The sequence below is a fragment of the Felis catus genome, chromosome A3 (assembly GCF_018350175.1).
Source record: "Felis catus isolate Fca126 chromosome A3, F.catus_Fca126_mat1.0, whole genome shotgun sequence".
Taxonomy (NCBI): domain Eukaryota; kingdom Metazoa; phylum Chordata; class Mammalia; order Carnivora; family Felidae; genus Felis; species Felis catus.
The window spans coordinates 43,459,662-43,586,298 of NC_058370.1; the positions used below are offsets into that span (position 1 = coordinate 43,459,662).

Consider the following 126,637-nt stretch of genomic DNA (forward strand, 5'->3'; position numbering starts at 1 on the left):
CCTCTTTCTCCACATCCTCACCAATATCTGTTGTTGCCTGAGTTGTTAATGTTAGCCATTTTGACAGGTGTGAGGTGGTATCTCTTTATGGTTTTGATTTATAGTTCCCTGTTGAGAGATGTTGAGCATTTTTCATGTGCCGGTTGGCCATCTGGATGTCTTCTTTGGAGAAATGTCTATTCATGTCTTTTGCCCATTTCTTCACTGGATTATTTGTTTTTTGGGTGTTGAGTTTGATAAGTTCTTTATAGATTTTGGATACTAACCCTTTATCTGATACATTGTTTGCGAATATCTTCTCCCATTCTGTCGGTTGCCTTTTAATTTTGCTGATTGTTTCCTTCACTGTGCAGAAGCTTCTTATTTTGATGAGGTCCCAATAGTTCATTTTTGCTTTTGTTTCCCTTGCCTCCAGAGACATGTTGAGTAAGAGGTTTCTGCAGCCGAGGCCAAAGAGGTTTTTTGCCTGCTTTCTCCTCGAAGATTTTGATGGCTTCCTGCCTTATGTTTAGGCCTTTCTTCCATTTTGAGTTTATTTTTGTGTCTGGTGTAAGAAAGTGATCCAGGTTTTCTGCATGTTGCTGTCCAGTTTTCCCAGCACCACTTACTGAAGAGACTGTCTTTATTCCATTAGATATTCTTTACTGCTTTGTCAAAGATTAGTTGGCCATACGTTTGTGGGTTCATTTCTGGGTTCTCTATTCTGTTCCATTGATCCAAGTGTCTGTTTTTGTACCAGAACCATACTGTCTTGATGATTACAGCTTTGTAGTATAGCGTGAAGTCTGGGATTGTGATGCCTCCTGCTTTGGTTTTCTTTTTCAAGATTGCTTTGGCTATTCAGGATCTTTTCTGGTTCCATACAAATTTTAGGATTGTTTATTCTAGCTCTGTGAATGCTTGTGTTATTTTGATAGGGATTGCTCTGAAGTCCACTCTTCCACAAGATTTCAATTCCCTGGAAGACAATCAGTGGAATATCTACTGGAAAGTCCAGTCCTTTGTAAAGGGAGAAAACCTAGCAAGGGTATTCAGGGATTTCAGGTGTCTTCCAAAAAAAGTGGGCTAGTAGTCCACTTTTATTTGCAACTATCCTCTTCCTTTGGTTTCTGTGATAGCTCTCTTTCCTGCTTCTCTCCTCCTAGCTCTCAAATGTCCACTTTATTGCCGTTGCTAAATCAGCCCCTAACCACCTTAAATGCTTTTTCTCAGGCATTATTTAGTCCCTGGTCCTCCCACCATGGAGTCCCTTCAACAGTACAGTGTCGCCAGCACTCCAGGCCCCAGGCCTGGTCTTTCAGCCATGACCAACCAGTTCTCTCATCTCAGAGTCTGGGATCTCCAGTCACATTCCTATCAGACCACTAAGAACATGGATGATCTCCAGCCACACCATCTCATCAGCTCGCTCCAATAGTGTAATGACCGTTAACCACACACTCTCTTCAGCCCTCCATCCTAGGCCCAGGCCCTATGCCAGCCAGCCAGGAACTGGTCCAAGGTCCCTTAGCCACACACCCTCAGTAGCTCTCCCATCACAAGGTTAAAGATATTCAGGCATATTTGAAGATTCTTAACCATACTTTCACTGTGTTCCAGTCCAAAGTGATTTTGTTCAAAACAAATGACATATATATATATATATATATATACACATATATATATGTACATATATACATATATATATATATACATATATATATGTACATATATATACATATGTAATTGTCAAGTTAGCCAACATATAGTGTGTATACACTGTGCTCTTGGTTTTGGGGGCAGATTCTCATGATTCATCACTAACATACAACACCCAGTGCTCATCCCAACAAGTGCCCTTCTCGACGCCCATCACCATTTTCCCCCTCCTCTGCCCCCCCATCAACCCTTAGTTTGTTCTCTGTTTTTAAGAGTCTCTTATGGTTTGCCTCCCTCTCTGTTTGAAACTATTTTTTCCCCTTCTCTTCCCCCATGGTCTTCTGTTAAGTTTCTCAAGTTCCATATATGAGTGAAAACATACGATATCTTTCTCTGACTGACTTATTTCACTTAGCATAATATACTCCAGTTCTATCCATGTTGTTACAAATGGCAAGATTTCATTCTTTCTCATTGCCAAGTAGTATTGCATTGTATATATAAACCACATCTTTATTCATTCATCACTTGATGAACATTTGGGCTCTTTCCATAATTTGGCTATTGAAAGCGCTCTATAAACATTGGGGTACATGTGCCCCGATGAATCAGCACTCCTGTAGCCTCTGGATAAATTCCTAGTAGCACTATTGTTGGGTCATAGGATAGTTCTATTATTTTTTTTGAGGAACCTCCACACTATAACCTCCACACAATTTGTTTTAGTGTGGAGGTTCCTCAAAAAATTGAAAATAGGGGCGCCTGGGTGGCGCAGTCGGTTAAGCGTCCGACTTCAGCCAGGTCACGATCTCGCGGTCCGTGAGTTCGAGCCCCGCGTCAGGCTCTGGGCTGATGGCTCAGAGCCTGGAGCCTGTTTCCGATTCTGTGTCTCCCTCTCTCTCTGGCCCTCCCCCGTTCATGCTCTGTCTCTCTCTGTCCCAAAAATAAATAAACGTTGAAAAAAAATTAAAAAAAAAAAAAAAATTGAAAATAGAACTACCCTATGACCCAACAATAGTGCTACTAGGACTACCTTTACCTTAAAGGTCATCTGAAGGATGCAGCTATAAACCCTTTTTTTTTTAAGACCTAAGAAGGATTCGTGTATAGCTCCTAGATTCTCAACTACACAAAATGGTTCCTATGGATTTTAAAGATATCATCCCACAGCACCCTGGCGACCCAAACCAGAGAGAGCCTTCACTTGAAGAGCTTGTAGATGTGGTTTTGTCTAATGTAGTGAACTTCTTTAAGAAACATGGAAAACCCATGATTTTGTAATAGAAACACCAGACTAGTCTGAAAAGGACAGAGAAAAATCCTTACTTTTCTATGGGCAGAAAGGCAGGCTAAGAAATAAATCTACACTGCAAATATAGGCCATTTCTTAGAGAAATGGAAGAATAACTCAGTGTAGACATAAAAGCAATGGAGAATCACTGCCAGGGAGCAGTACTGGACATTAATTAAGGAACTGATGGCATGAGCCCAGCTGAATTTCAAAATTTATATGAACTGGTGCCTGCTGTGTATTTGTTATTGCTCTACTTTTTTAAAAATAGAAGCCTTCATTGTGGTTATTTTATCCCTAAATCAACATTGAGTGTTAGATAACATGTCTTTAGCTCTCAAGTTTTCATATAAAGAATCATCCATACTTTGACATGGTTTAGATAACAAGATTCTGAACCTTGAGCCAATGCATTAATGGGCTAAGAATTTGGGAGTCTTGGGGATGAATGTATGTTTCACATGGGATGGACATGAAGTTTGTTGTCAAGAGGGTGAACTGTGAAAATAGTCTCCCAAGATGGACATCAATTCCTTTGTGTGTGTGGTCTATTTACCCTCCACATGGATCTGGATTGGCCTTAGTGATTTGCTTGATCAAGAGAATCTAGGAGAAGTGATATTACAGGACTTCTGATGCTAGTTCAGTTTCAAGCTAGTTCAATCCTTACAGTTTCTACTCTTTGAATCCCACTTCCATGCTGCAAAAACCTCAAAGCCACACTGAGGGGCCTCATGGAGGTATTCTGGTCAGTAGCCCTAGCTACACTAACCAGCAGCAACATCAACTGCAGTTACATGATGGAGCCATCACGAAGCCTTCACACTTCAAGGGAGAACTATTCAGCTGAGCTCAGTCGACCCACACAACTGTGAGGGATGATGATAAAATTGTCTTAAGCCCTAAATTTTAGTGTTGTCCTTACATAGTAATAGTTGTAACACCTTTGTAACATAGGGCTGACTTTTCTAACTAGGACTTAAAACCATGAAGCCTTAATAAAAATAGATTGAGTTTGGCTACACAGAGGTAAATTCTACAAGACAACTCACACCTTCAGCCAAAACAAAAGACAAACTGGAGGAAAATGCTGAAGTCCATATCATAAAGAGCTACAAAATATCTCTAGAAATGGAGTTTTTATTTTTTTTTAGAGAAATCCCCCCCCCTTTTTTTTTAATATCTATTTATTTTTGAGAGCGAGAGAGAGAGTGCACATGCAAGCAGGGCAGGAGCAGAGAGAGAGGGAGACAAAGGATCCAAATCAGGCTCCGCACTGACAGCAGAGAACCCCATGTGGGGCTCAAACTCATGAACCGTGAGATCATGACCTGAACCAAAGTTGGACGCTTAACTGACTGAACCACCCAGACACCCCAAGAAGTGGAGTTTTTAAAATCAACAATGCAACAAAAAATACTCAAACTGATCAGACTCAGATCACAGTTTAGGAAGTCTTATTTTCATTTGAAAATGTCCTTAATGTTGGTGAAGATACAAATGAAAATCACACAGAGAGATTTACAACCTGTCAGACTGGCAAAAATTATAAAATTTGAAAACATACTCTTGTAGTCTGTGGAAACAGGTACAGTTACATGTTAGTCTTGGAAATATAAATTGGCACAAGTTTTATGGTGGACAACTTGGTGATATGTACCAAAATTAAAACTTCATATTCCCCTGATGAGTCCATAATCTCAATAGAATTTATCCAATAGCTGTACGTGTTCTTGTGCAAAATCATTTATATAGGTTCTTCAGTGCAGTGGTAACTTCAAATTTTAGTAAAGAAAAAAATGTTCACCAATAGAGGATCTAATTAAAGTCAGCCATGCATAAATAGAACAATATGCTGTATATTGTCAAAGAATGAGAAACATCTCTATGTATTTACATGGGAAGATCTCCAAGATTAATCCGTAGGGGGAGGGTTAAGGAAAACAGTCTAAGAATGCTACAGCCAGTGTTGCTATGTTTTACATTAAAAAGCAATAGAAGAACATAATTTTAGAAAATAAGAACTAAATTGAAAGACTTAAACTTCCCAATTTCAAAGCTTACTAAATCTACAGCAATAATTACTGGAGTTTCTTGAACATAAGCCCTACAGCAAAATTTTCTTCTCAAATAGCCCACAAAATGCAACTTTTCATACAAACTTACTCAAATAGCTTAAGTTTTGCACCTAAACTCACACACTTGGTTTTTCTTCTAAAATGGTCTAGAAAGACATTTTTCATCAAAATTAGAACAATAATTGGGATTTTCTGTCTATAATACACTATGTTCTTGAAAATATAATTTTTCATCCAAATTCATTAAGTCTTATGGATTTGTGGAAATAATTCTTATCTCAGACTTTTCTAAGATGACCCAAAAGTGACTTTCCATCTAACTGTGCTCAAATTTTTCTATGTTACATTATTTTACAAAATTGCCCAGATACACTTTTTCATCCAAACTCATTCAAAACATTAGTTTTTGGGGGGCATAAATCCTTCATCAAATTTTCCTCCCAAATGGGCAAGAAACATGATTTTTTTTAATCCAATTTCTTTTTTTTTTTTTTTTTTTTTTTTTTTTTTAAAGCACTACCTTCCCTGGATTGTCTCCATGATAGGAGATTATTTCTCCCTTATGTGGCCGGATCTTTTTTTTTTTTAATTTTTTTTTTTTTCTCAACGTTTTTATTTATTTTTGGGACAGAGAGAGACAGAGCATGAACGGGGGAGGGGCAGAGAGAGAGGGAGACACAGAATCGGAAACAGGCTCCAGGCTCCGAGCGTCAGCCCAGAGCCTGACGCGGGGCTCGAACTCACGGGCCGCGAGATCGTGACCTGGCTGAAGTCGGACGCTTAACCGACTGCGCCACCCAGGCGCCCTTAAATCCAATTTCATATAAGTAGTGGAGTTTTGGGAAATAAGTCATATGCTAGGTATTTGTCCCCAGATGCCCTAGAAATATGATGTTTTTCATCCAAGTCTGCTCAAATTTGGGGGCTTATTGAAACTAGGACCTACACCAGATATATATATATATATATATATATATATATATATATATATATATATATATATTTTTATATGCAGAAAATGTGACTTCTGATCCAAATTCACTCAAATCTTGGTATCTTTTGGACATAAGTCCTATGTAAGACTTTTCTTCTAAAAAGACTGCAAGTGTGATTTTTCAAATTGGCTCAAATATTTTTTTTTTTTTGGCATTTTTTGAACATAACTCCTATGCCAGATTTTCTTTCAGAGCGGCCTAAAATGGTGATATTTCATCCAAATGTCCTCAAATTGTAAGATGGCTTTTTGGTAAGCCCTGTGACAGACTGTTCTTTGTAAATGGCCATAAAATATTATTTTTTATTTAAATTTATGAGGTTTATTAGATATAAGTCCTGTGGCATATTTTCTTTCAAAGTGGATCCCCAAACATATTTTTTTAAACCCAAATTCACTACAAAATGCAATTTCTTGGACATAAGTTCTATGCTAGCTTTTTCTTCCAAGAAGTGGGTTCTTTAGATAGAAGTCCCATGCAATTTTTTTCTTCCAACATGGTTCAGAAAGATAGCTTCTCATCTAAATTTTCTCAAAATGTATTTTTGGACATAACTCTATGCCATATTTTTCCTCCAAAATGATGCAAAAACAAAATATTTTATCCAAATCTGCTAAATCTTGGGAGATTTTGGACATGAATTATTCACCATAATTTTTCCAAAGAATGGCACAGAAATGCAAGTTTTTAAATCCATATTCAAATTGTAGAATTTTTTTGGACATAAATCTCAAGGCAATTTTTTTTCAAAGTCATCCAGAAATATGATTTTTTAATTCAGATCATCTCTAACTCTAGATTATTTGCATATAAATCCTATGCCAGATTATTCTTTTAAAATGACCTGGAAGTATGATTTCTTATTTAAAAAAAACTTTTTTAACATTTATTTATTTTTGAGAGACAGAGAGAGAGCCTGAGCAGGGGAGGGGCTGAGAGAGAGGGAGACATAGAATCTGAAGCAGGCTCCAGGCTCCCAGCCGTCAGCACAGAGCCCGACACGGGGCTCGAACTCACAAATCTCGCGATCATGACCTGAGCCAAAGCTGGACATTTAACTGACTGAGGTCCCTTTATCAAAATTTTTATAAATCATAGATTTCTGGGGTTACTCTTTGATAGTTTTCAAGTCCTAGCATAGTGAATTACTTGTTTTGACCAGGATAACTACCAGTGGACGAAAAAAGCGTAACACACATGTTTATACCATATATCCCAATTTTAATCATAATCAGTATCTGAAAATGTCTTTACTAAGAGAGTTAATGTCTCTGAATATGTGAGAGGCTGTACATCTTCTATTCCAATGAGAATCCTTTATATGCTACCTACACATACAAGTTCTTTGGAGGCTAGGTGTTTGTTTGTTTTTAATTTTCTAGAGCCTGGCACTTCTTTTTCTTTTTTTTTTATTTATTATTTAAAAAACTATGTTTATTTATTTTTGAGAGAGAGACAGAGAGACAGAGCGTGAGTGGGGGAGGGGCAGAGAGAAGGAGACACAGAATCTGAAGCAGGCTCCAGGCTCTGAGCAGTCAGCACAGAGCCGCCCCCAACCAGGTGGGGCTTGAACTTACACACAGTGACATCATGACCTGAGCTGAAGTCGGATGCTTAACTAACTGAGCCACCCAGGCAGGCGCCCTGGTGTTGTGTCTTGTATTCTCACATTTCTTCAACAGTACTCAACACCTAGTTCATGAAAAGATTCATGTACTAAAAATTTCCCAAGAATGTTTCTGGTTCTGAACATCCTATAATTTTTCTGACCTTTGTTTTTAAGGAAATGATACACTTCTGATTGCTGTTAACAGGATAACACAGTCATACTGGAGTGATGTCACTGAAAATGGCAGAGTAAGGAACTCCAACATTCTTCCTCTCCACAAAAGTAAAGAAAAAGTTGGCAGAAACTGTCAGAATCAACTTTTTCAGAACTCTGAAATCTATTTAAAAAATTTTTTTTCAACGTTTATTTTTGGGACAGAGAGAGACAGAGCATGAACGGGGGAGGGGCAGAGAGAGAGGGAGACACAGAATCAGAAACAGGCTCCAGGCTCTGAGCCATCAGCCCAGAGCCCGACGCGGGGCTCGAACTCACAGACCGCGAGATCGTGACCTGGCTGAAGTCGGACGCTTAACCGACTGCGCCACCCAGGCGCCCCTGAAATCTATTTTAAAAAACAACAACAACAACCTTACAACAACCAAGGGAATGATAAATGAAGACAGGAGAATTTTTCTGAGAGTGTTGTGGCATTATATCTTACTTGCTGAACATCTCCCACCCCCAGCTCAGCAGCAGCCATGAAGACAGTAGCCTACATTTTGGGTGCAGGTTGTTACCAGAGGGAGCAATATGGACCCTATTCCCAAGGAACCATGGTTGTGTGTTTTGAGGAGTCTGGTAACTCCCTGAAGGATTGGCTCGAGGGCTTGCGTTTGCTGCATCTGACTTGGACTTTCCGCAGACAGAAGCAGCTTCTCAGATGGCATTTATTGAAAGCATTTAAAGATTAATATATTAGCCTCAGCCACCAGAGGCACAAGATATCAGATAGGGAGAGCAATCGATAGCCAGAAAGTCTGAGAAGGAAGAGGTTAAGTAAGGAGACACTTGGGGGAATGAGTGCTTTAAAAAGCCCACACATATACCAGGAAATCTAGAAGGCCGCATGCACTCACAGCCTGGACATATGATCAGAAAAGACTAGAGAAGACCCTAATTTGTCCCCTCTGGCTAACTTTTCAGCTCCACAGAAGGAGAAAGTAAAGGCTAAGGCAGAGTTTTAGACAGCCTGGCTAAGCATTAAATAAGTATTTCACACAGAGCCAACCTGCAAAACTTGGAGAGTATTTTGTATTTTTGGCTCTCGATGTTTAAGGAAATCTCTATCAAATCATTAGCTGACCACTAAGCTAAGAGAACAGAGACTTCAATGGCTATACATGACAAAGAATACAATCTTTACAAAAACAGTTTAGAAAAGTAACTGAATCAACAACAATCCATAACAAGCAGCAACAACAAACCCTGAGATGGGGCAGAACCTAATTTTTAGAACTGCCACATTATATTATTCAAAATCTCTAGTTTTCAACCAAAAATTATGAGGCATGCCAGAAAAAAAAAAAAACAAGAAATTATGAACCATTCACAGGGAAATAAGAAAGTAATGATAACTATCTATGAGGAAGACTAGACATTGGGCTTACTAGACCAAGACAAAAAAAAATTTTTTTTTAATGTTTATTTAGTTTTGAGAGATAGAGACACAGAGTGTGAGGGGCGGGGGTAGAGAGAGAGGGAGACACAGAATCTGAAGGAGGCTCCAGGCTCCAAGCTGTCAGCATAGAGCCTGATGTGGGGCTCAAACCCACAACCTACAAGATCATGACGTGAGCTGAAGTTGGTCGCCTGACTGAGCCTCCCAGGTGCCCCACTAGGCCAAGACTTTTAATCGACTGTCTTAAGATAGGTTCAAAGAGTCCAAGGAAACCAGGAAAATGATGTGTCACCAAATAGAGAATATCCATAAAGATTTAGAAATTATAAAAACAAAACCTAATAAAAATTCTAGAGGTAAATTTTACATTCAGGGGGTAATTGAATAATGCCTGCAGCCATTTAGCCTAAAAGGACAGGCCTTGACTGTCACAGGAAGAGTGACAGCACATTCAACGATGGATAGAACACTTGTTGCAGGTTGGAGGAACCACCCTTATTGGGTCATAAGAAAAACTCCCACCACTGTCTCCAGAAGTAGCCTTCATTTTGAGGTGTTTGTGCTTTTGTGTGCAAGGAACCTGACACACAGAATGCATAAACCTCATGGAAGGCCATTCTGGAACACCATTAGTAAAGCAGTAGTAAAGAGGCATCTGTGGGTTGCTGTGGCAGCTAAGCACCATGGATACAATTCTTAAGAAGAGACAGTCTCACTGACCAATGACCCAGAGTAACTCAAAGTGAGACTGGCACTGTTAAGGATTTGTTTCCACAAATAGTCCTGAGTTTTCAATTTATATCATTGTCGGCATTTTCAATAAGGAGTTTTTACAGAAAATGAAGTTAAAGGGATTGACTAACTTGCCCTGAACAGATCTTTCTGTAAGCATAACATACTCCTCTGGGCACCTGGGTGGCTCAGTTGTTAGGCCTCTGACTTCGGTTCAGGTCATGATCTCACAGTTTGTGAGTTTGAGTCCCACATCGGGTGAGCTCAAGCCAGGCTTCAGGTGAGCACAAGCCCCAGGTGAGCCCTACTTCTCTCTCTCTCTTCCTTTCTGCCCTTTATGGGATCCTCTCTCTCTCTCTCTCTCTCTCTCTCTCTCTCTGCCCCTCACTCACTTGTGCCATCTCTCTAAAAAAAAAAAAAACAAAAACAAAAAAAAAAAAACCATAACATGCCCCTAACAACAGAGCCTCAAAATAAATAAGGCAAAATTGACAGGATTAAAGGGAGAAATCAGTCATCCAACAATAATTACTGAGACTTCAGTACTCCCTTTTCAATAATGGATAAAACAATTAGCAGATGAGCAAGGAAATTGGAAACTGAACACTGTCACTCAACCAGATTTGACAGACTGGACAGCTCTCTAGAGCACACCACACAGCAAAGCAGAATCCACACTCCTCAAGTCCACGTGAAACGCTCTTCAGACAGAACATATATTAGGTTATAACAAGTCTAGAGAGAGTTCAAAGGTTTGAAACCATACCAAGCAGTTTTTCCAGCCACAGTGGAATACAACTGGCAATCAATAACAGAAGGAAGACTGGAAAATTCACAGATGTGTGGGGCTCAAACAGCACACTCCTGTATAATGAACGGGTCAAAGAAGACGTCAGAAAGGAAATTAGAAAGTACTTTGAGATGAAATGAAAACACGACACACCAAAATGTATGGGATGCAGTGAAGCCAGTACTCAAAGCAAAATTCATAGTTATAAATATCTACATTTAAAAAGATCTCGGGGTGCCTGGGTGGCTCAGTCGGTTGAGGGTCTAACTCTTGATATCAGCTCAGGTTATGATCCCAGGGTTGTGGGCTCCAGCTCTGCATTGGGCTCCACACTGAGCATGGTGCCTACTGGGGATTCTCTCTCTCTCCCTCTCTCCCTCTCCCCACTCCTCTCTCTTTGTAAGATAAATAAATAAAAAGGTCTCATAACAATAATAAACTTCCACCTTCAGAACTAGAAAAAGGAAAACAAACTAAACCCAAAGCTAGCAGAGGAAGAAATAATAAGGGTTAGAAAGGAAATATATGAAATAGGGAATAAAAATAGAATCAATGGACCCTAAATTTGGTTCTATCAACAACATTGATAAACCTTTAGCGAAACTAAGAAGAAAAGAGAGGAGAGAAAATAATATTGGAAATGAAAGTGGGGACACTATTACTGACTTTACAGAAATAAAAATGGGTGTAAGGAAATACTATGAACAATTGTATGCTGTTCAACAAATTAGATAACCCAGATGAAATGGACAAATTCTAGAAAAAGGCGACCTACAGAAATTGACTCAAGAAGAAATGCAAAATCTGAACAGATTTATAACAAGAGATAGAATTAATAATTTTTAAAATGTTTAGTATGGATGGAAGAATCTCAGAAGCATAGAGATGGACAGGGTACTTAGGAGGCCACCTCACAGCACACAGCTAGGATAATAGTAAGGAAATCAGATTTGCCAGGCAGGATAAGTTCAATTCCTTTACGAACCCAATAGTCCAGAATGGAGGAGTGATAACTTACCTGCCTGCTCCCCATCCTTGCTGCTAGAAGCAAAGCCTGTGAAAGAAACTCCCAGCCCCACTCCAGCATCACCAGGGACAGGAGAAAGTGTCCATACCTACCAATCTTGTTGGTCAGCCACATATTAATACTGACCACCCACAAAAACCACTGAAGAAAATCCACCATATTACATGTAACATGTATAAGTGAGCACAACACCACATCTGGCAGCCAGGCCTACATATATTTGATTATGTCCATGAGGTTTAAGAGAATAAAAACTTTCTAGTTGTTCCCTTGGGGAAAACACGGAGGATTATGAGAGTTCTGGGGATGAAACGTCTAAACATCATACACATTTACATTTTTCAGTAACTGGGTTCCTGCGTTGTGTGAATAACAAAACTGAGAGAACAAATAGCATAATTTAGCATGTATTTTTCATTAACACTGGCAAGTTTATATCCACAGGAGATGAGTGTACCAGTTCAAATGCGTGTTTCTTAAATAAATAAGAGATATCTCCATGAAACATTGGTATGAGCTTGCACTGAGAAAGAAAAATGGACAAATCAGGCAATTAGTCTATCATTAAGGTAAATACCAAATACTGGATCTGCAAAGAAATGGTGGGGGAGGGGTAACTGTTAGAAATGAATGGAGGGACAGGAGGGGTTGGAGAGGTGGGGAAGGGGAAGATGAAGATAAGGGCCAGAACAGAGGGCTGGGGTAAGAGGGGAGGGGAAATTTAGGGGAGGAGGCCGGGAAGCAGAGTCTGCAATATTTAGCAAATTCAATGAAGGCAGCTAGGCCCAATCTGAAACATGTTAGACAGGGGTTGCATCCTAATAAAAAGCTTCCCCTCCACCCACAAAAAAGGATGTTTTAACAAATGTGTACAATTCTAGGCTTCCTTCTGTCACTGAATGATCAATGTATTTAAGAGCTTTCCCAGCAGTCTGCCCCACCGAGGGGCAACCACAGTCTGGAGCCCCCAGGGCATCATGCAAATTCCCAGTTCCTAGTTGACTGAGCAAGAGACCTTCAGTAGCAGAAAGGAAAAAGCCAGATTTCTAGTAAATCGGACACATAAAGGGCTCCCTCCTCCAGCCAACCAAACCCATTTAGTGACACTTGGAGTGTCTGTTATGCTGCAGCTCTACTGGCCCAGTCTCAGACCCCCCTCCAGGGCTTGGATAAAGAAGCAAGTGTCTCCAAGGACTTCCCAGCTTCTAGACACCAGGGAATAGCTATGAGTTCTAACAGAGTTAAGGAAGGAAGACCTTCATATCTCGTGTATCTGCTTTCTTTTCTTCTGCATGTCACTGGCTCTGCTTGACCAGTGTTGGGGACACCCACATCCTGCGCTCTCGCCTTCAGGTTCTACTTGATGTTTTCAGGAAGCTGCACATCTGTCCTTTTGCCTGAGTGTGAGTTGCTGGTGTCAGTTTGGAGCACAGGGCCATGAGTGGAACCCGTCCTAAGTGGAAGGAAACCAGCGATGGATTCTAAGCGGTCACCATAGGGGTCACCTTCGTGTTGACCACTCTGGCAGCGATGACAGTAAAGTGGTTGAGGAACATAAAGCCAGGGTGGGGATCTGCAGGAGGGCAATTTTATCAAACCTGCAAGAGATGACCTTGGCCAAGCCCATGGCTGCAGGAAGAGGAGAAAAGGGAGCCAGGAGACCCAGTCCGCAGGGCTTGGTGCCTGGATGCAAATGGGTGGTGGGGGAAAGGGGGGAGCTGGGGCCAACTGCCAAGGAGGACCCTTGGCCACCTCAAGCGCTCCCAGATGAGATAGGGAATAAGTGACATAGCAAGACCTTGGGACCTGAGCTCACTGTTAGTGAACCAGGCCCTTAGGCTTCTCTAAGAGATACAAATTGACAAGAGGGGGCACCTGGTGGCTCAGTCAGAAAAGCAAGCCGTTCTTGATTTCTGGGGTGTGAGTTTGGGCTCCATGTTGGGTACAGAGAGTATTTTAAAATAAAATCTTTAAGGGGCACCTGGGTGGCTCAGTTCGTTGAGTGTCTGAATCTTGATTTTAGCTCAGGTCTGATCCCAGGGTTGTGGGATGAAGCCCTGTCTCTGGCTCTGCACTGTGCATGGAGCCTGCTTGAGATTCTTGCTCTTCTTTCTCTCTCTCTCTCCCCCTCTCTGCCCTCTCCTGCTCGCCTTCTCTCTCTCAAATAAAATTAAAATTAAAAAAAATAAAAAATCTTAAAAAAAAAAAAGAAAGAAATTGACAAGAGGCCAAATGAGAGTTTTAGGCAAGGCTTTATTGGGGCTTATGGTCCAGCACAAGGGAGACAGCAGAGGAAAGAATCTTCAGGCTGACTCCCCGAGGAGTAAAGAAATTTAGGTGGGAAAAGGGTGAGGTTTAAGTATGTAGAGGTGGGGTTTTTCTTGGCGTTTGTGTACTGAGAGATTATGCTTTCCGTGCAATGCATGCCTCATTAGCATGTTAAATCTCCCCCTCTGGGTGTGACTTTTAGCATTTCAATGAGGGAAAGTTAACTTGAGGGTACTCCTGGTGGTCACAGTGCATACTCTGAGGTCAGCATCAGAGGTCCACCCTGGTGCAGACTGGTTTGGGCTGGGTATCACTAATTTTTTGCATGCTTGCCTTCAGGTTCTGCTTGGTGTTTGCAGGAAGCTGCCCGTCTGTCCTTTTGCGACTTTCTTTTAAACTGATGTCCTGTTTTCTGCATTCCTGTAAGATATATTGCCCAAGAATTTTCTTTTAGGGAGTTTTAACCATACGGTATAGTCGGTAAAGGTTTGGGGCGGGGCCCGGAGTCCTGACCCTATTCTCTCTCAACCCTAGGGACACAGCGTAGCAAGGTGAGCCTCATTGTAGGTGATTTCTCTCCAGAATTCACCGAGGGCTCTGAATAGTTTGGTTTAACTTTTTTTTTAACTGCAAAAACCTGGAAATGTAACTTTACAGTTTTCCCCATAATAAGTGCAGCCCATTGATAAATATTCAGTATGTGCATTTGACCCACAGAGGATGCAGTCAAGGCAGCAGGTCCAGAATGGAGCTTGCACAGCAGCGTCCCTGTGCCAATGCCTCTAGGCTTCCCCTCTGGCTGAAAACGTCACACCCTTGCACCTTGCGGCTACCACCTGGGGAGGATAAGAGGGAACAAAACAGTAACAAAACCATACATTTCCGCGGTGCTGTTGGCTCCATTCTGTGGGGCATTGAGAAACGTGGGAATGTGACATTGGACGTGCTACCTTCCAACTAGGTCACCGAAAGGGCACAAACGTGAAAACCACCAGGCGCACCGGCATACTTCAGCTAAATGTGAAGTCATCGCGCCCTCTTCGGACCTTTGAAAAGTGACGTGTAAGAAACACGAGAAGGGGCTTAAGTAAGAAATTTCAACTCTTGTTAGGTCTCAGAGAGGGGCTTTCCATCCTGAGGTATTATTCCATTTGTGTGCACGCGTGTCCAGGTTTTTTTTTTTTTTAGTTTTTTTTCTTTTTTAAGTGTATTTATTTTGAGAGAGACAGAGACAGCGCAAGTGGGGAGAGGCAGAGAGAGAGGGACAGAGAGAATCCCAAGCAGGGATCCTTGAGGTCATGACTTGAGCGGAACTGTGAGATCATAACCTGAGTGGAAACCAAGAGTCAGTTATTTAAACGACTGAGCCACCCAGGCGCCCCTCACGACAGTGTAAAGGGCAAGCATGGCTAGCCTCCTGTAGCCGGGGAGTAAACCATGACCTATGTAAGCTTAGAAGGACCCCAGAGTTGAGATGCTGAACCAGTGTTTGTTTGGGGCTCTCCTAGAAGTGCTGTTCCTGTTCCCTAGATATTAGTTCTGCTTAAAACCACATTTGCTGAGTTGCTGAGAAATACAACTTCCTCTTAACTGCTTGTTTGAGCTTCTGTAAACCTGCTTGGCGTAATCACCTTCCCCATTCTCGGGCACCGCATCTTGTTCGAATAGATAGAAGACTAATATTGTAAACATGATTTAGCATTCAACTGGCTGGAGTCAACAAGTTATATCTTAAAATTCTTCAGGACTCTGTGATTGGTGCCTGCCTTATATTTTAAAAACCTACAACATTGCGTAATTGGTGCCTGCCATTTCCAACTGCCACCTTTTGCAACCCAGTTGGTCGATACAGCCTTTATAAGACATTCCCAAAGCTTGTTCAGGGCCAGACTTTCGGGACCTGTTGTATTTCCCTGTCTGGCCCGGCCGTAATAACTTGTTTTGATCCTGTTTTTGCTGTCCGGAGTTCATAAGCGATCGTGACCTACAACAGAGAGGTATTTCACAAGGTATTTTTCTTGGTATATGGGGTAAAACTAGGATTTTTAATAAGGAAATAAATGTCAATATATTATTGAACAAAAATATTTATGTAAGATAGTCTATGTGTAGAGAGATGTTTAGGAAACTATCTCTGGATGGTGGTATTTCAACAATTCTTCTTTGAGTTTTCTGCATTGCTTTAATTTTTTTTTACAACAAACACATAATGGTTTATAAAAGCAATTATTTCAATAAGACAAATAGTAAATTACTCAGACTGCCAGCATTTAATGGGGCCTAAATATCTACCTTGACTATAAATGTGGCTAAGAGACAAAACATACTATATTGCCTGTCTTGTAACAGCACATAAACCCACAAAACAAGGTATTATTTTACATTTTAAAATATTTATTTTGAAAAGTTTAAGTTAGGGTGGGAGGGAGGGGAGGGTGGGTGATGGGTATTGAGGAGGGCACCTTTTGGGATGAGCACTGGGTGTTGTATGGAAACCAATTTGACAATAAATTTCATATATTGGGAAAAAAAACAAAAAAAAAAACAAAAATCAACTAAAAAAAAAAAAGTTTAAGTTAGAAAAGACAATACCCCAATATTTTCTAATCTACTGACATGCATACTTTTATTTTTACCTACAAACTTAGAGCAGAACTATCAGATTAAAATTAACAGAAGAAATGGGGCACCTGGGTGGCTCATTCGTTTAGAGTGCCTGACTGTGGGGAATAAATTTAGGAATTCCCTGGGCTTGCACCAATGGGTTAAAAAGGCATAAAGAATTACAAAGCCATAGGATGCTCACACCCAAGTTTGGGTAAACAAGATTAGGTAATTAAGTATAGAGAGGGCGGGGCAAAAGTTCCAGTATGGGGGTGGGTGGGCAAAGGTCCTAATACAAAGAAAGGCATATGAGGTAAATAAGATTAGGTATTCAGGGTGGATAAGCCCCCCAATTTAGCACTGTAGCAGAAAGCTACTTTCACAGGAAGGAAGGACCAAATTAGGTAAACAGGTAAATAGGGCTATAGACCTTGGCAGGGTGAAGTTGCCCAGAGCAGAGCTAATTAGCAAAAGAAAGGTGCCTTGTTGACCCTGAGGTAGCATGCTTTATCTTTCTTATGCCGTAGGCTAGCTAAGATAAACAGACCCAGAGCCTCAAGTCTGAGGTTAACAACCATCTGCTCCTCCAGGATTTTGGTTTACATTGACCCAAACCCTTAACAGTATATCTTCAAAGCCCCCTTTCCCGGGGCGCCTGGGTGGCGCAGTCGGTTAAGCGTCCGACTTCAGCCAGGTCACGATCTCGCGGTCCGTGAGTTTGAGCCCCGCGTCGGGCGCTGGGCTGATGGCTCAGAGCCTGGAGCCTGTTTCCGATTCTGTATCTCCCTCTCTCTCTGCCCCTCCCCCGTTCATGCTCTGTCTCTCTCTGTCCCAAAAATAAATAAACGTTGAAAAAAAAAGTTTAAAAAAAAAAAGCCCCCTTTCCCTCATGCCCATGAGCTAATGTTCACAGACTTATTATCTTTGTGCACGTTTATCACCATGTTTGTAAGCCTTCTGATCCTAATAAAAATGGAGCAAAGACCCTTAATTGGGCTCTTGTCTTCTCCCAGACATTAGCCATCTCTCGCATTTTAATCCTGCATTCCGCTTTCTTGCTGGACAAGAAAGAACTTTAGACCCAGAGTCTACAACACCCAGCTCTTGATTTCGGCTTAGGTCATGATCTCACGGTTCAGTTCGTAGGATCAAGCGCCGAATTGCGCTCTGCACTGGCAGCATGGAGCTTGCTTGGGATTTTCCCTCACTCTCTCTTTCTGCCCTTCTCCTGCTTATGCTCTCTCCCTCTCTCTCAAAATAAATAAACATTAAAAAAAGTAAGAATTGTGTATTTCAAACTTCACAGCCAAGACACCCTGCCACAAAGTCTACAGTTTGGCTAGAAAACTTTCTGCCCCAAAAGCCACGCAATGTATTGCATCAACAGCTATTTTTGAGAACCTACCACATGCCAGAAACTGGATTTAGTGCCCACATATGTTCAGTGTCCTGGAGAGATGGGCATATGGCCAGACAAGTTCAGCAGGGACTGGTCATTTCTTCCAGAGGGAGAAGCAGAGGCAGTCGAGGCAGGCAGCCACAGGTGCACAGGCCCAGGGCTGAGAGAGCACACCCAGGTAACTTTTTCAGGCTCAGGTACAGTCTCAGTGAGGAACAGCAAGGAGAGAGGCTGGAGTGATGGTTGCGGCCCTCTAATCCAGGAGTCACCTTCCAACTTGGGGAAGGCGTTTGGATTTCTCATGAGGACAACCGTGGGTCACCTGAAGAAAGGCAGGATGCAAGGCAGGACAGGAGGAAGGAGGCGACAAGGGGACCAGAGTGGGTGGATGGGGGCTTGAGTAAGGCACAGGGTTGGGTCCTGGAGCCTGGCATCTTAACAGGTGCAGTGTAGGGGTCCCAGCCACAGGTACAGCTGGAGGTCCAAGAATGACAGGCCTCTTGGGGGTGGTGATAGAGATCAAAGCAAAGGTATCTGAAAGCCCTCTATGCCCAAGTCAAAGGCCCTAGGAAAAAGAACAAGATGTGAAAATGACAAATTCACTGACCTGTACACTAAGTCACTCCAAGGGGAAAGAAACCACGTAGTGATGATCCATGCGTAGAGTAGTAAGCTGGAGGACACAGTAACTCTGGAATGATGCAACCCTGAAACTTACAGGACTTCAAGCCTGAAGAATAACCTGAGCAGAGGAAGTGGCTCCCAGCTGGATCCAAAGCAGGCAGAGATTTCTGTCCAGACCGAAACGTGGACTTGAGCCACTGGTCTCATTCGTGCAGGCAGCGAAGGGCCACGACTGGTTGAGGGTGTTCACAACAGAATTGTTACCCGGAGGGAAGCAGAAGGAATCCAGTGTCTCTAGACCTGACAGGCAGGAGGGGGCCAAGTAGACAGATGCCACCTGCAGCTGCCTCCCCACCATGACATATGAGAGTGACAATAGGAACCGCTGGATCCTGGAAGAATCTGCTTTCCACGCAGGGACTTTAGGTCTCGAGAAAGAGTTCATTCAACATGCTGCTTCCTTTAGCAGGAAAGATTTGCTGCAAAGTCAACCAGGCAAAACTGTGCGCTTGTGACTTAGGGGTTCCACATTCTGAACCACGATCCTTATCTTTTTGGCCCGGAGTTAAGCTCATTGCCAGACAACATTGCACAGACCTCCTTTTGAAGAGCATGGTAGTTTTCTACTGCTCTATAACCTACTACTACAAAAGTAGCTGCTTACAATAACCCACATTTATTATCACAGAGTTTCCATGGGGCAGGAGTCTGGGCACAGCTTGGCTGAGACCTCTGCTCAGGGTCTCACTGGGCTGAAGTCCAGATGTCACCTGCGGCTGTGATCTCATTGGAGGCTCAGGAATCTTTGCCCAGCTAACTGGCTGTTGGCAGAATTCAGTTCCTAGCGGCAGTAGAACTGAAGACTTCAGTTCCTAGAGCCTCACACCAGTCTTCCCACAAATAGCAGCTTGCTTCTTCCAGCTCAACAAAGGAGAATCTCTGCTGTTCCAAATCTCCAACCTCTAGATGCTCTTTTAAAGGATTCCACTGATTAGGTCAGGCCCACCCACAGTGATCTTTAGATTAACTTAAAGTTAACTGATTATGGGCTTTAATTACCTCACAGAGTCCCCCCACTTTTGGCATACCACATAATCTACTCATGGGAGTGGCATCCCTCGTATTCACAGGCCCTCTTGGCTGGGCTACGTAAGAATGTGACTCACTGGGAGTCACTTTAGAACTCTGCTTTCCATACTTAGCCTCCGGCACTGTGTAACCCCAGTTTGAAGGAAAGAAGAGAAGGAATATAGTCCTGGAATATCAGAGGAAAAACCAACAATAAAGGAGTGCATTAGTCAGGGTTCTCTAGAGAGACAGGAACAGTAGTACAGGGTAGGAAGGAGAGAGATTTATTATAAGAAATCAGCTCATGCTGTTACGAAGGCTGAGGATCTTCATGCCATGCCATCTGCAAGCTGGAGATCCAGGAAAGCCAGTGATGTAGTTCCAATCTGAGTCCAAAGGCCAGAGGACCAGGCGCATCGATGGTGTAAGTCCTAATCCAAGGTTAGGAGAAGATGGAAGTCCTAGCTCCATAGGCAGACAGTGAATTCTCCCTTCCTCCAACTTTTTGTTCCATCTGGCCCTCAACAGATTGGGTGATGCCCACCACACTGGGAACGACCATCTGCTTTACTCGGTGCACCAACTCAAGTGCTAGTCTCATCCAGAAACACCCTCACAGACACACCCAGAGATAATTAATGCTCAACCAAATATCCGGGCACTCCATGACCAAGTCAAGTTGACACATGAAGTTAACCATTGCCAGCAGCTTCTCCAAAGACGGGCATGGTGGCTGGGAGTGGGGGCAGGGAGGGCTAAGATGAGCAAAATAGGAAGCCATGTGTGAAGCTACATTTCTCTGTGCACGTTGATAAATGATAACTCTACCCCATGTACGGAGTATGAAAGCAGGAGCCCGAGACAGACCGGGACAAAGAGATGGGGTGGGACTTAGATGGAAGAAAAGTCTGGGATTTCTTGTCTTGGTGAGAAGCAAATTGTCCTCAGAGACAGTCAGAGATGGCAGAGCACTTAGGTGCTCAGTGGCATCTGTGATTTTTTTTTTTCTGATTACCATCTAAAGGTAACACTGATCATGGAAAAATGGAAAGAGAAGAGGGGAGTCAGGTAAGTTAACTTGAATTAAATTAAATTCCTTTTTTAAAATTATTTATTTAGAGAGAAAGTGAGCAAGCATGAGCAAGAGAGGGGCAGAGGGAGAAGGAGGGAGAGAATCCCAAGGAGGCTCCATGCCCAGCACAGAGCCCAACGCAGGGCTCAATCACACTACAATGAGACTGTGACCTGAGCTGAAATCAAGAGTTGGACACTTAACCGACTGAGCTACCCAGGTGTCCCAAATTAAATTTCATTTTCTTTAAGCTTATTTATTTATTTATTTTGAGAGAGAGCATGCACACGTATGAGTAAGGGAGGGACAGAGAGAGGGAGAGGGAGAGAGAAACCCTTATTTTCTAGAAAATCTATTAGTGACTCTCATCAATTCATTCTACTTATTTACTCACGGAAGCAACCAACTTCCCAAACGGCCCCCTCATGATCCTTGCCTCCTGTTATTATGTCTTTGTGGTTGACTCTTGCACTGAATAGAGTTGGCCATGGTAGGAAGAAGTGGCACTGATGGGGTGTAATCCCCATTGTAGGGGATCAAAGACAAGGGTCTTCCACCTTGCTCTCTCTTGGATTGCTCACTTGAAGGAAAGCAGGCCACCATGTTGTGAGGTCACTCAAGCAGCCCATGGAGAGGCCCACACCAGGAAGGATGGCCTCACCACAAAACCAGCTGTGTGAGAGAGCTATCCAGAGGCATGGCCCCAGCCAAACTTTCAGGTGAAAGAGCCCAAATCAGAACCACCCAGCTCAGCTGCTTCTAAATTCTTAACCCACAGAAACAGTCAGATAGTAAGGTTTTATTATTTTTAAGCTACTAAGCTTTGGAATAATCAGTTACGCAGAAATAAAAATCTAATATACTTAAATATTTACCAAGCCCTTGGTCAAGAGAGAGAAATAGCAGATGGTGACTTTGCTGCAGTGGTAGATCTCAGAGCGATGGGTGCTCTGGTGGAAATGTTGGCTGGAGCAGTGGTGAAGAATCTAGAATTTCTGAGTAAATAGGGCTGCTGAGGTAAGATGGTAGTATTACACTAGCTCAGAGCAAGCCCTCTCTAAACCCAATAAAATTAAAGCAAATAAGTAAAAACACCAATAATGCCCACACTATTCAAATTTTAGAGGAAGGGGTGTTCAGAGATAGAAGTTTCTAGAAGTTATGTGTCTCATACTCCATGAAGCTAACATCTCCCTCATCAAAGCATCCTGAAGGAAGGGGTTGAAAGGTCAAATGCTAAAAATCTCTAATACCTCCCCAAATTTGAAAAGAAAACAACTGAGGAACAGAATACACTTGGCAAAGGAAAAGGCGTGAATGTTCCTCTAAGGGTAACCCATTCCAAACAACTACTTGCTCAGCAGAGAAAAGAATCGACCAGATTTTACCAGTTTCTTTTTCCATGCTTGGAGAAAGTAGGAAAGGGAATTTGAGGAGGAACAAGAAAAAATAAGAAAAGCACCCACAATAGTGGGGGCTGAGAATGTGAGTTAAGCCTAATAGTAGACATTTTACAGAATATTATATTTGAAGGGCACCTGGGTGGCTCAGTCGGTTAAGCATCCGCCTTCAGCTCAGGTCATGATCTCACAGTTCGTGAGTTCTAGCCCCGCATCCAGCTCTGTGCTCACAGCTCAGAGCCTGGAGCTGCTTCCAATTCTGTGTCTCTCTCTCTCTGCCCCTCCTCCACTCTCACTCTCTCTCTCTTACTCTCTTTCAAAAATAAAATAAACAGTAAAAAGAAAAAAAAAAAAAGGAAGGAAGAAAATTATATTTGAGAACACCTCTCTCTACTGCCAAAATCAGAAATGGTTTGGGAACTACTCCCAAGGATTGCCTCTTTCCCTTCTTCCATTTGATGGAGAAAAGGATGTCTCTACTGAGCAGATGAAGGATAAAGTGGGGGAAGGGTTTGGGGTAGAAAAGAATAAAATTTCTCGTGTTCAGAGCTTGGGTGAGAAGTAGGATTTCTGAGGCTCCAAATGCATTGGGAGTAATTCATCTAAAAACTGAGCCATTTATTACCACCCAGCTGGAAACGTGGGGACTCCAGATCAGGGGCCTGGAAACTGCCATTTATATAAAAATTACAATAAATAATAAGTATTGAAATCATACCTGCTAAGTGTTAAAAGTCAAAGTGATTCATGAATGAGCTGAACTCTGTCTAATTCCAGGCTACCTCCTTTGAAGTAACCCTCCATTCCCCTCCTCTCCCCTCCCCTCCCCCCCTCCCCTCCCCTCCCCTCCCCTCCCCTCCCCCAGGAGAGGTCCCAGCGGTGGGTTAGTGGTCTGACAGTGAAGCAGACTTGAATTTTAGGTCACTCTGGTCCTTCTCAGAGGTCACGTTTGGGGACGAGGTGGGGTGGAGTGGGGAGAGGGGGGTTCAGCCTTGCCTGAAAGAACAGTGAAGCTCTGGGTAACCCTCACTACTCCGGCATTTTGCAGAGGGCGAGGCTCTTGCCACTGCGAGCGGCTCCACTTCCACACCTATTGAAATAGTGGCGGCCAAAGGAGGGGTTAACAACCAAATCTAAATATAAAAACAAAAAAGAAGGATAATGAAAATCTTATGACCCCAAAACCCATGCAACTGGCAGAAAAAAATGTATAGCCTTATACAAAAAGGGAAACAAGATGCACATGTGTGTATTACCGATTTTATTCAAGTGGGGGTAGAAAAAAAGAAGAAATAATCGATGACACTGTGATGGAGGCTGCGATGGGCTTCTTTTAATGTGTCGACTTGCCTGAGCTCCAGCCCTCACTCACGCGCTAATTCAGGTGTTGCTGGGAAGGTGTTTGCAGTGTGATTAAAGTTCATGGTCAGCTGACTTGAAGAAAGGGAGATCATCCTAGCAGGTCTGGGTTGGCCTGATTCAGTTGAAAGACCTGAAGTAGAAAAGGAAGACCTCCCTGAAGAAGGCCACAGCTGCAGGCCGCCCTTCCGGACACCCACGCTGAGACTTTGGACTTGCCCAGTCAGCACCAACAACCACCTAAGCCCGTGTCTTGTGACAAGTCTCTAGACACACATCTCCTACTAGTTCTGCTTCTTGGTGTGAGCCCTGTTACAGAGGACAAAGATTTAGGACTGAAAATCATAAAGCCCTGAGTTATACTGAAAGCCTTCTATCATATCTGCACAAAATAATTCAGTCCTGTGTTTCATAAACCTCTCTAAAGTACTGAGAAAAAAACCGGAAGGCTGTAACATTGTGAGTCTAGCATTATTTTGGTTCCAAAACAAATAACAAAAATAAATGGAGGTCAGTTTCATTTAATAACAAGCAGATTGTTAGCAAATAAAATCCAGGAGTGGAATTCAGTAAGAATGTATTATATTCATCTCAGCAATGAAGGCTTGATTCAAAAACATACTATCAATGTTACTCATGGGAAAAATTTTATTTTAGTGGATGCTGAAAATCATTAACATACAGTGTTTTCATTTTGCTTGTTTGTTTTTAGAGAGAGAGAGAGCACAGGTGGGGAGAGGGGCAGAGGGAGAGAGGCGGGGGATCTTAAGCTAGCATGGAGCCTGACACGGGGCTCAATCCCAAGACCCCAGGATCATGACCTGAGCCAAAACCAAGAGTCGGTTGCTCAACCGACTGAGCCACCCAGGTGCCCCATGCAGTTTTCATTCCATTACAAATTGTAGTAAGTTAGGAATCAGCGGAAACTAAATTTGGCTGCTAGAAAACATTTATGTGGCCAGCGTTGTATTTCCATTTGATACCGCTGCTCTAGAGTCTAGAATTACACTCTGATTCTAGAGGATATAAATCACCTCTCCAAATCAACAAGGAAAATTGGTCGATAAACACGTGGGAATGCATTCACCTTGATGGTAAGGAGGGTAATGGTAAACTCCAGGCCACTGGAGCCTTGTGGGATGTGGGGACAAAGCCACAAAGCAAGGACAGGTCCTCCAACAGGAGCGGCTGGGCCTTGGGAGTTGTTGGAAGTGGGTCCAGATGTAGGAAGGTCACAGTGACCTGAGCCACCAACCAACGGACAGTGAGCTGATTTTCACCCCATCTGGGGCCCGGCAGCACCCTGAGCACCAACCACCGGGCCTGAGCTGAGCCTGCAGGGTGGGGGCTCTGCGATCAGGGTCACTGCTGCCCTCCCTCGCATCCCGGGGGCAGGCTTGCTGGTGCATGTGGACAGCTCCCGCCAGGCCTCCTTCCAGCAGCCAGGGTGGGAAGGGCAGTTCCACGGAACACACAGAGATGCACCATCCACGTGCCCCGCAGGCAGGGCTGACCACCTGGGGGTAGGGAGTGCAAGCAGCAGACAGGGCAGCGGGCTGCCCCCAGCCATTAGCAACTTCAGAGAGCTTCCTGGCCTGAAGTCACAGCTTTCCTGGGACAGCTGTCAACCAGCGACTGAGCTACAGCTGTCCAGGCACAGTGGGATGACGGGCAAGCCTCCTCTCCAGCACCCCGACCCACAGTCGGCTACAGCTTGCGGGGGCTGCATCTGGAGTGACTTCTGCTGCACCACCTCCTTCTTCCTTCCGCAAACGCTGATGCCCTATGAACATGCGTTCTCCTCTGTCTCTCGTCCCTCAGCATCTCAGGTCTGCTCCTGGAGAGTCCAGCCTGGGACACCTGGAGCTAGCTCCCTGCTGAAGGGCGCCAGCAGCTGCTGCAAGCCGCCGGTGACCAAGAGGAGAGAGGGGGAGGACTGGGCCTGCGGGCTCCAGTCTGTCCTCGTTCATCCCACTTGGAGCCCACCTTTCCTTCCGCGCTGCGGCCCTGCTGAGCTACGGCGGCTCCAGGCCCACGCAGGACCAGCCTCACTCACCCCCGCGACTGCTGCGGCCCGGTTCCTTTAATAACCCCTCACTCAGCGTCACTATGGTGGTTCTCCCGTATCAAGCCCTGATACAGTGGCACGAGGAAAAAACAAAAACTTCACAAAGGCCAAGAAATAACATGAATTTTGAAATCAGAAAGGCCCTGCCAGTGAAACAGGTGTTTCACTTTATTTTTCCCGAAAACATGTTGTTCAATGTTTATGTAATGTTTTACATAACCCTATAGGATTTTATCAGAAAGTTCCTGGATTTGAAACTATGTTCTTGAATCTTCAGCCACCTGTTCACTTTGTAAATGAGGTTTGATTCTGAAGCAGTGAAACTCAAGGGTAACTTAGGTTGTGGGTGGGCTTTAGTGAAAGGCACGAGAGGTCAGGTTTGTGCTTTGCTGCTCCGGTAGAGGGCAGGACCCTCCCCTAGGAAGTGTGGAAGCCCAAGGAACAGTAGAGATGTGGATCCTGCGCTCAGGGTATGAAAGTGACCCCTGAGAGCTCTAAGAGGATTGTTTCTGGAACCCACGGGTCCTCGGGCCTTCCCTGCTCCCTGAGCTCTGGGGAAAATAGTCTTGAACTCTGTACCCTCCTCCTGCAGGATTGATTCCAGAGCCTGTAGGGTGTGAGCTGTGGCAGCGTCTGGAGCCCTAACCCACCCTCCTAGTGTGATGGCTGCGGCTTCACTTCCACCTTGGGAATCTGGAACCTGGTGCAGTGACTCTTGCAGCCAACCCTGAGCTGAACCATAAAGGCAGAGAAGTCTGGGAAAGGTTGTATCATACAGCCAGGTTGACAGTGCAAACCGGCCCTGACATCAAACCACCTGACCACGCTCCGCGGGTCTCTCAGGACACTGGTTACCTTGCAGTGGCCCCCACAGCAAAGACGGCCGGCCGAGTCGGACAGGGGAGAGCCAGTGCCGGTGCCCCCAAACCCCAGGCGGGGGCTTCGCTCCCAGAGACTCTGCGCCTGTCCTCCCGCAGTCACCATCTCGGGAAAGGAAGTGCAGGTAGTGATAACAGCAACCACTCAACCAGGTCTATTATTTATTGTGCTGAATTACTCATTCTAAACTAACAGATACTCTGTCAACATAGTTTAACAGGAACTATTTAGGGACTCCACGACTGCAGCGTTATCACCCAAAGACTGAAATAACAGTCTGAAAAAATGAGTGAGTCAAAATTGCACATTTCTGCACATGGGCTTATTCAAAGCTTGTTTGTCAACCGGAGAACAAACCACAACAATAGGAATATTTCACATTAGAAATGAAAGTCTTTGGATAAAGTTAATCTTAATGTACTAATTTGGAACCACCTACAAGAGATATTAAGGAATAGAACAAGATGTAAAACATCAGACGGGTGTGTAGTTTGCTAGTACTTGTCTTAAAAGAGGAGAAAGAATATATCTGTTCTCTGTATTTGTATTTTATACATACCCTATATGTACATATGCATATATTACGCACATGTGCTTATATAATCCTCTACTATTTCTGGAAAGACGCAGATGACACTGGTATCATTGGAGCCTCTGAGGAGGGGACGTGGGTGGCTGTGGGACAGGGATGGCAGAGTTTTTACTACTTAACACTTCATACTGTTTAGCTTTGAACCATGTGCAATTATCTATTGAAAAATAAATTTTAAAGAAAATTCCAAAATAAGCAGCAACAGACCCTTTAAAAAACATATGTTAAATTCGTCACCATCCAGAGCATATTGGGAAATGCCCACATGGCGGCTTACACTGTCATATTAAAAAAAAAAAAAAATCTTATGCGTTCCTCTCAACCTCAATTTCCAAACCACAAATAACACATCTCAGAAAGAAACAAAGAACAGCTAGAGCTGGATGGTTTCTTGAAATCAGGTCCCGCGCAGGCTCTTGGGTCTAAGAGTCATCCAGGCCGAGCTTAGCAGCAAAGAGTGAGGTGATGACCTCATCCCCAGTTTTCAGAGCCAGGTCATATGCCGTCTGGCCATTCGTGTTCTTCTTTTGGATGCCTGCATTGCATCTGCCAAGGAAACAGGCATGAATAGAGGCTCTCAGGTGCTTGAACTCAAGGATGGCTCTTCCCTGACACAGAGGCCCGTCTGGGAGACTCTCAGACCGACCTTCCTACACCCGTCCCCAAGAGGCCACCATGACTCTCACTCTCAAGGGTGGCTCTACCCTGAGACCCTTTGAGGGGCTCTGTGATTTCAACACGTTCAATTGCCAATCCTGGCCATTGGCTCCCATTGCATCAAAGTCCTACAACCAAGTGTGTTGGGTGGGTGTGTGGGTATTTTCGTTGTGCTTTTAGAAGCCCTCAGTGCTGGGGACCCACAGTGGGATGGTGGCCCCCATTCACAGAGTTAACTGTTCAGGAACTGGGGCCTTCTGAAATCATCATAGTCAGCAGAGGGATCGCTGTGGCCCTCAGAAGTCTCCCCCAGAGGCCGGGAACATACCGCAGTAAAGCAGCGACGCACTCCCTTCCCGCCAGGCCAAGGAGGGTCGCTTCATGAAGAGCTGTATTTCGGAGCCTGTTTGGGGGGAAGAAAATCATCCTGCTAAAGCAGTTGCAATGCAGGAAGCTATGGGCACACGGACAACGGATGTCTCAGTCACACCAATGACACTGACCCCCTCCTTATCTTTCATCTTTCCTTTCTCCCTGGTCGTATAGGGCTCAACTGTTGGTCACTTCGCCACTCAAGTTCCTTGGGTCTTTATATGGCATTTACCATTGGAACCTGCATACATTCATGGAGTTGCCATATCTCCTGAGAAGACATATGATCTTCTTCCTTCGTGACTCCCTCTCAACTGAGAGAACATGCATTCCATTTACTAGGTGGGGAGGGGGTGCCGTGGTTAGATTTTCTGTGTAACCACGGTTCAGTTTTTGAAAGTAATGAATTGTGACTGCCAACTCTAACTTTGTACACCGCCCCTCAAACAACACAACTCCAACATGGCAATGACACTTGATGGAATACCCTCTTATCAGGACCCCATGCTTCAGAGTAGAGGTGATACCCTACAAATCTGTTCCTCTGAACAGCTTGGTACTATATTACCAGACCTAGAACATGTTTTGTACAGCAGGTACAGTATGATGTTCTGTGAATTTGTACATTAAGTTCTTTTTAATGTTTATTTTTTTAGAGAGAGAGAGACAGACAGAGTGCAAGCAGGTGAGAGGTAGAGAGACAGGGAGACACAGAATCTGAAGCAGGCTCCAGGCTCTTAGCTGTCAGCACAGAGCCCATGTGCGGCTTGAACCCACGAATTGCAAGATCATGACCTAAGCCGAAGTCAGATGCTTAACCAATTGAGCCATCCAGGCGCCCCCTGTGAATTTGTACTTTAAAGAAACTTTACTATTAATGCACAAACAACTCAAACTGTTTATTCAAATCTAAGTATCAGGGAGGATGAAGGCACATTCTTTCTTTGTAAATTGTGAATTACCTAATAGAATAAATCTCCTCAGTTGAAGCTCTAAGAAACAGACTGATGGTTACATTTGTCCCTCCTGGCTACTGGGGCAGAGCTAAGGGATGAAATGTTTGAAACTGCCAGTGAAGGAGGGCAGCTGTTGTCCAAAAGCAAATGGCACTTTGCTTTGCCCCTCTCCTAGTGAGACCTTGAATCTGTGTTTGTGAAATCTGCCCATAAGAGGTATCGGCTTTGGTGAAGAATGCGTACTTCGCCTTAGCCATCCCTTTGGGTTGAATATGAGTGTATTCTGGTAGGAAAGATACAAACATTGGAAACAGAAACACTAAGGCGGGGCTTTCTGCTACCCACTGAGCTACCTGACAGGAGTTACCTTGCATAGAGACTACCTTGACTGCTTCTTTCCCCTAGCCAAACAAGCTTGGGGCAGGGGTAGGGGTGGGGGGTGGGGGAGGGGGTGGGGAAGAGCTTTCTAATCCTTGTTTGCTAAGGAACAACTCACTGAGCCTCTTTTACAGGAAAGCCAGATCTCTCCATGGCTTGTGCATGAAGAGCAGTAGAATGGTTGGAGTGTTGAGGTCATGTTCCTGGATCTATAGAGGTCCAGCTGTGGGGCAGAAGCCAGGCTGACCCAGGTCTCAACACTTAGAACTAACAATTATAAACCAGACTTAACAGAGTTGGCTCCTAGTGGAAAAATCTGCTTTCTTCTATTGGTATAAACTAAAATGGAAGAGATCTCTGTGCTCTATTTTGAGGGAGGGCTTCTGGTCTGGCTTTCCTCCCTCCCCCTCCATGGAGCTAAACTCTGCTAACCGGGCTAATGCAGTGGGAGAGACAACGGGCTATCACACACTGTTCAGACAGATGGTACGAGCAGAAAGTTAGTAGCGACGCAACGGGATTGCGTGTGGATGAATGTGGATTTATAGAATGGTAATGAAGCAAGAATGGAAACTGAGGAACACCAAGGAAAAACAGGTAATCTGTTCCGTGTCCAGAGTAGTTTCTTCCTCTCAGCTGGACTTTTCATAAAGCTAGGACACCTTATACATAAGCATCAATTCAAAATCTGCTTGGGGCGCCTGGGTGGCTCAGTTGGTTGAGCGTCCGACTTCGGCTCAGGTCACGATCTCACTGTTCGTGGTTCGAGCCCCGCATCGGGCTCTGTGCTGATGGCTCAGAGCCTGGAGCCTGTTTCGGTTTCTGCGTCTCCCTCGCACTCTGCCCCTCCCCTGCTCATGCCCTGTCTCTCTCTCCCTCTCTCTCTCTCTCTCTCTCTCTCTCTCTCTCAAAAATAAATAAACATAAAAAAAAAAAACTTTAAAACAAAAAAACAAAAAAACAAAATCTGCTTAAGAGATTTTGTATCAACCACATACATTATACGTAAGTGCTCCAAGAAAAGCTTATCTGATTTGTGCAAATATAAAGTATACCTTAACAAGGTGACATTATTTTTATGAATAATGAGTGTGGGTAAATGAAGAAGCTGACAAAGTATGAAGAATGTGAATCCTGAAAACGTGAGCAAGTAAATGCCAGCCACTAAATATGTATACCAAGTGTGCCAAACATTCTGCTAAAAACGGGGTCATGTCTTGATATAGCTGTCCTATTGGGCAGAACTTATAAAGGCACACATAGAAAAATCAACAGGGATATATATTTTTTAAACAATTTTTTAATGTTTGTTTATTTTTGAGAGAGAGACAGAGTGCAAGCAGGAGAGGTGCAGAAAGAGAGGGAGACACAGAATCTGAAACAGGCTCCAGGCCCTGAGCTGTCAGCACAGAGCCCGATGCGGGGCTCGAACCCACAAACTGCGAGATCATGACCTGAGCCGAAGTCAGACACTCCACCGACTGAGCCACCCAGGTGCCCCAACAGGGATATATTTTTAATAAAAACACTAGAGGAAATTTTGAGACAGAGAAAGCCAGAAGCAAAGCTATTTAACTCTTGGACCCCTGTGCTGGCTGCATGATGCTCTGACGGGGCCTCAATCTGGTCTCAGAAATAACTCAGGGGCAGCAGTGTCAGATATCTGCAGGACCCCTGGAGAACTTCTAGTTTGGCAACTTGTTTGGCAGGATATAAGCAATTAACATATGGAACCCATCCTCAAGGAACATTCCACCCCACCTTTCCAAAGTACAGTAAAATCTTGGTTTGTGACCATAATTCGTTCCAGGAACATGCTTGTTATCCAAAGCATTTGTATTTCAAAGTGAATTTCAAGAACCATTAACTCAGTTGTGATCATGTGACATCTGGCATCATGTACTACTCGTATCATAAGACATCACTAGTTTATCAAGTTAAAATTTATAAGAAATGTTTGCTCATGTTGCGGCACACTTGCAGAACAAGTTATTCACTATCCCAGGTTTTGCTGTAATTTGCAAGAGAACAACAGAATCATGAAGCTGGGAGAAGTCAAGAGGCAGGACAGCCCAGAGACTAGGGAAATGACAGAAGCACCCAACAGGACTTGGTATCGTCCTCCTGCTTCACCAAATCATGTGGTGAACTCTCATGTGCAGGCTCGCCCCCAGGGTGTCAGCATCCAGAGACAGACGGATAAGGTTTTCTTTCTGCAGTAATTTCATGGGTACATTTCCACAGGGAATACACTGGGGCCACTCCTCTCTTATGGATGTCAACAGCTCAGATCACGATGAAAATGTCACCTGACATCCCAACGGCAAAGGATTTGCTGGCCCCACAACAGTATAAATTCATGAGTTAACAAAATTTATCCTTTATAAAAGCTACAAAAAATCAGGCAATCCAATAGTCCATTTAAAAATTTTTGTTTTCCCTAGATTTGGGAAATAGAAGCAGGTAAGTCTCTGATTAAGGCCCAAATGGGTTTAAAAATGGTTCCTGACTGGTTCAAATTGAACAGGGCACACGTGCGAGGTCACAGCTGGCTGCGACATTGCCAGGGCTGCCCTTTTACTGTGTCTTACTTACGGTCCCCACCGCTGCTCGGTGTCTGCTCCTCTCTGCACAAGAACCGGAATCGCTTCGTGGTGCTTATTCACAACAGCCATGGTTATAAGGGGTCGCTCCTCACTGTCCCTGCAGTTGGGATCTGCTCCCTGCAGCATAAGGAAAAGGACAAACTTGCCACAAAGCCCTGCTCTCAGCAGCATCCACCTGCCGTCCTATGAAGTGTAACAAATATGCTTTCCATCAAAAGAAAGGAACATCAGGAAACCTAAGATCTGACCTATAACAGAGCTGCGGGTCATGGTGCCATAGAACTTGTGCTGTCCTCATCAGGAAGGCAGGCACCCAGACAACTTTGCTTCTTTAGGAAACATGAAGGTCACATGGGGTCACAGACCAGGGATTCTGCCCACCTTTGTGCACATTATGCGGGCTCATATGACTTTTCGGTATATTTTCTCTGCTATAAAAACTAGCAACCAATAACAATTAATGTAAAGTTCTGGACTGGCCAGTTAATCCACTTCCAGTTTAAAATGAAATAGCCCTGTGATGATCCCAGTACTGAACAAGACTTCCACATGAAAGAGACACAGGTGAAACACGAGGCTGAAATCCTCAGAGAGATTTCTTTGGGATGTACTCACCTCATCAAGCAGCTGTTCAATCACAGAGACTCTTCCTTCCCCTGTCGGTCCCACTTCCTTCAGCAGGAGCCTGTTTTCAGGCTGTAGGATTATACAACACGGTCATTTCCACCACCACAAAATATTGCTGCCCCACTTGTGTGAACTCAACCCTCAAGGCAAATGCCTCCTCTCCAAGGTTAAGTTCTGAGTCCCAGGGACAGGCGAGTGTGAGCAAGTGCATGCATGTGTGTCCGTGAGTGCGTGTGTGTGATCTTTGACAGCCAGCAACACAAATAAACCCAGCTAATGTAAAGCTTGCTGGTCTCTGAAACCTTGTCTTGGGAAATGTTTTATATTTGGGGACATTATTTTATACTTATTAAGGACAGGGATGCAATGAGAAACCTCACAAAAACCCAGAAACGCCACACTAGTTTTATTACAAAGGAAAACAAATATTCCTAGGAAAAGCAAATGGGTGAATCCTACAATTCACCCTGCATGCTATATAAGGTGTTCAGAATCAGCCTAAGTATGACTATCCAGAAAACACGCTCACCCGACACATGAGTGAACCAATAAAGTCAACTCTTGTTTGGAGGTTAAAAGCTCTCACTTATCATCAGAAATCTGAAGAGTTTATTATCTTTTCTCTATTTTCAAAATATGATGAAATTCATCATTATATACAATCTTTATATAAAGGATTTCAAATGCTGGCTGCCACAAGGTTGAAGAGGCAGTCTAGAAAGCTGGAGACATTACTTTCAGTGTGTTTCTATCAATGGATCTGAGGGTGACTTGGGATGGTTCTGGGACTCCCAGTTTCCTGTATGCATAGTGAAAATAATATCTACCCCCCTCCTGGCTCTCTGGGAAGTCAGAGATGAGGGCATTGGTCAAGCCTCTAAGCCTTTCAGGAGAAGATGCCGGGTTCAGGCTATGTCCCCTCTGCCCCCATTCTAGAGTGATTAGCTTGGAACAATGTACTCCAACAAGTGAAACCCCAGACAGTCTTGGGGGACACACTTGTTCTGGCTGAATTCCATTCCTTATGGAAAACTATACTAGAATGCATTTGAATGTCAACCTCATGAGGTCTGAGACTTTTATATCTTTTGTTCACAGTTTATTTTTACCACCAAAAACTGTGCCTGGTGCATGTGTGCTCAAAATAACTGCTGAATGAGTGAACCACTGAATGCTGTTATTATTTTCTTATACTTATCCCCTAAATACAAATGAGAAAATAAAGGCACATAACAATGGGGGATTCAGGTCACACATAGAATAAGCAGGTGGAGTCTCGAAAACTGTTAAAGTTTATGGAACTTTATACTTAAACTGGGAGAAGGCCAAGAGTATAAGGAATCATAAGCAATACAAGTTAATATAGTTCTATGGCTAAAATTAACAATTCAGGCAACTATAGATGTTGGTGACAATGCAGAGAAAGAAGAACCCTTAAAAAAAAAAAAAGACAAACCCTCTTGCACTGCTGGTGGGAATGCAAATTGGAAAACAGTATGGAGGTTGCTCAAAAAATTAAAAATAGAACTATGACCCAGCAATTGCACTACTAGGTATTTACCCAAAGGATATAAAAATGCTGATTCAAAGGGGCACATGCACCCCAGCGTTTATAGCAGCACTATTGACAATAGCAAAAGTATGGAAAGAGTAAGTAAAAGTATGGAAAAAGTAAGCAAATGTCCATTGACTGATGAACGGATAAAGAAGATGTGGTATATCTATGTAATGGAATATTACTTGGCAATCAAAAAGAATTAAATCTTGCCTTTTGCAACAATGTGGATCGATCTAGAGTGTATTATGCAAGCAAAATAAGTCAGAGAAAGACAATATCATGATTTCACTTATATGTGGAATTTAAGAAACACAACAGATGAACACAGGGGAAGGGAAGCAAAAAAATAAGATAAAAACAGAGAGCTAGACAAACCATAAAAAGACTCTTAAATACAGAGAACAAACTGAAGTTTGCTTATTAGGTCTTGGGTGGGGGGACAGGCTAAGTGGGCAATGGACATTAAAGAGGGCACTTACTGGGATGAGCACTGTGTGTTATAAGTAAGTGATGAATCACTAAATTCTATTCTTGAAATCATTCTTATGCTATATGTTAACTTAGATTTAAATAAAATAAGTAAATGGGGAGCCTAGGTGCCTCAGTCGGTTAGATGTCTGACCTCAGCTCAGGTCATAATCTTGCAGTCTGTGAGTTTAAGCCCCGTGTTGGCTCTGTGCTGACAGCTCAGAGTCCGGGGCCTGCTTCATATTATGTGTCTCCCTCTCTGCTCCTCCCCTGCTCACACTCTGTCTCTCTCTCAAAAATAAATAAACATTAAAAAATTAAAAAATAATAAATTAAATAAGTAAATAAATCAAGGCCAGGGAGGAATAGATTTTTTTAAAAAGTTAATACAATTCTAAGGTCTTCTTCCCACATTTATTGGTGTTTATGACATGTAAAGCATGTAGTGGAAAAAAACAAGTTGAGGCGAGAAATCACCTGCCTTTGTAGAACTCATGATAACAATCTGGGCGCCAGTATGTGCACCCCTGAGGATGCCCTGAGGGCTTGGCTTCACGAAAAGTGGAGGGAAGAACTGACTTGTGCCCATCTCCATCTTGGTGGATATCCAGGCTTTGGGTTTGTTGCTAAGCACATCTGTCCTCCTACTGCAGCCAAAGAGGACCAAATGAAAGGCAAGGTGGTGGACTGAACAAGGGCACCCACTGTCCCTTTCTCCAAAGCTCCCGTTAAAATGTTAATGCTCTATATTTTTGAAGAACAAAACTCTAACAGCTGTGGGAAACTGGAAGAGTGCCATTAGTGGATCAGGAATTGTGAGAAATTCCAAAGATTGAAAGTAGGTGGAATCTGACTGAGAGGGAAATCAAAGCAAAGAACAAGCAGTTGAAGACACCAGAGATATGAGTGTGTTTCCTCCAGGAAGCCCTGAAGAAGCTGAGTTAATCAACAAGGAGGGCAGGTGTTGGGTGCAGGCTGGATTCATGAGCATTTTAGGGAAGGGCTGAGCTGGGTGATGTCCTCCCCTCTCTCCTGTGCTCTCTGCTTAAACCCTGATAACTATTTTCCAGAGAGTTCATTATTTGTCTAACAAAGAGTTCTCCTGGGAGTACTGGGCCCAGGAAGACCAGAGCCCAGACCTCTATGACAACACAGATGGAAGGAGAGCAAGGAAATAAAAAGAGCCCCATCCAGGAATGAAACACTCTAGAGCCCTTCACAGCACAGACTCACCTCTAGGGGGAAGGCAACTTAAGGGACCCCAAGGCATTCTCTTGTGTTCTGCCCAAACACTCTCCAGGGAGACAGCATGCCCATCCCCCCCCACAGGCACCTCAGGCCCACACACCCAGGGCAGGCACTGGCACTATGCAAACTAGCCCTTCACTTGTCAACATGACCTGGCAACCACAGATCATCACATATTTGAGACCAACCAAAAACAAGACAGAGAAAGTTGGACAGACAGAATTGACCCCAGAGGAAACAGAGGTGATTCAGGAAACTGATGAGAACTTTAATTCTAATTAATAATCTTGACATATTTTAAAGGATTCCATAAAATAAAAAATACACACAAAAAAGGCACAGAAAATGAAAAAGTATTCCTCCATTTAAAAAATCTCAAAGTAAAACATTAAACAGATAGGCCTAAGAAGACAGCTGTGAGGACAAAGGAGTACACTTACTGTGAGCTGCTCCTTTTCTTGAAATGTTTTGGTCTTGAAATTCTTTGTCCTCTTGACGTTTTCAGTGGTATCGGAGGTGCTCTGGCTGTAGTTGCTCACTGGAATGACAAAGAGTTGAGGACCAAAACAATGTCCCCCCGCCACTCCCCACATATAATATAGAACTATCCTACTATTGTGCCCCTCAAGAGGTCAGAAGAATAAAATGGCTTTTATAGAAATTTCTACTTGATTGAACCTCACAAGAAGGACTCCTGGAACCATTCATCCCAGACTAAGACCAGAGGATGAGTGGAAAGGAAGGAATAAAAGGGACTACAGTTTATAGGCCCCAAAGAACCCCTCCCCCCAACCTATCTCCCCAAGCCCTGTGAAAGACTTGAAAAATCTCACCCCTGACTTCAGAGAAACCAGAAGAATAAAATGGTTGGAACATTACAGTGAGATGCATGATTGGGCTGGAAAATTATAAGCAATTCCCTGCCATCCTTGCCAGGTCAATGTGCTCCTGGTCAATTGTTTTAAAGTCACCATAAGGGTACAACTCACCCAGGCTGGACCTGCTGCCAAATGGCCCATTACCACCCTCAGTGACACTGCTCAGGAAGTGGCTGCTGAAATCCACAGCCTTGCTGAGGTAAAGGTTCTGGACAATGAAAACAATTAGTCACCATGAATGACAAGGCTGCTGTGTCCCCACAGAAGGAACAATCTCCCTGTTAACCTGTTCCTCTCTTTGTTAATGACAGCTTTAGCTACACAGTCAAGCTTGAACCTGGACATCCTTCCTGACACCTCCTCCCCTCCCTGTAATGTTTTGTCCATTTTGCCTCTTAAACGGCTCCTCAGTGCAGCCCTTCTTCTCTGTTGTTACAGCCACAGCCCCTTTTCATATGCCAGGATCACTCCAAGGGCATCCCAACAGGTTCCTGCCAGCCCACTTTCCATGTGGCTGCCCCAGTCATCTTTCTAAACTATGTAAGTACTGGTGTCCTTTCCCTGCTTAAAACTCTTCTGTATCTTGGAATTAGGGTGACATCATGGGGAGACTTGAGCCACAGAGTTTGAATCCTGGTTCTATTACTTACTAGTTTAGGGACCTTGGAAGAAGCAAGTTGCTTAATTTCTCTGAACCTCAGGTTCCTCACCTGTAAAGTGGAAATATTATGGCCTACCCCAAAGGGATACTGTGAAAGTAAAATGAGGTAAAATGGAGGCCTATAAAGTTAGGATAGATGATACATGGTCCAGACCTGGAATTCTATATCCACCTGGACCGATTCCACAGTGTGGCATCCTGCCCCACCCTCACCTGGTTGCCTCTCCCACCACAGGGAACCACCTGCTACTTCCTCAACACTAGAACACACAGGTTAAGAAAAAACACATATTAAACCCGAAGATAATTACTCCACTTCTACTTGATAGCACGTTATATATGCTCTTGATGCCCACCCAAAGCATACCCCTAACTGATCAGCATACCCCTCCCAGCTGCTGGGTTGGCTGCTAACTGCTCACAGCTGACTCCCTTCTCTGGCCAACTGCCTCCAGAGATGGGTGCTGCCTTACCCTAGAAGCTACAGCCCTCCTTTTCTTGCCTCAGTTGGGACAACTTCGTGGTGTGACTCACATTTCAGAGCTCCTCGTGGATCAGGCTAAAGCCAAAATTTATGTGTGACCACTCAGCCCCTTCCCCGTCTCATGTCCCTCACTCCCCTTCTCCTCAAGTACCTCTCTGACCCAAGTTCTGCTCTGGCCACACAACTGAAAATATGGCATTTAGCACTTTACTTGACTTCAAAGCACTTTTGTGGGTGTCAGCCCACTGCACACTCCCAGCCTCTGAGTTAGGCAGTGCCCGTATGTCTGTCCTCATTTTAAAGACACTGCTAGCTCCCTGCTGGGCATATGGCCAGGGCCTGATAAATGCTAGTTCCCCTGCTTTTCCTGGCCTTCTTCATCCACCTTCTCAATCCATTCATTATTCTTTTGTATATTCTGATTTCTTGCCCAATGAAACTAAAGCTGCCAGTATGAATCAATTAATGTTTGCCACACATTAAAGGCTCTGTAGCAAAGTTGTAATCACCATATAAGGAGGCAGATCAAGAGAGACATAGCCACAAAATTTGGCTTATTTATTATAGGCAAATAGGTGAAAGTACAAACAGGCAAACATTTTTGTTGATCTTTCATCTACACCCAGACTTCAGTGAGTATAAAAAAGCCTGAGAACCACAGGACCGATAGGGTCAACAGTAATTCCTACTTACTACATCTTTATGTGCCTGAAACCTGACTTCTCTGAGGTTTAGCACAGTTATTTACCTAATCCTATGAAATTACTGGCCTTTAGTCGAGTTTTATAATATTTGAAACTTATGTCTTCCATGGGTTACCCAGAAGCATTTCAATAGACTATAGGCTACAGTTTACTAGCTCAGTCAATTTTCAAATGAACAGCTTCTGAAAGTCTTACGCACCTTGTTTGATACTTGAATGTAATTCAGCTGGATGCTAACTTCATAGCCATCTTCATGGACAGTAGCAGAGATAAGCTTTTAAAAAACCGTTAGAGAGAATTCACAACCATGCATGTGGGACTTAATGTCCTGAGCAACAGTCAAGAAATCCTGAGATGTTAAACCGTAAATTTAACCAAACATTTAATTAACTCAAAAGAAGGCAGGAAAAGAGAAACAAAGGAACAAAACCTAAGTAAGATATAATACAAGTAGCAAAACAGCAGACACAAAGCCAGCTTTGGCTATAATTCCACTAATTGTAAATGAACGAAATTAATGTTCCCATCAAAGAGCAGAGACTGCCAGAATGGATAAGAAAGAAAGACCCAAATTTATATTCTCTGCAAGAGACACACATTAAGTTTAATCAAGCCACCTGGCTGGATGTCGTCAGCTGGGTGTCTGGAGGAGCCAGGCCTTGTCAATCAAGAGCCAAGCATCATAGTTGACAAGCTTTCTCTGTAAGTAGCAGGAGGAATTTCCCTCAAACAGGGGTCAACAAATTCTTTAAGGATCAGATAGTAAGTAGTTGAGGTTTTGTGGGTCATTGCCATTGTAGCACAAAGGCAGTCATGGACAGTAAGTAAACAAATTAGTACAGCCGTGATCCAATAAAACTCGATTTGTAAAACTGAGTAATGGGCCTAATTTGCCCCACAGGCTATAGTTTGCAGACCCCTGGATTAGGCAAGAGAATGAATAAACCCCCAAAACATTATCAAGGGAAACTAAGCACTACTAGACAATGAAATAGTTTCAATGTTGGCCAATTTGGTGATAGAGGATCAAACAGGCTGATTTCTAAAGATTCCTTCTAGTGTTCTGACAAACAGAAGAGGTCTTCTCACAGAGCTGTCTCTTACAGTGGTGGTATAATGCCAGAGAAAGAGCATGGGGCTTCAAATCTGGAATCCCCCAAAAGACCCAACAGTGCAGTCCTGGGCAGGTCACCAAAGCTCTTTGAGCCAGTTTTCCTGGGTGTCAAAAATAAGGCTTGTTCTGATTATCTACTGCAGTGTAAAAAGCCACCTCAAACTTAGTGGCACTGAACGACCATTTTATTAAGTTTGCGGCTTCCCACAGGACACAGATGGTCTTGTCTCGACACATCTGCCACCTCAGCTGGGAAAACTCAAATGGCTAGAAGGTAGCTGCATGTTTGGAGGCTGGAATGACCCAGGCTCTCATCACTCGTCTGCCTGGCTCCTGACCCAGGATGACTCCAGGCCCGGGTTCAGCTAGGGCTGCAGACGGTGCACCTACACGTGGCCACGCCATGGGGCTTGGGCTTCTCACAGCAGGGTGGCTGGGCTCCAAGAAGGAGTGTTGAAGGTGAGTGTGCCAAGTAAGAGGACCACACCCTGAGAGTCCCATGGCATCACTGCCACTGCACTCAGTTATTAGCCCAACTGCCATAAGTCCTCCCACCCGTCCACAGGGGACAGGGACTCCGCCCTTTGCAGGGAAAACTATCAAAGAATTTGTGGCCATTATTAAAAACTGCCACAAAGGTAATATTCCTACCTTGTAGGTTTGTTATGAGCGCTACAGATCGATGAACATAACGTACATAGTGAGTGCATCGTTAAACGGCAACTGTTATGATCACTACCGCTGCTAATACAGAATGGATTTCAGTGTGCAATTTGGCTAGACTAAACTCTTCTGGGTCTTTTAGCTCTGACCACAAGAATCTCCATAGCACGTGGAATGTAAAAGCATGGATGGTTCACAATTTACTATTTTACCTTGCTTAGGTCAGGTGCCCAGAAGCAGACCCTGAGACAAGGTTCATGCACAGGTGATTTACTGAGGCCGTGCTTGTAGGGGAGGGCAGTAAAGAAGTGTGGAAAGCAGGACAGGAAAGGGAAAGGAGCCAAGCAAAGTGCGATTTCAGGTGAAGTCAGTGGAGGGGAACTGCAGCCTGACCCCATGCAATGCTCTGGTGTGGAAATTCCAGTCAGAGCTCACCCACCTTTCCCATTCTGGGTTCTGCAATCAAAGCCCTGAACTCAGGGTTGTTCTGAGCATAAGACCTGAGGTGAGCAGAGATATGATCCAACTGTTTTCTCCAGTACCCTAAAGAAAAAAAGAAACCCATCCACATGGATAATTCTTCTGAAGCCAAGAAAGAAAAATGCTAGTTTGCAACATGCATACTCAGAGAGGTTATTATTCTGTTTGGTCAAATTTTGTGATGGTTTGGCTTACTGACCCTTGACTATGTACTAGAATAAGTTCCATTTTTGTTCCCAGCTTTTTTTTTAATTACACATGATTAATCACAGAATTGTACAGAATATCAAAAGAACATATTTTGAAAAGAGAGAGAGGGAGACAGAGAATCCCAAGCAGGCTCCATACTGTCAGCACAGAGCCCAACACAAGGCTTGTACTCATGAACCATGAGATCATGACCTTAGCTGAAATCAAGAGTCAGATGCTCAACCGACTGAGCCACCCAGGCACCCCCTATTTTATTCTTTTAAAATTAACCATATTGAAGACCTACCCTATGACCCAGCAGTAGCACTGCTAGGAATTTACCCAAGGGATACAGGAGTACTGATGCATAGGGGCACTTGTACCCCAATGTTTATAGCAGCACTCTCAACAATAGCCAAATTGTGGAAAGAGCCTAAGTGTCCATCAACTGACGAATGGATAAAGAAATTGTGGTTTATATACACAATGGAATGCTATGTGGCAATGAGAAAGAATGAAATATGGCCTTTTGTAGCAACATGAATGGAACTGTAGAGTGTTATGCTAAGTGAAATAAGTCATACAGAGAAGGACAGATTCCATATGTTTTCACTCCTATGTGGATCCTGAGAAACTTAAGACCATGGGGGAGGGGGAGAAAAAAAATGGTTAGAGAGGGAGGGAGCCAAAACATAAAAGACTCCTAAAAACTGAGAACAAATTGAGGGTTTATGGGGGGTGGGAGGGAGGGGTGGGTGGGTGATGGGTATTGAGGGCACCTGTTGGGATGTGAACTGGATGTTGTATGGAAACCAATTTGACAATAAACTTCATAATAAAAAAAAAAAAGAAAGAAAAGAAATGGTAGAATTAAACGAGTGGAAAAAAATAAAAAAATAAAAAATAAAATAAAATTAAATTAACCCTTTTGAGACATAACTTTTTTTTAACTTTTTTTTTTACATTTATTTATTTATGAAAGACAGAGACAGAGTGCAAGTGGGGGAGGGGCAGAGAGACAGGGAGACACAGAATCCGAAGCAGGCTCCAGGCTTGGAGCTGTCAGCACAGAGCCTCATGCGGGGCTTGAACTCATGAACCATGAGATCATGACCTGAGCTGAAGTTGGATGCCCTGCCAACTGAGCCACCCAGGCGCCCCGAGGCATAACTTTTAAGCATACAGTTTGAATTTCAGCAAGCGTGTTTTTTACTATATATTTACTTTTACTCTACATAGTTAGGTCTTGTCTATGGCTTGCACAGAGTTGTTTTTGTTTTTGTTTTTTTTTCTTTTGGCATGGAGCCCCAGTGTGGCACTTGAACTCATGACCCTGAGATCAAGACCTGAGCTGAGATCAAGAGTTGGATGCTTAACCAACTGAGCCACCCAGGATCCCCTGTTTCTTCGTTTTTTCAAAACGCATGATGACAATTGCTACCTTCTAATGAAATGTTCAGTCCACAAAATTAAATGTAATTATTGATATGTTTTGGTTTTGACTTACCATTTTATTATTTGACTTATACTTTTCCCATTTGTTTTGTTTTCTTTGTTCCTATCTTCCTGGGGTTTTTTGGGGGGTAACTTGAATACTTTTTAGAATTATATTTAAATCTTCCCATTAGCTTTTTAGCTGTATTCCTCAGTATTCTTTTTGAATAGTTGCCCTATTGATTAAAATATAGATCTTTTTAAAAAGTGTATTTATTCATTTTTGACAAAGGCAGAGTGCAAGCAGTGGAGGGATAGAGAGAAAGGGAGAATCTCAAGCAGGTCCTGTGCTGTCAGCCCAGAGCCCAACGTGGGGTTCGAACTCATGAACCGTGAGATCATGATCTGAGCCGAAATCAAGAGTTGGACGCTCAACCAACTGAGCCACCCAGCCACTCCTATTTTATTCTATTAAAATTAACCCTATTGAGATAACTTTTAAGTATACGGTTTGAATTCCAGCAAGCATATGCATCCCAATCAAAACATAGAACATTTCCATCATTCCAAAAACTCCCTTGTGCCCTTCTACAGTCTGCACAGGGTTTAAACACACTTGAATTCACTAACTGCCACCATTTAACAGTTGGGAGATGTCACAAGAGTCTGGATTTCTGGTTTCTTGTGGGCAAGCAGGAGATGCATTTACAGGAAATGTCCAGAACAGGCTAATCTATAGAAACAGAAAGTAGCGGTGCCTGGGTGGTTCAGTCGGTTAGGCATCTGACTTTGGCTCAGGTCATGATCTCACGGTTCATGAGTTCGGGCCCCACATCGGGCTCTGTGCTGACAGCTCAGAGTCTGCAGCTTGCTTCGGATTCGGTGTCTCCCTCTCTCTCTGCCTCTCCCTAACTTGCACGCTGTCTCTCAAAAATAAATAATAAACATTAAAAAAAATTTAAAAAATAAAAAACAGGAAGTAGATTTGTGGTTGCCAGGCACCTGGGTCAGGAGATGTGAGCAGTGATTACAAAAAAGAGTATCAGGACTACTTTTGGGGTGATGAAAATGTTCTGGACGTGGTAATGTTTCTATACTGCTGCTAATGTACTATCACTGAATTGTACACTTCAAAATGGTCAAAATGGTGAATTTTGTTATGTGAATTTTAGAACAGTAAAAAGAGAGAGATATTGGCAGAGAGGAATAATGACACAGACTAACAACATTTCTACCATCATAGTTGCAATCCATATGTGCTATTTGATTTACAAACTAGATGATGGGGCTATGAGTCAAAACATCAGAGTGCTAAAAGTTTAAGGAAGAGCTATAATACAAAGGAAAATTACCTAAAGAAAAACAATGGAATTTACTTTTTTTTTTAATGTTTATTTATTATTTTGAGAGACAGACAGAGCATGAGCAGGGGAGAAGTAGAGAGAGAGGAAGACATAGGATCTGAAGCAGGCTTCAGGCTCTGAGCTGTCAGCACAGAGCCCAATGCGGGGATAGAACTCACGGACCATGAGATCATGACCTGAGCCAAAGTCAGACACTCAACCGACTGAGCCACCCAGGCACCCCAAGGGATTTACTTCATTCATTCATTCATTCATCCATTCATTCATTTATTTTTAATGTTTACTTATTTTTGAGAGAGAGAGCACGAGCAGGGAAGGGGCAGAGAGAGAGGGAGACACAGAATTCCAAGCAGGCTCCAAGCTCTGAGCTGTCAGCATAGAGCTCGACACAAGGCTCGAACCCACAAACTGTGAGATCATGATCTGAGCTAAAATCGGACGCTTAACAGACTGACCCACCCAGGAGACCCATTTACTTTTTTTTTTTTTTAATTAATTTATTTATTTTGAGAGAAACAGAGAGAGAACCAGTGGGGGAGGGGCAGAGAGAGAAGGGGACAAAGGATCCAAAGCAGGCTCTGAGCTGACAGCAGAGTGCCCGACGTGGGGCTCGAAGTCACGAATCATGCCATCATGACCTGCGCCAAAGTTGGATGCCACACAGGCACCCCACTTCTTTCTTTTTAATGTTTGTTTATTTTTAGGAGAGGTGTGGGGGAGGGGCAGAGAGAGCGGGAGACAGAGGATCTGAAGTGGGCTCTGTGCTGATAGCAGAAAGCCTGATGCGGGGCTTGCACTCACAAACCGTGAGATCATGACCTGAACTGAAGTAGGATGCTTTAACCGACTCAGACACCCAGGCGCCCCAAAGGGATTTACTTATGTATAGAAATAAAGCTAAAGGAAGAAAAAAAATGCAGTTTTCTTTCAGAGAAAGAGGGAATTCCCTCCTGACAAGAAAGTGTACTTTTTCTCTCACCTCTTCCTGGGCTGACAGCTGTGAGGAGAGGTTTATGGTCACTCATTTTCTCCTGCCTCTGCTTTTGAGAAGCCATTTCCAGTTCCTTTTTGGCTAGTAGTGCACCAGATGGGTAGAATAGGCCAGTAGTCTGTGTGCCCACGTCCTTCCGAGTCCCAGCCTCAGGTCTGAGCAAAGGAACATTTAGGGACTGCCAGGCAGATCGGGGCTATGAGCAAGGCAGAAAACATAAGATACTAGAATATAATTTCATTAATTCTTCATAATTACTTATAGAAAAGAATTCTAATCAGAAGTAAAAAATATCTCCAAGAAACTGTACTCTGAACTAAAAAGAGGTTTTCAGCCCTTGCCTCACCTTCCTTGGTCTGTCTCTCCCAGGAACTCCCAGCCTGACCCATAAAGCCAGCCTCTTCTGCTTGGCCATTTACTATCTCAAACTCAACAAATCAACTAAACTAATATTCCCTGTCTTGCTGCCCGAGGCCCTAAAGAAATCTATCCTCTCAGTTCTACAATCCAATGGAGTTACTACTCATCCACACTCAACTACTGGGGACCGGTATTTTCTCTGAGGCACTCCTGCATCTGGGCATGGGAACTTGAGAGGACCATCATGTAAGGTTGTGTAGGTCGTGTACTGCACAACATCACTGCATCTAATGAGCTAAGATTCACATGGTAGGCATCATATATTTGCAAATTTATTAGGACAGTTTTTCTGGTAGGTGGAAGAAAATGTCTAACAAAACTAGTATATTACAATCAGTTTCCAACAGATGGCAGTCTAGTGTCTTGAAGAAAGAACCCTTGGTCTCATTTGCACAAAGGTGTCAATATGGGCTACTGACACTCCCAGGATCCATAAGTCTCAGTCTGGGTTAAGAAGGCCATGAACTCCCTAAAAATGAGTGCAAAACTACTGAGTGCATGTGCATTCTAAGGACTATCAATCTTCACATTCTTCTAATGAAGACCTAAAAAGAAACCTGAAAAGTCTTCATCTAGCTTAGAGAAATTCACAAAAGGCTAATATCAAGCTGGTTAGAGATTAAGTCATTCTGAAAATAACCCTGTAAGATTTTCCTTAAACTATATGCAGTTGTTTTAAATAGCAGCAGCAATTTCATACACCTGATATAAGTTTTCTAAAACATAAAACAATGGGAGCAGCGTTCCTAGTATGCCTCATGAGAAATGCACGAGAAGGACATTCTGTCTCATGTATTTATTTTACTTTTTTTCTGTCTCATGTATTTTAAATCCACTTCTCCTTCATGACATTATATCAACTTACGTTATTTTTATTAGTCTTCCAAATGCAATTAGACCTCAATCTACTACAGATAAACCCTTAGATCTTTGAATGCGGACGAAATCACTTGAGTGTTGAAAACTTGAATTGGTTGAATTGACTTACACACCTAGTTGAAAATCCATGTGAAAAGTCTGTATTTTGGCTCTCTCTCCCCGGGTTGATCCCCAAGGTAGAGAACACAAATTCAGAGTCCTAAGCTCTTCCCCAGGCACCAGCTCTTACTACAGTGGAGGCCTCACCTCAGCAAAAGGGCGAAGTTCTCCAGCGGCAAGAGCCAGGCTGTTATCCATGCTCAGTCTTGCCACGGACTTCACATAAATACCACAGGAACCACAGAATCGGGCAGATGGGTGATTGCTGGCCCCACATTTGGGGCAAACAGAGTAGCAGGCAGAAATGCCTGGCTAGAGGATAGAAAATATTTTTATATCTTCATAAATATTAGAGTCCTAATTTTCCCATGTAAGTTATTCTCATACCATACAATCCCCAGCCATCAAAATAACATATGCCTATACCCCTGACCCCAAGTCTACCTTCTAGACTTTGTCCTACAGATGAACAATTACACAAAGCAAGTATATTTAAGACCATTCCCCACAGAAAACAACTGGAAACCATCTAAATGTCCAGCAATAGGGATGGCCTCAATATATCATGGTACATACAGAAAGTGGTATATTACGGAACCACGAATGAGAGGCTACAAATAAGACATATTGCTAGGTGAAAAGAACTGAGCCAGTGTTCATAGTAAACTACCAGTTTACTTATTAGCACACTGAACGGCTCAAAGAACACTCAGACACTAGGTGACGGTGACTGCTTCTGGGGATAGGCTCTGTAGGCCTGGGATGAGAAGGGAGACTAACCCTTCACACGAAACCTTTTGTATTATTTACATGCAACGCTTATTTGAATAAATGACTTTGAGTGTTTTATTAGAAAAGTAAGCAGACAATTCATAAAAGAAATACCAATAGTCAAATAGAAATAGGAAAAGTTTAACCTCAATCAGCAATGACAGAGCTTTCTCAATTTAAGAGAAGTATCTCTGTCTCCGGAGTCTTAGGTAAATAGGTGGTAGTCTTCAAATCGCAAGGAGTGATTTCTGTAGGGCAGGGGAAGAGGAGGAGCTGGGCCTCTCTAGGGTGGTGGTGAAGCCTCAGCACCAAGAAACTCAGATTTAAAATACCCACCGTGGCTCCACACCAGTCACAGAAGCAAGCTTCCGGGCGATTCCTGCGACCACACTTGGAGCAGGAAATGGTCTCCCCTTTCTGAGTGGGGGGAGGAGGGGCTTTATCTCCACTGCGCATGGGCTGCTGAATGCAATGGCATTTATCAATAGGCAGATCAATACTAGATTCTGCAATCCCCCTCTGAATCCAGAAAAAAAAAAAAATCCCCAGATCAATGCAAACCCTGGAAATAAGGTATTTTTGCCCCAAAAAATAAAACTATGATAAGCTTACTAATGAAACATTAGTACAAAGAGGACATATTACTTCACAGCAAATAGATGAAACCAGTGGCTCGTGCATCTTGATATTCCTCAGTATCTTTAATACCAAACATGGTAAGCCTCCTCCTGATTTACTATGACAACATTTTTAACGAAAGAATGTATGGGGCACCCAGGTGGCTCGGTCAGTTAGACAGACATCCAGCTCTTGATTTCAGCTCAGGTCATGGCCTCACTGTTTATGAGATCAAGCCCCACATTGGGCTCTGCACTGGCAGAACAGAGCCTGCTTGGGATTCTCTCCCTCCCTCCCTCTCTGCCCCTCCCTCCCACTCACGTGCATTCTCTCTCTCTCAAAATAAATAAATAAGCATTAAAAAAAAAAAAGAATGTGGGGCACCTGGGTGGCTCAGTTGGTTAAGTGTCCAACTTTGGCTCAGGTCATGATCTCATAGTTTGTGAGTTTGAGCCCCGCATCAGGCTCTGTGCTGACAGCTCAGAACCTGGAGCCTGTTTCAGATTCTGTGTCTCTGTCTCGCCCTCTGCCCCTCCCCCACTCGCGTGCACGAGTGCACTCACGTGTGTGCACTCTCTCTCTCTCTGTCAAAAATAATAAACATTAAAAAAAAAAGAATGTAAGCAGACCCATGCTACCTAAGGTGTCACAATTGAGGTGTATCTTCTATTTTTTAGGGCTTTGGTTTCCATCTGGGAATGTGAATTTATTTTCCACCCCTGCCACACAAAAATAATTATTTTGAGGAGAGAGAATTGTTTCGTGAGAATTTCTGAAACTTTGTTAGGCAGGCCTGGATGAGAAGTTTTGCTCCTGCTACATATTTATTGACTAGTAAGAGATTTTCTCATGAGACAAATGAGGATGATAGTATTCGTCACTGCTCCGTGATCACCTGCTGTATGCAGGCACCATGCTTAGCACTGCCCCTGTAGTCTCACATCAAACCACACAACAGACCTGTGAGGTGGGTGCTATTGTCACCTGTGTTTTACAGGTGTGTGTTTTACGGTTGGAAACCGAGACACAGAGGTGAGAGGTGATCATAAGCCATCTGATTCTAAAGCCTGACCTTTATCCATGACTCCATGCAGCCTTTTCACAGGTCTGTAGGACGGGTTCAGATAGTTAATGTCAATTAAGTATGGAGGCGTGCTTGGCACAGGGTCAGGCTCCATATGTCAGCTTCTCTCTTTTCTCTTCCTTTTCATTAGATCTTAATTTCTTTAAGGGAAAGGCATACTTCACATTTTTTCCCCACTAAGACAGTACCTTGTACCTTGGCACATAGAAGTCATTCAGTTACTGAATGAATGAATCAATGAATAACTGATTCAATTGATAACTGCCACCTGTTCCGTGTATAAAACTAAGAATGTGCACACTAGGGGAGACATTTTCTAAAGGATGGTTTTTCCTCCAAGATGAATATTTTAGTTACTTTATTTGCCCAGCTATATCCTCTTTTACTTTGGGGACTGTTCTGCTATCCTAAAACAGAAAGAGGTCTCATTAGCCCTCAATGTCCACAGAGACTGACAATGAAGATCTCTCTTTGCATACACTTACCCTTACCCCATTTCTGTGCGATTAGAACGAGACTCCTCGGGACAAATCAAAAGAGAAACCCTTTACACGCTTTTGCTTCAGACTTAAATTTCAATTTATCCTACTGCTACAACAGGGTTTTGATATAACACTTGTTGATCTGGGTTTCTAAATATAAAGCCTTCAGGGGTGCCTGGGTGGCTCAGTCAGAGAAGCATCTGACTCTTGATTTCGGCTCAGGTTCGATCTCATAGTTCACAAGATTGAGCCTGGCATCAGGCTCTGCACTGACAGCATGGAACCTGCTTGTGATTCCCTCCTTCCCTCTCTCTCTGCCCCTTCCCAGCACATGTGCTCTCTCTCTCTCTCTCTCTCGAAACAAACAAATAAATATAAAAAAATAAATATAAAGCCTTCAGATCTTTTATTTAAATGCATCCACTAAAAAAAAAGGCATCTAGGGGTGCCTGGGTGGCTCAGTTAGTTAACTGTCTGACTTTGGCTCAGGTCATGATCTCATGGTCTGTGAGTTCGAGCCCCATGTCGGGCTCTGTGCTGATGTCTCAGAGCCTGGAGCCTGTTTCAGTTCTGTGTCTCCCTCTGTCTCTAACCACCCCCCCCCCCCACCCCATTTGTGTTCTCTCTCTCTCTCTCTCAAAAATAAACATTAAAAAATTTTTTAAATGCATCTACAGTTCAAGTGGAATTTTCTCCCATAATATTGCTTTAAAGAAAGAAAAGTTATTTTAACCCATCCATAGTAATGCTGCTAAACAAAGAAAAGACATAAGCTATCAGAATGAATACACATTATTACTTTTATAGCACTTCAATGATATATACCCTCATTGTGACATCCAAACTCTGATATACCTTTCAAATAGAAATCAAATTTTGAAAACAAATTCAATTTTGTAATTGTTCCTGAAACAGTTTTGCTGATGTGAGACCCAGAAACAACTACATCACTGACAGGTAATAAAATCAATTTAAATTATGTTACTATTTATGTAAGAAGTTCAGATTATCTGAGAAGGTACATTTTTTGCTTGACAATTTACTTAAATTTATCAGCAAGATCACTCCAAGAATTCCAAAGCACTACTGTCTTCTTTTTTTATGCTTTCTTAATCTCACTATTTTTCTCTCTAGCACCTTGGAAAACTACAAAGTGTGATTTCATGATGAGAGCGTGACATAAAGTCTGAAACCATGCTCAGTCAGAGGAATAAAAGAAAAATAATCAACAAAAGAGTAAAATTGTATCAGACTTGATTTGAGAATAGATGGGTTTTCTTATTCAACTTGACAGTTCAGTAGCATATTTTTTTAGGAAAAAAAAAAAGCCACACTACATATTATGTAACAGAAATCATCTTTAAAAAAGAAAAATAAAAACCAAACCGGGGTGCCTGGGTGGCTCAGTCAGTTAAGCATCCGACTTTGGCTCAGGTCATGATCTTGCAGTTCGTGGGTTCAAGCCCCATGTCCGGCTCTGTTGCTGACGGCTGATGGCTTGGAGCCTGGAGCCCACTTCAAGTTCTGTGTCTCCCTCTCTCTCTCTGCCCCTCCCCTGCTCATGCTCGCGCTCTCTCTCTCTCTCTCTCTCTCTCTCTCTCTCTCTCTCTCCCTCTCTCTCTCCAAAATAAATAAACATTAAAACAATATTTAAAAAAAAAAACTATGCAGATTTTCCTTTTGGTAATGACAGAATAAGACCATGCCAAATGACTCCCAACCAGAAAACTATCAAATCTTCTCATAATTTCTGAAGGCACTGGAGAATGAACAGAAGCAGACAGACTCTTGTAACAAGTACATACAAGGAGGAGGGGAGTTATACAAAATTAGTTTCATTTGAGCCTGGGGCTAAAATACTGCATGTGAAACAGTGGGGAAAGGGCAGAATTCTGACTAGGAGAACCAGAAAACTGAGACTGTGAAGTATTTGGCTACTGAAGAGGTGGGAACTCCCAGAAAGAAAAGAAACAGAGAGGGGATCCCCAAATTCTGTATTCACATCTCTTCCTAACCCCTGAAAGATGCAGGCACAGAATGCTCAAAGCAGTTCAGCTAAAGACAACATATCTAAACGGAAACCAGAATTTCTGCCCCCTACCTCTAAAAAACCCCCAGTTTTCTTGGTTGTTAGTATGCTAAGGAATTTTAGATTGGATCTTAGCATTATACCTGTTAGTTTGTGGAGCTTCTGAATTCTGTTACTAGCCTCTGATGAGTGCTGGGTTTGTTGTTTGCTCTGCTTTGCTCTGCTTTGCTTTGCTTTAGCAGGCAATAATATGTATACCTGGTTTGGGGAATTCATTGCTTGGAATGAATTACAACTAATACCTCTCAAAAGAAAAGAAAATCAATTTAGCCCAACCCTAGGGTAAATCAGGTATTGGAAAAAGAATTTTATTTATTTTTTTTTAATTTTTTTTAACGTTTATTTATTTTTGAAACAGAGAGAGACAGAGCATTAACGGGGGAGGGTCAGAGAGAGAGGGAGACACAGAACCAGAAGCAGGCTCCAGGCTCCGAGCCATCAGCCCAGAGCCCGACGCGGGGCTCGAACTCACAGACCGTGAGATCGTGACCTGAGCTGAAGTCGGACGCTTAACCAACTGAGCCACCCAGGCGCCCCAGGAAAAAGAATTTTAAGGCAAACATTCTTCCCATAATGAATAAAAAGTTAGGAAATCTCAGGAGAGAAATAGAAACAATGGAAAGGGAAACAAATGAAAATTCTGGAACAGAAAAACACATTTGAAATAAAATATTTGCTGTATATACTTAATAGCTAAAAGGAGATGGTAAAGGGAAAAGTAAGTGAACTTGAAGAGAGAGCAGTAGAAATTATGTAGTGTAGGGACACCTGGGTGGCTCATTCGGTCAAGTGTCCAACTCTTTGATTCAGCTCAGGTCACGATCTTACGGTTCATGAGTTTGAGTCCTGTGTCGGATTCCATGCCGACAGTATGGAGCCTGTTTGGGATTCTCTCTCTCCCTCTCTCTCTCTGCCTCTCCCCTGCTTGCACTATCTCTCTCTCAAAAATAAATAAGATAAACTTTTTTAAAGAAAGAAATTGGGGCACCTGGGTGGATCAGTCAGTTGAGCATCCGACTTCAGCTCAGGTCATGACCTCATGGTTCGTGAGTTCGAGCCCCACATCAGGCTCTGTGCTGACAGCTCAGAGCCTGGAGCCTGCTTCAGATTCTGTGTCTCCCTCTCTCTCTGCCCCTCCCCTGCTTGTGCTCTGTCTCTCTCTCAGAAATAAATAAACATTTAAAAAAAAGAAAGAAAGAAATTATAGGGGCAACTGAGTGGCTTAGTTGGTTGAGCATCTGACTTCGGCTCAGGTCATGATAATTGTGGTTCGTAAGTTCGAGCCCTGCATCGGGCTCTCTGCTATCAGTCCATCAGTGCAGAGCCTGCTCTGGACGCTCTGTCACCCTCTCTCTGCCCCTCCCCCACTTGCACTCTCCCAAAAATAAATAAATGTTTTTTTAAAAAAAGAAATAAATTTGATTCATCTGGGTGGCTCAGTTGGTTAAAAGTCTGACTTTGGCTCAGGTCATGATATCGCAGTTTGTGGATTTGTGCCCCAGGTTGGGCTCTGTGCTGACAGTTCGGACCCTGGAGCCTGCTTCAGATTCTGTGTCTCCCTCTCTCTCTGCCCCTTCCCAGCTCACACTCTCTCTCTCTCACAAAATAAACATTAACAAGTTAAAAAAAAAAAGAAATTATACAATGTAAAGAAGAGAAAAAACAATTTTTAGGACCAAACTTCAGTATTTCAAGGACATCTCAAATGAGAGTTACTAGACGGGGTTACGATAGCTTCCATTCATGCCACCACAGCAAGAATCAAGAACTCTGAAAGTTGAGGCAATTACTTCTTTGGATATATAACAACATAGTAAAGCATGTCAGAAAGTGCAAAAAAGGAGGCATTCAACAGAGCAAAAACAAGCAACAGTCTGGTTGTCCTAACAGGGGATTAAAGAAACTCTTTCTGGAGCTCAGTCCCAGGAATTAGAGCAGTCTCAGGCAGACAGACATCCAAACGTGGGTTTTGATGGAGTCTTATTTACAATTTAGTCAAAGGCAAGCTCAAAAAAACTGAGGTTCACGTTTCCCCATCACTGTAGTTGGCTCTTGAAACAACAAAGTGAACCTCTGGTTACTTCTCACATGTAGGCTGCACAAGAACCCAGTGGCAGTGCTTCTGACCCTAGGCTGACATCTCCGGGCCTGAGATCTGAGCTCCTCGGGCAGGACAGCCTGGAAGTGCTCCTGTACCAGCATCTCCACAATCTGCTCTTTGTCTGAATATCAGGTCTCAGCCACTGTCCAGAAAGTTTCTGGAGATGTCGGAGGACATCCCTGGGTCCAGCTGCATCCTCATAGTGGAATTTCCTGAACGTCTGCCAGGAGGCTGCAGCGTTGGGAGGATTCCTTTGGGACATGGTCTCATGGTCTTCGACAGAGTCTTCATAGAGGCTCTCTGATGGAACCTGGACCTGGGGAGCTGATATTAGGACAACTTCTGACTCCTCGGTCATCATCTCATTTGATGGTGACCTTCTTTTATCATTCTGGACTGATTTGTTTGAGTCTCTAGGTACCCTTCAGTCTCCTTTCTGGGACTCTGGAAAGGGATGTCTCAGACTCCTGTACAGGTACCACAATGGAGGGCAGGGCAGGGCAGGGTGGAGCTGCCTGGTGACCAGACTGGAAGCCTGAAACCCACTCTAAGAAAAGGAAACCAACTACCTGGCACAGAGCTTTGTAGCTCACCACTGGAACCAGACAAAAGATTTTTTTCTAATGAACAAAACCTCAGGGACCTTAAATTATATCAAACAATTCAACAGATGAATATATGGCATCCAAGAAGGAGAGCAGAAGGGGAGAGGAGGAGCTAGGAGAGAATTATGGGAGAATTCCTTCCCTGGAGCCTCACAGGGAGAACAGCACTGCCAACAACACTTGGATTTGGGACCTCTGGCCTCTAAAGCTGTGAGACAATAAATCTCTGTTGTTCTAAGCCACTCAGTTTGTGGTACTTTGTTCTGGAACCGATAATACACCCCCATTCAATGCTAACCATGTCCAAAAGAGTGTGTTGTCTATCATTTGGGGGTACATTATTCTAGAAACATCAATTAAGTCAAAGTGAATGGTTGCACAGACCCTAATTGCCTTTGCTGACCTTTGTCTAGCTGTTCTAGCAAATGCTGAGAAAGGGGCATTAAAACCCCCAACTATAATTCTGAAATTGTTTGCTTCTCTCTTTAATTCTGCCAATTTTTGTATCATGTATTTTGGTAGGCTCATAAACGTTTTTGATTGTTATGTCTTCCTGATGAATTTAACTTTTATTGTTACAAAATAACAATCTCACTATATATATGTATATATATATATATCTTTTATTTTATCTCTCATAATATATTTTTCCTTGAAACTTATTTTCTCCTATATTGATAGAGCCACTCCAGCCCTCTTGTATACATTGTTTACATGGAATTTTTTTACTATATATTTACTTTTAGTCCACATAGTTAGGTCTTGTCTGTGGCTTGCATAGAGTTGTTTTTTCTTTTTTTCTTTTGGCGCAGGGTTTGAACTCATGACCCTGAGATTAAGACCTGATCTGAGATCAACAGATGCTTAACCAACTGAGCCACACAGGAGTCCCTGTTTTTTCTTTTTATAGAAATCCATGGTGACAATCACTACCTTCCAATGAAATGTTTGGTCCACAAAATTTAATGTAATTATTGATGTTTTGGTTTTGACTTACCATTTCATTATTTGATTTGTATTTTTCCTATTTGTTTTGTTTTCTTTGTTCCTACTTTCCTGTTCTTTTTTGGGGGGGTAATTTGAATACTTTTTAGAATTATATTTGAATTTTCCCATTAGCTTTTTCTCTGTATTTCTTGGCATTCTTTTTGAGTAGTTGCCCTAGTGATTAAAACATGGATTTTTTTCAAGTGTATTTATTTTTGAGAGACAGAGTGCAAGCAGGGGAGGGGCAGAGAGAGAGGGAGAATATCAAGCAGGCCCCACACTGTCAGCCCAGAGCCCAATGTGGGGTTCGAACTCATGAACCGTAAGATCATGATCTGAGCCAAAATCAAGAGTTGGACGCTTAACCAACTGAGTCACCCAGGAACCCATAAAATATAGATTTTTACCTTTTTACAGTCTAATTAATTATTACTGTACCTCATCAGATAAAATACAGAAATCTTACAACCATTGGTTCATATCCCTCTCCCTCCATCCTATATGTTAGAGTTCTATGTATTTCTACATCTATATATATTACAGACCCTATGAAAATCATTACACATCTGTCCAATTTCCAAAGGAATCTCTCTGAGATGAGAACAAACCCCCAAACACTCAAAAATATATACAATGGCCCCAAGGAAGCAAGTTTTTTCTTCTAAGTTGGCTAGTAAATGCCAGCTTCTTTTTGGTATCTATCGTTAGGCTAGGGCAACAGTCACCTGGAAGTCATTTTTAAAGCCTCCTCTTCACCAGAAACATCTTATAAACAACCAATCACCTAAATGGAACCATTCACTGTATTTAAGTTGTCCATACTCCTGTTCCTTCACTTTGAATACTCAAAATAGGCTGCTAGAAAATCCAGAAATGGGTACCCATCAGGCTTTCAATTTCAAAAAATAGCATGGCACGGTCAAAAAAGACATACTTCTGACTTTGAAAGAATTATAAGTGGTCCACTTTCCCACTGGCTACTGCCAGCCTTCCATGCAAAGTTACTAAGTGAAGTTGTAAGAAATTGCTGATTTTATTGACTCCCCCCTGAAGTTAAGACTTTGAAAACAACTTTGTTTTGGTGAATATAGAAAGTCCTCTCCACATTGAGAAATGTTGCTTTCAGTGTCTTTCTCTACTCTGCCACTTCTTCCCTCCTCTGCAGGTTGCATTTCTTCATTCTTATTAACACTAGACATTTAGCAGACACTACGTATAGGACTGACACATGCAGTCAACCCACCTCCTGTGATGACAGCAGGGCCCCCTCACAGGTGACACAGTATTTCAGGTGAGCTGGATTCCCTGTGCCACAGGTGCGGCAGATTATTTTCTCCTTAAAAAGAAAGAATAAGAAAAACACGTTCCTCTGAGCAAACAACCACGCAAAGAAATCCTTGAGCAGTCTTTTCAGTCAATCAGCCATCTATTGACCTTTTTTTTTTTTTTTTTTAACACTCAGGATTTGTTTAGGAATTATTACAACATAAACAGTGTCAGAAATTTGAAAATAATTTAAAAAATTTTTTTATGTTTATTTTTGACAGAGAGAGAGAGACAGAGCATGAGCAGGAGAGGGGCAGAGAGAGAGGGAAACACAGCCTGGCTCCAGGCCCCGAGCTGTCAGCACAGAGCCCGATGCAGGGCTCGAACTCACAGACCACGAGATCATGACCTGAGCCGAAGTCGGACACTCAACCAACTGAGCCACCCAGGCGCCGCCCCCCCCAAAATAATTTAAAAAAAAACAAAACCCAAATTGAAGAAACAAACTGAAAATGAGTGTTCATTTGGCCTTAAAATGCAAAATTTTACACTGATTATGTGTCAGTTTTTTGAGTTTTTTTCCCCCCTAATGTGGAAAACATGATTGTTGGCTTTCTGTCTCAGGGCTTAAACAATAAACAGAAAAGTCCAAGACTAGCAAAAGCTGATCTATGCGTTTACAAGCAATTTAACTCTTGGGGCACCTGGATGGCTCAGTCAGTTAAGCGTCGGACTCTTAATTTCAGCTCAGGTCATGATCTCACAGTTTGTGGGTTCAAGCCCTGCATTGAGCTCCACACTGACAGCACAGGGTCTGCTTGGGATTCTCTCTCCTTCTCTCTGTCCCTCCCATGTTCTGTCTCTTTCTCTCTCTCAAAAATAAACAAACTTAAAAAAAAATTATAAGTAATCTAGCTCTTGGACTGGGGTTTACCCCATGGGGCTTCATGTTAATGAATTTAGGTTTGCTCTGTACTTTCTCACTCAGAAATGGAAAAATGAAAAGACTATCTTAGAAAATAAATGGTAATGGGGCACCTGGGTGGCTCAGTCGGGTTAGTTTCTGACTTTGGCTCAGGTCATGATCTCACAGTTCAAGCCCTGCATTGGGCTCTGTGCTGACAGCTCAGAGCCTGGAGCTTGCTTCGGATGCTGTGTCTCCCTCTCTCTCTGCCACTCCTCCACTCGTGCTCTGTCTCTCAAAAATGAATAAATGTTAAAAAGTTTTTTTAAAAAAGAAAAAAGAAAATAAATGGTAAGTGCAACTTTCCAAGTCAGGAAACTGAGGATAGGTTGCAATGCAGAAAATGGAAGGGATGGAGGGACAGAGGGAGAGAGAGAGGGAGGGAGGGAGGGAGGGAGACAGGGGAGGAAAGAGAAAGAAGGAAGGAAGGAAGGAAGGAAGGAAGGAAGGAAGGAAGGAAGGAAGGAAGGAAGGAAGGAAAAAGAAAGAAGGAGGGGGGAACAAAGAAAGGAGGAAAGAAAGAAAGGAAAAGAAAAGAAAAGAAAGACTAAAATAGTCTAACTAGAGTTCAGCTATCAGAGGTTTGCTAACAGCTGTTCAGTCACTGGACCATTCTGCACTATCAGGATACTATTCCCTTCAATTATCAATGCCCAGTGTCATACAAATGTTCCTTTCTACTCCAGTGTCTACATTTCCCAGGTGTCCTGAAACTGACACCATGTGTTCTGAAGCTCGACAGACAAAGAAGACCATTAAGAGAAAGAAAATCCAACTCCCAAGGTTTTAGTTCCAATGCCACTAGGAAGGCTCTGAAGTCCCTGACCTTTGCAAGCCTGGTTAATTCCACTCTAGTAGAAGATTCCAAGTTCTTGCAACTCAAAGAACTCCTAATGTGCAAATGGCCGGCTGACTGCTATTCAAAATGGCAGAGGATCACAGACTTGCTCTCAATGGATCCTGACACTCCCTGGTTCCAGCATTTTTCAAAGTTGCTTAAAGTCTCTGTAGCATGATCTACAACTGCCAGAGCTTTTCTGTGAGATTTAAGGCTGTGATCTTCCTGAACATGTTGCCTCAGAAAAGATCTGGTGACACTTGTTGTTGAGAAGTGAATCAAATTTCTTGTCCCTGTGTTAAAAAAAATACTAAGATCAAACAAAAATAACATAGCTGTTTGCTGCAGGAAATATTCTGGAAAGAGTGTAAACCAGTAAAACTGCTTACTTATTAAGTCCAACAGCTTGCCTCAAGACCCTCACCTTGCAGGACCCACAATCTAAAATCAGTATATCCTCACATTGTTAACATTTGTTTGTGTGCATTCACGTGTACACATGTGCATGTGACCTGGTAACACCAGAATCTACTCTCTTAGCAAATTTCTACTATACAGAGATGGATATGTTAATTAGCTTGACTGGAGTAATTATTTCACTATGTACGTGTATATTAAAACATCATCACCTTAAGTATATTAAAGTTTTATTTAAATAAACTATTTTTAGGGGCACCTGGGTGGCTCAGTTGGTTGAGCGTCCAACCGCAGCTCAGGTCATGATCTCACAGCTCGTGAGTTTGAGCCCCGCGTTGGGCTCTGTGCTGAGAGCTCAGAGCCTGGAGTCTGCTTCAGATTCTGTGTCTCCCTCTCTCTCTGCCCCTAACCCACTCATATTCTGTCTCTGTCTCTCTCAAAAATAAATAAACATTTTAAAAAATTTCTTTAAATAAACTAAATTTAAAACTAGCATGTCATAACTTTGCCCAATCCAAACTAACTCTGCCCTATCCCAACCCTGCCTTGCAAAACTCCCTTAAATTTTTTTTTTAATTGTAGTTTTATTTATTTGAGAGAGAGTGTGTGCACAGGGGAGAGGCAGAGAAAGAGAGAGAGAGAGAGAGAGAGAGAGAGAGAGAGAGAGAAAGAAAGAATACCCAGCAATCACCCAGGTGCATCACTAAAATCCTATAAATACCTTCCCCTGCCTTCTCCTTTCAGAGACACTACCAAGAAAAAGCACCAGTCTAACTTACTGTTATCAGGTCCAATAAACATAGCCTTCTTGGTCAACAGGTGTTTCTAATGGTTTTGGTGGTGGCTTTTTAACACCATGTCATGGCTCACTTCCTTGAAGAACAGTGACCATAACCCACAGATAGAAATAATTTTACATCATAATCACTAACTCATAGATGTCGATGGGGATGACTTGGGATTGAGGCCACCATCACACTACCTTAAAGAAGATGCTACACATCTATGATGAGGCCTTTTTTTTAAAAGTCAATACTTCATTGGCCACCTCATCCACAGCATTTGCAGTATGTCTAGTTGAATGGTTCTAAGCAATTTGGTGGACCCAGTCAGTTACTGGGGTAAAATTTTTCCTTGCAAAGTAGCTGGAAGATAAGAACAATTTTCTGATCCCCTAGATGAAAGGCTTTGACAAAATGAAGTGAGGAAGCATGTAGTAGGTCATTGCAAACTTCAGCTCAAAGTGGATCTTGTAACAGATGCCAAGCTAAAGTTCTGCTTGATGCAGAGCTGTGGTCACACTAGCTTCAGCCCCAAATCATTGTGTCAGAGGTGGGGGTCCCATAAGGAGGTAACTGCCCCAGTCATGTGAATCATCAGAACTTTTTCAGTAATAACTTCAAGAGGATCCCTGCCCTAGGCCTCTCAGATTTTGGGAACCCAATATGCCTGGAGACCTGGAGGTATGCTATATATTGCTAGTTGGAGTCCCAAGAAAACTGATGATCTCTTGGTAAAGGAAAGCTCATGTATTCTGGTGAAATACGAGATGCTCAAGTTAATTTTTAACTTTAGAGAATGGCCAGTGGGATACATTTATTTAAAAAGCAAAACAAGGGGTGCCTGGGTGGCTCAGTCAGTTGAGCATTTTACTCCTGATTTCGGCTCGGGTCATGATCCCAGGGTCATGAGATTGAGCCCCATACCAGGCCACTGCACTGAGCGTGGAGCCTGCTTAAGATTCTCCCTCTCCCATGGGGCGCCTGGGTGGCGCAGTCGGTTAAGCGTCCGACTTCAGCCAGGTCACGATCTCGCGGCCCGTGAGTTCGAGCCCCACGTCGGGCTCTGGGTTGATAGCTCAGAGCCTGGAGCCTGTTTCTGATTCTGTGTCTCCCTCTCTCTCTGCCCCTCCCCCGTTCATGCTCTGTCTCTCTCTGTCCCAAAAATAAATAAATGTTGAAAAAAAAATTTTTTTAAATAAAAATAAAAAAAAGATTCTCCCTCTCCCTCTCCCTCCCTTCCTCCCTCTCTCTCTCTCTCTGCCCCTCCCCACCTCTAAAATAATAAATAAATAAAAACCAAAAACAAATCCAAATCTAAATGTGTGAATATATATGCATGTTTCTGTGCATTCTAAAAAATACATAGAAGGGTACTTATTATCATCAGTTATTTCAGGAGGATAGAAATAGAGGTGGGTGGGGAAATTATGCACTTCTTTGTATATCTTGGGACTATTTCACTTGTTACAAAAAATTAGAGAATTTTTAAAAGTGTAAAATCCTCTCTTATTCTGAAATATAGGCACCTGTGCCAGAGAGTAAATGGAGAAACTTCTGCTACTATAGCTTCTAATCTTGGCAGTAAAAAAAAAAAAAAAAAAAAATATATATATATATATATAATATATATATATATTATATATATATATATATATTATATATATATAATAGAACTAAATCCCTCAGCATTGACAAGTCCTTTAAATCAACAGAAGATCGGTCCGTAGCAGCAGACTGTGGGCAGGAAGAGGACGGGTGGTGCTTCATGCACTACATGGAGTGAGATGGAGAACAACATAAAAATAACAGTCCCTGCTGGTGCCTTGGGAAAGGTAAGGCTGTTGGCTTCTGTCAACAACAGGAATTCCCACTGACCTTGGAGGTGCCTCTCTGGGTGAAAATGTTATCTAAAAATCCACTGCCCTTGTAACACTTGGGAAAGCCCCTGGGATGCAGATTCTCAGCCCAGGGTTTCCAAACAGGTATCCTGTGAGTAGAGGCAGCAATACTGATTGGCCATAAAAATCAGGAATTTTCCTTTAAGATCAGATGTTACGGTGATAAAAGTCTCTCTAGAAAATCAAGCCTGACTAAATCCTGTCCCTGCTTTCAACCCTTCAGGGTGCACTGGGAGAAATATGAGCTGCTAAGTATGGTAGACAAGGCGCCATCTTGCACAGCCCACAGCACCCCCAGCATTTCTGCAGCTCAACAAAACCAAACTGTTTACAGAGTTTTGAAGCACACCCTGCAGTTCCCAGTCTCTGGACATCTTCCTAGAATGCCCTCTACCCTACCCCACCCCACCGCCAACACACACAGGCATATACACACAAGCCACTTTTCTTTGTCCCATCCCTTCCCCATCTGGCAAACGCTTGTGCCTCCCACGATATCCCTCAGATGACACCCCCTTTTAAAAGCTATCCTGGCCCCAGCCCCTGGTAAGAGTGAGTGAATTCTCTCTCTGTGCCCCCACCCACCCACCACGACTGCCACTTCCACCACTGCAAGTGTGTGCAGGCACAGGGGCAGTGGGTCCAGGTATCAGAGCCCAGGGAATGTTGGGTGCAGAGGACCAGAGAGTGGTCCAGGAAGCAGCATGCTGGGGAAAAGTCACATCGAAGGTGTCTTTGAAAAATCCCTTCAGCACATGAGGGTTCATACCGGAGGTGCAAGGCACAACTCAGAGAAACAGCTGAAGGAAGTTTCATGGCCGCACCATGGTGAGGGATGCCAGCAGCCTCAGACTAGGCCTGAATGCCTGTGACCCTGGAGACTACTCCTTCCTCAGACCCCTTCCCTCAATCTTCACTATTCAAGGGACCCTAAAGCGAGTATCCACTGACTATAATACCTCAGGCTCTTACCACTCCCCACTCCATCCATCCAACAAAAAAATTAGTAAATTTTCATCTATCTGACCTTGGCCCAGCCAGTTCTTCCACACCTCATTTCTGAAGGCTTGCACTGCTTGGAATACTTAAAAACATTTCAGAGCCTAAATGTCCATCAACTGACGAATGGATAAAGAAATTGCGCTTTATATACACAATGGAATACTACGTGGCAAGGAGAAAGAATGAAATATGGCTTTTTGTAGCAATGTGGATGGAACTGGAGAGTGTTATGCTAAGTGAAATAAGTCATACAGAGAAGGACAGATTCCATATGTTTTCACTCCTATGTGGATCCTGAGAAACTTAACAGAAGACCATGGGGGAGGGGAAGAAGAAAAACAAAATGGTTAGAGAGGGAGGGAGCCAAAACATAAGAGACTCCTAAAAACTGAGAACAAACTGAGGGTTTATGGGGGGTGGGAGGGAGGGGTGGGTGGGTGATGGGTATTGAGGGTACCTGTTGGGATGAGCACTGGATGTTGTATGGAAACCAATTTGACAATAAATTTCATAAAAAAAAAAAAGTCCTAAAAAAAAAAACCAAAAAACAAAACTTAGCAGAGAATATGAGAGAAATCTTGAGAGTGCAGGCAGGCATGTCCAATTCAAGAATGTCTAGGAGAGGAAAGAGGATCATTTGGGGAGTAAATAGCTGAATGGTTAGAAAAAGTAAAAAAGATTCGGTTATCTCAGTCAAGAATCCTTAAGCAGAGCGGCAAATAGAAATTCAGAATTTCCTCAGTATCCAAAGTCCCCTTATTATAAAATTTTTACAAAACTTTAATAAATACGTTTAAACATTTTATCTCATATTAGTGGCATAAAAATAAATATTAAGTATATTCAGAATGTATTAATAAACAACTTCTTATCAAATTAAAAAAACACTTTCAGAGTGAAGGGGAGCTTGGAGGTAGAAGAAAAAGTGGATTTGCCTTTTCTCCATTTGCCCAAATGAAAATCCACAAAGTGACTTAGGAGTGTTACTATTCCAACTGACATTAAATCTATGCATTTTCTTATTACTAAAAATGCTTGCTTTTTTATGCCTCAAATTCTCTTTGTTAAATCTATTTTATTCTATAGTAACATTTACTTGAGATTAAAGAGAAGGTGAATGGGACTATACATTGAAAAATGGAGAAAAGATACAGTTGTATGCTTAGTGATTCTACCAAAAATATTTTCATGGTATGACGTTGTCTAGCAAAGTTTTCTGAATATATATGATGATGATATTTAACTTTTTTTTTTACTCTTGTTTTTCATCCATATGACTATAATTATTATTTTCTGTATAACAGGGACCCATAAACAAATAAAGCGAATAAAAGCATAAAGCAATTTTAAGGACATGAGTAAAAGTTCTTAATTGAAATGTTCAAGTTTAAATACATAAAGTAAAAGACTGCCTAAGTTGGGGCGCCTGGGTGGCTTAGTCGGTTAAACAACCGGCTCTTGATTTCGGCTCAAGGTCATGATCTCACGGTTTGTGAATTCAGGCCCTGCATCGGGCTCCACAGTGTGGACAGTGTGGAGTCTGCCTGAGATTCTCTCTCTCTCTCTGCCCCTCTCCCCACCTCAAAATCAATAGATAAACTTAAAAAAAATAAACTCTTAAAAAAATTGTCTAAGTTAGCTGTATGCATTTTGGCCTTCAAATCCATGTTCAGGGAACACATTTCCTCGTATCTCTCTTACATTATAGATCCTATTGGCAGGTCAAACTGTTGGGCAGCATGCGTTCCCAACCATTAGAATGGATTTTGTTCACAGATATTAGTTTATCAATTGTTCACCAACTCCACCAGCTAAAGACATTTAACTGCTTATATCACTTTCCATATATTTTATTCATGCTTTTACAGAATCACGTTTCATTACCTTCAAGCGGAGGCTGGCCTGTGGCTGCAGCTGTAGAGTAAGAGAGGCCTCACACACCACACAGATGGGAGTGTTCATGGGCACCATGTTTCCACACTCTGCACATAAGCCCATCTGCACAAAGAAAGAGGTTTGTCTTGGAATGCAAAAACCGAAGGTATAAGTAGATCTTAGAATATAAGATTTGATTTGCTTTTGTAAAAAATGTTTTAAAATAATTACCTTTAATCTAATTTTGTTTCTTTTGTGAGTAAAAAATGTTTATTGTGGAAAACAGGCGTGTGAAAAACAGAAAAGAAAAAATATCTTTGGGACACCTGGGTGGCTCAGTCGGACAAGTGTGTGACTCTTGATCTCGGCTCAGGTCATGATCTTGCAGTTTGTGAGTTCGAGCCCCATGTCAGGCTCTGTGATGACAGTGCAGAGCCTACTCAGGATTCTGTGCCCCTCCCTCACTCATGTGAGTGCACTCTTTTGTCTCTCAAAATAAACAAACTTAAAAACAATTTTTTAAAAAAGGAAAAAATATCTCTTTTTTTCAAGTCTATTTTGAGAGAGAGTGTGTGTGAGCAGGGGAGAGCAGAGAGAGAGAAAGAGAGAATCCCAACCAGTGTGGAGCCTGATGCAGGGCTCGAATCCATGGACCATGAGATCATGACCTGAACTGAAATTGTCAGATGCTTAACCAACTGAGACACCCAGACACTCCAAAAATATCTTGTAAGCACAGTGGAGTAAGGAAGCCCACAAATCCTCTCTCCAAAAAGCAATTATAAAGTTGGATAAAACTGGGGAGCCTAGAGGTTCAGTCAGTTAAGCATTCGACTTCAGTTCAGGTCATGATCTCAGGGTTCGAGAGTTCGAGCCCATATCAGGCTCAATACTGACGGTGTGGATCCTGCTTGGGATTATTGTTCTCTTGTGTTTCCCTGCCCCTCCCCTGCTTGTGCTTTCTCTCTCTCTCTCAATATAAATAAATAAAAACTTAGAAAAAAAAAGTTGGATAAAACTGCCATTTTGGATACAAAATACAATCATTTCAGACTCTGAAAGTCACCAAAGGCACACAAGAAACTGAAAAGTGGTGAATTTCAGATAAAAACACTACAAGTCTACATGGTTCCTGCTTGAGGCTATCCCCACCCTCCCCCAGCTCTGTTAGTGTGGTAGCCTCACTGGGGCAGAACAGACTGCAGAAACCAGCAGCTGCTGATAGGCAGGGCTCACTTGATTTGGAGGACTGTTCAGATGACAGTCTTAGTGGCAAGCAAACAGGGAGGGCCAGTGGCTCTACTAGCCTGAAATCATGGTCCTGTTTGAGGCAACTAGCTAGGGATTTAACAGAGAGTTCCAGGAGGAAGGTCAAATATAGGGGGTTTGAGAAGCTCCCCATATACCCTTAGTTGAGTGGAGGATATGCACATGTGCGGCATAAACCAGAGTGAACATAAGCCACTAACACATCTCTGGCTGATGGAGGCTATACACGGAGATTCAAGGGAGTTCAGCATAAAGTAAAAGCTGGGGCAGACTTGTAAACAGACTGAAGCTTGAATGTTAGGTCCAGCCCACACACAGATCCCTCAGCAGAGAGTGGAAGCCTTACAGGATTAAGGTATTTGAGCACAACTTCTGGCCAACATTCAGTTGAGCTCTAAGCTATGCAGACCCAGGGGTGATCCAGACTTATAAATACATACATACATACATACATACATACCTGATATCAGTGGCCATACATTTTAGGGGAGACAAACATGAAAAATTTAATCCCAGTAAACAACAACAAAACAAAACAAAACAAAAAAGAAAAGAAAAAAAAACACTAGGAGAAAAAGTCAGAATCCAGAATTGTTACAATATATTATATAATCTAAAATGTCCAGAATTCAAGAAAAAATATGAGGTATGCAAAAACCAAGAAAGTGTGACCTATAATCAGGGAGAGGGGAAAAAAAAAAGCCAAACAGTCAATGCAAATAGTATCCCCAGATGTTGGATTTAGCAAAGATTTCAAAACAGTTATTACAGAAATGACCAAAGAACTAAAGGAAATCATATTTAAAAGATTAAAGAAAGTATGATGACAATGATCTGAAAAATAGGGAATATAAATAAGGATATAGAAATTATTTTTAAAAAACATATTAAAACCTGGAGTTAAAAATTAACATAACTGAAATGGAAAAAAAAAAAATCTCCAGAGGGATTCAACAGCAGGTCAGAGAAGACAGAAGAAAGAAGCAATGAACATGAATATAGTACAATAGAAATTTTCTGATCTGAAGAACAGAGAGAGAAAGGATGGAAGAAAATAAACAGACTATCAAACAAGCTGTGAGACAACATAAAACCTATCAACATACATGTAAAGAAGTCCTAGAAGGAAGGGAGAGAGAGAAAGAGGCAGAAGAAGAATTTGAAGCAATACTAGCCAAAACTTCCCATATTTGAAGAAAAACATTAGCTCCAAGAAAATTAATCCCAAGAGAGATAGACACAAAAGGATCCACAGTTAGACACAATATAGTACAATTGTTGAATGTCAAAGAGAAAATCCTAAAAGTAACAAGAGAAAAAATGACTTATCACATACATCAAAAACCACGGAGGTCAGAATGTAGGAGAATAATATGTTCAAAGGGCTGAAATTAAAAATAACTGTCACACAAGAATTCTACATCCAGTAAAACTATCTTTCAAAAGAGGATGCAAAGTAAATGTTCTCGGATAAACAAAGGCAGAAACAGCTAGCAGACATGCCTTTAGCAAAGGAGGTCCGCCAGGCTGAAAATAAGTGACACTAGATTATGACTTGAGTTCACAGGAAAGAGAAGATATGAGAGGCCAGATTTCATAAATACGTGGGTAAATATAAATGAGCGCATAAACATCTTCTGTCATCTTTAAATGATGTAAGATCGTGTAACACTGCATTTTCGGTTCATAACATATATGGATGTAATATGTAGGACAATATATGTTACAGAAAAGATAAGTAAGTGGGGAGGAAAGGAGTATAGCTGTCACCCATTGGATGGTGGGGAAGTTCAACTGGGGTGACCTGGACCCAAACTGGCAAGAAAAGAAGCAAAAAACCGAGTACAGTGAAACTTGTTTGGAAATCTCCCTCTGGGGAGCCTGTAGAACATGCTGGGAAGCCACGTGCAGGCATGCTGCTGAAACTCGCTGGCAACCGGCCCACTGGGATGCCTGAGGACTATCTGGAAGTTGGCTGGCATGCCAGTGAAACTCACTGAGCAGCTGTCCATGGGGTGCCCCCAAAACTCACTGGGGTTCAGCACAACTGGGTTCCTGTAGGTTAGTGAGCACCGTCAGAGCAAAGAGAGTGGAAAGCATACCGGAACCAGAAAGAAAAGTCAAGCCCATTCTCCTGCAGTGTCCCTCCAGCAGCAATGTCCCTCTACTAACAGAAATGAACACGTAGCCAGCTGGCACAGGAGAAATGTATAAAAGGCCCTGCTCCAGCACTCACAGGGCAGGACAATGAAGGGAGACCTGGAGCTGTAAGGTGACTTCTGCATCTCTCATGAGACTGAGTGTCTTGGATCTAAGAGCCAGGAGGAGGCTCCACCCCTTCGAATCCCAGAAACCCAGCTGAGAGCAGGACACAATAAGTAGTTAATAAATAGTTCAAATTACAAAGCTGTTTATATATTACAGCATATTAACAAATATTATTTTGGGGGGCAATATAGATGTTTCAAAGTTCAGCTCATCATTTAAAATATTTATAATCTCTGGCAACTTTTCCTCCCTGCTCTGAAAATCTGTTTTCAGGCAAGTGAAAAAGAACGGACGCTGCACCAACGAATGAATATAAGCAAGGAAAATTAAAACTGACAGGAGCTGTTCATATTTTATTTGCTGTTTTATCTTCTTTATGAAGTTCCAAATATGTTATAGTAAATTAAATTAACTTCTACAATAGTCTTGAGCAATGAATTAGAATAAATTATAAAAAGATACCTGTTCAGATTCTGACCCTTTGCTTGAAGATAGAACTTAATTCTAGAACTCAGCTTGACCTCACTGAATTAGTGGCTTTTTCTTGTGACTATCTTTTTAAAAATGGTTATTTTTCAGTCCATGTCACAGGTCATTTTATTTCATTTTGTAAACCCTACTCCAAAAAACCCTAAAGTATCAAGTGAATAACAGATAATACATTTCAATGAAGGTTTTGATTGTTAGTAAACTGAGTATGTTTTCTAACTAACTATAAACTTATTAGTAGGTTAATACCAATTATTATCTACACTTAACAGCCAAAACTTTTTAACTGATCAATCTATAGCTTATACAAACAGCGTCTTTGGACAAAACGATGGATCTTATAGATATACAGACTTGTAACAAATACCTCTCTCCATTTATTTCCAGAATATATTTCCTTACTGTACCCAGGTCATGAACTGAAATATCACATGAGTGGGAAATACATATTTATCCATTCTTATTTATCATTGAAACAATAAGGCTTAAGGTTTTGGGGTTTTCCATCCTGAAGTAGGAGACTGGATAGCAAGACATTAACCTGCCAGTAATTTTTTCAAGAAATATTTATGTTTGTGGATCACGTGTCCCAGGTACAATGCTACTGCTGCTATTAAAGATCAGATAAACCAATGAAAGGCATTTTTAAAGATTCTGCTGCTCACCTGAGCTCCTTCTGGGGGTGGGAGACGACAGCCAAATATGGGCGGGACAGGAGAGCCACATTCTTGACAGAAGCGAGCAAAGGGGTCAGATGGGCGGGGGGCCAGGCAGTGGGCACACCTACAATAAAATAGGTTCCTCATTGGCCACGTTCTGAGGGGTTCACATTTAGAAGTCAGGTGAAAATCTCACAGTGTTCAAACATTTTAGAAAATAAAAAGCAAAACAAAGAGCAGACCACTGTCAAAGGCTAAGGACCAAGTTGAAGACAGGAGATGCTTCTCCAGTCATTTTATTACAAAGTGGCCTTCCACCTGGACCCGCTGGTGCCCCTCACCTGGCCTGGCTACCTCACTTCCTGACAGTGGCAGAAGTTCAGAAGCAGCCTTGATCCCACTTCAGACTCGTCCTATCACACAGGATCTGGTATGTGTGAGCCCCAGCAATTCCAGTAATGTCTACATTAATTGTACTTTTCTGACTTGCTCCATGACTTCTGAGTCCAGTCTAAGTGCCATGTCTTCTCACCAGGCACGCTGGAGGGCCACTTCTTGCCCAACGAAGATATACAAATGGCCAAGAAACACTGTTGTCATAAAAATGCTCAACATCACTTGTCATAAGGAAAATGCAAATCAAAACCACCATGAAATACCACTTTATATCTATTAGGATGACCATTAGAAAAATAGAAAATACAAGTATTGGTGAGGCTGGTTAGAAATTGGAGCCCTCGTGCATTTCCAGTAGAAAGTGAACTGATGTAACTGCTGTGGGAAGCAGTGTGGCAGTTCCTCAAAACATTGGACAAAGAATTACCATAAAATCAAAATTCTAGTCCTAGAAGAATTGAAATCAGGGACTCAGATACTTGTACCCCAATGTCCAAAGCAGCGTTATTCATAATAGTCAAAAGGTGGTAACAGCTCAAATGCCCATCAACAGATGAGTGGATGAACAAATTCTGGTGTATACATAATGGACTATTTTTCATCTTTAATATGTAATGAAATTCTGATACATACTACAACATGATAAACTTTGAAAATACTATACTAAGTAAAATCAGTCAGACACAAAAAAACAAATATTGTCTGATTCCATTTACATAAGGTAACTAGAATAGTCAAATTCATAGACACAGAAAGGAGAACAGAGCTGGCCAGGGCCTGGAGGGATTGGGTAAAGGAGTTACTGCTTAATGGAACTGAGTTCTATTTAGAGTGACGAAAAAGTTCTGGAAATGGATAGTGGTGATGGTTGCACAACATTGTGAATGTACTTAATGCCACTGAATTGTACACTTAAAATTTGTTAAAATGAGGGTGCTCCTGGGTGGCTCAGTCAGTTAAGTGACCGACTCTTGATTTTGGCTCAGGTCATGATCTCACAGTTCATGAAATCGAGACCCACATCAGGCTCTGTGCTGACAGCGTGGAGCCTGCCTGGGATTCTCTCTCTCCTTCTCTCTGCCCTTCCCCCGCTCATGTGCACAAGCGCGCATGCATGCACTCTTTCTCTCTCTCAAAATAAATAAACACTTAAAATATTGTTAAAATGGTAGATTTTATTTATGTATACTTTACCACAATAAAAGTATAAAGGGCCTCAAAAATTGATTATAGCAAATAAAAGTAATAATGTATTGTGGGGATCATATTTGTAGAAGTAAGATAAAGGACCACAATAGCACAAAGGCTATTACTCAGTTCCTGGAGGCACACTATCGTAAGGTTCTTATGCTATATATGAAGTGGCATAATGACACTTGAGGGTAGACTGTGATGTGTTAAAAATATGTATTATAAATCCGAAAGCAGCCACTAAAAAAAAAAAGTTATAGCTAATAAGCTAACAAAGTGTATAAAATAAAATGGAATCATGAAACATACCCAATTAATCCAAAAGATGGCAGAAAAAAAGGAAAGAGCAACAGAGAACAGATAAGACAAACATAAAACAAATAGCATGATGGTTGATTTAAATTCAAACATATCAATAGTCAGAATAAATATACTCTTAACATCCCAATTAAAATGCAGATATTATGAGGTTTCTTAAAAAGCAAGACCTAACTAGATGCTGCTTAAAAAAAATTTGTAGGGGTGCCTGGGTGGCTCAATCAGTTAAGCATCTGACTTTGGTTCAGGTCATAAGCTCGCAGTACGTGAGTTCAAGTCCTCGCATCGGGCTCACTGCTGTCAGCGTGGAAGCTGTCAGCACAGAGCCTGCTTCGGATCCTCTGTCCCCCTCACTCTACCCCTCCCCTGCTTGCACTCACTCTCTCTCTCTCTCCCTCTCTCTCTCTCCCCCTCCCTCTCTCTCTCATCCAGGCGCCCCTAAAAAAACATTTTTTTAAAACCTGTAAATAAGGAAAAACAAATAGGTTGTAAGTAAAAGGATAAAAAAAGATATACCATGCAAATACTAATCAGAAGAAAGCAGGAAGTGGCTACGTTGACATCAGGCAAAGTAGATTTCTGAGCAAAGAGTATCACCAGGGTTAAAGAAGTTTATTTCATGATTAAGAGAACCTAAGAATCCAAAAGGTTTACACATAATAATAAAGCTTCAAAGTATATGAAGCAAAATCTGATAGAAAGCAAGGATAAGTAGACAAATTCATAATTATAGTCATAGATTTCTCCATCATTGACTAAGCAATAGACAGAAAACTCAGTGAAGGTAGAGAAGAGTTAAATAATACTATCAACCAATTTAACCTAATTCACATTTATAGAATACTCACTTTAGCAAAGTACACATCAAATAAACATGGAGCATTAACCAATCCAATCATACAATATATGCTCTCTGACCAAAAAAGGAATTAAATTTGAGATAAATACCAGACTATATAAGGAAAATCTCCAAATATTTGGAAATGTAATAAAATACTTTCAAATAACCCATGGGTCAAAAAAGAAACCACCAGGATAGTTGTTAGAAAGGTTTACACTGAAACCAAATGAAAACACAACATACCAACATTAGGAGCTAAAGCAGGACTCAGGGAAATGCAGAGTCCTAAAGGCCTATATTGGAAAGAAGAAAGGCTTCAAATAAAAGACTTCATTGCCTACATTAAAGAAATCAGAAAAAGAGGAGCAAATGAAACTCAAGGTTCACTTGGAAAGAAATAGATAAACCTAAACAGACTTATATCTGTCAAATAAATTGTGTAGTTTAAAATCTTCCTTAAAAGAAAACTCTGGACCCCAGTGCCTTCAGTGGTGTATCCTACCAAACACCTAAGAAAGAAATAATACCAATTCTACACAAACTCAGAAAATTAAAAAAGAGAGACTACTTCCCAACTCATTTGACGAACCCAGCATTACCCTGACATTAAAATCAGACAGAAAGACACGGAAACTACAGACCAATATCCCTCATGCACATACATGCAAAAAATTCTTTATATTTTAGCAAATCAAATTAAACATTATATAAAATAGATAATACTTGAAGTGAGATTTAACTCAGGAATGCGTGGTGGATTTAAACCTTAAAAATCAATCTTTGTAATTTACCACACTAACACAAAAAGAAAAACCACATGATCACTTTAGTGGATGGAGAAAATGCTTTAGACAAAAATCTAACATCCAGTCCTGATTTAAAAACAAAACAAAACTTTCAGCAAGCTAGGAATAGGAGAAAATTTCCTCAGTCTGGAAGGGCAACAAAAAAATCTACAGCCGATATCACATTTAATATTGAGAAATGGAGTGTTTTCTCCCTAGGTTCAGGAATAAGGCAGAATAACCACTCTCACCACTTCTATTCCAAGTTTACTGGGATGTTCTGGCCAAAATAACAAGCCAAGAAAAAGAAAGAAAAGGGATCTGTATATGTTCCAGCTGCAGAGAGCAGACTGCTCTCAGCTTGCCCAGCACCCGAGAGGAGCGAAGAATATATGAATAAGGAATGTTATCATCCAGGTGGCTTTAGGATCCTGAGGAGTAGAGGGGGACAGCACTGAGGAGGTCTAGATGGATCTAATTTGTGTAGGAGTTCCCTGTAGATAAATTACTGGCCACCCAACCACTATAACCTAGTGTGTAATGGCTGAATGAATATGTAATCAACTGCAGTGTAACTAAGGCATCTAAAGCTCTAGAACTAGTCAGGTGTACCCCCCACCCAATACCATTTCCTTCCCTCTAATCCTACCTGATATTAACAAAGCATTCATAATTCTAAGGATAATCTCTATCTTATTGTGCTCTTTTGTAACTTTTAAATAAATCAATTTATATAGAAAGAAGAAAGAAAGAAAGAAAGAAAGAAAGAAAGAAAGAAAGAAAGAAAGAAAGAAAGAAAGAAAGAAAGAAAGAAAGAAAGAAAGAAAGAAAGAGGAAGGGAAGGAGGGAGGGAGGAAGGAAGGTATATCCATAAAGGAAATGAAGAAGTAAAACAATTGCCTTTATTTGCAGGTGACCTGATCACCTATGTAGATAATTCTATGGACTCTACCAAAAAAAGCTGAAAGAATAAATGAATTTATAAGAACACTACATAAAAATCAACTTTATATTCCAGCAATGAGTTATCAGAAATTTACATTTTAAAAGCAATACCATTTACAACAGCATCAAAAAACATGAAATGCTTAGAAATCAATTTGACAGAAGATATGTAAAACCTGAGCAATGAAAACTACACAACACAGGGGCACCTGGGTGGCTCAGCTCGTTGAGCGTCCGACTTAGGCTCAGGTCATAATCTCATGGTCGTGAGTTTGAGCCCCACATCAGGCTCACCGTTGTCAGCACAGAGCCCACTTTGGATCCTCTGTCCCCCTCTGTGTCTGCCCCTCCCCCACTTGTGCTCTTGTGCTCTCTCTCTCTCTCTCAAAAATAAATAAAACATTAAAAAAACCCACATATATAAAAAAAGAAAAAAGACAAGAAAAGAAACATTAAAAAAAATTACAAAACATAGTTGAAGGATGTTAAGAAAGCCCTAAATAAACAGTAAGATACACCATTTTCCTGGACTTTAAAGACTCAAAATTGTTAACATCAATTTTTCTTAAATTAATATATAAATTAAATGCAATCCAAATCAAAACTCTAGCACACATTTTGTAGATGTTGAGAAGCTGATTTTAAAACTTATTTGAAAATGCAAAGTGCCTAGAATAACCAAAACATTTTTGTAAAAGAACACAGTTGGAGAATTCATAATACTTAGCTTCAAGATTTATTATAAAGCTATGGTAATCAAAGCAGTGTGGTAGTAAGTATAAACAAACATCAGTGAATCAGAATAGAGTCCAGAAACAGATCCACACAAATATCAATTGGTTTTAAATATTCCAAATGTAATCAGTGAGGAAAGGACAATTGTTTTCAACAAATGGTGCTGGAATAAACTCACACCATAATCAAACATGGATCATGGACCTAAATAGCGATAAAACTTCTAGAAGAAAACATAAAATAAAATCTTGTAAGTGAAATATGTCATGGGTTTGAGAAAGACTTCTTAAATATGTCAAAATCAACATAAAGTATAAGAGAAAAATAAATACACTGGATTTCATAAAAAATAAAAACAAGTGCTTCGGAAAAAAAAACTTCCTTAAGCAAATAACAAACCAAAACTGGGAGAAAAATATTTGTAAAACATATATTAACAAAAGAGAACATGTACAACTCAATAATGAGATATAGAACTCAATCTTTGAAAAGGGTAAAATGTTTAAACGGTCACTTTCCCAAAGAAGGTGTACCGATGCCAAGTAAGCACTTTTAAAGGCGCTCAAAATCATTAGTCACTAGGGAAATGCACATGAAATCCACAAACACCATCTCACTAGAATGGCTAAACATAAAAATTAAAGCATTGGTAAGGATGTAGAGAAAGTGGGATTCTCACACACCACTGGAGGGAATGTAAAATGGTGCACCTTCTTTGGAAAACAGTTTGGCAGTTTCTCAAAAAGTTAGACATATACCTATCATATGACCTGGCCATTTCATTCCAGGTATGTACCTAAGGGAAATTAAACTATTATGTGCATATGATGATTTATATACAAATTTTCCCAGCAGCCTTATCTGTAACAGTCCCAATCTGGAAACAACCCAAATGTCCATCAATAGACAGCCAAATAAACTGATTGTGATGTATCCATGTAACGGGATACGACTCCGCAGTCAAAAGAAATAAACATTTGAAACATGCAGCAACATGGGTGAATTTCAAAATGATTAGGAAAATGAAAGAAGCCTGGCAAAAAAGAGCACATACTGAATTATTCCACTTACGGACAGAACCAAATACAAACTAAGCTACAGTGTTAAGAAGCAGATCAATAAGTTGCCTTAGGATAGGGAGGAGCATAAGGGAGAGACTTCCAAAAGGTACAGTGCAGGAAACTTTTAGAGGTGATGGACTTGTTCATCTTCTTGATTATGGTGGTAGTTTCAAGGTTATATGCATATGTCAATTGTACTGTTTCTTTTTGCAAAATGAGGAATTAAAAAAAATGTTTTTTGAGTATAGTTGCCACACAATGTTAAATTAGTTTCAGTTGTACAACCTACTGATCCAACTTCTATGTTATGCTATGCTCACCACAAGGATAGCTACCATCTGTCACCATGCAACACTATTACCATTGACTATATTCCCTATGCTTTTATTCCTGCGACCTATTCATTCCATAACTAGAAGCCTGTATCTCGCATTCCTCTTTCCCCAATTTTGCCCATCCTTCTAACTCCCTCCCCTCTGGCAACCATCAGTTTGTTCTCTGAATTTATAAGTTTATAAGTTTGATTCTTTTCTTTGTTTATTCACTGGTTTGTTTTTTAGATTCTACAAATGAGTGAAATCATATAGTATTTGTCTTTCTCTGACTGACTTATTTCACTTAGCATTATATTCTTTAGCTCCATCCACACTGTTGCAAATGGCAAGATCTCATTCTTTTTTATGGCTGAATAATATTCCATTGTATAAATATAATACATCTTCTCTATCCATTCGCCTATTGATGGACACTTAGGTTGCTTCCATATCTTGGCTATTGTACGTAATGCTGTGATATACATAGCGATCAACTGTACTTTTTAAAGAAGTACAATTTTATTGTATATCAATACACTTAAAATTTGTAAAACTTTTGGGGCATCTGGATGACTCAGTCAGTTAAGCATCTGACTTTGGCTCATGATCTCACAGTTTGAGGGTTCAGGTCCTGCTTTGGGCTCCGCACTGACAGTGTGGAGCCTGCTTGGGATTCTCTCTCTCTCCCTTTCTCTCTGCTCCTCCCCCACTCATGCTTTCTTTCTCTAAAAAAAAAACATTTTGTAAAATGTAATGAAGGACAGTTGGGTGAGCAAACACCATTCTTATGTCCCATCCTTACTTTTTTTGACAATATGTCTCAGTAGGATTTAAGAAATAGTAAAGAAAATGTGACACTTACTTGAGAAAGTCTGTCTGTCTTTGAATTCTCATGATCTCTGTGCTTGTCAAACTCTTCTGGCCAGTTATGTGTGCAAAACTAGGGAACTACAATTAAGGATACATATAAAATCATGGTAAAAGCTATGGTATAGTAAAATTTCATTAAAAATTCATTCTAATGGGCTGTCTTATCATATCCAGCACCCATCTTTTAAAAACCATGACAGAAAAAACATTAAGTACTGATTACCCCAAGTACGTGACATTAAAAATATCAAAGTGCTATTACAATTAGGTATGTATATTTCATTAAAAACAAGAGTTTATAAGAAAAGATATCTGAATTAACCATCAGACAGACCAGAGTTTAGAATTTAAAAACCTAAATTGACCTCCATTTTTCTCAAAAATCTTTGAGATCCTTAGGAAACTCAAAGTAGTCACCTAAAAAAACATATGCAGCAACTGTCTGCTGTTATCCAAAAACATTGAAATCATTTTGATATATTCTTATCTGAGCATTCACTTTGTAACAGGTACTGTGTTTGACACAGAAGGGGGGAAAAATAAATATTACATGGTACCTACCCTCCAGGACCTGAACTGGAATATACACAAAATACTGAAACACTGTAGGTTCAGTGTAGTATGCGTGTGTGTGTGTGTGTGTGTGTGTGTGTGTGTGTGTGTGTGTGTGTGTGTAGTCCCATGGGACCCTAGAGGACATAATCACACTTGCTCCAGGGGAGAAGGGCCTCCCAGGGTGCTAACATCTGAGCTGGGCCTGGGGAGTAAAGAAAAGTTCGTCAAATGGACACAAGGACAATGGGAATCCCAAGCAGAAGAAACCCATTTGCAAAGGCACAGTGGCAGGGCAGTGTTCAGCTCATCCGGGGCTCAGCCGTTTGACATGGTTTGGAAGTCTGAGGGGCTGGAGGAGGAATGTGGAGGGGAGAAGCTATCACTTAAGGAGCGTCTGACACAACTAAAACGGCATTATGTGGCCATTATCTCCTTAACATTTCACAATGACCTTACGAGGTGGGTAGCACTTTCCCCATGTTTTAAATGTTTGTAAGTTTCTTTTGAAACTCAATTTCAATTTCAATAATTCCTTAATAATTTCAAACTTACAGAAGAAGTACAGGGAGAGTACAAATAACTCCTGCATACCCAGCGTGACCAGTTTTTCACATTAACATTTTGCCCGGTGCACTTCCCTTCTCTATCTCTCTCTGAACCATGTGAGAATGGACGGCAGTTACGATGCCCCTTTTCCCCTACATTCTTCAGTGTGCACATCCTAAGAACAATGATGTCCTCTCACGCAGCAATGCAATTATCAAAACCAGAAAAGTTAACAGCTACCCAATACTGTGATCTAATCCCCAGATCTTTACTCAAATGTCATTGTTTGTGCCAATGACGTCCTTCACAGCTATATATTTATTTTTTTCCTGGTTTAGGATCCAGTCCCGTGTCAGGCTTTGCATTTAGTGGTCATGTGTCTTTTGTCTCCTTTAATCTGGAATTGTTCCTCAGTCTGTCCTTACTTTTCATGACCTTGACATGTTTGAATTTAATTTGTAGAATCTCCTTCAATTTGGTTTTGTCTGATGTTTCCTCCTGATGGGATTCAGTCACGCATTTTGGCCCAAATATGAGAGAAACGATACTGTGTCCCATCTCAGTGCCTCACACAAAGAGGCACATATAATCCCCATTTTTGAGATGAAGATACTGAGGGTCAGAAAGGTTGAGTCACTTGCTTGAGGTCGCATCAACAGAATGTGAACTGTCTCAGGTACCTCAGCCTATCTGACCCCAGTAGGGTCTCTGTCTACCACAATACCTGCATGCAGAGCTTAGGAAGCTAGAACTTGTGCTATAGGCAATAGGGAGTGGTCAGAGGTCTTGAGTTGCTTTCGTGTCAGGTCCAACGTGGCATAGACCAGGTGTCACAAAGTGGTGGTCTACTGGCTAAATCTGGCCTGCCGTTGAGTTCCATTTGACCCAGATATACTGGTCCACAATGTTTCAAATTTTGATTTAATTGTTAATATTTACACATAAACAGGCAGGTTTCTGGCTTTTCTTGTAAAATCAAGATGTGGCAACACTGAGCCCATAGGCCTTCTTGTCAATAGTTGGCCGGAGCTGAGTAGAGATAACCCACTAACTGACTGGGGCATTCCACGTTGCTAGAGAACCCCCAACTCTTATGCCCCGAAACTGAAGCCTAGTGTAGGCTGTCATTTCTCTCCCACCCAGGCTGTACCATGCATTTACTCTGCTGTCTAGCCCCTGATGGCACCCCCCAGGTCAGTGCTTAGTTCAGAGACATCTTGTCTTCCTGGTGGTTGCTGACATGTTATAATACCCACCAGTATCATTAATTCTGATGTTCGCTGAAGTATGGTTCAGATGGGATTCAGCTGGAATGTTGACAAGAGTCTCATACCAATAGGAATAAAAAGAGTGGAAGATAAATATTTCGTGGTCCTTTTCTGGCCCCCTTGCTCCTCTGAATTCTAGTCAAAGTCCCCAAATGTGTCTCTAATGTTCCTATTTTTTTAGAGGATTCTAAATGTTGGAGTCTTCACAAATTGTCTTACTCTATCTTTTCCTTGTAACAACTCTATCTGCCCACCCACCATATTTCTTGGAGGGCCACAAAGTCCAGGCCGAGGACCACAGACCCACTAAGGCCTTCATGGAAACCTTAGTAAACAAAAGAACAACTATCCCTGCAATAGACGATCACCCTTTCCCAGTCTTCTGGAAGAATGGTTCCTTGGTTACCAAATGGACTAATTTACGCTCAACACCTGTGAGCAATGCTCACCACTGTAGCCATTATAGTGTATAATACTGATTTTTAGACAGAAAAATATCATTTTGAAGAATGAGTGGCATATGACAAAATGCAATCATAACTGTTTTCAGAAGACAGTCTCACGTGAGCATAATAATTTGTAATGTGTCCAGAAAGAGTTTCTGTTTTTAGGAGATTCTAAATGTTGGAATCTTCACATATTGTCTTTATCTATCTTTTCCTTGAAACAACTCTAGGTGGGCAAGGTAATCCAAATAGTCATACACAAAGAAAATCTCTCTCTCTCTCTTTCTCTCTCTCCCTCAAAACTCAAAAATAAATAAACATTAAAAACAACTTTTTCTGAGGTTGGGTTCTTGGGATTGGTTTGAAGCCCCTCAGATGACTCTACTATACAGCTGTGTTGAGAACCACAGGTGTCTGTGCTCTGGCCCCAGCCTACCTTTCCCACCTCATCTCCTGCCTTGCTCCATCCACACCAACCTCCTGGTACTCCCTCACTTTGCTATTGTTACTGCTGCCAAGATCTTTGCAGGGCTGGCTTCTGTTCATCTTGAATTCGAACATCAATTCAATTCCATTCAGAAGGTTCAATTCAAATTTAAGGAGGCCCTCTCTTGTCACCCCAAATTAGAACCACTCTTGTTCTTCCTCTGTGGTCATTCTCTATCCCACGGGTTTTCAAACTTCAGTATGCATCAGAAGAAGGACCAATTAAAACAGACACTGGGCCCAGCCTCAGAATCTCTGATTCAAAAATCTGGGCTGGGGCCCGAGCATCTGTATTTCTAATAAACTTCCATGTGATGCTGATGCTACTGGTATGTGGGGCCACACTTTGAGAACCACTGCTCTATCCCATTACCCCCACTTTATCTTTTTCATGACATTTGTCACTATTTAAAAATTTTTGTTTGATGACTTACATGTTTATTATCTGCCTACCCCCACCCCCAATACAATGTAAGCTCCCGAGTACAGGGGCCTTTCTTGTCCAACGCAGTATTCCCAGAACTGAAACGGTGTCTGACACATGGTGAGAAGGCTGGGGTACACTGTCTAAAAAGTATTTCATGGGAAGATTAAGAATATAGGAGGTATTTAGTACCATAAAGATTTTCTTTAGAAGTTACCTGAGACTGGCGGGTGGGTGGTCTAGAACCTGATTCTTCATGGTAAGGTGGGATTTCCAGTGGACTCTCTGAGAAACGAAGATCTTTCCATGTTTTAGAGTCAGTTCTTTCACCTACCTCAAGGTCTACAATTATTTAAAAAAAAAATCATTCTGTGGACATCTGTAATTATATATGTAATCATGCAAATACATCTTTATAGTTGGAAACCTTCTAAGTGACCACTGTCATCACATCTTTAACTAGACGTAGCGACTATATAAAGAAGCCTCCACTCAGTGAACTAGCACTAGGAAAGAAAAAATTAGCCTGGACTCAGAAAATAAAAATCTTCCCTGCTACATTCTACAACATTCCACATCAAGCTGAGAAAATAGACAAATCCAATGCCAACGTTAGCAGGAAACACTGTTTCTCCCAAAGACACACTGCAGATGTAAAATGTCATAACAGCCTCCCCCCCTTTTTGAGTGGCTATTGTTTCTTACTTGCTGAGAAACCTTGTGCTCTGAAACCAGAGATAATCAGAAACTTTGCTGATTGAAATCATATCAGCAAGAATCAAACCTCCGACTCTTGCCTGGAGGACATAAGTCACTCGGACACAGAGAAGCAGCCTCAATTTCCAACCTTGGTGTAGAGCATCAGAGAAGGGTCTCTGAATACAACATTCCACATTTATTTTCAGTTTCCAAGGTGAACAAAACCCTGGTTCCCTTTACAATACATACTTGATGGTGAGCACTTTACACCAGGCCCTGCTTTGCTTCAAGTCTGTCAAAATTCTGCTTCCCAAACTCCACCTGCCCCCCTAACCTTATAACTGTGTCTTTTCCTTTATTTGGTGAGATGCCCCATGATTCCTCTGAGGTGTGGTATCCCTTGTTGCAATGGGTCGACAAATCTCACTTTGTTGGACTCCTTGATTATCCCTCTTGGTCTTTTTTTTATTTTAATATGAAATTTATTGTCAGAATGGTTTCCATACAACACCCAGTGCTCATCCCAACAGGTGCCCTCCTCAATGCTTAAACTGTTAGTGAGGACAGCACTAAGACTCAGATTATAGCTTACTTTTCTATTCCAGTATTTCTTATGCTAACCCTTCTTCACACAAGAAAACCAGCAGTGAACCTGTTTGGTGGTTTACAATTCTAAGCCTTACCTTCGTCCCGCCATGTCATACTTGGAGACTTTCTAAGATTAACATTCCAACCCTGTTTATTTTCAGCATTCTTACATTTCTTCCGTAGTTTTGACCCAACAAACCCATTTTTCAATTCCTAGGAATGAAGAGAATTCATGTCAGTCACTTCATTACACCCATTTAGAATGTGAAAATTAAAAATTGCCAGGTGGAGACAGTGTCATGGTATGTACTTCTTGCTGGGAAGGGTTTACAGTAGTTTTTTACATAGTAACCTCTGTTTCACTTTACTCTGAAAACACACAGCTTTGTATCTGGGCCCTTGGCTGGCAGCATGTCTGGTTGGTAGGGACCAGCAGTCAAACAGCCAGGAACAGCGGCCAACAGCAGGACATGAAGGCAGGATGTTACAATCATGGCAGTCTGGGGAATAACAAAGGGACCACCAGATCCAGGAAGCAAATAAAGGGTGGGGTCAGACCAAGATAGGACTTAAGTACAATACCTGCTCATACACAATCCTTATACTATTCTCCATGAACTTTCTTCTCCTAGATGCAGCCGGTTATGGCTTGTTCAAGCCTGAGCCCCTGCTGATGCATCTAGGCTCAGCCTCTGCTGGATGCCCCTGCCCACGGTAGATCTCTGATCTGATCACACTTGAACCCCACACTATACCTGCACCCACTGCTCTGCTCCCACAACCACCTCTATGGGCTCTGGTCCATCCTTGGGCTGAAGGGACTCCCTCACAAACTCCCAGTCATCCCCATCAAGACCTCCATGACTGAGACTTGTTGGCTGGTTGCCTTACCATGGGTTAGCCCATCCTCTGGCTCTTGGATCTATCTCACCGATCCCCACAGCCCAGGGACTGAAGTTTCAAACATCCTTGTAGATAAGTCTAGTTCACTCTCTAAAGAGGTGAGGCTTTGGTCACAGATGGTTTCTACTAGTCTGATGTATCTGTTCAACAAATGTACACTCACTGCCTTCTCCTGCCCACCTCTATGGAAGGTAATGAGTATGGCAGTCATGCTCTCTGCCACCTTGGAATTTACGCCGCATGAAGAAGACAGACAACAAGCAAAGTAATCACATATTGAAAGCACTATACAAAAGGAGAAGGCCTGGATGCTAGGGCAGCAATGATAGCACACAACATACAGAGTCTAGTTTGGCTGCCATATATACAGGGGAGTCACAGAGCAATAAAGGATTACTGAAGACAGAAACTGATCACTTGGGATACCAGGCTAAAGGTTTCTGCTTTCATCAATAGGTAAGTGGGGAATCAATGAAGATGCTGGAGCATGGGCCGTGATGCTGGGTAGGAATGTCTAATGTGCAGGATGAAACACGTGCAGGATGGACTGACCAACGGGTGGGAAATCACTCTGCAATGGCCACTACTGACCTCAATTATAAGGACATGTGAGCATAGGGTACGAAATGAAAAAGAAGATGGGATCGCTGAGAAAGGAGGAACCAAGAATATGGTGACTATCTGAAAGTGCTACAGGTTCATTACTTGCCTGCTTTGAAGAATCTTTGAGAATATTTTCAACATTGTCTTCAGAAGACACTGTATTTGGTGGCTCATAGCCCACCTGAAACACCTTTGTTACAATGCCACTCTGTCTGCAGTCCCTGAAAATTATTCAAAATAGAAAGAGCCTCTGTGTCACACAAAGCTTCAAAGAAAAGATGGCTAACAATTAAGAGAACTCTATGAAGTTCCTTGGCCTCACTACTAAGGTTATTATGTTTTAAACTGGAAAAATCAAAGCACAACTTTTAAAGTCCTTCCTTACCCTGTTCTCAGTTAGATTATCTACTGCTGTGTAACAAAGCACTCCAAAACATAGTGTCTTCACACACAAACTGGGTTAGCCAGGCCCATCTGGGTAGCTCTCATTTGTCATCTCTCACATGGTCAGACAGATATCAGTTAGACTGGAGTGAACTGAAAGATTAGCTCAGCTGGATGTCTAAAATGCTTTCTTGGGGCACCTGGGTGGCTCAGTCGGTTGAGTGTCTGACTTCAGTTCATGTCATGATCTCGTGGTTCGTGAGTTCAAGCCCCGCGTCGGGCTCTGTGCTGACAGCTCAGAGCCTGGAGCCTGCTTCCAATTCTGTGTCTCCCTCACTCTCTGCCCCTCCCCCTCTTGTGCTTGCACTCTCTCTCTCTCTCAAAAATAAATAAACATTAAAAATTTTTTTAAATAAATAAATAAATGCTTTTTCCCCTCATATTCAGAGCCTGGGCTAGCATAACTGTAACAGCCGGGGGCTCGCCAGTCTTCTTTCTCAGCCTCGGTGTCTATCTGTCTCTGTTTCCCTCTCCCTCCCTCTTATGGTGGTTAGCTTAGGCTTCCTCACAGTATGGATGGCTCAGGGGAATCAGACATCCTTCATGGTGCCTGGCTTCACCCAGGGTTTATGTTCCAAGACACCATAGCAGAAACCGTAATACTTCTTTTTATCTAGACTTAACATCATTTCTGAAGCATTTTATTGGTCAAAAGTAAGGTGTAGGGCCAGCCCAGATTTAAGCAGAGGGGCTTTACTGGGAGGCATGGTTTATTGCGTTTTTGGAGTCCGCCACACTCACCATAAGATTTCATACCTTAAGCCTCAAACTATTCTAAAACAAAGAGTGGGGTTACCAATAAACCATTCCATGTGAGCCAAGAGAATTTTCCTTCCTCCAGCTGAAGGTAGCATCTGCTCTGGCAAGCTTAATTCCTTACATACCAGCAATTTTTCAATGTATTCATAACATTTCACCATTAATCTTGTTCCTCTTGGATACAATAGAAAGCAATATAGAGGTGCCCATAACTAAAAACTGGTGGTGACTGCATCTCAGCACCAGCAGCTTGCCTAGACTCTTTTTTTTTTCCCATTTATTTTATTTTTATTTTTTTAGAGAGACAGAGCACATGCAAGGAGGGGAGAGGAATATAGGGGGTGCAGAGCCTGACACAGGCTTTATCTCACAACTCTGGGATCATGACCCAAGTTAAAATCAAGAGGTAGACACTCATGGGCTGCCTGGGTGGCTCAGTCCATCAAGCATCCAACTTTGGCTCAAGTCATGATCTCGTGGTTTGTGAGTTCAGGCCCTGGGTCAGGCTCTATGCTGACAGCTCAGAGCCTGGAGCCTGCTTCAGCTTCTGTGTCTCCCTGTCTGCCCCTCCCCCGCATTCGCTTGCGCTTGCGCGCCCTCTCTCAAAATAAATAAACATTAAAAAAAAAAAAAGTTGGCTGTTCAAACAAATGAGCCACCCAGGTGCCCCTCTTAATTTTTAAAAACAACTTTATTGAGGTATAATTTACATGACATGAAACTCACCTATTTTAAGTATATAGTTTGAGAATATTTAGCAAATTTATACAATTGTGTGACCATTACCACAATCCAGTTTTAGAACACTTCTGTCACCCCCCACCCCAAAAAATCCCTTGTGCCTGTTTGAAGACACTCCTTGCTACCAACCCCTACCCCAGGCAACCAATGATCTGTATCTTATCCCTATAATTTTACCTTTTCCAGACATTTAAAATGAATTTCACCAGAGCACCTGGGTGGCTCAACTGGTTAAGTGTCCAACTCTTGGTTTGGGCTCAGGTCATGATCTCACAGTTTGTGTAGTCAAGCCCCACATCTGGCTCTGTGCTGGCAGCATGGAGACTGCTTGGGATAATTTCTCTTTCTCCCTCCCTCTCTCTGCCCCACCCGTGATCATGCTCTCTCTCTCTCTCTTGCTCTCTCTCTCTCTCAAAATACATAATCATTTAAAAATTAAAAAAAAAAAATTTAATTAAAAAGATGTCACCACACAAATATAGTCTTACATGTCTGGGCTCTTTTACTTTTCCATGTCCTAAAATGCTTTAAATTCTTTGATTAAGTAAATCTTTGTAAACACATAAACATCAATTCTAAAACAGTTGAGAAATGTTAAACATTAAGCAATATACAAGTTTCAGGCTACATTTTTAGAAGAAAAGAATTATCAGAAATACATAATTCACGTCAATCACCACTATCAGTGAGGGACAATACTGAAGAAATAATATGATCAATGGATACTTGCATGTTCATTGGCTGGAGCGATATACGGGTGGCTAAACTTTAGGGAAGCACATGTTTTGTTTTGTTTTGTTTTGTTTTATTCTTAATAACAAAACCAGTTTTACAGGTACAGAAATCTGGACGCAGATACAGATGATCTTTGCTTAACTCCTTCACTCCAACGTTCATTTCATCTAAATGTTCATTTTTGGGCTCAGGTCTGTCATCCAATATACATACAGTCGTCCTCCTTGCTAGCGCACTTCCTGGACACCACAAACATCTCCATTCAGGAATCCTTCAAAGTCTGGATAACTGCAGGGCTCCCTGAAATGTGTGCTTCTAGCCCCCACCCCATCACGCTGAGTAGAAGCCTGACTGCCCAGCCACTTGCTCTACTCCTGGAAGACATGGGTTGTCTCCACCACAGCCGGCACCTTCCATGGGGACCCAGCCAGGGTTCTCACCCATGGACTTTGCTCCCTCCAAAAGGAGCCCAGAAACTAGCTTCAAATGTCTGCTAAGTAGAAGGATTTCTTGACTGCATATCAAAAAAGGCTTAGGTTTGGGGTTGGAGCTAGAAATCCTACTCAGCCCAAATCTCACTTGAATACACATAAATTTTTTCAAGGATTGAAATCAGAGGCCTTAAATATGGATCTTTAGGAGGAGTAATAGAAGGTACATTCGACAAAAATAAAATAAAATAAAAAGTTACATGTAGCTCTGTCCTCACAAAGATTATTATCCTCTCAATAAAACAACAGAATTACTTGGATGATTACAAGAGGTAAGAAGCTGGATCTGTAAGAATTCTGCAACTTGTCCAGGTCGGGTTTTCTCAATCTACTGAGAACTACTGAAACTTCAGGTTCGATAACTCTGTTGTAGGAGGCTGTCTTGTGCACAACATGGTTAGCAACATCCTTGATCTCCACCCATCAGATGCTACCAGCACACTCCCACTTCCAGATGTGGTAACCAAAAATATTTCCAGACATTACAAAATGTCCCCTTTGGGGCCGAATTATGCCCAACTGAGAATCTCTGGTTTAGGAACATGAAAGGGTTAAGTGGAAACCACTTACCCAGGCAGGCAGAGATTTTTCAAATACAGAAGCATGCCTTTTGAGTTGGGTCACACAACAGCAATCTGCTAGGCCTTTGTTAAGAATCTGAATAGCAACAAACAACAATAACAGCTACTACATGTGCGATGCCAAGTGTATTGCCTCTGATCTTCACAATGGCTGTCAACTAAGTTTTATTAACTTCATTTAATAAATGGGGAAACTGAGAATCAGAAGGCCACATAACTTATTCAAGGTCAGACAAAGAGGAGCAAGAGAACTGGGATTAAAGTCCAGATCTGAAGGTCAACAACCTCCATCCTCTGTCCCACTGTCCAAACTACCTTTCTTGAAGCAGTGTTCTTCTTGCCTTTGTTGCTGCCTATGGAGATGACATCTGGATCTTTCCTCTACACGTTATATCCGGCACAGGGCTGCAGAGGGATGACCATGACATACCCTGGTAACCTGCTAATGAGTTTACTTCATTCCATTTCTGTAAAACTGGGATGTCCCTCATGGAAGGAAAATGGCTTTTCTTAGGGAACTCTGGCTCCCCCAACCACCTACCTTCAGTTCAAGACAACTTTTACCTCAGGGCAGCTCCATTTATCTTAACCGCCATATAAGGTAACTGACAAAGAAGGGAGAACCACCCAAGTTCATTCTCAAAACAATGATGATATCAAAGCGGGAATTTCCTGGCCATAAAGGTGGCTTTTAAACAAGCAAAACAGATGTCAGAAAGTTTACAGACCCTGGACTAGACCATGATTATGCACCATTAAAACCTAAAACCTGGGGCACCTGGGTGGCTCAGTCAGTTAAGCATCTGTCTATTGATTATACAGCTCAGGTCACGATCTCACAGTTCATCGGTTCCAGCCTCGTGTCAGGCTCTGTGTTGACAACGCAGAGCTTGCTTGGGATTTTCTCTCTCTCTCTCTCTCTCTCTCTCTCTCTCTCTCTCTCAGCCACTCCTCCTCCTCTCTCTCTAAATAAATAAATAAACTAAAAACCTAAAACCACCCCTGCTTGCTGAAATGCCCCCAAGCTCCCAGCCCCTCCTGTTCACCTGTGTTCCTCATTGACCATGCTCTGATGTGAAAATTCATGTATATATATAAGGACACATGAAGGCAAACACGTCCTTTTATTTCATTCTAGAATATGACACTTTAATAAAAATATATTTCATAGGCGCCTGGGTGGCTCAGTGGTTGAGTGTCCAACTTCAGCTCAGGTCATGATCTCATGGTTCATGAGTTCAAGCCCTGGTTCGGGCTCTCTGCTGTCAGTACAGAGTCCACTTCGGATACTCTGTCCCCCTCTCTCTTTGCCCCTCTCCCTCTCAAAAATAAAATAAACATTAAATATATATAGATATATATATATGTGTGTGTATATATATATATATATATATATATATATCTATATATATTTCAGGGACACCTGGGTGGCTCAGTCAGTTAGACCTCCAACTTTGGCTCAAGTCATGATTTCATGGTTTGTGAATCCAAGCCCTACATTGGGCTCTCTTCTGCCAGTGCAGAACCCGCCTCAGACCCTCAGTCTCCCCCCCGCCCCCTCCCCCACTTGTACACACTCTCTCTCCCTGTCAAAAATAAACAAGCATTAAATATATATATATATATATATATTTATATATCATATATACATATCATATATGTAAAACCCTGGTTTGTGAGCATAATTCATTCTGGAAACATGCTTGTAGTCCAAAGCACTTGTATATCAAAGCAAGTTTCAAGAACCATTGGCTCAGTTGTGATCATGTGACATTTGGCATCACGTACTACTCGTATTGCAAGACATCACTCATTTATCAAGTTAAAATTTAGTAGAAATGTTTGCTCATTTTGTGGAACACTCGCAGAACAAGTTACTCACAATCCAAGGTTTTACTGTATTTCAAAAAAGTTGTATTGGTCAAATCTCTCTAAATGGAAACATTTTCCCCCATTAATGTGTCAGTTGCCACTTTTGGTTGCATATTAGAATCATCAGGAAACTTTAAAAATACTGATGCCTGGGTCTCACCCCCAAGAGATTGTTGTTTAGTTGGTCTGGAGTGTGTGACCTGGGCACAGAGATTCTGCAAGGCTCCCTGGGTGACTCTGATGGCAACCTGTGGTAGACTGTCACAATAATAGTCCGAGACATTATGCCTTATCTATCTGCACCGTGGTGCCCTGGTGCCCTTGTAGAATCCCCTCACACATTGACTTTGAGTGTTGCCACATGACTTACTTTGGTCAATGAAACATTAACAAATACGACACAAGCAGAGACTAGAAAAACATCTGCGCATTAGGGCTTGCCGTTTCTCTTACAGCTTTTGGAACTGAGTGAAAAAAAAACTCAGGTTACCCAACTGGAGACACAAGGCTCAGCCAACGACTTACATCAACCACCAGAAATGTGACTCAAACTTTCTTAGACTAGTGGGCTCAAGGTGAGACCAAAATTACTGCTGCCATGTCAGTGACCTCAGGCAAGGCCAGCAGAACAACTACCCGGATGAATGCACACCAAAATGCTGATCCACAGAATAATGAGCAAATAAATGATGTTTCTTTTAAGACCACTAACTGTCAGGGTGATTTGTTATACAGCAAGAGCCAACTGATTCAGTAGCCAAGCTTGAGAAGCACTGGTTCCATGATGATTTTGGAGATTCTGTGTTATTTCTGCATATTACAAAAGCAATGCTCACTGTTAAATTTTGGAAGCTATAAAAATTATCAACAACACAAAAAGTGACTGAATCACCAGAGGCAAAGAATGCTAACGTATGGCTTGTGTGTTCACAAGGGACTGGGGCTGTCCCTTAACCTGACTCCTTTGAAACAAAGACATCCACAGTGTCCCTGGCAGTCTGGCTCAGGGAAAGGGGAGATCGCTGCCTCCGTGTAATGGGCCCTCCTTGCCTACTGCTCACTCAGCTCTGGTCATTGCCCTTCTCCAGTTCTGTTCCAACATATTTCTTTTTCTTTTTTTTTTTTTTGGTACAACGCATTTCTAAAAAGTGTCAAAATACTATAGTGTACTCTTACACCCTAATTTGTTTTCACTTATATCATAAATATTTTCCCATATCACTCAAAACTTCATGACCATAATTTTTCCTCCTTTTAAAAAAAATTTTTTTTTTATTTTTGAGAGAGAGACAACATGAGCAGGAGAAGAGCGGAGAGAGATGGAAACACAGAATCCGAAGCAGGCTCCAGGCTCTGAGCTCTCAGCACAGAGCCTGACGCGGAGCTCGAACCCACAGACCGTGAGATCATGACCTGAGCCCAAGTCGGACACTTAACTGACTGAGCCACCCAGGCACCCCCATAATTTTTCCTCTTAACATTTTAGTGGCCTTCAATTGTTAACACTCTCATTTCAAATCCTTTTATCTCTATTAAGAAATTAATTACCTTAAGTACCTAGAAAAAAAGGCTTAGGTGAAGCAGTATAATTTCTTTCCTGTCTTGAAGACTCAAAAACATTTTTGTATAAATACCTTCCCTGAGCAGAGCTCACCTGAAGTACTAACAGTGCTTTCAGGACAGATGTTAAGTGGGCACAGAGCAAGATGGGGAGATGCATAAAGAATGACCTTATTTTACACTCTTTTGGAAGCTATGTTAACTCCTCTGAATTACATAGTTAGTAATTACTACTTCGTATCATTACTGCCTGCCACTTATAAGAGGGGCTGCCTTAGAGCATTAAGCACCAGAGTATTTTGCTTGTTAATTTTTTCTTTTTTTTTTTTTTTTGCTTGTTAATTTTTTTAAATGTTTATTTATTTTGAGAGAGAGGGCAAGAAAGAGTGTGAATGGGGGAGGGGCAGAGAGAGAGAATTCCAAGGAGGCTCTTAGCACAGAGCCGGACATGGGGCTCAGTCCTACAAACCACAAGATCATGACGTGAGCCAAAACCAAAAGTCAGATACTTAACTGACTGAGCCACCCAGATGCCCCTGCTTGTTTTTAATGATATTTGAGATGACTTGTTTGACAGAAGTGGTTTGGCAAGTGAAAAAAGCCAATTTTTTCCAATCTTTAATTAAGAACAATAATGTGTATAAGAGTGTTTTGTTTTGTTTTGATTGTATTCTTTTTAAAATTTCCAAACGCCAAAGCAGTCATCTGTGTATAATTTGTAGCTCTCCTCAAAAGCCATGCAGTAGCTCAGCCACCAGGGGGAGCCTGGAGAGACTTTTATAAAGTACCTGTGCATATCCAGGGTATGGGGCTTTAAAAGTGTTTCAAAAATGTGGCTAAACCTGTCTTGCTGTGCAGTAGAATTCTTCTATCACAGACACACAGACTGGCAAAGCATTTGAGTTATTTTCTCTATAACACACAGTTTCAAAATTAAGTGGTGTTTCTATACTTGAAAATTAGCAAAAGTCCTTAAGCAGGAAAGAAAGGACAAAGAAAGGAATAAAGGAGCTAATGTCCAAAGATTAAAATGGCAGTCGCCATGAAGGTCGATTAAGTCAATACAAAATAAAATAGAGAATGATGGTGGTGGTTGTAGGCTGTGTCCTATGGAATAAAAGAACCATCCACTAAAAACAGTATTTTCTTCAAAGTCTGATGAACCACTCCAAAGGTCCCAAACCCTGAAAAGGCTCTTCCTTCCCAAAATCCCAACGTGGAATTGAAAATACAAACAGTGTTGGGGCGCCTGGGTGGCGCAGTCAATTAAGCATCCAACTCTTGATCTCAGCCCAGGTCATGATCTCACATTTCTTGAGTTCGAGCTCTGCATCAGGCTCTGCACTTATGGTGTGGAGCCTGCTTAGGATTCTGTCTCTCCCTCTCTCTGCCCCTTCCCTGCTTGTGCTCTCTCTCTCTCTCTCAAAATAAAGAAATAAACTTAAAAAAAAAAAAAGAAAAACAGTGTTAATATATATTAATATACACAGCACCTCATCAAGCTGTATTCTCATGATTTGTACACTTTACAGTATACCTCAGTAAAAGACAAACAAAACACAAAAGCTATAGATATATGTTGAAATTAAAGTTACTTTCCCTTTAGTGACCTTCTAATACAACACTTATTCTTAAAGGAAGAAATAAAATTAAAAAATAATGTCATTATCTGACCAGTTATTTTAATCACCATGCTCTTAACTTACTTAGAGACTGCAATAGCTTTAACTTGTATTTTTCCATCAGGCAGAGTAATAGGCTTCGTATACTTAAATGTATTGTTTTCACGATAACCGATTCTCTTCAGAAATTCAGGTTTGCTGCCATCCAGTGTATAATATATGTTGACATCTGGGGTGTCTGAAAAACCCAAAACAGGGTAACTGTAATTAACACTAAAGTAGCATAGTCTCTGAATAATGTCCATTGGTCAGTTAATTAATGAGATTTTTTAATATATTATAAGAATGTGTAACAATAACTAACAATAATTGAATTCTTTCTCTGTGCCAGGCAGTGTGCTTTATATGAATTAGTTCATTGCGTGTGTACAACCCTATATGACAGGTCCCACTTTATACTCACTTTATAGATGAGGAAACTGAGTCCCAGGGAGGGTAAGAAAGTCATTCAATAACAGCAGAGTTATGGTTTCACTTTGGCTACACTGGATCCATAGCCCATGCTCTTGCACCTCTTTGCTATTGTGCCACTCCAATAAGGCATCGATATAAATAGAGTGGGGCTCAGTTTTAAGACCACAACACCCATGTAGAAAGCAGAAGCTAAGTTTTTATTTTTTGAGCATTGCTTCAGAAATCCTGGTATTATATTTTATTTGGACTTGGTGAATGATTCCTACACTTCTTGGAAGAATTTTAAAGGTAATAAATTTACAGAATTCAAAGTTCAAAAGATCAAAAATGGTTGCTAAGAGAGGTGATCTCAAACGTTCTCACCACAAGAAAAAAAAATTGTAACTGTGTGGTGATGGATGATAACTAGTGACCAAAGTCCCTGCTCTCACAGAGCCTCTAGTTTATAAAAGACACACAAACAGTAAACAAACAAGTATATATGTGATATCAAGGGGTGGCTAAATCCAATGGAGTAAATAAAGCAGGGGATAAGGTCTGCTTAGCAAGTAGGCAAAGGGATGGGTGGAAGCATATTCCCGTATGTTTAAAAGACACCTATGTTTCCTTTCCTATAAAATGTTCTTTCCTATCTTTTGCCCACTTTTCTATTGGGTTATTATTCTTTTTGTTATTAAATTGTACAACCTCTTTATTTATTGAACATTTTAAATATTAGGGAATTTGAATCCTCTATCATTCATATCATCATTTGTTAATAATCATCCCAAGTGCTATAGGCACATTTTTTAAAATTTGTATTTTGGGGGCACTTAGGTGGTGCAGGTGGACTCTCCACCTCAAGTGTCAGATTCTTGGCTCAGGTCATGACCTCATGGCTTGTAAGATCTAGCCCTTCACTGGGCTCTGCACTAATAGCACGGAGCCTGCTTGGGATTCTCTCCCTGTCTCTCTGCGCCTCCCTCACCCCCTCTCGCTCTGTCTCTCAAAATAAATAAATAAACTTAAAAAAAACCCTGCATTTTAGCTTGAGAATTTTAAACAATAATACTAGCTTTTAAGATAAAGAGAATTTTAAAAAATAATACTAGCTTTTAAGATGTAGGGGTGCCTGGGTGGCTCAGTCAGTTAAGCATCTGGCTTCTGCAGGCCATGATCTCCCAGTTCATGAGTTTGAGTCCCACATCGCGCTCTCCACTGACAGCTCAGAGCCTGGAGCCTCCTTTGGATTCTGTGTCTCCCTCTCTGCCCTCTCTTGCGTGTGAACACACTCTCCCCCTGCCCTCTCTTGCATGTGTATACACTCTCTGTCTGTTTCTCTCTCTCTCAAAAATAAACATTAAAGGGGCGCCTGGGTGGCTCAGTCGGTTAAGCGTCTGACTTCAGCTCAGGTCATGATCTCATGGTTCATGAGTTTGAGCCCCACGTCAGGCTCTGTGCTGACAACTCAGAGCCTGGAGCCTGCTTTGGATTCTTGTCTCTCTCTCTCTGTCTGTCCCTCTCCCATTCATGCTCTATCTCTGTCTCTCACAGATAAATAAACATTAAAATTTTTAAATAAATAAATAAATAAATAAATAAATAAATAAACATTTAAAAAAGATAAAGGGAGATGTAGTATATTATAAAGTATTCTTAGTTGGAATTTGTCTAGGAAGTACAGGAGTCACCATAAAATATAGATAAATAGTTTTTACACATTATTTATTGAAATATATAATTGGAACTTCAAAATCTTTTAAAACAAGTATTTGCTCATATATTTTATCTATAAAACTTTCCCAGGGCACCCGGCTGGGTAAGAACATGGATCTCTTTTTTTGTTTGCTTGGTTGGTTGGTTGGGGTTTTTTTTTTTTTTTTTATGTTTATTTTGAGAGAGAATGAGAGCATGTAGTCATGAGTGAGGGCGTGGCAGAAAGAGAGAGGGAGAGAGAGAATCCCAAGGAGCCCCAGTATGTTACTCTTGATCTCAGGGTGGTGAGTTCAAGCTCCACATTGGGCACAGACATTACCTTAAAAAAAATAAAATAAAGGGGTGCCTGGTGTCTCAGTTGGTTGAGCATCTGACTTTTGATTTTGGCTCGAGTCATGATCCTAGGGTTGCGGGATCAAACCCCATGTTGGGCTCTGTGCTGAGCATGGTACCTGCTTAAGATTCTCTCTCTCTCCCTCTGCCTTTCTCCCCCACTCATGTGCTCTTTCTCTCTCAAATTAAAAACAAAGGTTTAATTTCTCCTTATGTTAATTTTATACACACACACACACACACACACATACACGTGTACATATATATGTAGATATATATACGAGTACATGTATATACATTCCTGTCATTACCAGGAAATGTATTCACTGCTTTCTTTCTGTAATAATGTTAAGATTTATTTGGGCATTACTAATGTGCCAGACCTTGACACAGGGTCTAAGAGCTGATAATATTCTCACTGTCTAACAATGAAAAAACGCAGACTCAGACTCAGAAAGGCTCAGTAATGTATCACTAGAAGTTGTCAAAGTCAGGATTTAATCTCCAATATGCCTGACTGCAAAACCTGTGTTAGTAGGTCAAATTTATTATCCCAGCAAAATAATAAGAATCCTAAGGAAGTCACTTAGGCTAATGTGAGTCAAGGCATTGCTGCAACTGTGTACTGAAACAAATGAAAGGTTGGTCAAAGCTAACCATTTTACTTATTTATTTTTAAATGTTTGTTTCTTTATTTTGAGAGAGAGAGTGCACGCACGTGCAAGTAGGGGGAGGGGCAGAGAGAGAGAGGAGAGACAGAGAATCCCAAGCAGGCTCCACACTGCCAGCACAGAGCCTGATGTGGGGCTTGACCCCAATAACCATGAGATCATGACCTGAGCTGAAATCAAGAATCAGACGCTCAACCGACTGAGCCACCCAGATGCCTCAAAGCTAACCATTTTAATTTAAATATACACGACTCCACAAACCACCAAGTACAACGCTATTGCAAATTTTGGGACTTGTACAAAATCCCCAAGGTCCTAATTGTAGAAGGCACGCAAAGTGAGAAATCAACGAGATGAACATAAGAAATGTGGCAATGTTATTTTACGTAATTTCAAGTACATGTGATTCTTACCTGATTTCATTTCTAAAAGTGTATTGTTATCAATTTCATGGTTGGCTTTTCCAGGTGGAGGCACTCGCAGTGGTATGATCTGAGGGACACACACTGAACCAGCAGTCATTTTCCCTCCTTACATTAAAAAAAGGTGGATGAATATAAATTCCAATAGGCACCTACATTTGAATACAAAAGTCAAAGAGAAGCACTTGTTTAAATACAGCAAAACTACTAAAAACTAAAGAGAATACCACCTAAAAATATTATTTCGTTTTTAACTCAAACAATTATTGCTTCAGATGCATTTTTTCTGTTGAGGTCTTGTGTGGAATTTTAACTATCTAAATACTTACCTCACTTCTGGGAAAAGAGCACGAACAAATGGGATATAGGAATAGAATTATTGTACACGAACAAATTAAACGAATATAGTAGTCCCTCCCTTATCCATGGGGGAAATGTTCAAGACCCCCAGCGGATGCCTGAAACCATGAATAGTGCCAAACCCTGTATATACTGTTTTTCCCTATTTATACATACCTATGATAAAGTTTAATTTATAAATTAGCCACAGTAAGAGATTAACTACAACAGTAATAAAATAGAGCAATTACAACAACATACTGTAATAGGTTATGTGAATGTAGTCTCTCTCAAAATATCTTATTGTACTGCACTCACCTTTCTTGTGACGATGTGAGATGATAAAATGCCTACATGATGAGATGAAGTAAGGTGAGTGACTGAGGCACAGTGATGTAGCGTTAGGCTACTACTGACCTTCTAACATCAGGAAAGGGATCATCTGCATCCACGCCCCAGTTGACTGCACGTAAGAGAAACCAAGAAAAGCAAAACTGCAGATAAGGGGAGACTATGGTACATCAGAACAGAGACCGTTACTCATGATCTGATCTGAGCTCCCCCTAGATCACTATCACCCTTTCCTGCCTCTTATTAATGTGCCACCTCTCCTGGCTTCAGGGCAACTCATCACACAAGAGGAGCAGAGTAACTCTGTACGTGGCATGAAATGTTAATTTAGAGCCAACTCCCTTGGGAAAGCTCCACATTCAAGGCCCTACTGTTGTGGCCAAGTGGTTCTTGCATTTGAAAGCTGCAAAGAAATTTTAGAAGGATGGCAGAGTATCATGCCTCAGCTGAAAGGAAGCTGGAACAGATACAAACAGTGAGCAACGAACAAAAAGTCTCCCACTCTAGGGGCACCTGGGTGGTTCAGTTGGTTAAGGGTCTGACTCTTGATTTTGGCTCAGGTAATGATCTCACCATCAGTGAGATCAAGACCCAAGCGGTTAGCATAGAGCCTGATTGTGATTCTCTCTCTCCCTCTCTGCCTCTCTCCTGCTCACATTCTCTTTCTCTCTGTCTCTGTCTCTCTTTCAAAATAAATAAATAAACAAAAAAAGTCTCCCACTCTATCTACTGTATAAACAGTTAAGTACAAGTATGGAGGCCTTACTGATCTTTTTCTGTGGGAGGGAGTATGATTCTTAATACATAAAGGATATACAGGGGAAAAACAACCGTCACCTTAATACAACAACCATTTACATCTCTGTGTCACCTTTTCAAATTTCAATGACTTTTTTTTTTTTGAGAAAGGGAGAGATGGAGGGGAGAGGGAGAGAGGGAGAGAGGGAGAGAGGGAGAGAGAGAGAGAGAGAGAAAGAGAGAAAGAGAGAGAGAGAGAGAGAGAGAGAGAGAGAGAGAGAGAGAATCTTAAGCAGGTTCCACGCTCAGCACAGAACCCATGGGCTTCATCCCATGACCCTGGGATCATGACCTGAGTGGATCATGACCTTTGGGACATTCAAGACTGAGCCACCCAGGCACCCCTTAAATTTCAGTGATTATGGATATATAGTCTCACTCAGTTATAATCTATATGTTCATTACATTTATACAGTATACTTCTTGCACTCTCTATTATTTACAGTTTTCCATATACTTATATAATCTTATCATTGTGTGGTTGGGAATTTAGGCTATTACTAGTTTCTTTTTAGCTTTGGTTGGTAATTGTAAATAATGCTGCCCTGAACAGCTTGTGGCTTGAATTTTGTCACAGACTATATTCCCAAAACTTGGATAAATAAATTGAAGAAGTGAAATTAATGCCTGGTTGGATAGTTCCAGGTCAAAGGCTACAAATGTAAATTGCAGATGCCGATTTTAGAGTAATATCCTCTACAGAAGGGTGGCTGGACTGGGGCGGGGGGTAGGGAGAAGGAGGGAAGAAGAAGGTGCCGTTTCTCATTTTTCCACTTAAGTAAGAGGCAATTAAAATTTTTAAAGTTGAAAATTTAGTCATATATAAAAAATATATTATATTATAAATATATATTTATATCACATTATAAATATATATTTAAATATATTATATTATAAGTATGTATATTTATATATATAGGGGAAGGAATAACGCGCAGCAAGTAGGAGCTACCCCTTGGGAGGCTGGGGCGGCCTGTGGGCCCCAAGCGAAGAGGATCAAGAAGTACACCACCATGCTAGGCCCAAACAGCAGTGTAGGGTCAACAGCACCCCTCACCCATCAAATCCTTCCATCAAGACCGCCCCCTCGCCTCCCGGATCCGGAACCCCGTCCGGTCCCAGTCCCTGTCCATCAGGGGCAGATAGGGACGCCCGCTTCCTTTCGGCTGGAGTGAGGGAGGCCCTTCTCCTCCTGCTCCCTCTCTTCCTTCGACCACCAGAACCCGGACTGGGATCACCGAGGTACCGCCACTGTCCCCAGTCAGGCAGCCCACCGCTCACCACCTCTTGCCGTCTCCTCTGCTGCCTCCTGGGTTTCCACAGACGCTGCGAGCCGCGCCCCTCCCACTGAGAGCCGGGCAGGTGATTGGAGGACACCGACTTCCTAGCAACCAACCCCGCCTCTGCCGCTTGGCCGGGGGACTGGTACCGGCCTCGCGCGCCTTTCCTAAAGGCTTCACTGCAGGTCTCTGAGAATATGGCTTCACAGAGGTTGGAAAATGCTCAGAGGTGGCATCCCAACATAGAGTGAGGGAACCAGACTCGTTGGTCCGACAGGCATTGACCTTCTGAAAAACAAGAATAAGACGTACCGGATCAGGCGCGGCTCGGCCACCTCAGGCCGACAGAACAAGTAAGGACCGGCTGCGACACGAGGAAGAAGGCCCCTTGCCAAGCCTGGTGCTTTCTTTCCCCGGTTTCCTCGCTCCCCAGCTGGGTAACCGGCGACTCCGAACATCTCTTCCCACGAGGGACGGGAACTGGGCAGTGATGGCTGAGGTGAAGGTGAAGGTGCAGCCGCCCGACGCGGATCCCGTGGAAATAGAAAACAGGTAAACCAGTGAGTGAGGCTCCTTCCCTGCTCTGAAGCCCCCCTCAGGCGGCTGGTCGTTTGGGCAGGTGGACCCCTTCCACGGGCACCGTCGGCAGATACTTGCGCGCACAGGAAAGGGATTCGTGGGGTTTGGAGCCTCCCTCCCATCCCTGGACCGCAGACTTCTTGAGAAGTTCCGGGCGAGCTTGACAGTTTGCAACTTTACGTATCCGATCTTGCGCCGGTGCTGTTCGGAAAGTTGTGATGATGTGTTTTCTTCCTACATTAAGGTAACCGACGCCCAGAGAGGACTTGGCGTTTTTCCCGTAGTACTTGTAGATACGTCCTGTACTCTGATCCAGGATCGCTCTTGTCGCTAAGGGAACTCCCACGACAGAATGTTTGGGCGAAATTAGGATGCAGTTTGGATTTTTGAAGCAACACGAAGCCAAATGGTTTCCGTGCAGTATTTAAGGTTTTAGGTTACCTATCACGCTCGTGGGTTCGAGCCCCGCGTCGGGCTCTGTGCTGACAGCTCAGAGCCTGGAGCCTGCTTCAGATTTTGTGACTCCCTCTCTCTCAGCCCCTCCCCTGCTGACGCTCGCGCTCTCTCTCTCTCTCTCTCTCTCAAATATAAGGTAAAACATTAAAAAAAAAACACTTTAAAAAAGTCGGGGGGGGGGGGGCGCCTGGGTGGCTCAGTCGGTTGAACCTCCGACTTCAGCTCAGGTCATGACCTCACCGCTCATGGGTTCCAGCCCCATGTGGGGCTCCGAGCTGACAGCTCAGAGCCTGGAGCCTGCTTCAAATTCTGTGTCTCCCTCTCTCTCTGCCCCTCCCCTGCTCACGCTCTCTCTCAAATATAAAACAAACAAAAATTTTTTTGAGAGTTTAGGTCACCTAAAGCCTCTCCTAATTTTATATTTTTAGGTTACCACATAGTTTTAAAGACCTTGACTTTCTCAAACTTATGAAAACATGTACGATGATCCTATGACAAGGTGGATAGTTTGGTTGATTTTTGTTTGGTATAGATAATTCCCAAAGCAGACCCAGTTGTGGTTAATTGGCATAACAAATTTTGTCTTCCCACCAGACGTGTCTGATTTGCCTCCTTGCAGACTATGACTGCCCAATGCACTGCATATTAACTTTGTCATAGTTGTTCTGTCTGAGAAAATTGAAGCCCCAGCTTTAATATATTTTGTGTTTGTTTTCATTTGACTTTTCTAATTTAAAGTTCATATTAGTGAGGAAAAGAAACACTCCCTTAAATAGTAGTAATTATGTAAACATGTACTTTATCTTGCTCAATTTCTAACATGCTTTGATTCACAACCATCACAGAAACCTAGATCATCTGCCAAATGTGAAAAAAGGCACAATTTCAAACCATTCTGCTTGTATTTTTCCCTCATTGCCTCTTGAAATGGGTCAGAACATGAATAAAATCATTATTGCCTTTGTTCCTAGGATTATAGAATTATGTCACCAGTTCCCTCATGGAATCACAGACCAAGTAATTCAGAATGAAATGCCTCATATAGAAGCCCAGCAGCGGGCAGTGGCCATCAATAGACTGCTGTCCATGGTAAGGCAAATTCAACTAGTTGATGTAATTATTTATGTGCTATGGACTGTCATTACTTCCTGTTACGTAGATGTGAAACCATTCTCAAGTGTGTTAGGTTAAGACTCCAAACCAGGAAACAGCTCAGACTGCCCGAACTGAGGAAAGAAGAAATAATTACACATCATTTTACAAGAAGAATGAAATAAATGTATTGTTTTAACTGTTGTATTTGTTAACCTAATTGTCATCGTGAGACACGGGGCACCTAGGCCTAGTCTGCTCTCACCTTCTGTTTGCTTCCTGCTGTTGGTGTTGGGCCATTGCCTATGAAATATGCCCCATCTGGTTTTTCTGCAGGTTATCACAGAGTCGGTTCCTTAGGGCTTCATTCTCCACAATCTCACTCCTCACTCTGAGCATTTCAGGAGGCAGGAATGAGTCTAGTCACGCTGCAGTGGGGTTTTTCGTTGAAGCCCTTCTACCTGCTCTTCTCTCTTCTCTTCTCCTGGGGAACCTAATATCATTCTCCTACACTGTCCCAAAACACCCCACCTTGTGGCACCCCATCCTCTAAATCTGCCTATTTCTCCTTTCATTTCTCCATCATCAAAACTCCCATGTCTTGAAAGCATTTCATTTTGGTTGTAGTAGAAATTGAATAAAAGATTTCTACACTAAGGACTCATGGAGGTTTGAGGACAGGTGAACGTTCTGTTAAACTACTCCCTTCGACCTTCTAGCTCAATGGCTGGAAAACTTTCTGTAACGTGCCAGATAGTATGCGTCGTAGGCTTTGCAGGCCATAAGGTTTCTGTCATAACTACTCAACTCTGCAGGAAAGTAGCCATGAACCATTCATAAGCACATGAGCATGGCTGCATTCCGGTAAAACCTTACTTATAAAAATAAGCAGTGGGCCAGAGTGCTCGCCCTGTTTTAGTACTGTTGGTGATTTCTAATCAGTTCACCATGGTGAAGGACTCAGCTCCAGGAGGGATAGTGGAAGGGATGCTGGAGGTTGTGGCAACTGAAACTGTTTTTGTCCTCTGACTACCCTTTGAGCCCTTTGCCTTCTGTCTGAAAATCCTCCTCAGTGCCTCCCTCTCTTTCGCCATCTCTGCAGCCCCATCTACTGCCAGGCCTGTGGTCTACAGGTTGTAAGCAGTGGTGGAGCTATGATGACTTTTAATTATTAGTAAATCACAAAGGCTTGCTGCTTTTAGCTCATAAACAGCTCTCAGATTTGTTCCCTCCTTTCCATTCCTGCTACCTCTGCATGTGTTCAGGCTCTTGGCTTTTTCCTGGACTATCACAGTATATTCTAACGGGCTCTCCTGGTTCCATCTGCCTCAGTGCAGCCAGCCTGATTTTTTTTTTTTTTTTTTTAAGTAGGCTTCACACCCAGCACAGAGCCCAATGCGGGACTTGAACTCACGACCCTGAGATCAAGACCCTGAGAACAAGAGTTGGATGCCTAACTGACTGAGCCACTCAGGCGCCCCTTGATCATAATACAGATCTGACCAAGTCACTCGTGACCCAGAATCCTCTCAACACTACAGATTCAAGTCCACATTCCTGGGTTTACCGCACTGAGCCCCTACTTTCCTCACCCACTCTGCGTCAAAAGTTAGGGTTCAGGGGAACAGATTGTCTTTGGTTCCCTGCCACATCCTGCCTCAGGTCCTTTGTCTTCACTGGTTAGAAGGCCCTTCTTCCCTTTCTTCACAGACTAACTCCTGTTGTATTACATGAAAATTATTCATTTTCCTTCAGCTCTTCCTTCAGCTCTGCTATTGTCTCCCAGAAAGCTTCCCTGAAATCCCCCCAGGTTGGGCCAAAGCTGCTTCTCTGAGCGCCCATTCCACCCTTAACTTACCTCTGTGTTGATGCCGACAAGATAGCATTGATGTTAGCTGTGTGATTCTCTTTTAGAATTCATGTTTGTCCCCCACCAAACATGAATCACAGTATGGGTTTTCAGGAAATGTTCATGGGCTGAATTAAACGACCTCCAAATGGAACTTTGTGGTTCGATTTTCCTACTTAGTGGGGTTCGGGGAGGGAGGTTATTGCTGTTCATCCGTATGTAAGCCTGTTTCTAAGTCATGTGTCATCCTAGTCTCAGTGCACGGCAGTGGGGCCTCTCCCAGCCATGGATTCCCCAAACTGCCAGAAATCCCATAATATGGCCACCTGAGTGCTCCAGAGTTCACACCCAAGGAATTTCAAAAGCACGCCAGACATGCTTTACTTTACTTTTGATTTGTTACATAAAACCAAAACTATTGCATCTTTTATTCATTGGTTGACCTTTCTAATTTTCATGTAATACAACAGAAATCACACAAATCACTAAATATCACTATTTTGTCAGGTTTAGTTAATCATCATGTTACAGATTTATGCATGTTAGCCTTTATTTGAACTTCTTGTTTATATAAATTATTTATCTTTACATTACATATACTGATTGAATTTATTCGAATTTGACTATGGATTTTTATTTATTATTCTAAAGCTGCTTCTTCAAAATTATTTATGCATTGGTCATATAACCAAGCCAGGACACCAGCATATAATTTGGAAAATGGTAACATAAAGCGCTAAGTTTTTGAAAATATATCACATGTGATATGTAGACAAAGACCGAAGTCTTGAGTGAGGAACTAACAAATAACTGCAAGGCAGGATGTTTTGGTTTGTGTAAACTTTTAAAGAATACATTAACATTTGTGATTGATTTAAAATAGCTCCAAAATAATTCATTATTATTTTCTGTTTAAAAAAACTTTAGGGTCAGTTGGATCTCTTAAGGAGCAATACAGGCCTTCTGTATAGAATAAAGGATTCTCAGAATGCTGGGTAAGCACCCAATTTTTTATTTTTAGAAACTTTAATTATTACGAACATAATCTATGGTTTTGGGGAAAAAAGTCAATAGAGAATTGCATAATGTAATCTGTCCTGCATATCATTCCGGCCTCTTGTCATGAGTTCCATTTTTCAGAGATGACTGCTTTTAATAATTTGGTATATGTCCTTTCTTCTAGGTATATATATAAATATATAGAGATGATTATATATTTATATACTATATATATAATCTCTTTTTTTCTTTTTTTTTCTTTTTTTTTTAACAAAAATGGGATCATGCTATCCATACTGTTTTGCAACTTGTTTTTTTCACTTACTATATCTTGGACATCTTTTCATTCTGGTACATACAGCCCTGTCTCATTCTTTTTAAGGTAAGCCCTTCTTTTGGTAAATAAGTCAATGTGATGACCTTGTTCACTAATTCAAGTAGTTATGTAGATTCTTAGATTATCCTGTATCTCTTTGCCTTTTTAATTCTACTTTATTCCCCTGCAGTAAAATGAAAGGATCAGATAACCAAGAAAAACTGGTATATCAAATCATAGAGGATGCAGGAAATAAAGGTAAGCATGTGAAGGAAGAAGCAGGAAAAAACTTCCTGGTCTTTGTCTGTAGGTCCAGAAATAGGGAATGAGATCTGGCTTCCCAAGCTATAGATCTATGTATAGAGAATGCTGCCATGTATGTTAAAAGAAGAGGAGATATGACATAAACGTGTAACGTGCGTATGCTTGAGGGACACCCAGAAGTGATGCCATTGCTGCCTCCAGGGAGGGTAGGATCTAGATGGCTATGGGCAGGGATGGAAAGGAACTTCTAAATTTTGATCCTTAAAACTTAAGGAGTTGTTGTTTTGTTTTGTTTTTTAATTCTTTCTAAACTTTGGAGGCCTTTGTTTCTTCCTTTTCCTCTTATCTGTAAATTATGGATAATAACATCTCTCTGGTTTTTGGAGAAAGCAGAGGGATGTCTAGTGCAGTGTGGCAGTGCCTGACTGAGATCCCTCAGCAACTATTAGATATCTCTCTATCCCACTTACAGAATTCTATCTAAACTGCTGTTATCACAATTTAGGATTTGAGTCACTGATACTAGTTTCAACAATGTATCAACCATGATATAATTTGAAATCATATCATTCTTATATTTATTAGAAGTTAAATTAATATTTTAAAAATAGATTCATGAAAAAAGCATTCTCTATCTTAAAAACTTCTTCCTATCTCATTATGCCTCTGTGCTGGGAAGAAAATAGGGTAACATGTTTTATACAAAATTCCATATACAAGCCTTTTTTAAAAGAGTAACCAGGGCGGCAGGGTAGCTGAGTTGGTTAAGTGTCCAACTTAGGCTCAGGTCATGATCTCACGGTTTGTGGGTTCAAGCCCCGTGTCAGGCTCTGGGCTGACAGTGCAGAACCTGCCTGGGATTCTCTGTCTCCCCCTCTCTCTGCCCCTCCTTCTCTCTCTCTCTTTCTCAAAACTAAATAAATAAGCATTTAAAACAGAGAGAAACCATAGCTTCCCGCACAGGGCTTTTGGTGGCTGTGAGAACCCCAGTCTTCCATTTTTCATCTCTTAAATACAGTTTTCGTGTATACGTAATGGGTATACATGCACACAGATGCTTACATAAAGTATTTTTTGCTCTACGCTGACAGTGGCAACTGACCTTGGCCCAAACTTAAGTTACAATCTAAATACAATCTAAAGTAGGGGCGCCTGGGTGGCTCAGTTAAGCATCTGACTCTTGATTTTGGCTCAGGTCATGATCCCTAGGTCATGGGATCAAACCGCAAGTTGGGCTCTGTGCAGACAGCGCAGAGCCTGCTTGGCATCTTCTCTCTTCCTCCCTCTCGCCCCCTCCTGACTTGAGCTCTCTCTCAAAAAATAATAAATTAAAAAAAAAAATACAAATCTAAAGTAAAAATAATAGGAAACAGAAGTTGGGATGCAAAAGGGGATGGAAGAGACAATGTAAGTCAATTCAGTACCATTCTTTCCTTCCATTAAAAAATATCTTTTTCAGTGTTTTTAGAAAGGTGCCATGCTAGGATTCCAAGAAATTTCTGGTTAGAAGATAGAGCACATAACTTAACATTTTATATGTTATGTTATCTGAGATTCTTACCTCTAAGTCACTGTTTTCTCTATAACTGTGCTCTAGGGATATATACATATATATACATACTTTGTTATAGTTTTGGCATGAGATACAGCAGTAGGACTGTAAACACACATCCTATGGTGTTGAATTCATTTTACTTTATTTTCTTATAGGAATATGGAGCAGAGATATCCGATACAAAAGTAACTTGCCATTAACAGAAATTAACAAAATTCTAAAGAATTTGGAAAGTAAAAAGCTTATCAAAGCTGTTAAGTCTGTGGCAGTGAGTAGTTTTCTCTTTTCTTCCCCCAAGTGGTCATTGTATATGTTCTGGTCCAAGTACGTTTCAAGATTTTTATTGTTCTGTAAGCTGTGTCATGATTTAAAACTACTGGTCAAAACGATTTCTAAAAATTAAGCTCAAGTTGGATTGGCTTGGAGATGTTGCCTAGATTTATCGCTGCTTAATTAACTCTTTGTGTCTCACCCGCCATTAAAGCTAAAACCACTTTACTCTTCAGTAAAGAATTTTTGGAACCATGAGCATTTTTCCTGGATTTCCATGTGTAAGATAATTTACTCCATCCTGGCATATTAGATTACTCATTCAACAAATAGCTATTGTGTGTTTGCTGTGTACCAGGTACTCTTGTAGTGCTTGGGATACGTGAGTAAACAAGTCAGAGAAAGATCTCTGCCCTGTCTGTTCCAGTACATGGTGTTTCTTTTTCTCCTCATCCCACCCCAGCCCTATTACCTCCTCCAGGGGCTTCCACTCCAGAGCTGGCTGCATCAGGGACACCAGCTGCTGACTGCACTGACTTAGGTATCAGAAGAGCCAAGATTCCCCCTAAAGTTTGCTTGAACACGGATTTTGGCAAATAAGAATTCAATGTTCATCAGAGATTTTATTTATCAAATAGTATTTTTGCCTAACCAATCCCTAGTTTATACCATTATCTCCCTTCTGCATTTTTAATGGATAATTTCAAATTTTCACAAAAGTAGAGCCAATAATACAAGTCTCCACATACCGATCACCTACCTTCACTTTGCCAATCTTTCTTCTCCACCTTTATTTTTAATAACAGCCTTATTGAGATAAAATTGACATGCCATAAGATTCATCTGTTTAAAATATACAGTTTGGTAGTTTTTAGTATATTCCCAAAGTTGTGCAACCATCACACTGCTGTAATTTTAGGACATTTTCATCACCCGTGAAATGTGACCCCACTAGCAGTCAGTCCTCTGCATCCCTGCCTGTAGGCCTTGATAACCACTAATGTAGTTTCTGTCTCTACAGATCTGCCTATTCTGGAAATTTTGTATAAATGGAATCATACAGTATGTGGTCTTTTGCATCAGGCTTCTTTCATTTACACAATGTTTTCAAGGTTTCAAACTGAAGTAGTATTGGATTGTAACCCAAAGTCTAAAATAAATCTTTCTAAGTCCATACTGATATAAATGTTGAAATAAATGACCCATCTTCCCATGAGTGGAAAGAGGCAGAATAGACAAACCTCCTGTGCAGAAGAGTTCCAGGTAATTTAGGTAGTAGAACGTAACTCTCCCTCCTTCAGTTTGGGCTCTGCGTACTGATTTCCTTCCAAACATGGCAAGGCTAGGGAAGAAAGTTTACAGTGGAGAAAACTGAGAAACACTACCTCAAGCCACATGATCAAGGTTAACATCAACCCCGAAAAGTCTTAGTGATGGTGATCAATCATCACTTGGTGACGATTGAGTACCCTTGATGGGATGTGGTCAGAAGGGCACTTCCTCTGTGGTCTTTTTCCTGGTCTAGTCCTGAGAAAAACATCAGACAAATCCCAGTCAAAAGGCGTCTTACAGAATACCCAACCAGTAATTCTCAGAACTGGCAAGTTCTCAAAAACAAGGAAAGTCTGAGAAGCTGTCACAACCAGAAGTTGCCAAGGAAACATACCAAGTAAATGTAGTGTGGTATCCTGAATAGGTTCTTGACCCAGAAAAGGGACATTAGGGGAAAACTAAGGAAATCTCAGTAAAGTATAGACTTCGGTAATAATGATGTATCAATATTGGTTCATTAACTGTAATAAATGTACCCTACTAATATGTAAGATGCTAATAAGAGGGGAAACTGAGCACAAGGTAAATGTACCATCTTTACAATAATTGTGTAAATCTAAAACTGCTCTAAAATACAAAGTTTTGAGTTTTTTTTTTTTAATCTTAGTTTCAGAAGACTTATTTATCTTATAACCACATCTGCTTGTGCATGTTTTTTCCTAGGCCTCAAAAAAGAAAGTATATATGCTCTATAACCTGCAGCCAGACCGGTCTGTGACTGGTGGAGCCTGGTACAGTGACCAGGATTTTGAATCAGAATTTGTAGAGGTGCTTAACCAACAGTGTTTTAAATTTCTACAAACCAAGGTGAGGCATAACTGAGGACACATCACTGCAAATCTTTTTTAAAAAGTTTATATCGTATTTTATAGGACTTGAAAATGGTGAAGTTGATAATTTTTACTAAACAGTATATTCCATTGTTGATTTTCAGACTATATAAATTGTATTCAGAAAACACTATGCTGAGATTTGTGTTTCTACCCTTACAGGCAGAAACAGCACGAGAAAGCAAACAGAATCCAATGATACAAAGAAATAGTTCATTTGCCTCATCACATGAAGTATGGAAGTACATCTGTGAATTGGGGATCAGTAAGGTGAGAGCTTGGGTTTTGAATTTTCATCTTATTTTCTATTTCAAAAAAATTTTTTTAATGTTTATTTTTGAGAGAAAGACACAGATCATGAGTGGGGGAGGGGCAGAGAGACAAAATCTGAAGCAGGCTCCAGGCTCTGAGCTGTCAGCACAGAGCCCTACGCAGGGCTCGAACCCATGAGCCATGAGATCATGGCCTGGTACGAAGTCAGAAGTTCAACAGACAGCCACCCAGGCGCCCCTTCATTTTAATTTTTTAAGGTTACTCTTCATCACAGGGGTATAGTTTACAATGTATTCTGAACATATTTGACCCAGACCCTTTTTTGAGGTGATACCTGTGAACACTGTGCAGAATCCACTTTCGGAAAGCACTGTCCTAAGCCATTTAGAGAAAGGTGACTGTCCTGCCATCAGGCACTGTGTGATCTGTATATACTTAAGCTTGGCATATAGAGCAGCAGTGTAGAGGCCTGGCAGTGCACTGCACTCCCAAAATTCAAAAGTCTCTTCTGACAAGGTCTTGACTTTCTCAGGGACATTTCAACATAGATGACAAACCTCAATAGCATCAGTTGTCACTTACTGGTATTATCCAACTTGTAAGAGGCAAGTAGCGTCATCAGCATATTCTTTTGAAGACCTATATAAAGACATAGTGCTGGATGCTTTTCAGAATCAGAAGAAATTGAATCGGCCATTTGGACAAGCTGTTTTCATTTCCTAGACCCCAGATTTCTCATTTATTTAAAAAATTTTTTTTAATGCTTATTTATTTTTGAGAGAGAGACAGAGTGTGATTGGGGGAGGAGCAGAGAGAGAGAGGGAGACACAGAAGCTGAAGCAGGCTCCAGGCTCTGAGCTGTCAGCACACAGCCCGATGCAGGGCTTGAACTCATGAACTGCGAGATCATGACCTGAGCTGAAGTCAGACGTTTACCGACTGAGCCACCCAGGTGCCCCTTATTTAAAATTTTTTTAATGTTTATTCGTTTCTGAGAGAGAGACAGAGCGTGAGTGGGGCAGGGGCAGAGAGAGAGGGAAACACAGAATCTGAAGCAGGCTCCACGCTCTGAGCTGTAAGCACAGAGCTTGATGCGGGGCTTGAACTCATGAACCGTGAGATCATGACCTGAACCGAAGTCAGACACTTAACCGACTGAGCCACCCAGATACCCCACACAGATTTCTCATTTATATAAAAAACTAGGAATTTGGACAGTTTGATATCTAAAATAACTTTATGCTTGAACATTTTATAAATCCACATCAAGTTCTTGCTAAGGAAATGTTACTTTATAAGACTTCCAGATTTTACCTAAGGGTAGAAACACAGAAAGAAAGTATCAAATTCAGATGAGGTTAGAGTTCTGTCCTTAGCATTCCAGTGCTTTGTGCTAGCTTGGGCTGTTGTTCAGCTCTGTGCTTTAAATCACCCATCGGCGCAATGCTTCCCCATTCGTGGTGGAGTTGCAACCCTTACTGTTTAAACACCTTCAGATAGGATGTCTTCTTGTGCTTTCTGTGTCCTTTCTAATGTGTCCCCTTTTCAGGTAGAATTGTCCATGGAGGACATTGAAACTATCTTAAATACACTCATTTATGACGGGAAAGTAGAGATGACTATCATCGCTGCAAAAGAAGGCACAGTTGGAAGTGTGGATGGACACATGAAACTGTATAGAGCAGTCAATCCTATCATCCCGCCCACAGGTTTGGTCCGGGCCCCCTGCGGACTCTGCCCGGTGAGTTAAAGTGGCTTCATTTCACACCTGTCACCAAGTGCAAATGCCACATAACTTACCAGCAAGCACACCCCAGTTTTCTGATTCTCAGAGTTGACCAACAGCTGCTCAAACCTCCACGTAGACTTTGATGAACAAGTCATGGCTTTACATTCCTTTTTAGAATAACCAGGTTAGGGAAATTTGTGTTTTTCTGGGTTTGGCTCTATAATGGACAATTTTTAACGAGGGCTAATCATTTAACCTAAGTAGGGAGGGAAATAGGATTTGCTGAGAACGTGTCACAGGCCAGGTATGTTCTTGAAGATTTATGTGGTCTCATTTAATCTCCTCCTGTCCCTTGGAGCTAGTGGTGTTATTTCTGCATAAGCTTGAAGCTAAGGAAGATACAAGATATACAGCTTAGAAGAATCAGGATTCAAACCCAGAGATGTGCTTTCCCCTGCAGCATGCCCCAGCACTCTCCATCCATCTGTTTCCATTTACTGCTTGCCAGCTGCGTGCTGCAGGCCCTGTCCCGGCCCTCACAGCTGCTGTTTTATTTCTTTATACTGGCCCTTGTCTATATGCCTAAGCTGTCTGTATGCTCGTGTCAACTCCTAGGGGAAAAAGCGAGCATATTGGGAATTCTGCTTAGCACCCTTCACAAAAAAGAATGCAGTTAAACACGAAACATTTGCCTAGTCAAACACACATACAGATCTGCTTTCCTGTATCCCTGTTACCTGCCAATAGCCTTTGGGCCAGTGGGCAGAACATGTCATCTTAGTGCTACAGTGAGAGGTCTCTCATTAACTAACTGTAATCACACAGCAGGTCCTATTACAGCTCTAGTCTCTTTCAGTTTCAAAGTGTCACTTTTAATACCGCTTTAGAGAATGGTTGGGTCTTGGATATGTTGTTAACAAAAAGAATAGTTGTAGTTGACACTTAAGACTTTACCTATAATAATTTTAAAACTCTCATTTGATTGTAAACTTTTTTCTTTTTAAAGGTTTTTGACGACTGCCATGAAGGTGGTGAGATTTCACCATCTAACTGTATTTATATGACAGAGTGGCTCGAATTTTGAGAGAGCTAGGAACTTTACTGACATTTTGCAAATGAAGTTACTTTGAGAGCAAATAATTTAATTCGTGATGGAATATCAAATACCCTTGAAAGCAAACTTCACAATAATGGATAGACTTGCTGCTATGAAAAAATATTTTTTTATCTATGAAGACTAAATTTATAATGGTAGAGTAGCCAACGGAATATGAAGCAGGTAAGGCTAATACTGAAATCCATTCTTCGATAAATACTTAGAACTTCTGGAAGACCACCTTCTGAAGCCTTCAAGACTTGTGATGGTTCATGGAAAAAGAAGCCAATAAATCTAAATTTGCCAAATACTATGATAATGGCTAGAGCTTAAAAATGCCCTTTTCCAAGTTAGTTATTAAGATCTTCATTGGAAATTTTTTACATCTACTTCACTATTGCCATTTGTTTTCTCTTTCCTCAGTGGTTTCATTGAGAAGTAATTAAAAGTGATGGGGCAGGAATAGCACTTAAGGAAGAGTGGGGAAGAGAGTGGAACATCTCTTTTCTGCACATTATTAATTCCTTATGTCAGAAATATTATTTCAGAGGATTATGCCTTTGTACTTACCTCAAATGCAAATGATGACTATTATCAAGGATTTTTAGTGCATAGTTAGATTATTCTCATCTTCAAGAGAATGTTTTCACTGATCCTTTGTTAAAGTCTTCCAAGTTTCATTCTGTGGTTCAATAGTATTATTTGCTAGAACTGTCCCATAATCCATAACCCTCCATTCGTACTTCATTGTGAGCAGGATACCATTCTTCTTTTCTTGTCCTATTTTAGATTTGTTTCCTTATTCTCTTCTAAAATCATGGTGTAATTAGTCTAGGCTAAGCAGAAAGCCATTATAATTGTTCTCAGTTCTAATAGTACTTCCAGTCCTAATCGTTAGCCATAGAGAAAACATTAGGTTATTCAGTGTACTGTTGCACAAAAGTTAGCTTTTTAGGATCTCAGCTATTGTATTTTCACTTTGTACCTCCACTCAGTGATTTCTGTGTCCAAGCCAAAAGTATGGGACCAAGGGAAAGGAATTGAAGGTCAGCTACTACTGACACCAGAGTTCAACTACCAGTTTGGAGATTCTCCAAATGGGCAACCATCAGAAGGGTAACTTTGAGATAAATGGGATCAATAAAAGGAAATCAGCTCAGTAACGAACTAAGAACCAGATGGAGTTTGTGGCCAACTCTATAAAATAGCATTCGATGACACCAGCACTTTGAAACAAGGATCATTTCAAGTATTAAATATATAGAAGATACAGAAGAATCTAGGAGCCTGAAAGTACACAAGCCTTTCTCTTCCACCCCCAAGGAAAGCTAGAATAGTAAGAACATTATTTGTCCTTCTTGGAACCTGGCCTATCACAGAGGCGCTAGTCTTATTTAATGAGAAAACTGAAGTTGGGGGGAGAGGCAGATGTAGGGAGAAGGAAGCAGTTCATGTATTAACTACAGATTTTGTATTATGTCTTGATAGCCAAAGATTGGTTTTTAAAGCTTACAATCAAAGGCTACAACAAAAGTTCATTGACTCACCAGAATAAAGAGACCCTTTAAATGGTTTTCCCATAGCAGGTCTTTCATTCTGAATATTAACTGAAGGAGAAAAGAGACAATAGTTTAAAAATACAGCACCTCTGAGGGCGCCTGGGTAGCTCAGTCAGTTGAGCATCCAACTTTGGCTCAGGTCATGATCTCGCAGTTCTTGAGTTCACGCCCCACTTCGGGCTCTGTGCTGACAGCTAAGAGCCTGGAGCCTACTTTGGATTCTGTGTCCCACTTTCTCTGCCCCTTCCCCACTCCTGCTCTGTCTCTCTCTGTCTCTCAAAGATAAATAAACGTTAAAAAAACCAAACAACAGCAGCTCCGATATATAGTTAAATAGATATTTACCCACCAGAAGTAAACTTTGACCAAAACAAATTATGGGGCTCTAGACTCATGACAACAAAAAAATTAAAAAAAAAATAAAAAAATCAAATTGTGGTGAAGTCCTAATCCTTACAGTTGATTTCCATTTAGTATAAGGTATTTTGGTCACCTGAGAAGAGATACACCCTGAAGTCTGTCATGGCCCTTCTGTTCTGCTTACTAATGATCATAGGGAGTCAGACAATCCTGAGAGACCGTGATTCAGTGGTTTAAATGGATAGTTTATGTGGCATTCTTCTATAAAATTCCTCTGAGCTTCGTTTGATGAGGAGTAAATTTTATGAGCCATGATTTTTATGGTGATCAGCTGAGTAAAAACTAGTCAAACAAGTAATTTCAAGTTGAGTGACTTTTACTTTGAACTATTACTCATTATTAGATTGTGGGTAAGGGAAGAAAATACATGCCCTAGATTACTGCTGCTGGACATTTTATAGTGACAGTATTCCACATCTGCTGTTCAGTCAAAGTACCCACTTGTCACTTCGTGACTGTTAAGACTTGAATGAAGAAATGAATTCAATTTATGGCTACCTGTGGTTACTGGCTACCATATTATATAGCACAATCCTTACAGTCACATAGGTCTATGTTAATTATAGGAATGAAGGATATCAAAATTATTTCTCACTTGTATGTATTTTTCTGTGGAGAAAGAGGACAAAATATTATTAACTGTTATTTGTAGTGTAAGTTTGTAATTTTTTGAAAAAGGACTTCAGAAAACAAGGCCAAGAGTAAGTAGAACGATTACTAATTCCAAACAATTCAAATAGAATCAAACTTTGGTTATAGACTTGGTCAAATCAAACATCTTTAAGAAAATTACTACTCAATTGATTTATCTAATTTGCTTCTCACTAACATGTCAAATGAGTTGTTTTAAACATAGTCATTTTAATTATAAAAGTAATACATGTTCATTATAACAAACTCAATCCCCAGGTGTACAAAATAAAAAGGAGACTTCCTTCACACTGTACCTAAAATTCCCATTCCCCAAAGATAACTGCTATTAAAAGTTTAGAGTCTTTCCATTTTTTCTTTGAACACATTTAGAAGCCAAGACTTTTCAGGTTAAAATGGTGGCTCTTTGAATCTCCTGTAGACATAAATAGTGAGTTAATTCATATTTTTGCAGCAAACATAAGGTTCTGTAACATGTACAAAGTCACTGGAAATTGTTTTGAGTCAATACTTAGGGATTGTAACAGCCAAAAAATATTGGAAAGAAAAAACAATTTTTTTGAAGGAGTACGATCAGAAGAAAAGTGGAATGATGCTTGGAAGTGAGCTAACGGAACATAGAATTTAAAAGGTAGAACTCTTTACAGAACAAAATTTGAAGTATGGAAAGATTACTTAGAATTTTGTAACAAAATCTAAATTGTTCTCATGATTTCATCCTTTGACATTAAATTCATTTCTCAGGCTTAGAGAGAATCATTTAAAGCACCTGGATAAGTTAATTCCTAATGGCAGAGGTCACAAATGGGCGGCTTGGACTTTGCATGTCTTGCAGTGTTTGTACATTTTTTATTTACGTTGTCGTCGACTTATGTAATCCATATGTACATATATTGGGCATAATTCATATACATATAAACTGTGTATATAAACATATAGTCCCTAGATATGAAAACCACTGCATGAAGTTTTTCCCTCAAAAAATCAGAAAATTGGCAACACCCTGCTACCTTCCCAGATGGCAACAATTTAGAAAGGGCACGAGTTCTCCATGCTGCCCAAATTCCCACCACGCTGGTCTAGCACACATCTGGTTGGCTATGCTGACATATTTGTACAGGCTGGGCTTCTGTTCCCTGCCCGACCTGGCAGACCCAACTCTTAGATCCGTATGTATCCCTCTCCCTCAACATGTTTGAAGGACTGCGGCAGGGGTCAAAGATGAAGGCCCCAGTCTGGGTTTAATGTCTTGGGCCAGCTCAGAACAGCTAGTGTTTTGAGCTCTAAGCCAACACTCTGGATCTTTAGTCGTTTTCCTCACCCCACCCCACCCTGCCAACTAGAAAAAGGTTCATTTCAAAGAGGAGTACAACTCCTACAACATACACAAACTAGTTTTAATGTGAACTGGGAATCAGGAAAGCTGGATTCCACTTCTATCTTACTCACTTTGGACAGATAAAGGTGGTTAAACTGTCCTTATGTCCCTGATCAAATGAGAAAAATACTGCTTTAGTTCATGGCAGTTTGTGAATAGAAATCCAATGTAAAATGGAAACGCAGTTTGTAACTTAGTTTGAATATTGAACTTCTGGGTTATTTTTCCGGAACTTTGATCTGTTTTATGTGTCTACTAATCATCTCATAATAGATAATTTTTATCTATTAATAACCTGATCATTGCTCTACCCCTATATTGGAATGTAAAATAGCAGAAGTAATCCTACCTATGCTGGTACTTTCAGCATAGACTTTACCACACTAATCAGTTCATGAAACTCCATATTCTGAAAGTGGCCACGGTCAGTGAATCTGTACAATTTGGCTTCCAACCTATCAGCCACTTCTTGTTGTTCCTTCCAGGGAAGGAAAGGATCATCAGTGGAGCCAAACTGCACAATGTAAGGGCAGTTGGCTTTGATCTTCTCCCACTGCCAGGGACGGTTGAAGTATCCTATGGGAAAAAAATATACATATAGCCTATTACGGCCCATGGATAATTCCCATTCTAGCCATGGTAAAATATCTAGTGAAGACCATAGCAGACACACAGAATCCGAGCCTGTGAGTTACAAGTCCATTAGTTTTCAAATCTGTAGGGCTTAATACCATAGCTACTTGTGAAGGGGCGTATGTGGCTCAGATAAAATCAGGCCTCTAGGGTTCAATGCATTAGAAAATGGTCTATCACCTCTCAAAGGGTCTAATTTGTACAAAAGAAGGGCAGCAAATGTTTCTCATCTGTTACGAGAGGGTGTTTTTAGCCTATTCAAAAGCCAGTACTGTTTGACCTGAACAGGTAGCCCTGTGATTAGAGGAAGGGCTTTTCTGAATCGGTTTCAAACTTACCACTGGCACGCTCGTTTTCATCCCCCAAGTCAGAGGTATATGCAGACACTAACACAATAGCATATACTCGGTGTGTTTCTGCATACCTGGAGAAAGAGAAATGATGTCAACTAATAAATACTTAATGTTAAATCTGATTGCCAAAAAGTAAAAAAAGAAACAAAAACAAAAAAACACATTTGATCTAGCTTACAGAAAACAGGTGCTGTTGAGGTTAATTTAAAAAAAGTAAGGAAACTACAGAACTCCAAGCCCAGTGGTTAATAAATTACCCTTGGCTACTTGATGAAGTTTCTACTTATTTTTCAAGGTAGTCCAAACCTCTTTGGTAATCCTTTCAAAAAAAAACAAGAAGTGGGGGCAACTGGGTGGCTCAGTCGGTTGAGTGTCCAACTTCGGCTCAGGTCATGATCTCGCGGTTCGTGAGTTTGAGCCCCACATCAGGCTTGCTGCTATCAGCCTGTCACAGCAAAGCCTGCTTCAGATCCTGTCCCCCTCTTTCTGCCCCTCCCCTGATTGCACTCTCCCCCCCCCCCAAAAATTTTTTTTTTTAAGTGTAACATTCTCTTTGATGTGCCTATTAACCTACCTTCAGTATGCATCAGCATTGCTTGGTTGGTTAACATGTAGATTCAGTCCCGGAGCATCTGATTCAAAGTTGGTATGAGGCCCAGGGATCTGCATTTTAAGGCATGACACCTCCCCCCCAACCCGGATGACTAATACAAGTGATCTGTGAACCGTATTTTAAGAAATACTGTACCATAGCGGAAATGTACCTCTTTTGCTGCACATTCCACATTGTATTGTATTACTCTTTGCGTTGTATTATATCTGTCTTCCCCAATAAACCTTCAGCTCCTTAAGGGCAGGTGTGAGCCTTCTTGATTTCTATGACCCTGGTGCCTAGTACAGTGCCCAAAAGCAGACACTCGGCAAAGATTAGGCTAGGGAAAGATGTGGAATAGTAATAGCTTCAAGGGGCCTTTGTGCCAGGAAAAATTTAGGGTTGGTATTTTGTTTTGCAGTCTAAACTTTTTGCCCAACAATTTGAAAAATTTCAAACCTACAGGACAGTTAGAACAACAAGCACTTGATTCATTAATTTTACCACACTTCACACCTAAATACATCAACTGTGTCCCCTAAGAACAAGGTATTCTCTTACATATCCGCAGTGCCATTATTACCCCAGTACATTTAACACCGAGACAGTAATACACAGATCCTGATAATGGCGCTTGAACTCACAAACTATGAGATCACGACCTGAGCCGAAATCAAGATCCAGACACTTAAACAACTGAGCCACCAAGCACCCCAAAACTGCTTTTCAATCCTAGATCCAGTCAAAGATCACACATTGCATTTGGTTTTCATGACTCTTTAGTCCCTTTTAAATTTTTTGTTTTAAATGACATTGACATTTTCTAAGAGTTTAATAAGCCAATTAATTGTCTTGTATATCACCCCTAAATTGAATTTTTGTTTCCTCGTGATTAGACAGAGGTTAAACATTTTTGGCAAGAATACTACATAGGCAATGTGTCCTTCCCACTCCATCACATCAGAGACACACAATGCCAGTGTCCCTTTATTGGTGAGATTAAGTTTGATTACTTAAGCTGATATCAGATATCCATTGTAAAGACACAATTGTCCACTTTGTGATTAGTAAGTAATCCGCAGGGTGGTCCTCTGTGGCTCTACCAATATCCTTTTCCCCTACCATCTTATACCACATACTGGCATGTATTTTCTCCTTGCCTACCTTAACTTTAGATGTTAATTTTTAGGTTGCAGACAATCCTGCAGTGAGTTTATTATTTTTTATTTTATTTTTAAGAGAGAGACAGAACGTAAGCAGGGGAAGGGCAGAGAAAGAGAGAGACACAGAATCTGAACCAGGCTTTAGGGTCTGAGCTGTCAGCACAGAACCTGACAAGCAGGGCCTGAACCCACAAACCGTGAGATTATGACCTGAGCCAAAGTCCGACGTTTAACCGACTGAGCCACCCAGGTGCTCCAGGGATCTTTTTTTTTTTTTTTTTTAAGTTTATTTATTTTGAGAGAGAGAGAAAGAGCATGAGCAGAGGTGGGGCAGAGAAAGAGGATACCAAGCAGGCACTGCCCTGCCAGCACAAAGCCCAAGGTGGGGCTCGAACCCATGAACCATGAGATCATGACCTGAGCCAAAATCAAGAGTCAGACACCCAACCGACTGAGCCACCCAAGGTGCCCCAGGTACAGGGATCTTTAAAAGAAGGCACATCTGGGGCGCCTGGGTGGCTCAGTCAGTTGAACATCCAACTTCCGCCCAGGTCACGATCCCATGCTTCATTGGTTTGAACCCCGTGTCGGGCTCTGTGCTGACAGCCTGGAGCCTGCTTTGGGTTCTGTGTCTTCCTCTCTCTCTGCCCCTCCCCTGCTTCCACTCTGTCTGTCTCCCCAAAATAAATAAATATTTAAATTTTTTTTTAAAAAGAAGGCACATCTTTATTAGCCAATAGCCTGAGAAAAATTCAGTTGGCCTTGAGTTGGTACAGATTTCAGCATAAAGGGATTTCTTCATTTTCCAGACAACCTTTGGCAGCTTATGAACACTAAGCTCCACACTGGAAAGCATTATCTCATAGCTTCAAATGGCAGAAAGGCTATGGAATTTGGCAGGGTTCCCTGACATGCAATTTATATGCCAGCCTGAGCGACTGCTTGGGACAAGAGGTTACACAAAAACTATATTCCTTCCTCATCCAGCCTAGCAAATGTGCAAGAAACCCAACCCTAATATGCTTATTCAGCCAGCTAAGTCCTATCCTCTAGGCCTCATAAGCCTAAAGGGAGAGACATGATGTTATAACCGAGAGCATCAGGAAGTATCATGAATCCTAAGGACTGGGGGGAGGGGGAGGTGTGCAGGGTGGTGTAACAGCCTCTGCCCTCCAACAAATATTTATTTAGCACCTGCCATATGGCAGACACTCTTCTAGGCACTAAGGTCCCAGTGTCAGAGTGAACGAAGCTCCACTCTCATGTTGCTTACATTTTTATTGGCCAGAGACAGGCAAGAAATAAACAAGACATCAGATGTTGAAAAGTGTAATAGATTAAAAGAGGGATACCAAGATATAAAGGGGATAGGAGCCATTGTTTCATTTGGAGTGATTAGACTAGGCCTCAGTGAAAAGAGACATTAAGTAGAGACTTAAAGAAAAGAAAGCCATGCAAGTACCTAGAAACAGTATACCAGGTAGAACAGGGGCCAGCACAGGCCTAAGGTAGGTACAGAGCTGGCAAGTTCAAGGAACTGCAGTGAGGTCTGTAAGCCAACTGGAGCCCACACAGGGTGACTATTGAACAAGGATCGCACCTCATGGCTGCAATGGCCCCAGAACTGTGGCCTATGATGATGGTCTTCTCATCACAGTGCAGCTCCGTCTCCATGAAGGGCAGCCAGATGCTCTCTCGAGCTGTAACTAAGGTTCGGGGTAAAGAAAGAGTGTCATTTGATAGGGACAGTCTTAGTCTAATACCACCCCACCTTTCTGACAGAGGACTACTTAGCATTTCTCAACTTAAGAACTTCAGGACCACATAGGAGACGGGGCTGTTTCAATAGAGCCAAAGATTTATATGTTGCTGTTTGAGAGACTCAAGTCCATAGTTTTGCTATATATATATATATATATATATATATATATATATATATAGCTTTTATTTTTTTTATTTTACCATGTTCTTATAAGAAAATACTGAGGAAATAATAAAAATTTAATTCTGCAGCTTTAATGTAAACTTAAGAGGTAACTCTAGGGGCACCTGGGTGGCTCAGTCGGTTAAGCATCCGACTTCAGCTCAGGTCATGATCTCATGGTTCATGAGTTTGAGCCCCGCATTGGGCTCTGTGCTGACAGCTCAGAGCCTGGAGGCTTCTTTGGATTCTGTGTCTCCCTCTCTCTCTCTGCCCCATCTCTGCTCGTACTCTGCCTGTCTCTCTCTCAAAAATAAATTTAAAAATTTTTAAAAAAAGAAATTAGACAACATTCTCAAATTCACATGTATAAATATGCTTTCTTTCCTAAGAGGAAATTCCTGACACAAGTCATGGGCATAGTCAGAACAAAAGTGGCAGTGTTACATTTTGAAATATTTGGATCTCATATAGGTGCTGTGAAGTTTTATCATATCTCTGTCTCACATGAAACACTCATACATTTTGCCTGAAAATATCTGTTGAATCTGTTGACTTATAGAAGGGAAAACTGAGTTGCTTAAAAAGTGGAAAATTAAATTTTACCAAGCCCGGGTGCTTTTCTCGATCCTTACTAGAATTTTCTATGATGCTTTTTGGTTTACACCCTTTTCCCCAAACTACTTGCCTTCATTCATTCTTAGGTATATACTCCCTTTGGCTTCTCTACTATGATATTCCTGTTCTATACCAGGAAAATGGCAAGATCAAAACCCAACACGATGAGGCTATTTAAAAACATGTTTAAAACTTACTTGGGTCAGGCATGTTTTTAGCCAAACACTGGAAACCAGGTATCTATGACATGAGGGGAAAAAAAAGCTATAATAAAGAGCTTAATTACAACTAATACTTTGCTAATAAGAAATGAGACACCTGATATGATCTCTATCAATTCAATAAGTCTTTGCTTACATTACGAAATGAAGCAGGTTAAGTGCCATTGGATTCCATGTGAACAGACAATCCTTCCTGATAAACTGCCTTCTGTCTGTAGTTCTTACCTAGCCAGCTCTGTACATATTTGCATTTGTGCATCTCTGTTTATCACCGTAGGCATGTATCTACAGAGGCATCATGAATGAATGCATTCTAGACAAACTGGAGTCCAAAAGACTGTGCACCAGGAAGTAGGTAAAACATGGTACAAAATGTGGTACAGAAAGTTGGAGATCCCACCCTCTTGGACAGCTTCAGTCCTGCTCTTTTTGATCTGTAGCTCTGGCCTTGGTTTTCAGCCACAACCTGAAATTTTCTTCTAGACACATACTCTAGAGCTCTAAAGGATGGCAACCCAGGAAGCAGTCCTATTGACTGGTTATGGAAGAGGTTAAAAAAAAAAAAAAATCAAGATGCACAAGACAATTACAGTGGGACACAACGCCATTTGTGTAAAGCTCACAAAGAAACCAAATTAAATAAGATATTGTTCAAAGTATACCCACATAGCTGCAAAAGTATGTTCATTTTTAAAAGAGGAGCAAATGAAAAAAATTTCAGGGAAATGGGATTGGGGGGGTATACATGTGGCTTCCAAGGTATTGTTAATGTTGCAGAGTTTAGTTTGGTTATGGAGTCTCAGGTATTCATTACATTATACTTCACAATTTCCATGTATGTTACATTCATCTTTTTCCTATATTAAATATTACATACTGATTTTTTTTTTTTTTAATCTGAGGCAGGAAGCAGAGAAGACAGAGATACACTTATCTAGTAAGCCCCAAATCTGAACCAGCAACAGATGCAGAGAGACAGGGGGGTGCTCTAAGAGGTGGTGCTTTGTACTCTAACCACTGAATCTTCAGAGAAGTCTTCCGGGCAGTTTTATCCACCAAAATTCTGACCACTAGTTCTAGAGTTTGAGACAGGGCAGCGGGGAGAGCAGTGAAAACACAGGGCTTCGCTGAAGGGGTGGGGGGCTGGGGACGAGGTGAACACACGTTCAAACTTCAGTCCACTGTCCCCTCCGTCCCCTCAAGGCTCCCAGCGCGGTCAGGCTTGTCTCTTACCTGCTCCAGCCCCTTCTTCACCCAGCCGTACCAGCCGTGGGTGGCCACATCCCCACCTCCATTCCCAGGAACAATAACTGCCTTGTTCGGGGAAGCCATGCGCGCAGAGGGGCCGATGTCGACCAGCAGCAGGGCCTGCAGGGCCGGGAGCCCGAGACTGCATCCGCTGGGAGCCTGCACTGTGGCATTCTGGGAATTGTAGTTCTGGGGCGCCGGTGGGCCGGCTCTTGGACTCTGGCCGTCCTTACTGAAGAAGGTGGCCAAAGCAAACTTCCGAGTTTCCAGCAAATATAAATCGCCTTTCACTTGCCTCTTGCTAGCGTTCTGGTCCCCTCCTCGCCTTATTTAGGACAGGCTGTCACACGCCCAGAATATACTCTCCCTTTACTAGAATTATGATATATTTCTATTGGAAAGTGTGGTTTTAGTTCCAAATATACAGAAATAACCTTTTTATGAGTTGAGGACTCGTGGAATTCTTATTACTTTTCCTTCTGATTTTGAAACATTTGTTGCTAGTAAAGTTGTCACTGTCAGCCCTGGTTGTTATTTTTCATTGCTTTCAATGTTGTCCTTTTAAAAGCTATCACCATTGGTGATGGCACATGGATAACATTCACAATTGATGTGAGGAACAAAGGCAGAAGAAAAAATTAATATTTCCTTACAACTTACAGCCCAATGACAAGTCCTTGAGACAGGCAAAGTGATATTCCTCTGGAAGCTCAGCTCCCTTGATGATGACAATTTGCTAAGGGCAAAAGGCAATCTTAGCTTAATGTTATTTGGACCTCCAGGATCCTGTAAGTCTACTTTAAACATAAAAAAATTCCTTTGGAAACTTCCTTTATCTCTCCCCTTCCCCAGATATATGTTGACAATCGTACTGCAAGCTTACAGCCCCTTAATATACATCTGAAGGGTCTCATGATTGAGTTTTTACTAAACAGTAATAAATGACATTTGCCTAACAGCAACTAGCCCCTCAGTGTCCTGGAAACCTTGTTGCCAAAATACCTTAGAGACTTTCCCTGTCCCTAACCCCCTCCCAACCTGAAGGTATATAATCAGTCACCGTCACAACCCCAGTGCAGAACTTTCTGCGCACGAAGCCTGTCTCTGTGCTTTAATAAAACCACCTTTCTGCATCAAAGATATCTCAAGAATTCTTTCTCCGAACCCCAATATTTTCCACATCAATACTTTAACAAATTTAGAGACTGGGAAAACTGAAGTAACAATGCAGTGGTTTACCTATTATAATATGGCAGTCCTGAAATTTTAGGAAACACATATACCTTATAGATTTATCAAAATCTTTTATACTGGGGTGGGTAAATGTATGCTTATGTGGTTAAAAATGGGAATAAACAGGGGCGCCTGGGTGGCTCAGTTCATTAGGCATCTGACTTTTGATTTTGGCTCAAGCCATGATCTCCCAGTGGTGGGATGGAGCCCAACGTGAGGCTCCACACTGGGCATGAAGCCTACTTAAGATTCTCTCTCTTCCTTGGGACACCTGGGTGGTTCAGTCAGTTAAGGATCTGACTTTGGCTCAGGTCATGATTTCACGGTTTGTAGGCTGTGCTGATGGCTTGGAGCCTGGAGCCTGCTTCAGATTCTATGTCTCCCTCTCTCTTTGCCCCTCCCCTGCTCGTTCTCTCTCTCTCTCTCTCTCTCTCTCTCTCTCTCTCTCTCTCTCTCTCTCTCTCTCTCCCTCTCTCTCTCTCTCTCTCTCTCTCTCTCTCTCTCAAAAATAATTAAATATTGAAAATAAGTTTCTCTTTCCCTCTGCCCCTCCCCTGCTTGGGTGCTCGCTCTCTCTCTCTCTCTCTCTCTCTCTCAAAACAACAACAAAAAATTAGAATGAACAGAAAAGTGTTTCTTATTCCTTGCCTCTCCTATTAACTTACTCACTTTGTACATCAGGCATGTTTCTGCATTTGTTACTGAGAAACACTCTTAGGCACTTTATTTTTTTTAAGTTTATGTATTTATTTATTTTGAGAGAGTGAGAGAGAGAGAGAGAGAGAACGAGGTGGGAGGAGCAGAGAGAGGGAGGAGAGAGAATCCCAAGCAGGCTCCACACTGTCAGCACAGAGCCCAATGCAGAGCTTGAACCCACCAACCACGAGACCATGACCTGAGCCAAAATCAAGACCTGCTGGCTTAACCAAGCCACCCAGGCACCCCCGCAGTTTATTGTTTGAATAGGCACAAGCAGGTGATCAAGATACACTGCCCCACCACCACATTCTTTAGGAAGAGCCACGCATACTCTTTCTTCTTGAACTTTAGACTATGAATTTTTTGAAAAGCCCAATGTTATTGGGGCACCTGGGTGGCTCAGTGGGTTAAGCATACAACTCTTGGTTTCTGCTCAGGTCAAGATCTCACGGTTTCTGGGTTTGAGCCCCATCGGGCTCCATGCTGTTAGGACTCTCTTTCTTGCCCTCTCTCTTCGCCCCTCTCCTGCTAATTCTCTATCTCTAAAAATAAATACATAAACAACAAGAACAAAAAAGTCGAGGGGTGCCTGGGTGGCTCAGCACATTGAGCATATATGACTTCGGCTTAGGTCATGATCTCACAGTTTGTGAGTTCAAGCCTCACTGCTGTCAGAGGAGAACCCACTTCAGATCCTCTGTAGGTCTCTCTCTGCCCCTACCCCACTTGCACATGCTCTCTCTCTCTCTCTCAAAAATAAATAAAACATTAAAAAGGAGTCAATGTTATTGAATTTTATTTATTTTTTTTACTTTGAAATTACTTTATTAATTGCAATGTATAATATATTAATGCAAAAGCATAATAGTTTACTGAGGGAGTCATAATCAGTCTTTATAAATAAAGTACACAGATAATATTCATAAGGCCACTTCCATACATATTAGCTTGAATTTTATCATTTTTTAATGTTTATTTTTTGAGAGAGAGAGAGAGACAGAGTGAGAGCAGGGGAGGAGCAGAGACAGAGGAAGACACAGAATCCAAAGCAGGCTGCAGGCTCTGAGCTGTCAGCACAGAGCCTAAGGCAGGGCTCAAACACATAACCACGAGATCATGACCCGAGCCAAAGTCAGACGCTTAACCAATTGAGCTACCCAGGCACCCCATATTAGTCTGGACTTTAAATGTAACCGTATTCACTTCAGAAGGAATGAATTACTGAGACACACATCACCATGGATTAGTCTCAAAATAACTATGCTGAGTAAAAGATGCTAGACAACAACAACAACAAAAAGAGTTCATACCATATTATTCCACTCACTTAAAACTGTGGAGGGGCACCTGGGTGGCTCAGTTGGTTAAGCATCCGACTTTGGCTCAAGTCATGATCTCACTGTTTGTGAGTTCAAGCCCTGCATCAGGCTCTGTGCTGACAGCTCAGAGTCTGGAGCCTGCTTCAGATTCTGTGTCTCCCTCTCTCTCTGCCCTTTCCCTGTTTGCATTATGTCTGTCTCTCAAAAATAAATAAACATTAAAATAATAATAATAATAAGTTAAAACTATGGAAAATAACAGGGGCACAAGGAAACATTATGGGATGATATACATGTTCACTATCCTGATGGTGATAGTAGTCAAAACTTAACATATTATACACTTCAAATATGTGCTGCTTATTGTGTGTCAATTATACCTCAATAAATCTGTTTAAAAATTATTTTATTTTATTTTTTTGTTATTTTTTTTTAAAGAGAGAGAGAGAGAGCAAGCAGGCACAAGTAGGGGAGAGGAGCAGAGAGAGAGAGAATCTCAAGCAGGCTCCACTCTCAGCACAGAGCCTGATGTGGGACTTGGTCTCATGATCCTGGGAACATGATGTGAGCCAAAATCAAGAGTTGCACTTGATCTTAGCCAGAAGGCCGAGAAGCGATACCAAAATCAAGAGTTGAACGCTCAACCAACTGAGCCACCCAAGTGCCCCTAAAATTTAAATATAAATTAAAACAAGCAGAGGCATTCCTGTAGCCTAGAGACCATTTGCTTAGTGGTTTTTAGTTCAAGGAACAATGACACTCTATTAAAAGGAACTGTGAGCTGAAAAGGATTTATCCTTCCTTAAGATTTGTTTTAAGATCTTTTTTCAGCAGCTCTTTCCGCCCACAGGTCCTGTCCCTGTGCCCCGTGCTTTAATAAAATCACCTTTTTGCACACACAAAAAGATTTGTGCTTCTTTTCACTCACAAGGTAGTTGACTCTTCCTTTGAGAAGGAGAAAAATAAGGTAATGGTCTCAACTGTCAACCTTCTCAGATTGTTTTGTCGATAATGATGGCAAAGATTATGTACTTACCATTAAATCTGCCTTGTTTTCTTTTCTACCTTCTGTCTCTTGGGCAACCATTTTCTGAACTTGCCATTACCACAGAAAATATAGCTTGGTTTCAAAACTAAAACATCATGTTTATGAACTAAAAACATTGAAAATGCACATTTCTGTCTGGTACATCATTTGCTAACATTGAAAGAGCCATTCTCAAGAACTTGAGAAGGCTGTTTTCATTTTTCTGACACACTCAGCCACCACCAACCTCTAAGACTGTCTTTCTGAATCACCTTCCTTTGCCTGAACTTTTCTTTTCAGGTCAGAATCTCTTCTTTAGGCGGTTTGTCTGTGACTCTCCAAACTCACCGTCCAAGCAAATACCTTCTGAGCTCCTTTGCTATTTCTTTCACATATTATTGTTTTAACCAATAAGAAGAAAGGAGAATATAAGGAAAGCTTCTTTGGAGTCTTGAAGGACACATGAGAGTCAGGTGGGAAAAGCATGGTGGTGACCGGGTGGTTCTTAGCAGAGAGGAGGGACATACAGGAGCACAGAGGTGAGACACAGCGTACAGGCTGGGAGAGACAACTGGTTCAATACGTAGCACTGAGGTAAATAGATCATGGAGACCCTTGTACAGCAAGACGGGACATCTACTTTATCCTGTGAGTGAGGGAAAGCTAGGTAGTTTTAAACAAGGCAAGGTCAGGGTCAGATGTGTGGTTCTGAAAAATCTCTCTGGCAACCAAAGTGAGATTTGGGTTTGGCAAAATTTTGGCAAAGAGATCATTTAGGAGGCTATTGTGGTCATTCGGGAAAAGTGAATGAGGGCTTGAACTAAGTAGCTAGATGGAAATGAGAAGCATTTAGAATAAAAAAACCCACAGGCCCAAGTGATGCATTATTACTTTCAGGGTTGGGGTGTTAAAGAGGTAGGGGAAGAAAAAAATATCTTTTCCTTCTACCCTTCTAGGTTCTTGGCTGGGGCTCTGAAACAAAAGACATATAAGCAAGAGAAGAGCATACAAAAAA

At 41.6% G+C, this 126,637-nt stretch overlaps 3 protein-coding genes across 17 annotated transcripts; 1 reads left to right on the forward strand and 2 right to left on the reverse strand.

Annotated features, from left to right (window-relative positions):
• Window positions 1–26,667: 26,667 nt before the first annotated feature.
• On the reverse strand, window positions 26,668–98,077 carry DZANK1 (double zinc ribbon and ankyrin repeat domains 1). 14 transcript variants are annotated; one of them, XM_045053912.1, is made up of 23 exons: window positions 97,949–98,074; window positions 95,837–95,981; window positions 95,171–95,331; window positions 91,669–91,822; window positions 82,886–83,000; window positions 81,369–81,486; window positions 80,204–80,328; window positions 76,254–76,339; window positions 68,812–68,929; window positions 64,130–64,243; window positions 56,322–56,414; window positions 47,449–47,631; window positions 46,489–46,653; window positions 44,932–45,139; window positions 40,925–41,028; window positions 38,908–38,982; window positions 37,510–37,569; window positions 36,971–37,067; window positions 36,422–36,519; window positions 32,696–32,776; window positions 32,070–32,197; window positions 28,097–28,171; window positions 26,668–27,657 (listed from the first exon to the last, which is right to left on the reverse strand). In XM_045053912.1, exons 3-23 carry the CDS (start codon window positions 95,277–95,279, stop codon window positions 27,534–27,536), a joined length of 2,430 nt encoding a protein of 809 aa, XP_044909847.1. In that variant the 5' UTR covers window positions 95,280–95,331; window positions 95,837–95,981; window positions 97,949–98,074; the 3' UTR covers window positions 26,668–27,533. The 14 variants fall into 14 exon arrangements, 13 of the variants coding, with proteins under 13 accessions (XP_044909847.1, XP_044909848.1, XP_044909849.1 ...); XM_045053913.1 differs by having other exon boundaries at window positions 95,837–96,272; window positions 97,949–97,983; XM_045053914.1 differs by lacking the exon at window positions 97,949–98,074 and adding an exon at window positions 97,725–97,874.
• Window positions 98,078–98,264: 187 nt separating this feature from the next.
• On the forward strand, window positions 98,265–112,161 carry POLR3F (RNA polymerase III subunit F). 2 transcript variants are annotated; one of them, XM_006929982.4, is made up of 10 exons: window positions 98,265–98,499; window positions 99,954–100,071; window positions 102,851–102,918; window positions 103,284–103,304; window positions 103,429–103,496; window positions 105,213–105,325; window positions 107,323–107,466; window positions 107,652–107,759; window positions 109,312–109,503; window positions 110,498–112,161. In XM_006929982.4, the coding sequence occupies exons 1-10, from the start codon at window positions 98,438–98,440 to the stop codon at window positions 110,573–110,575; spliced, it is 972 nt and encodes a 323-aa protein (XP_006930044.1). In that variant the 5' UTR covers window positions 98,265–98,437; the 3' UTR covers window positions 110,576–112,161. The 2 variants fall into 2 exon arrangements, with proteins under 2 accessions (XP_006930044.1, XP_003983860.1); XM_003983811.5 differs by lacking the exon at window positions 103,284–103,304 and having other exon boundaries at window positions 98,289–98,499.
• Window positions 112,162–113,407: 1,246 nt separating this feature from the next.
• On the reverse strand, window positions 113,408–121,509 carry RBBP9 (RB binding protein 9, serine hydrolase). The gene is made up of 5 exons (XM_003983820.6): window positions 121,330–121,509; window positions 120,073–120,115; window positions 118,937–119,042; window positions 115,567–115,652; window positions 113,408–115,171 (listed from the first exon to the last, which is right to left on the reverse strand). Exons 1-5 carry the CDS (start codon window positions 121,426–121,428, stop codon window positions 114,945–114,947), a joined length of 561 nt encoding a protein of 186 aa, XP_003983869.2. The 5' UTR covers window positions 121,429–121,509; the 3' UTR covers window positions 113,408–114,944.
• Between the last annotated feature and the right edge of the window lie 5,128 nt (window positions 121,510–126,637).

What these genes read in the sequence shown, in the direction of transcription:
- DZANK1 (XM_045053912.1), bottom strand. Translation starts at nt 95,279, where the DNA reads ATGACTGCTGGTTCAGTGTGTGTCCCTCAGATCATACCACTGCGAGTG. An exon ending in TATGACATGGCGGGACGAAG is followed by an intron (nt 80,329 to 81,368) that starts GTAAGGCTTAGA and finishes AAATAATTGTAG; the next exon opens with ACCTTGAGGTAGGTGAAAGA. An exon ending in AGGCCAGCCTCCGCTTGAAG is followed by an intron (nt 56,415 to 64,129) that starts GTAATGAAACGT and finishes TTTCTTTTTAAG; the next exon opens with GAGAAAATAATCTGCCGCAC.
- POLR3F (XM_006929982.4), top strand. Translation starts at nt 98,438, where the DNA reads ATGGCTGAGGTGAAGGTGAAGGTGCAGCCGCCCGACGCGGATCCCGTG. An exon ending in TTAAATTTCTACAAACCAAG is followed by an intron (nt 107,467 to 107,651) that starts GTGAGGCATAAC and finishes CTACCCTTACAG; the next exon opens with GCAGAAACAGCACGAGAAAG. An exon ending in CCCCCTGCGGACTCTGCCCG is followed by an intron (nt 109,504 to 110,497) that starts GTGAGTTAAAGT and finishes TTCTTTTTAAAG; the next exon opens with GTTTTTGACGACTGCCATGA.
- RBBP9 (XM_003983820.6), bottom strand. Translation starts at nt 121,428, where the DNA reads ATGGCTTCCCCGAACAAGGCAGTTATTGTTCCTGGGAATGGAGGTGGG. An exon ending in TGAAGAAGGGGCTGGAGCAG is followed by an intron (nt 120,116 to 121,329) that starts GTAAGAGACAAG and finishes CTCATGTCATAG; the next exon opens with ATACCTGGTTTCCAGTGTTT. An exon ending in TAAAAACATGCCTGACCCAA is followed by an intron (nt 119,043 to 120,072) that starts GTAAGTTTTAAA and finishes CCCGAACCTTAG; the next exon opens with TTACAGCTCGAGAGAGCATC.